This window comes from Chlorocebus sabaeus, chromosome 19 (assembly GCF_047675955.1).
Source record: "Chlorocebus sabaeus isolate Y175 chromosome 19, mChlSab1.0.hap1, whole genome shotgun sequence".
NCBI lineage: Eukaryota > Metazoa > Chordata > Mammalia > Primates > Cercopithecidae > Chlorocebus > Chlorocebus sabaeus.
In genome coordinates this window covers 8,150,387-8,273,892 of record NC_132922.1, presented here as the reverse complement: position 1 = coordinate 8,273,892, position 123,506 = coordinate 8,150,387, and the positions used below count along the sequence as shown (strand labels likewise).

Here is a 123,506-nt window from a genome sequence, read left to right as displayed (position 1 = left end):
CCCTCTTCCTCAGGATGGGTCATAGAAACCAGAACCCCTTTCCCCCAAACGAGCCATACAACCTAATGTATGACTAACTTCCCCCTCTGCCCTATCTGTGCCAAAACTGGCCATAAAGAAATTCCCTGGCCTACCTTGTTTGACTGTAGTCCATAAGACCCCCATTCCAGGCCAGGCGCCGTGGCTCACGCCTGTAATCCCAGCACTTTGGGAGGCTGAGGTGGGTGGATCACCTGAGGCCAGGAGTTCGAGACCAGCCAGGCCAACATGATGAAACCCCATCTCTACTAAAAACACAAAAATTAGCCAGGCGTGGTGGTGTGCACCTGTAATCCCAGCTACTCAGGAGGCTGAGGCAGGAGAATCGCTTGAACCCGGGAGGCAGAGGTTGCAATGAGCTGAGATCACGTCACTGCACTCCAGTCTGGGTGACAGAGCAAGACTCCGTCTCAAAAAAATAATAATAAGACCCCCATTCCAGAGAGGGTCCTCCCCACACCCAGAAGGAAGGAACTCGGCTCAGACAGGCCAGGAGGAATCTAGTCATACAGGCCCTGCTGGGTTCCCCACTCCATCTGCTAGCATTGGATCAGATCGCTTTTGTCCAATCCTGTCTCCACAGCTGCCCATGCTGTGTTGAACCTCAGCATGAAAATGGACAATTTCCCCTGTATCTTTGGGTCTTCATTCCGAAGGCTCCTGTGACAGGTAAAACTATAATCAAATAAATGCACATCGTTTTCTCCTATTCATCTGCCTTTTGTGAGTTGATTTTCTGTGAGCCTTCAGAGGACAAAGGGGAAGTTTTCCCTGCACCCCTGCACGGTAAACCTGAGTAAGTGCTCCCCTGAGTTCTGAGCCTCTCTAGCAAGTGAATTGAACCCAAAGAGAGGGCTGTGGGAACCCCAATTTATGGCTGGTTGGTCAGAAGCAAACACAAAATAGCCCTGGTGCAGTGGCTCGCTCCTGTCATCCCAGCACTTTGGGAGGCTGAGGCGGGTGGATCCCTTGAGGTCAGGAGTTCAAGACCAGCCTGGCCAACATGGTGAAACCCCATCTCTGCTAAAAATACAAAAACTGGTGGGGCATGGTGGTGCAGGCCTGTAATTCCAGCTATTGGCGGGGGCGCTGAGGTAGAAGGTTCGCTTGAACCTGGGAGGTGGAGGCTGCGGTGAGTCAAGATCACACCACTGCACTCCAGCTGGGCAACACAGTGAGACCCTGGAAGAAGAAAGAAGCAGAAGAAGGGGAAGAAGAAAGAAGAAGAAAGAAGAAGGAAGGAGGAAGCAGCAGCAGCAGCAGCAGCAAACTCACAAAACCTGGGCTTGGGATCAGCTTTGGGAGTGGGGCAAAGGTCTTGTGGGACCAAGTCTTCAACCTGTGGGACCTGAGGACATCTCCAGGCAGACAGTGTTGGGACTGAGTGGAGGCAAAGGACCCCAGCTGGTGTCTACCGCAGAACTGACTCTGCAGGAAGTCCATGCGGGGTCTCCCCCGCCTGCAGAGGCTGCAGGGGATGGTGCCCATGTCCCTGGTGGAAGAGGGAGGAGGCACGAGGAGGAAAGGAAACCCTTAGGTGACCACAGCCAAGGGTGCGAGGGGCAGGTGTGTCCCCCAGCTCACTCTGGAGACTTCTTCCTGTGCTTTCTACCACAGCTAAAGTAAAATGACCATGAACTAGGTGGCTTAAAACAACAGACTTTATTCTCTCACAGTTCCAGAAGCCAGACGCCTAAAATGAAGGTGTCACATCGAGGAAGGGATCCTTCCTCGCCTCTTGAGGTCTGAAGTAAGAGGGCAGCCATCCTTAAAACCAGGAAGAGGCCCTCACCAGATTGAACCGAATCTTCCAGCATCTTGATCTCAAACTTCCCGGTCTCCAGAACTGTGAGAAACGAATGTCTGCTGTTTGACCCTCCCAGTCTACCGTATCTTCTTTAGCAGCCACAGCAGACGAAGACACCTGCAATCATTGCCAGTGGTGGGCTTGTGGGAGCGTCGCTCTGACCTCTGCTTCTGTCTTCATGTGGCTATTGTCCCTCTGGGACAGTGTCTCTGTGTCCAAATGATCCTCTTCTAAGGATGCCAGTCATTGGATGAGGGTGTGTGTGGGCGGCAAGTCACCCAGGTGCAGAGGCAAGAGACCGAGGGCACGAGCTGTTCCAGTGTAATAAAATATATAAAATAACACGAGTTATACTATAGATCATAGACATGATTATATATGAATATCATTAATCATTAGTTTGCGGCAATTACTCTTTATTCCAATATTAGTATAATCCTTGCTCTACAATTATAACCTAGGAAAAACCAGGCCATAAAGAGATAGGAGCTGAAGGGGCACGGTGAGAAGTGACCAGAAGACAAGTGTGAGCCCTCTGTCACGGCCAGACAGGGCCACCAGAGGGCTCCTTGGTCTAGTGGTAACGCCAGCGTCTGGGAAGATGCCCGTGGCCAAGCGGACCGTGGTCTAGCGGTAGCTAGTCAGTGCCAAGGAAAAGCACCTGCTACTTAGCATACTGGGAAAGGGAGTCTCTCCCTTTCCCGGAGGAGTTTAGAGAAGACTACTCCTCCACCTCTTGTGGAGGGCGTGACATCAGTCAGACCTGCCTGCAGTTATCCGGAGGCCTAACCGTCTCCCTGTGATACTGTGCTTCAGCGGTCATGCTCCTGTTTTACTTTCATATTCCACTCTGTACATCTGGCTCTGCCCTCTAGATAGCAGTAGCAAAATTAGTGAAAGTATTAAAGTCTTTGATCTTTCTGAAAAGAGCATAGAAGAAACAATGAGGTAAGCTATCCTCTCTCTCTCCGCCTCCACTACCTAACAGGGAAGTGCCCCCTGTCCGGTGGACACATGATAAGGTAAAGAGACCTTATCAGTCACTCTCTTTACCCTGCCCCTTTTGCTTTGTATCCAATAAATAACAGTGCAGCCAGGCATATCGGTCTCCACGTCTTGGTGGTTGTGGTTCCCTGGGCCCAACTGTCTTTTCTTTTATCTCTGTGTCTTGTGTCTTTATTTCTACGATCTCTCATCTCTGCACATGGGGAGAAAAACCCACAGACCCTATAAGACTGGCCCCTACAGGTGTGACCTCATCTGAATTTGATTAGAACTGCAAAGACCCTATTTCCAAATAAGGTCACATTCACAGGTACCAGGTAGCCATGAATTTCTTAGGGGCACTTTCCAACTCAGAGCACTTGTCGTTCCCTAGGCCTCCTCCCCGGCCCAGCCTCCCCCACCCACCCTCACCCGCTCTCTTTGAGCTCCGTGAACCTGGACCCAACTTCTCAGACCCGCTTTGCTTGACCATGGTTCTGCATGCGAGCTGCCCTCATACCAGCATTTTGGGAGGCCGAGGGGGGCGGGTCACCTGAGGTCTGGAGTTTGAGACCAACCTGACCAACATGGTGAAACCCCCTCTCTACTAAAAATGCAAAAATTAGCCAGGCATGGTGGCAGGCACCTGTAATCCCAGCTACTTGGGAGGCTGAGGCAGGAGAGTCTTTTTTTTTTTTTTGAGACGGAGTATCGCTCTGTCGCCCAGGCTGGAGTGCAGTGGCCGGATCTCAGCTCACTGCAAGCTCCGCCACCCCCCCCCTCGCGGGGTTCACGCCATTCTCCTGCCTCAGCCTCCCTAGTAGCTGGGACTACAGGCGCCCGCCAACTCGCCCGGCTAGTTTTTTGTATTTTTTAGTAGAGACGGGGTTTCACCGTGTTAGCCAGGATGGTCTCAATCTCCTGACCTAGTGATCCGCCCGTCTCGGCCTCCCAAAGTGCTGGGATTACAGGCTTGAGCCACCGCGCCCGGCCGGGCAGGAGAGTCTCTTGAACCCGGGAGGCAGAGGTTGAGGTGATCTGAGATTGTGCCATTGCACTCCAGTCTGGGCAACAAGACCTAAACTCTGACTCAAAAAAAAAAAAAAAAAAAAAGTGATGGGCCAGCGTGGTGTGAAGAAAGATGGAAAGATAGCCGGGCGCGGTGGCTCACGCCTGTAATCCCAGCACTTTGGGAGGCCGAGGCGGGCGGATCACAAGGTCAGGAGATCGAGACCATGGTGAAACCCCGTCTCTACAAAAAATAGAAAAAATTAGCCGGGCGAGGTGGCGGGCGCCTGTAGTCCCAGCTACTCAGGAGGCTGAGGCAGGAGAATGGCGTGAACCCGGGAGGCGGAGCTTGCAGTGAGCCGAGATTGCACCACTGCACTCCAGCCTGGGCGACAGAGCGAGACTCCGTCTCAAAAAAAAAAAAAAAAAAAAAAAAAGAAAGAAAGATGGAAAGATGAAAGCTACTGAGAATGGGAACTGAGAACTCCTAACCCTGCCATCGACAGGCGTCATCCTGAATAGGTATCTACCTGTTCTTTCTTTCTTTCTCTTTTAGAGATAGGGTCTGCTTTTGTCACCCAGACTGGAGTACAGTGGTGCAATCATGGTTCACTGCAGCCTCAAAATCCTGGGCTCAAGCAATCTTCCGCCTCAGTCTCCCAAAGCGCTAGAGGACGGCTGTGAACCACTGCACCTGGCCAGCTCCGCTATTAAAGAGAATTGTCACATATTGACAGTGGTTCATCTTTCCTATATGTTTTTGTTTGTTTGTTTGCTTTCTTGCTTGTTTTTTTTTTTTTTTTTTTTTTTTTTTTTTGAGACAGAGTCTCACTCTGTCGCCCAGGCAGGAGTACAGTGGCGTGATCTCGGCTCACTGCCACCTCCACCTCCCAGGTTCAAGTGATGCTCCTGCCTCAGCCTCGCGAGTAGCTGGAATTACAGGCGCCCATCACCATGCCCAGCTAATTTTTGTATTTTTAGTAGAGATGGGGTTTCACCACTTTGACCAGGTTGGTCTCAAACTCCTGACCTCAAGTGATCCACCTGCCTCAGCCTCCCAAAGTGCTGGGATTACAGGCATGAGCCACCGCACTCAGCTTTCCTATCTTTTATTTACCTATTAACATCATTTGTAATATCCTATTTGGAGCTGAGGCAGAGTTTTCTAGGAGCAAAGGAGAGAGGAAAAAGCCCATTCTGCTAATCTATGTACGTGCCTCTACTGACACCTAGGCTTGTTGTGAAACCAGCACCCCGGGTCCAACCTTGGCTGACCACAGGGATTGTAAAGTCCACACTTGCACTGGTTGCCTAAGGGAGGCACATGAGGAGCCGTCTCCTTTTTTTTTTTTTTTTTTTTTTTTTTTGAGGCAGAGTCTCGCTTTATAGCCCAGGCTGGAGTGCAGTGGTGTGATCTTGGCTGACTGCAAACTCCGCCTCCCGGGTTCACGCCATTCTCCTGCCTCAGCCTCCCCAGGAGCTGGGACTACTGGTGCCTGACACCACACCTGGCTAATTTTTTGTATTTTTAGTAGAGATGGGGTTTCACCGTGTTAGCCAGGATGGTCTGGATCTCCTGACCTCGTGATCCGCCCGCCTCAGCCTCCCAAAGTGCTGGGATTACAGGCATAAGCCACCGTGCCTGGCCGAGGAGCTGTCTTTAATAGGAAAAGGAGGTATGCCAACCACTGAGCAAGTCTTAAAGTTCACTCCCCGTTGTTACTGGTCTGTGTCTGAGTTTATAGGTGTCTTTTAGGAGAACATACTAGCAGCCTCCACTGTGCCCGTTCAAAAGCTGTAAAGTGGGAAAGGAATTAATTATGTTGAAAGCAGAGTCACAAACCCTCCACGGGGAGAGCAGTAGGGGAGCAGGATGATCTATTTAGGTTCAAACAGATGCCTTCAGCCTTCCTGGCACCTGTGGTCCCAGTTACTTGGGAGGCTGAGGCAGGAGAATCGCTTGAACCCAAGAGGCAGAGGTTGCAGTCAGCTGAGATCCTGTCACTGCATTCCAGACTGGGAACAGAGTGAGACTTGGTCTTAAAAAAAAAAAAAAAAAAAAAAAGACACTGTTTTTGAGGCAGTCAGATCACCTGAGATCAGGAGTTCAAGACGAGCCTGGCCAACATGGCAAAACCCCATCTCTACTAACATACAAAAATTAGCCGGGCATGATGGTGGGTGCCTGTAATTCCAACTACTCAGAAGGCTGATACGGTAGAATCGCTTGAACCCGGGAGACAATGGTTGCAGTGAGCGGAGATCGTGCTACTGCACTCCAGCCTGAGCAGATGAGAGAGGAAATGTCTTAGTCTGGCTGGGTGCCCTGGCTAACACCTGTAATCCCAGCACCCTGGGAGGCCAAGCTGGGTGGATCACTTGAGGCCAGGAGTTCAAGATCAGCCTGGCCAATATGGTGAAACCCCATCTCTACTAAAAATACAAAAATTAGCCGGGCGTGGTGGCTGGTGCTTATTATCCCAGCTACTCAGGAGACTGAGGCATGAGACTCGCTTGAACCTGGGAGGCAGAGGTTGCAGTGAGCCAAGATCACGCACCATTGCACTCCAGCCTGGGTGACAGAGCAAGACTCCATCTCAAAAAAAGAAAAAAAAAAAAAAAGGATTTGTACCAGCCCCTGAGAATCACCAAAGGTAGCAGAGGAGGGCCACGTCAAAGCCACGAGTATAGAAGCCTCAGATGAAGTTCAAAGCCATACAGTCCTAAGGAATGCTAGCAGTCGGTAACACAGCAAGTGAGTATCTTTGGGTAGACATGTGCAGCTACAGCTGTGGAATAAATTTTCTCCTGAGAGTGAAACTCTACAGTGAACACCAGATACAGTGCATTGAAGCAGACATTATGCAAACACTTCAAGAGAAAGGGCACTTGGTCTTAGACCAGCGAAGCCCGTGGGCCCTCGGTGTGATAGTCTCCATGTATCTGTAGGAAGAGTAGGTCAGTGGCTGATCAGCATTAGATAAAACAGTCAACAAAGCCAGCTCCGGCTGTGCCCATAGTTCATGGCAAGTCACTTCCTCCAGCTGCTCAGGCCAACATCCGTGGGTCATCCCTGACTCCTCCCACCCTCACAACACCCAGCAGCAAATCCTGTTGGCTCCACTTCAAAATGGATTCTGGGCCTGGCGCTGTGGTTCTCCCTTGTAATCCCAGTACTTTGAGGGGCTGAGGAGGGTCGACTACTTGAGATCAGGAGTTTGAAACCAGCCTGACCAACATGATGAAAGCCCGTCTCTACTAAAAATGCAAAAAATTTAGCCAGGCTTGGTGGCATGCACCCGTAATCCCAGGTACTCGGGAGGCTGAGGCAGGAGAATGGCTCAAACCGGGGAGGCGGAGGTTGCAGTGGGCCAAGGGTTACGCCTCTGCACTCCAGCCTGGGCAACAGAGGAAGACTCTTTCTAAAAAAAAAAAAAATACAGATAGATAGATAGATAGATAGATAGATAGATAGATAGATAGATAGATCCTCAGCCTGGCCACCCTTGGCACCTCCACTACACTGGTCCAAGCGACACCCCCAGCCAGGCCTCCCTGCTCTGATTCCCCTCACCCACTTTCCTCCTGACAGCCAGGGGGATCCAGTTAGAACAATGTTCACACCATTTTACTGCTCAAACCCAGCCAATGGCTTCCACCTCCCACAGGGTGAAGGTGATGGCCTGATGGCCTCCAAGTCTCTTTGTGGCCTGTGCCTGATTTGGCATGGCGGCCCTGACCCATCTCCCGGACCTCCCATGGCTGGCTCTGCCCCAGAACCCTGGCGGCCACGTGCGTTTTGGGCACACCAGGCACCTTCCCCTGGGGTTTCAGCACTTGCTACTCTCTTGGTCTGGAACGTCCTGCCCGAAGATTTTTCTTTCTTTTTCTTTTTTTGAGACACAGACTTGCTCTCTCACCCAGGCTGGAGTGCAGTGGTACAATCTCGGCTCACTGCCACCTCAGCCTCTGAGTAGCTGGGATTATAGGCATGCACCACCACACCCAGCTAAATTTTATATTTTTAGTAGAGACGGGGTTTCACTATGTTGTGCAGCCTGGTCTCAAATGCCTGACCTCAGATGATCCACCCGCCTCGGCCTCCCAAAGTGCTGGGATTACAGGCATGAGCCACCATGCCCAGCCCTTTGTGTGTGTGTGTGTGTGGGGGGGGTGCAGTAGGGGGGATGGGACCTTGCTCTGTCAAACAACTGGTGCAGTGGTGTGATCATAGCTCACCACAGCCTCGAACTTCTGGGTACATGTAATCTTCCTGACTCAGCCCCCTGAATACAGTATGCTAGGACTACAAGCACACATCAGCATGCCCGGCTCATTGTTAAATTTTTTGTAGAGATGTGGTCTCACTCTGTTGCTTAGACTGGTCTCAAACTCTTGGCCTCAAGCAACCGTCCTGTTTAGGCCTCCCCAACCGCTGAGATTATAGGCATGAGCCAGCATGCCCAGCCCCTCTTGTCTTTTCTCAAATATGAATGTCATCCAGTTGGTGAGACCTTCCCTGACCCCCACTATCTAACAACTACAGTTCCTCACCCAGCATCCTGTTAGCCACTTTGTCTCCCACTTTTCTCTGTAACAGCACCAAGTGACACACTCAGGAGTTCCCTTGTCTTTTCTAGTGGTCTGTGTCCCATCACTGTAACGTAGGCTCCCTGACGGCAGGGGCTTGTCTGTTTTGTTCACTGGGAGCCTGTTAAGATGTGTTAGGTGAATGAGGCTGGGCACGGCTCATGCCTGTAATCCCAGCACTTTGGGAGGCCCAGTCAGGAGGATCACAAGGTCAGGAGATCAAGACCATCCTGGCTAACATGGTGAAATCCCGTCTCTACTACAAAGTACAAAAAATTAGCTGGGCGTGGTGGCAGATGCCTGTAGTCCCAGCTACTCGCGAAGCTGAGATAGCAAAATGACATGAACCCAGGCAGGAGCTCTCAGTGAGCCAAGTTCACACCACTGCACTCCAGCCTCAGTGACAGAGAGAGACTCCGTCTCAAAAAAACAAACCAAAAAAAAAGGTGTTGGGCGAATGAATGTGACCGCTGCCGGGTTCTGTTGGAGTTTTTTTTTGGAGATGCAGTCTCTCTCTGTTGCCCAGGCTGGAGGGTGGGTGCATTCTGAGGGTGTCTTATCAGGGCCATGCCTGCAGGATGCAAGGGACAGCCAACAGCAGGAGGGCAATGCAGGCTCCCCATGCCCCCTTAGGAAGGCTCGAAACAGGGATGTCCTTGAGTTGACTGGACATGGGTTACAGGGAACTCCTGGGAAGGGCGGCTCTCACCAGCCAAGGGATATTCTCCGAGGAGCTGATAGCTGCTGACCTTCCCACCAGCTAGGGAATGAGACCCTCACCCTGAAGGGAGAGATCGGGTCTGGAATTGGTGGGTTCTTGGTCTCCCTGACTTCAAGAATGAAGCTACAGACCCTCGTGATGAGCGTTGCAGTTCTTAAAAGATGGTGTGTCTGGAGTTTGTTCCTTGTGATGTTCAGACGTGTTTGCAGTTTCTTCCTTCTGGTGGGTTTGTGATCTTGCTGGCTTCAGGAGTGAACTTGTAGACCTTTCCGATGAGTGTCACAGCTCATAAAGACGCTGCGTCGGGAGTTGTTCATTTCTTCCATTGGGTTCCTGGTATGGCTGGCCTCAGGAGTGAAGCTGCTGACCTTTGCAGTGAGTGTTATAGCTCATAAAGGCGGCACTGTGTAGCAGCAAAATATATTGCAAAAAGCGAAAGAGCAAACCTTCCACAGCATGGAGGGGGACCTGAGTGGGTTGCCCCCACTGACTGGGGCAGCCTGCTTTTATTCCCTTATCTGACCTCACCCACGTCCTGCTGATTAGTCCATTTTACAGAGAGCTGATTGGTCCATTTTACAGAGAGCAGCTTGGTCTGTTTTACAGAGAGCTGATTGGTCCGTTTTGACAGGGTGCTGATTGGTGCATTTACAATCCCTGAGCTAGATAGACACAGGGAGTTGATTGGTGCATTTACAATCCCTGAGCTAGACACAAAGTGCTGATTGGTGCATTTACAATCCTCCAGCTAGACATAAAAGTTCTCCAAGTCCTCACCAGATTAGTTAGATACCGAGGGCGGACTGGTACATCCACAAACCTCCAGCTAGACACAGTGCTGATTGGTGCATATACAATCCTCCAGCTAGACATAAAAGTTCTCCAAGTCCCCACCCGACTCAGGAGCCCAGCTGGCTTCCCCTAGTGGATGCGTTGCCGGCGACGGGTGGAGCTGCCTGTGAATCCTGCGCTGTGCCCCCACACGCCTCACCCCTTGGGCTGTCCATGGTACGGGGCGCAGAGCAGGGCGCAGCGCCGGTCAGGGAGGCTCCAGCATGGTGTGCTGCAGGTCCTGAACCCTGCCCCGCCTGGAGGCGGCGAATTCCCGTGAGAACTGCCACGTGGCACAGGCGGGCCAGCAGTGCTGGGGGACCTGGCGCACCCTCTGCAGCTGCTGGCCCGGGTTCTAAGCCCCTCACTGCCCAGGGCTGAGGGCTCCGGCGGGCCTCTCTGAGTGCGGGGCCCACGGAGCCCACACCCACCCGGAACTCAGGCTGGCACGTGAGGGCCCCTTGCAGGCCCGGTTCCCGCCGGTGCCTCTCTCTCCACACCTCCCCGCAAGTATAGGGAGCCGGCCTCGGACTCGGCCAGCCCAGAAAGGGCCTCCCACAGTGCAGTGGTGGGCTGAAGGGCTCCTCAAGCGCCGCCAGAGTGGATGCCCGGGCCGAGGAGGTGCGGAGAGCGAGTGAGGGCTGCTAGCACGTTGTCACCTCTCAGGATCGTGGCCGCTCAGTGGCAATCCCTGCCCGCCCAAACCCAGTGTGGGAGTCAGACCATGGCTTCCACCACTTTGAAAGCCTGAGGGCAGGGCGGGGAAGACAAGGAAAAGGTGGTGAGGGTGTGCCACGCGCATGAAGCATCAAAGATGAGCTGAACAGGGCCCCAGTGATGGTGGTAACTGTTAATCCACCAGCACCTTCCACGAGCAGAGGGCCCTCATGTCCGTTTCACAAATTTGGAAACTAACAGAGCCGTCACAGGCAGCATTTCCAAGAACACAAGTAGCAATGCCGGATGGAGAGTAGAAATTCCTGTGCTAGTAATTCCCCTAGAAGATGTTTTGATGAGTTACTGAATAAATACGAACAGCACAGTCTGAGTTGACTTTTTTTTTTTTTTTAAATGGGGCCTTACTTTTGTCACCCAGGCTGGAGTGCAATGGTGCGATCTTGGCTCACTGCAACTTCCACCTCCCAGGTTGAAGTGATTCTCCTGCCTCAGCCTCCTGAATAGCTGGGATTACAGGTTCCAGCCACCACACCCAGCTAATTTTTGTATTTTTAGTGGAGATGGGGTTTTGCCGTGGTGGCCAGGCTGGTATTGAACTCCTGACTTCAGGTGATCTGCCTGCCTGGACCTCCTGACCTGCTGGGATTACAAGCATGAGCCACCATGCCCAGCCTGGAAATGGAAGTTTGACAGAGGTCATCAAGTTAAAATGAAGTTATTAGGGTGGGCTTTAATCCAGTATGACTGGTGTCCTCACAAAAAGGGGAAATTTGGACACAGAGACACACACACACAGGAAAGATGATGTGAAAACACAGAGAGGGGCCGGGTGCGGTGGCTCACGCTTGGAATCACGGCACTTAGGGAGGCTGAGGCAGGCAGATCACCTGAGATCAGGAGTTAGAGACCAGCCTGGCCATCATGGTAAAACCCCATCTCTGTTAAATATACAAAAAAAAATTAGCTGGGCATGGTGGCGGGCGCCTGTAATCTCAGCTACTCAGGAGGCTGAGGCATGAGTTTCACTTGAACCTGGAAGGCAGAGGTTGCAGTAAGCCAAGATCACAGCCATTACACTCCAGCCTGGGCAACAGAGCAAGACTCCATCTCAAAAAAAAAGAAAAAGAAAGAAAAAAAAGAATTGTACTAGCCCCTGAGAATCACCAAAGGTAGCAGAGGAGGGCCACGTCAAAGCTACAGAGTATAGAAGCCTCAGATGAAGTTCAAAGACATATAGTCGTAAGGAATCCTAGGAGTTGGTAACAGCGAGTGAGTATCTTTGGGTAGACATGCGCAGCTACAGCTGTGGAATAAATTTCCTCCTGAGAGTGAAACTCTAGAGTGAACACCAGCTACAGTGCATTGAAGCAGACATTATGTAAACACTTCAAGAGAAAGGGCACTTGGTCTCAGACCAGCGAAGCCCGTGGGCCCTCGGTGTGATACTCCCAATGTATCTGTGGGAAGAGTAGGTCAGTGGCTGGTCAGCATTAGATAAAACAGTCAACAAAGCCAGCTCCGGCTGTGCCCATAGCTCATGGCAAGTCACTTCCTCCAGCTGCTCGGGCCAACATCCGTGGGTCATCCCTGACTCCTCCCACCCTCACAACACCCAGCAGCAAATCCTGTTGGCTCCACTTCAAAATGGATTCTGGGCCTGGCGCTGTGGTTCTCCCCTGTAATCCCAGTACTTTGAGGGGCTGAGGAGGGTGGATCCCTTGAGGTCAGGAGTTTGAAACCAGCCTGGCCAACATGATGAACCCCCATCTCTACTAAAAATACAAAAAATTGCTAGGTGTGGTGGTGGGCACCTGTAATCCCAGCTACTCGGGAAGCTGAGCCAGGAGAATGGCTTGAATCCGGGAGATGGAGGTTGCAGTGAGCCGAGAGCATGCCATTGCACTCCACTCCGGGCAACAAGAGCGAAATTCCAACTTAGTAAATAAATAACCACATCATTTCTATTTGACGTTCTCTCTGGATGTGTATATGCAAATTTCCCTTTTTCCTAAGGACACCCGTCATATTGGAATGTGGCCCAGCCTGATGTCTTAATTTTAACTTGTTTACCTCTGAGAAGAACTTATCCCCAAATAAGATGACATTCTGAGGTAGTAGGAGTTGGAACTTCAACATGCAAATTTAGTGGGGGGAACAAGTCACAGCTCAAACCATTACAGTCCTACCCAATTGTGAGCTAACAATGGGTGCTATAGCTACTAAATTTGGTGTAATAGTGTGTGCCTGTAGTCCCAGCTACTCAGGGGGCTGAGGCAAAAGGATGGCTTGAGCCCAGGAGTTCAAGGCTGCAGTGAGCTATGACTGCTCCACAGTACCCTAGTCTGGGTGATCTTGTCTCTCAAAAAAAAAAAAAAGAAAAGAAAAAACCCAACAACAACAACAACAACAACAACAACAAAAGCCGGGCGCCGAGGCTCACACCTGTAATCCTAGCACATCGGAGGCCAAGGCAGACAGATCACGAGGTCAGGAGTTCAAGACCAGCCTGGACAACATGGTGAAACCCTGTCTCTACTAAAAAATACAAAGGCTGGGCGTGGTGGCTCACACTTGTAATGCCAGCACTTTTGGAGGCCGAGGCGGGCAGATCATGAGGTCAGGAGATCAAGATCGTCCTGGCTAACACAGTGAAACCCTGTCTCGACTAAAAATACAAAAAATTAGCCAGGTGTGGTGGGTGGGCCCCTGTAATCCTAGCTACCTGGTAGACTGAGGCAGGAGAATCGCTTGAAAATTGGAAGGCGGAGGTTGCAGTGGGCTGAGATTGCGCCACTTCACTCCAGCCTGGGCGACAAGAGTGAAGCTCTGTCTCAAAAAAAAAAAAAAGAAGAAGGCCGGGCGCGGTGACTCATGCCCCTAATCCCAGCACTTTGGGAGACCAAAGCAGGGGGATCACCTAAGGTCGGGAGTTCGAGATCAGCCTGGCTAACATGGTGAAATCCCATCTCTACTAAATATACAAAATTAGCTGAACGTGGTGGCGCATGCCTGTCATCCCAGCTACTCTGGAGGCTGAGGCAGGAGAATCGCTTGAACCCAGGAGGCAGAGGTTGCAGTAAGCCAAGATCACAGCCATTACACTCCAGCCTGGGCAACAGAGCAAGACTCCATCTCAAAAAAAAAGAAAAAGAAAGAAAAAAAAGAATTGTACTAGCCCCTGAGAATCACCAAAGGTAGCAGAGGAGGGCCACGTCAAAGCCACGAGTATAGAAGCCTCAGATGAAGTTCAAAGACATATAGTCGTAAGGAATCCTAGGAGTTGGTAACAGCGAGTGAGTATCTTTGGGTAGACATGCGCAGCTACAGCTGTGGAATAAATTTCCTCCTGAGAGTGAAACTCTAGAGTGAACACCAGCTACAGTGCATTGAAGCAGACATTATGTAAACACTTCAAGAGAAAGGGCACTTGGTCTCAGACCAGCGAAGCCCGTGGGCCCTCGGTGTGATACTCCCAATGTATCTGTGGGAAGAGTAGGTCAGTGGCTGGTCAGCATTAGATAAAACAGTCAACAAAGCCAGCTCCGGCTGTGCCCATAGCTCATGGCAAGTCACTTCCTCCAGCTGCTCGGGCCAACATCCGTGGGTCATCCCTGACTCCTCCCACCCTCACAACACCCAGCAGCAAATCCTGTTGGCTCCACTTCAAAATGGATTCTGGGCCTGGCGCTGTGGTTCTCCCCTGTAATCCCAGTACTTTGAGGGGCTGAGGAGGGTGGATCCCTTGAGGTCAGGAGTTTGAAACCAGCCTGGCCAACATGATGAAACCCCGTCTCCACTAAAAATACAAAAAATTAACCAAGTGTGGGAGTGGGTGCCTGTAATCCCAGCTACTCGAGAGGTTGAGGCAGGAAAACGGCTTGAACCCAGGAGATGGAGGTTGCAGTGAGCCGAGATCATGCCATTGCACTCCAGCCTGGGCAATAAGAGCGAAGCAACAGTAGCTCATGCCTGTAATCCCAGCACTTTGGGAGGCTGAAGTGGGCAGATCACTTGAGCTCAGGAGTTTGAGTCCAGCCTGGACAACATGGTGAAACCCTGTCTCTACCAAAAATACAAAAATTAGGCCAGACACAGTGGCTCACACCTGTAATCCCAACACTTGGGGAAGTGGAGGTGGGCGGATCACTTGAGGTCAGGAGTTCAAGAGAAGCCTGGCCAATGGGGTGAAACCTCATCTCTACTAAAAATACAAAAATTAGCCAGGCCTGGTGGCGCACACCTGTAATCCCAGCTACTTAGGAGGCTGAGGCAGGAGAATTGCTTGAACCTGAGAGGTGGAGGTTGTAGTGAGGCACAGTCACACCACTGCACTCCAGCCTGGGCAACAGAGCCAACTCTGTCTCAAAAATAATAAAATAAAATCACTCAATGATAATGAAAATACAGCATGTCAAATTATATGGAACACAGCGAAAATTTTTTTTAGAAAGTTAGAGCGTTAGGCCCGTGTGGTGGCTCATTCCTGTAATCCCAGCACTCTGAGAGGCTAAGGTGGGAGGATTGTTAAGCCCAGGAGTTCAAGACTCAATCTCTACAAAAAAATCAAAAATTAGCCAGGCATGGTGGTGCATGCCTGTAGTCTCAGCTACTTGGAAGGCTGAGGTAGGAGGATCATTTGAGCCCAGGAGGTCAAGGCTCCAGGGAGCCGTTACTGCACCACTGCAGTCAGCCCGGGCAACAGAATGAGACCCTGTCTCAAAAGAAAAAGAAAAGAAATTTAGAGCATTAAATGCATGTATTGAAGCTGGGTGTAGTGGCGCATGCCTGTAGTTCCAACTACCCTGGAGACCGAGGTGGGAGGATTGCTTGAGCCTGGGAGTTTGAGGCTGCAGTGAACTGTGACTGTGCCACGGCACTTCAGGCTGGGTGACACAGCAAGACCTTTTCTCTAAAAACAAAAAAAAACTGGCCAGGCCCAGTGGTTCACACCTGTAATCCCAGTACTATGGGAGGCCGAAGCAGGCGAATCACTTGAGGTCAGGAGTTCAAGACCAGCCTGACCAACATGGTGAAGCCCCATCTCTACTAAAAATACAAAAATTAGCTGGGCATGGTGGCAAATGCCTGTAATCCCAGCTACTTGGGAGGCTAAGGCGGGAGAATTGCTTGAGCCCAGGAGGCAGAGGTTGCAGTGAGCTGAGATTGCGCCACTGCTCTCCAACCTGGGTGACAGAGCAAGACCCTGCACCAAAAAAAAAAAAAGTAAAGCAAAGCAAAACACGCTCATTAACACTCTCATTAATGACTGTACATTTTGCCCGGGGAGGTGGCTCACATCTGTAATCCCAGCAATTTGGGAGGCTGAGGCAGGGGGATCACCTGAGGTCAGGAGTTTGACACCAGCCTGGCCAATAAGGCGAAACCCCATCTCCACTAAAAATACAAACATTAGCCGGGTGTGGTGGAGGGTGCCTGTACTCCCAGCTACTCAGGAGGATGCGGCAGGAAAATCACTGGAACCTGGGAGGCGGAGGTTGCAGTGAGCCAAGATCTCCCCACTGCTCTCCAACCGGGGTGACAGAGCGAGACTATGTCTCAAAAAAATAAATGACTTTACATTTCAGTGTACACATATCTGCTAGCCCCCCCATGTTTGTTTGTCTTTAAATCTTATGTTCTTCACGGTGAAACCCTGTCTCTACCAAAAATAAAAATTAGCTGGGTGTGGTGGCAGATATCCGTAATCCCAGCTACTCAGGAGGCCGAGGCAGAAGAATTGCTTGAACCTGGGAGGCAGAGGATGCGATGAGCCGAGATGGCGCCATTGCACTCAAGCCTGGGCAACAAGAGTAGATGTCCGTCTCACCAAAAAAATAAATAATTAAAAAATAAATAATTCTAATGTTCTTGGTCATGTCTATTCCAGGGTCCAGTCCAGGATACGACATTGCATTTAGTGTCAGGGATTGTTTTTATTTCACTGACTTAGCTTGGGGGCCTTGTCTTGCTGATGAAGGAGGAACTCCTGGGAAACATTTCTGTCTCACAAGTGGTTATGTGAACACTTCATATACTCCTATCTTTCTGGATGCAGCTACTATGTTGCCATAAATAAGGTGTGAGAAGATAAGATCTTAAGAATTCCCGACAGAATCCACGCCCTCCCCCATCCCTGCTTGCTGCTGCTTTTGTGAGCCCTTTTAGGGAGACTGGGAGAGGAAGTTCTTAGCAGTTCTCAGCCAATTCAACCTGCAGACATTGATTGAGGCCCTACTGTGTGCAAGGTCCTCCAGTAGACGCTATTGGAAAAAACAAAGTTGAGTAAAACCTTTTTCCACTTTTTAGGGCAGACATCCAGCCAGAGAGGCAGCCAGACCCAACGGACTGCCATACCAGATAGGGGTGAGAGGCAGGTGGCAGCAGCAGTAATGGAGATGGGGAGATAGATGCGTTTCACCTGGGAAGATCATAGAGCACCTCCTGGAGCAGGTGATTCTGAACCATGCCTTACAAGAAGGGTATGATTTCAGTGCTAAAGGCAAAGGGGAACCGCGTTCTGGTCTGAAGGAACGGCATAAGCAAGGATACAGGAGTGTGAAAATTGGGGGCAGGTGCATACAATAGGCATCCCAGCATTCCTGGAGCTAAATGTGGTATAAAGGAGAGCGGGCCCCAGAGAAGGCTTTCCATGCCGGGGCAGGAATCCACCTCCCTCCAGCAGGCGGTGAGAAGCACCGGAGACTCCCACACAGGGAAGTAAGATCGGAGTTCCAGCTGAGCTCCAGCGGGGAGCTGGTGGCATGGCGCGAAGTGATTTCTCTTGTCTTCTTGGGGTGATGAAAAGCCAGCTCAGGAGGTGGGAGGAGGGGAGGGTCACAGGAATGGAAGTGAAGAGAGGCAGGTGGGGAAAGGTCGAGGTGTGATAACAGGATGTGAGTGTGAAGATGAGGGTGGGGGGTGGAAGTGGGGAGACTGAGGCCACGAATCTGCCGGACAGAGAAGGGACTGGGTGCATCTGTGTTGAAGGGGCTGGTGGAGCCACAACAGATTGAGGTGAAGATGCTGGAGGTCAGGTCCCCATCCCGGGGTCAGGTTGGAGCCTGGTGCCCAGGCATAAATTTGGTGTCATCAGTGAAGAGGGGGTGCCGATGGGTCCTCAGGGCAGAAGACGAAAGAGACCAACCCACCTCACAGGGGTTCATGTCTCAATGCCTCTGTCACCCCAGGATCTTCGACCCCTTGCATAACTTGTAAAAGGGTCCAGGCCCATGGAAAGCCAAACTGTTTACTGAACGGATGGACTGTACCATGCATGGACCTTTCTAGAAGCAGTCCTGTCATCTCCCAGCTCCTAGCTTCCCCAGGGCCCCACCACTCAGAATAAGGGCCAAGCTCCTCGGCCCCACATGCAAGGCCCGTCGTAACCTCGTGCCACCCCAAGCCCCAGTCCATCGCCCGCCCTTGCCCACTGTTTCTAGCCATTGACAACCTTCCCTGCATTGCGGCTCCACCGGGAAGCTCCCTTAACTTCTGCAGCCCGATGTCTTCTCTGTCTCCAGGGGTCGGCTCCCTTGTCCCGGTCCAGGGAGAACTCGCTCCACAGATCTCTCCCCACCTCAGCGTGCTGTACGGTGGCTCCCCACTCACGAGCGCTGCCGGACTGGAGCCCGAGGGACCACATCCCATTTACTCCCAGAGCTTCCAACTAGCAAATGGTACTGAAGGAACAGGAAGTCCTGTTTTGAGAGCCCCCAGCTAAACTGGGGTTCCATTACCAGAGCAGCCAGCAACCTGCTCTAAGCAGAAAGGTAGGGGGCTAGATGTGGGTGCGTGCAGTGCACCTTACACAGGATACTTCTTGTAACTAGTGGACAACCTCATGCCTAGTGTCTGACCTATGACCAGAGATCCCTCACATGGGAAAAGCCCTTGTGGCTCTGGTGAGACCCGTGTCCAGTTTATGCTGCCTATCGGCCTGGCCCCGGGAGCCCGGCCTCGGGCAGCCCCTGGTTGTTCTGATGGAAAGTGCAAATTCAACCCACTACTGCAGCAACAAACAAGTCCAGAGATTTTTAATACAGAACACGGGCAAGGAAAGTGTAGTGAGACTGGAGGGAAGTCCTCATCCCTGGTCACGGGAGGTGGGAGTGAAGAGTCAGGCAGAAAGAGTGCGTGGCGACTAACAGCAGGTAGAAGGGAATGGTCAGGGGCCAGTAAGTTTGCTGGCTGTTCTTTTTAAAGGAAGCACGGGGAAAGCAGGAGCGCAGTCTGCTAGGCACTAGAGATGCCTCTAAGTGTTGTTTTATTTTTTAGTGGTTGTGGTGGTGGCGTGGGGGAATCTCACTATGTTGCCCAGCCCTGGTCTCAAACTCCTAGCCTCAAGCGATCTTCTTGCCTTGGATTACAGGCCTGAGCCTATTCCCACCCTGTCAGACCTCTAACTTCTTATCTCTGCAGTCATTTGGGTGTGGTATAGGCCTGGAAACTGCCAAGGGTGCCTGAGCCCTGCTGCTTGTAGGAAAAAATTAAATCTTACCAAAATGGACGCCAAGGCAACATAAAATTATAAGAATTCACTACCAGTACTTGGCCAGGTGTTGCAGCTCACGCCTATAATCCCAGCACTTTGGGGGCCGAGTCCGGCGGATCACGAGGTCAGGAGATGGAGACCATCGTGTCTAACACAGTGAAAACCCGTCTCTACTAAAAACCCCCCAAAAAATTAGCCCGGGCGGGGGTGGCATGTGCCTGTAGTCCCAGCTACTCAGGAGGCTGAGGCAGGAGAATGGCGTGAACCCGGGAGGCGAAGGTTACAGTGAGCGGAGATTGCGCCACTGCACTCCAGCCTGGGCAACTGAGCGAGACTCCGTTTCAAAAAAAAAAAAAAGGTTCACTACCAGTACATGTTCTTATTTGTCCTAGACTTGCCACTGTTTCAGACTCAAAGGGTGCACTTCCCCTCTTTCATGGTAGGATTTAGTGCATGAATCTGCTCACCCCAAACATCCTCTTCTGAACTTGGGGTTTTTGATCCTTTCCAGGCAGATATTGTTTATAATCCCTCAGCTGGAGGGTTCCTCCAGGTCCCCAGTTTATACATTCATTTGTTCACCTATACAACAATCATTAAGACTTGCTTGTCCAGGCTCTGCTGAGGACCCCAGAACACGGTGGGTACCCGGTGGTCTCAGGCTGTCGGTCAGGGGGCCTAGTAAGCCACTAAACAAGGAGTAGTCTTCAGCCCTGCATCGCGGGCCAGCGAACACTCAGAGGTCCAACTCGCTGTGGCTGCTCCCCAGGCCTGGTCCCGCAAGGACGTGGGGGCGGCCGTCAGGACTGCCCAGGGATTGGGGCCCTGCTGGCTTCCAGCCCGTGGGCGCCGACAAGGTGGTGCGAAGGCGGGGCCTGGCGGGTGGGGCGGGGGCCTTCCTGGCGTGGAGCCGGCGGAGTGGAAGCAGGGCCCGCCCGGGGGCTCTGGCAGGGTGGTGAGAAGGCGGGGCCTTCTGAATGCGGATGGGGACTGTTGGAGTTGCAGGGCCTGCGTGGGGTGGGGCGGGGTCGGGCGGGGCGGGGCGGCCTAGGGGTGGGGCCGGCGGCCACAGGAGCGGGGCCGGCCAGGGCGCAGGGAGGGCGGCGTGAAGGCGGGGCGTGAGGCGTGGAGGCGTGGCCTGCATGGGGCGGGGCGGAGCGGGAGAGACTAGAGGCAGCGCCTGGAGGTGCGGGCGTCGCTCTCCTCCTGCGACTGAGCCAGGTGTGAGGGCGTGACGGCCGCGCATTCGCGGGAAAAGAGCGATGGGTGAGAACGCTGCACCAGGTCTCCTTAGACTCCAGTGGGACCAGGAGGCCTCGCGCGAGCGCCCCGCTGCCCACCCACCTGATTGGGACTGTGGAGGAGGGCGGGATGGAGTGGAGGGTTCGCGGACCGCGTCGCCCTGCTGGGTGTCGCAGCTCCTTCTTCGGCAGTCCCGGGGTGTGAGAGAGCGACCGGCCTGGAGGTGGGGGCCCCGGGACACGGTCGCATGTGGCCTCACAGGGTTCCAGGAGCCCCTGAGTTAGCCGAGCGTGCGCGTGGGTGTCGGGGGCGCGCAGGTCTCCAGCCCGGCAAGGACGGCGGAGGCTGCGAGCTCTGGGGGCAGTGGTGGGTCCTGGAGTCCCACCGCCTGCCCTAAATTTCCACTCCCTCCCTGTCGCCCAGTGTGACCTTGGGCATGGCTGCAGCTCCCAGTGCCTCAGTTTCCCGCTCTGTGAAGTGAGAGTGACAGTGGTCCCACCTGCTGCATGTGTGAGGGTTTGGCACCCCTCTGGCCCTTGGGAAAGGCTAAGGAAACTGGCTGTTTACTCTGTTTACTCCAGTTTTACAGGAAAGGAAACTGAGTCTCAAGACAGTTTAGTACTTTGTCCAAGGTCACCCAGCCTGCAACTGGTAGGGTCCGGGCATGACCAGCGCACCTACCCCAGCACATTCTAGAAGGTTCTGCCCCAGTTTAAATGGGGTGCATGCTGTGAGGCCTGCCTCGAGTTTTTCCGGCCTAACTTATCTTTCCCTCCTCTGGGAGTCTCCACACCCATGTGTGGCCCTCTCTCCCCATAACCTTCTGGGGGCAGCTGAGTCTCTCTGGACATGACTCCTGGCTCAAGCACAGCAGGCAGAGATAAGGGGCTCAGGGAGCACCAGCTTCATGGATGCAAGAGTGAAGGAATGAAAGAGCCGGCTCTGTCTTTCAGGTCTGATCTCAGAGCTGAAGCTGGCTGTGCCCTGGGGCCACATCGCAGCCAAAGCCTGGGGCTCCCTGCAGGGCCCTCCAGTTCTCTGCCTGCACGGCTGGCTGGACAATGCCAACTCCTTCGACAGACTCATCCCTCTTCTCCCGCAAGGTGTGAGGCTGGGGCTGAAGGGAAGTCCAGGGGGAATGTGGGCAAGAAGGTGAGGGGGGAGGTCTGCAGGGGAGTGAGGAGGGCGGGGAGGCAGCTGGCATAGACACCTCTTCCTACCCTCCAACCTGCTTCTCTGTTTCAGACTTTTATTATGTTGCCATGGATTTTGGAGGTCATGGGCTCTCGTCCCATTACAGCCCAGGTGTCCCATATTACCACCAGACTTTTGTGAGTGACATCCGAAGAGTTGTGGCAGGTAAGAAGCAGTGTATTTTTCGGCGCGGGCTTGCTCTGGGACACCCCCTCTTATCATTGGAGTCGGGGTAGGATCCAGGAATATGCGCTGGCCTGGGAGTGGGACCTGGGCTCTGGCCCCAGGTCTGCCAGCAATTCACGGGAGATCTTAGGAAAGTTGAAGAGTTTGCTTCCTCCTGTGGGTCCCCCAAGCTGGTCTCCTGGGTGGACACCCCAGATGCTGGGAAGGGATTTCCTGAGCCCGGGGAGTAGATGCGAGAGGGCGGGCTGAGCCTGTGCACAGCCTGACCTTCTGGTTCCTTGTTTCCAGCCTTGAAATGGAATCGATTCTCCATTCTGGGCCACAGCTTCGGTGAGTACACTGACCAGCAGCCAAGCGGGCCCGGAGTTGGGCTGGGAGGGAAGGACAGGAGCTGCTGCCCCACCGCTGTCCCCTGCGCTTATGAGATCTGCAGAGAGAGATGAGAGCATCAGAGACTGACCACTGTACCCTCTGACCTCAGGCAACTGCTGCAAGGGACACAGAGATGAGGGAAATGTGGTCTTTTGAGTGGTCGGGTCTGATGAAGGGGCCATCGTGGCCCAGATACTGAGCCCCCAGCCACCCATATGGAGCCCCCCTCTCCCTCCGCCATTGGTGGGAAGAAGCCTTAGGGTTTGCAGCTGGGGAGGGAGTGAGGGAATGTCACCAATGGCTCTTTTGTCCCCCAGGTGGCATTGTGGGCGGAATGGTGAGTAGATGGCTTTGTCTGGCCAACAGGGGTCCCTCGGCTGGGCTGGGGATGGTAGCACAGAGGAGGAAGGAGAAGGTACCTGGGATAGGAAGTGCCTCCTCCTGTCACAGTAATAGTCATTATGCCAGGAAGTTGGTGTAAACGGTGGAGACTTCTGGTAGAGTTAATGTTTCCACGCCCCCATACCCTGTCCCAGAGCACCCTGGAGTCCAGCCACCACCAGGGTCTGCAGCTCAGTGCTAGGTGCAGATGTGGGGGTGGTGGGGGGAAGGCACACCATAGGATAGAACATTCTCCTTCTGGCCCCTTGGTCACCACCCTCCCCGAGCCTAAAAGATGTTTCTGGGAACTCCAGGGTCCCCTGGGAAAGGCAGGAGAGTCCTTTCCTTCTTCCCCCTATTCATTCTCCCCTTCTGCTGTCCTCACAGTTTTCCTGTATCTTCCCCGAGATGGTGAATAAACTTATCTTGCTGGACTCGCCGCTGCTTCTCCTGGAATCCAATGTGAGAAGCGGGGCTTTCGTGCATGCTGTCATTAGGGAGGACGTGCACCCCGGGCAGTGCTCTCAGCCCTGTCTCCTTTAAAGGGTGGACACTAGGGAGGCAGGAGGAGGCGGCAGAGGGTGGGAAAGGGGAGTCAGGGACCCGCTCTCCACCAGAGGACAGCTCTCTGCCGCTTATACCCCTAGGAGTGGTCAGGAGAAGGGGTGTGGGGGACCCCTTGGAAACTGGATGTGTGGCTTGGGATCTGCAGAATGCCAGGCTGATCATGCAGTGGCAGGGGTGGAAGAGGGCAGGAGCCATGGCTGGAGGATGTTGTAGGGCACACAGCTGGGCAGGCGCAGTGCACTCACACCCAGTCGAATGCCTTTGCAGTGTGTACACATTGCACCACCACACATGACCACCCTAAAAGTGAACTGATGGAACAAGTACTGACCCCTGTGGCCACCACTACCCATAACCAGTACTGTCCCTGCATCTGGGTCCTGGCCTGGTGGTTTACCTGCTGGGTGACCCTTGGCAAATTACTTTGCCTTAGTTCCCGCACCTGTAAAATGAGGTTGGGCTGCATGCCCTAGCCAGCCCGGACATCCTGTCATTTTCTTGCCAAGGTCTCAGCCTCTCAGTTGTGACACAACTCCCGTCAGTTTCAGGTTTTTTTGTCCATAGAAGGACCACAGATTGGCCGGACGCGGTGGCTCAACGCCTGTAATCCCAGCACTTTGGGAGGCCAAGGCGGGCGGATCACCTGAGGTCAGGAGTTTGAGACCAGCCTGACCAACATGGAGAAACCCCGTCTCTACTGAAAAGATAAGATTAGCTGGGCGCATGCCTGTAATCCCAGCTACTTGGGAGGCTGAGGCAGGAGAATCACTTGAACCCGGGAGGCGGAGGTTGTGGTGAGCTGAGATCGCGCCATTGCACTCCAGCCTGGGCAACAAGAGTGAAACTCCATCTCCGAAAAAGAAAAAAGAAAAAACTACCACAGATGTCATAAGGGCAAGAATCATGTCCATCTCTTTGTCACCACTCCCCGAACCCTGGCACCTAGGAAGGGCTCAGTAAATGTTCCTTGCATGAGCTCAGCTAGCTCAGGGACTGTTGTGGGGATCCAGTTCACAGATGGCAGACAGCAGACACTCCCTTCTTTCTGCATTTCACCCACTGAATTGACAAGCGCAGTGGCCCCGGGGGCTTCCTCCTGGGTGAGTCAGGAGGGGCATTTGTTCCTCTTGTCCTCCATTCTCAGGGGCGGGTAGATGGGAGTTGGGCCCGAGGCTGTCCTCACAGAGTGAGCCACGCATCCTGGGGAGCCTGGAAGCCCCAGAACGGCGCCCTTTCCGCCAGTCCTTTTCTGCCACTGAGAGTGATGGCATTTGTTGAACCAGAAGAAATCGCCAACCCCGGTGGTTCATGGCGTCTGGACCCTAATTTCATGCCTTTGCAAAGCACTCAACAGTTGACAGAGATTCCCCTTCCTCCCCATCATCCCACCTGATCTCTTCACTGTCTTTGCCGAGAGGGGCTCAGCGAGAGGAGAGGGCAGGGCTGGGAGGGGTGGAGGCCTGGTCTGCAGCCTGGATCCCTGCCCACCCAGCCAACTGTGCCTCTTAGGAAGTGGAGAACTTGCTGACCTACAAGCGGAGAGCCATAGAGCACATGCTGCAGGTAGAGGCCTCCCAGGAGCCCTCGAGCGTGTTAAGCCTGAAGCAGCTGCTGCAGAGGTGAGTGCCTGGTGTGGATGGGGAGCTGTGGGGTCCACGGGAGGACACCCGGTGAGATGTGGGGAAGCGTCTTTCTCCCTCTCACCCAACAAGCCTATTTTTCTCTAGGGTTACACTGAGCACCAGGCTTCCCAGGGTCTTCAGGGACATTATCTCCTTTCCCTCTGCCCCTGCTCCGGCCATGCCCCTTACTTACTCCAACAGCCTCCCCACACCTCTCAGCCCCCGCCTCTCCCGGAGCACACGCTGCTTCCACGCCTTCTCTCCCCTCCGGGACTCCAGCCTGGGCTCCCTTAGCTGGAATTCTCCCCTGTGCTTGCTCACTGGCTTCCCCACTCCTGGGGGCTTCAGCTGGGAAGTGCCCTGACACCCCCAGGCGAGCTGTCCCTCCCTGCCCTGCAGGTAACCACACTGTCCAATAAGAGCCTACTGACTCCCCTGGTTCCCGAGGCCTGTGAACCCCACAACCCCCACTATGGCTGACTTGGTCATGTTTGTGCCTCCTGCATCTGGCGGTGGGCCTGGTAGGTCGGAGCTCCTCACATATTTGTTGTTTGAAGGAGGAGAAGCCCCCCACTGCCCCACCACACGCACGCGCACACACACACACCCTGCCCCCCACTGCCCCACCACACGCAGGCGCGCACACACACACCCTGCCGCTGTAAACATGCCATTGAAACACGGGACACAGTCCAGGCGCAGTGGCTCACACCTGTAATCCCAGCACACTGGGAAGCTGAGGTGGGAAGATAGCTTGAGCCCAGGAGTTAGAGACCAGCGTTAGCAACATAGCGAGACCCTGTATCAAAAAAAAAAAAAAAAAATTGGTGACGGTGGCACACGCATGTGGTCCCAGCTACTCGGCAGCCTTAGTTGGGAGGATTGTGCAGCCCCAGGAGGTCGAGGCTGCAGAGAGCCATGATCATGTCACTGTACCCCAGCCTGGGTGACAGAATGAGACCCTGTCTCAATTAAAAAGAAAACAAGGGCCAGACGCAGTGGCTCACACCTGTAATCCCAGCACTTTGGGAGGCTGATGCGGGTGGATCATGAAGTCAGGAGATCGAGAACATCCTGGCTAACATGGTAAAACCCTGTGTCTACTAAAAAATACAAAAAATTAGCCGGGCGTGGTGGCAGGCGCCTGTAGTCCCAGCTACTCGGGAGGCTGAGGCAGGAGAATGGGATGAAATTGGGAGGCAGAGCTTGCAGTGAGCCAAGATTGCGCCAATGCACCTCCAGCCTGGGCGACAGAGCGATACTCCATCTCACAAAAGAAAAAGAAGAAAAAAGGCCGGGCGCGGTGGCTCAAGCCTGTAATCCCAGCACTTTGGGAGGCCGAGACGGGCGGATCACACAGTCAGGAGATCGAGACCATCCTGGCAAACCCGGTGAAACCCCGTCTCTACTAAAAAATACAAAAAACTAGCCGGGCGAGGTGGCGGGCGCCTGTAGTCCCAGCTACTCGGGAGGCTGAGCCAGGAGAATGGCGTGAACCCGGGAGGCGGAGCTTGCAGTGAGCTGAGATCCGGCCACTGCACTCCAGCCTGGGCGACAGAGCGAGACCCCGTCTCAAAAAAAAAAAGAAAAGAACACAAAAGACCACGGAACACATGCACCCTTTGTGGGTGACCTCCCTTTTCCTCCCTTTCGCTGCACCTTTTTTTTTTGAGACCAAATCTTGCTCTGTTCTCCAAGCTGGAATGCAGTGCCACAATCTCAGCTCACTGCAACCTCCGCCTCTTAGGTTCAAGTGATTCTCATGCCTCAGCCTCCCAAGTAGCTGGGATTATAGGCACACACCACCACGTCCAGCTAAGTTTTATATTTTTAGTAGAGATGGGGTTTTACCATGTTGGCCAGGCTGGTCTCGAACTCCTCACCTCAGGTGATTCGCCCATCTCGGCCTCCCAAAGTGCTGGGATTACAGGCATGAGCCACCATCCCCGGCCCTCCTTTCCTTTTTATGTGACTTCCTCTTTATTGGCCTCCAAGTACCCAGCATCCTTCTGTCTCCCCCAGGTTACTGAAGAGCAATAGCCAGTTGAATGAGGAGTGCGGGGAGCTCCTCCTGCAAAGAGGAACCACGAAGGTGGCCGCAGGTAGGGGACTTCGCTGTCCAAGGCCGTTGTATATTTGTCACTGTTCTTACTGAGGATGTCAAGGACTTGCCCTAGACAAGGCAAGATACTAAGCACTTTGCAAACAGCATCTCACTGAATCCCCCTCCTGCCTCACCCTCATCCCATTTACAGCAGGAGAAACTGAGATTCAGTGTTGCCAAGTGACCCGGGCGAGGCCATACAGCTACTGCACATCCCAGAAAGCCACACTCTGGGAGAGTTTGGTCAGGTGTCTTGGACTAAATGTTGGTGAATGTTGTGGCCATGCTCTGCTGGACCTGGGGTGGGTGCCCAGCATCAGGAGCAGGCTGTGAGGACATCCCAGGGGCTGCGTGACTTGGGAGAGGCTTTTCACAATGGAGAGGTGGAGCTGGTGTGTCTTGGCTTCAGGGAAGCTTCTGGCACAATCAATTTCTGCACATTGCTTTTTACCCAGGAATTTTTTTTCTTTCTTTCATTCGTTCTTTTTGAGACAAGGTTTCACTCTGTCACGTAGGCTGGAGTGCGGTGGCACCATCATGGCTCACTGCAGCCTCCACCTCCCGGGCTCCAGACATCGTCCCACCTCAGCCTCCTCAGTAGCTGGGACTATGGGTGTGAGCCACTGTGCCTGCCCAGGAAATCTTTTCTAAGGTGCGCTACAGGCCCGGCTCAGTGAGGCTGCAGTGAGCAAGAGCCCACCATCCCTCTCTCAGTGGGGCCAGACCTCCAGCATCACAACTCCAGGGGCTGCCGCTCACAAAGGGCACCCTCCGGAGTTGAGCAAGGAGGAGTCCGGGCAGAGGCCTAGATTCTTGGAAGAGAAGCAGAGGATAAACCGGTCAACAGGCACATGAGCGGTTAGACATTCTCTGGATGTAACGAGGGAAATACACACGCTCTAGAAGAGACTCGCGGCGGGGCCTGCTCCAGAGGGGTGGTCCGGGCGGCAGCTCTCCCAGGGTGAGGGAACAGCTGGAGGGAGATGCTGTCGTGGGACGGAGAATGTGCTGAGCTGGGCGAAACAACGTGGCTTCCTGACACGGCCAGCTGAGTGAACCTGGGACAGTCCTTTCCCTTTTAAACTCCCCTTGTGTGCTCAGGTGACAAACAAGGTCTTGGGTTTTTGCACTCATCGGATCAGGCGAGGTGGGCATGTGCCTTCCCTTTATAAAGTGCTGAGTGATGCGGGCTCAGAAACGGCGGCACCTGGGGGCGGGGTGGGGCGTGTTGTGGAGTCCACCATGCCGGCTGGGAGGGAGGCTATGGGACGTGTAGGGACTTTGGAGCTGGAGCTGGCCCACCGTGGCAGGCAGCTGGGCCAGTGCTAATCAAGTGGGAATTCACTCTGGTGTGGCCAGAATTTCCAGTTGTTCAGCTCTGCAGTTGATCTGCTGAGTTGTGGATTTTTAGGTGTCATGAATCCAGAAATGGATATGAGGGTCTAAAGAGCGGCACCTGTGGGCTGTTTTGGCCTCGGTTGCCAGTTTGGGACCTGTTGGGTCTTTGTGATCATCTCTGAACCTTTATCTCGCCTCCCTGGAAACCCATCGTGGGAAGGGGCGGTCAGGGACCCCGGGCCCAGGCTTCCTGGACATGCCCCACAGATGGCTGAGCTAGGGAGCCCCAGGCACAGAAGTGAGCTAATCTGTGATGAGGCCGGGGAATCTGATTAGGCCCAGGTCACAGGAAACAGTGAATGCAGGATGCTGACCAGGAACCCCTATGTGGGTGTCAGGGGGGTGAGGGAACAGGCAAGAGGGAGGGCTGAGAAGGAGGTGACCCCCGGGTCTGGGGAAGAGGTCAGCTGGCTGGAACGTTGTGTGCGGACAAGCCCTCTACAGCAGTTCTGGCCTTTTGGGACCCAGCCGCTGTAAACGAACGAAGTAACGTAAAAGAAGACAGTACCCAGACCCCCACCCAGTGCCTCAAGGACGATGTCCGTTCCTCCCAAATCCTTCCCGCCAGCCCCAGAGCACCTGAGAGTTCACATTCTATCCTCCCCTGCCCCCATCATCCAACCTGATCCCTCCAGAATCTGGAGCTTTAACCACCAAGACACGTTTCCCCACAGTTCTGGAGCTCAGGGTCCAAGGTCAAGGCCTCGGCAGGGCTGGTTCCTTCCGAGGGCTGTGAGGGAGAATCTGTCCCCGCCTCTCTGGCTGCTGGGAGCCTCTGGAGCCCATGGGCTTGTCTGAGAGGTTCTCTGGATGGGTTACAGAGTGCGTGAGGAGGGGAGGGCTCGTGGAGGAGGCAGAGTGGGGAGGGCAGCGAGCATTGCTGGAGAGGCTGCAGCTCCACTTCCTCTTTTGAATAGGAGGGTCTGGGTGGGCCTCATGAGGAGGTGACTTTTGAGCAAAGCAGTGCAGGTGTGGGAGCTGCTCCCACGGACTCCAGGAGGAGAAAGGAGCTGGCAGGACAGGCCTGGAGGTGTGAGTGGGTGTTGCAGGATGGGGAGAGAGCAGAGGAGATGAGGTCTTTATCTTCTCATCTCAGTTCAAGCCCCACAATACTGGCTTTGTGGAAACCATCTTGAAGTGTTCCCATGAAGGAGGGAGGAGCCCACTCTGCCTGCAGCGCCCTAAGGAAAGAGGGATAGTCTGTGTCAATATCTGGCCCCTGGCCAATCATACACATGCCTGTAATCCCCGCATTTTGGGAGGCCAGGTGGGAGGATCACTTGAGGCAGGAGTTGAAGACCAGCTTGGACAATATAGGGAGACATCCCCATCTCTACAAAAAATTCAGAATTAAACGGCATCACCATGGCGGCGCACCTGTGCTCCCAGCTACTTGGGAGGCTGAAGCGGGAGACTCACATGAGCCCAGGAGTCGGAGGCCTCAGTGAACCATGATTGTGCCACTGCACTCTAGCAAGACCCTGTCTTTTTCCTGTGTTTTTTTTGTTTTGTTTTGTTTTTTGTTTTTAAAAATCAGGGTCTTGGTCTGTCACTCAGACTGGAATGCAGTGGCATGACCTTGGGTCACTGAATCCTCGGCCTCATGGGCTCAGGCGATCCTCCTACCTCAACCTCTTGAGTAGCTGGGACCACAGGTGTGCACCACCACACCTGGCTAATTTTTGTATTTTTTCATAGAGATGGGATTTCACCATGTTGCCCAGGCTGGTCTCGAACTCCTGAACTCTAGTGATCCTACTGCCTCAACCTCCCAAAGTGCTGGGATTACAGGTGTGAGCCACCGTGCCCAGCCAACCCTGTCTTAAAACAAAAATACCTGACCCCTGAAGCCTCATGCTATGGGGATGGTTCAAATCTTCATCATAAGCTGGGCTGCATTCAGGTTGCAGGTATGATCAGTTTAACTTGTGCAGTTTAAACAAAAACATTTGGCATGGGGGGAATTTTGAATAGATTGCCCAGATTTTATTTATTTTTTATTGTGCTCTTTTTATTTTTTGGAGGAAGGGCACAAGGGCCCTTATTTTAAATGGAAAGATTTTATGTAAAGATACAGATTTCTAGGCCGGGCGCAGTGGCTCATGCGTGTAATCCCAGCACTTTGGGAGGCTGAGGTGGGCAAATCACCTGAGGTTGGGAGTTCGAGACCGGCCTGACCAACGTGAAGAAACCCCATCTCTACTAAAAATACAAAATTAGCTGGGCGTGATGGCGCACGCCTGTAATCCCAGGTACTTGGAAGGCTGAGGCAGGAGAATTGCTTAAACCCGGGAAGTGGAGGTTGCGGTGAGCCGAGATCACACCATTGCACTCCAGGCTGGGCAACGAGAGCGAAACTTCATCTCAAAAAAGAAAAGAAAAGAAAAGAAAATGTCTTTTGTATGGCTTCTGGAATTTGAGTCATAGTTAAAAAGTCATGCTTGATACTAATACTATTTTGGGTCTAGTACTTGCAGTTAAATATTTACTACATTGGATTCTTATCTGGTGTACAGGGTGAGGTTTGAATCTGACTTCATCTTTTTCCAGATGGCTCCTCAGCTACCTAATGCCATTTTTAGACAAGTCTGTCTTTACCCTGTTCACATAAGGGGCTGCCTTGGTCAGACACTGAACACCCATCTGTACTTGGGTCTGTCTCTGACTGCCTGTCTATGATCGTACTGTACCACACGCTTTAAGTGAGGCCCAACAGAGGATTTTTTTTTTTTTTTTGAGACGGAGTCTCGCTCTGTCTCCCAGGCTGGAGTGCAGTGGCCGGATCTCAGCTCACTGCAAGCTCTGCCTCCCGGGTTCATGCCATTCTCCTGGCTCAGCCTCCCGAGTAGCTGGGACTACAGGCGCCCGCCACCTCGCCCAGCTAGTTTTTTGTATTTTTTTTTTTTAGTAGAGACGGGGGTTTCACTGTGTTGGCCAGGATGGTCTCGATCTCCTGACCTCGTGATCCGCCCGTCTCGGCCTCCCAAAATGCTGGGATTACAGGCTTGAGCCACCGCACCCGGCCGAGGATTTTCTTTTGAGATGGAGTCTTGCTTGTGTCATCCAAGCTGGAGTGCAATGGCACGATCTCGGCTCACTGCAACCTCCACACCCCAGGTTTGAGTAATTCTCCTGCCTCAGCCTCCCAAGTAGCTGGGATTACAGGTGTCCGCCACCATGCCTGGCTAATTTTTGTATTTTTAGTAGAGATGGGGTTTTGCCATGTTGGCCAGGCTGGTCTCAAACTCCTGACCTCAGGTGATCCACCTGCCTTGGCCTCGCAAAGTACTGGGATTACAGGCGTGAGCCACTGTGCCCGGCCTGAGGATTTTCATATCTGACAGGACCATTTCCCTTCATGGCTCTTTTACAGAGTTTTTCTACTAGTCTTTTTTTCTTTTCTGTTTTTGAGACAGGGTCTTGCTCTGTTGCCCAGGCTGGATTGCAGTGGCAGGATCTCGGCTCACTGCAGCCTCTGCCTCCCTGGCTTAACTCTCCCACTTCAGTCTTCCCAGTAGCTGGGACTACAGGCATGTGCCACCATGATTGGCTAATCTTTCAGCTTTCTGTGTAGAGATGGGGTCTTGCTCTGTTACCCAGGCTGGTCTCAAGCGATCCTCCCACTTCGGCCTCCCAAAGTGCTGGAATTACAGGTGCCTGACCTCCTGCTATTCTTGCCTGTGTAATTTTTCCACATGAACTTTAAAATCAGGTGGTTTAGGCCCCCACCAAAAAATCTTGTTGGTGTATCATATATGTATAGTTTAGTGTTTTTTTGTTTAATTTTTTGAGACAAGAGTCTTGCTCTGTCACCCAGGTTGGAGTGTAGTGGCACCATCTCAGCTCACCACAACCTCTGCCTCCCTGGTTCAGGCAATTCTCATGCCTCAGCCTCCCGAGTAGCTGGGACTACAGGTGCCTGCCATGACACCTGGCTAATTTTTTTGTACTTTATTAGTAGAGACGGGGTTTCACCATGTTGGCCAGGCTGGTCTCAAACTCCTGGCTTCAAGTGATCCATCCTCCTAGGCCTCCCAGAATGCTGGGATTACAGGCGCAAAACACGGTGCCCAGCCCATATATGTATGTTTGAATAATAAAGTAGTCTTAATAATAGTAATAACAGTAACCTGTGCACCCATCACACAGCTAAAACAATGGCACAGCACCCGTTCCTTTGAACCCTCTCCAGCCCCTCCTGGACCCCACCCAGAGGTAAACACCTGTCCATTCAGCAAGCACTTTGGGAGCCCCTCCTATGTGGCAGACACAGTTCTTGGTCCTGAGGATACAGCTGTGAACAAACCAAACTGTTTGTCCTCATGGAAGCTGAACTCTAGCAGAGGAGAGAAGCAGTCAACAGGCAAAGGATGAAGCGCCTTAGAAAGTGCTATGGGGGCTGGGCGTGATGGCTCACACCTGTAATCCCAGCACTTTAGGAAGTAGACAGATCATTTGAGCTCAGGAGTTTGAGACCAGCCTGGCCAACATGGCAAAACCCCGTCTCTACTAAAAATACAAAATTAGCTGGGCGTGGTGGCGGGCGCCTGTAGTCCCAGCCACACTGGAGTTTGGGGCAGGAGAATTGCTTGAACCCGAGAGGTGGAGGTTGCAGGGAGCCGAGATCACACCACTGCACTCCAGCCTGGGCGACAGACGGGAACTCTGTCTCAAAAGAGAGAAAGTGCCATGGAGAAAAATAAGAAGGGGTGGTGGGGAGGCCTGGCCATGCAGGTATTTGAGAAAGATTTATATGGGGGAGGGAACAGCCCTGCCTCTTATCCCTGTGGACACCTGCAGCTCTAGTCCCCGTGTGTCCTGCTGGACGGGTTCCGTACAAACACCCCTCAGTTCACGTCTCCATCCCTTCCGACCGCCGGCAGCTTCTAGCTTGCGATTACCCCCAGGGCCACAGGACCCTCTGCCCTTTCTGGACACTCCCATGCAGGCCGTTCTTGAGGGGACATTGCTCAGGAAGGAACTGCCGGGTGTTCAGCCTACAGTTGAGGCCGAGTTGTTGGCCACCATCGGGATGGGGGCAGAGAACCAAGTCGGCACCCGAAGCTGAAGCTGGTCACCACCCAGGCCTCGCAACTCCGCTCATATTTCTTTTTTCTATGTCTTCTCAACAAACGATGACACGATTGGTACTTATTTGCTTTTTCCTATGAAGGAGTTTCTCAGGGACGAGAGGTCCACCATCCACCTGGCTGTCAGCCTAAGCTCCTGCTCTCATTTTGCACCGGCCCTTTGTGGGCTGACAGGTCCGTGGTCAGGCGGCCGTGGTCGAGCCCTGGTCCAGCTGGACCCCAGGACAGGGAGTCCTGGGCAGCTGAGGACGTAGGGGGCAGATGGGAGACATGGGCACTGGCTGGAAAGGCCTGGGGGGTTCCAGCAAACTCACAGAGCGTCCCCTGAGCCTGACGGACAGCATTGACACTGCTGTCTTTGTGCTTCTGCCTCCAGGTCTGGTTCTGAACAGAGACCAGAGGCTATCCTGGGTGAGTACCGCTGACTCTGCGTCCCCCCGCCACGGTTTGCTTAGTAGCATCTTTATTGTTTTTGAAAATTACACGCTGGGCATGGTGGCTCACTTTGGAAGGCTGAGGCGGGTGGATCACCTGACGTCAGGAGTTTGAGACTAGCCTGGCCAACATGGTGAAACCCCTTCTCTACTAAAAATACAAAAAAAAAAAAAAAAAAAAAAAGCTAGGCGTGGTGGCACACAACTGTAATCCTAGCTACTCAGGAGGCTGAGGCAGGAGAATCGCTTGAATGGGAGGCAGAGATTGCAGTGAGCCGAGATCGCACCACTGTACTGCAGTCTGGGCAGCAGAGTGAGACTCCATCTCAAAAAAAAAGGAAAATTACATAGGTAACATAATACATAATAATGGTCAACTTAACCGTTTGTAAGTGTGCACTTCAGTGGCATTAAATAGAGTCAGTGGAGGTGAGGAGAGGAGAGAGAGATTCTAGGCACTGGCCACTGCACAGGGAAAAGCTGGAAGTCAGCTTGGTGCATCAGTTGACAGCGGGATTCCTGATAGAGGCTGTGAAGAGGGGAGGGGCAGGATGACAAAGTTCTCAAAAAACAGCGTCCCATCTGGAAGCCTGGAAGTGTGTCACTGGAACACTTGTATTAATATAAACTTGGCCATCTCTGCCACTGAGGGGCTATGTGACCTTGGGCAAGGTGCCTACCCTCTCTGAGCCTTGGTTGTCTCATGTGCAGAAAGAAAGTGCTTTCATTCATTCAGCTGGTTTCTGAGCAGCTTGGCTAGGGGAGCCACGCCCTGGGCCTGCCTTTGAAGCGTTGTTGTCGAGACTAGGTGAGGTCATGTGTGTTGAGTGGCCTCGCACACTGCTGTTGCTTCAGGTACTCATGGCCTGTGCTATTTTGTGATTGTTCAAAAATGGTAGAACACTGGACACGTGTGAGACACTGTCATTAGAGGTGGGGAAGCTCTAACTGCAGGGAGACCGCTGAGAGCTGCTACCCAGGCCCAGGCCAAGAGATGAGGCTTGGACCAGGGTGTCAGCCAATGGTCTGGGAATGTTAATGTGTTTGTCTTTGATCCGTGTGGGATTTGTTCTTGAGCATGGTGTGAGGTAGTGATTCGTTTACTTTTTTTTTTTTTTTCATGTTTTAAAAGTTCTATTTTTAATTTTATTATTATTATTGATACAGTCTTGCTCTTGTTGCCCAGGCTGGAGAGCAATGGCACAATCTCAGCTCACCGCAACCCTCGCCTCCCAGGTTCAACCAGTTCTCCTCCCTTAGCCCCCAAGAAGCTGGGATTACAGGCACCTACTACCACACCCAGCTAATTTTTGCATTTTTGGTAGAGATGGGGTTTCACCATGTTGGCCAGTCTGGTCTCAAACTCTTGACCTCAGATGATCCACCTGCCTCGACCTCCCAAAGTGCTCAGATTATAGGCGTGAGCCACCATGTTCAGTCTATTTATTTTAATTTTAGAGACAGGTTCTCCCTCTGTCACCCATACTGGAGTGCCATAGCTCAATCATGGCTCACGCAGCCTCAAACTGCTGGGTTCAAGTGATCTTCCCACCTCAGCCTCCCGAGTAGCTAGGACTACAGGTGTGCGCTATCACATCCTGCTAAGTTTTTTACTTTTGTAGAGACAGGGTCTTGCCATATTGCCCAGGCTAGTCTTGAATGCCTGGGTTCAAGCTATCCTCCTGCCTCAGTTTCCAAAGTTTATAGGGATTACAGGTGTGAGCCACTATAGTCAGCCATTGTAATTGTTCTTCTAGATGAACAGCTAGTTACTCCAATACCCGCTGCTGGGTTGTCCTCCCTACCCACCAATACTCACTCACTGGTGGCTTGTCCCGTGTGTGTGCTGACCTGTGTGGTGGGAGTTTATTGCCAGATCCTAGTCAGTCTGGCTTTTGGAGATGCCCCCTTCCCTGTCCTTAGGGACCATGGCTTATGTGACCTGTTCTGTAGTGGGAGCCGTGGTCACCCATAATGCTGGAAGGAGAGGCTTCCCAGGGATGGAAAGACTTTGTTAGGACATAAACTAGTTGCAGAAGATACACATTCCAAGATGGAGCTGGCCCAAAATCCTCTTTTTTTTTTTTTGAGACGGAGTCTTGCTCTGTCACCCAGGCTGGAGTGCAGTGGCCGGATCTCAGCTCACTGCAAGCTCCACCTCCCAGGTTTACGCCATTCTCCTGCCTCAGCCTCCCGAGTAGCTGGGACTACAGGCGCCCGCCATGTCGCCCGGCTAGTTTTTTGTATTTTTTAGTAGAGACGGGGTTTCACCGTGTTAGCCAGGATGGTCTCGATCTCCTGACCTCGTGATCCACCCGTCTCAGCTTCCCAAAGTGCTGGGATTACAGGCTTGAGCCACCGCGCCCGGCCTCTCTTTTTTTTATTTTTTAAATTTCTGGCCAGGTGCAGTGGCTCACACCTGTAATCCCAGCACCATGGGATGCCGAGACCGGCAGATGACTTGAGGCCAGGAGTTTAAGACCAGCCTGGCCAACGTGGTGAAACTTTGTATCTACCAAGAAATACAAAAATTGGCCGGGAGTGGTGATACACACCTGTAGTCCCAGCTACTCGGGAGGCTGAGGCAGGAGAATCGCTTTAACCAGGGAGGTGGAGATTGGAGTGAGCCGAGATCGTACCAGTGCACTCCAGCCTGGGCAACAGAGTAAGACCCTGCCTCAAAAAAAAACAAAAAAAAAACAAAAAACTTTTTCATCTATTTCTTCCTCTTTTTTTTTTTTTTTTTGAGACAGAGTCTCACTCGGGCTACAGTGCAGTGGTGGGTCCTCAACTCACTGCAACCTCCGCCACCCGGGATCAAGCGATTGTCCTGCCTCAGCCTCCAGAGTAGCTGAGACTACAGGCGCCCTCTACCACACTGGGCTAATTTTTTGTATTTTTGGTCGAGATGGGGTTTCACCATGTTGGGCAGCTGGTTTTGAACTCCTGACCTCAGGTGATCTGAATTTTTTGTTTTTTGGAAAGGAACATTTCACAAATCTTCATAACATGCTTGTACAGGGGCCATGCTAATCTTCTCCTGTATTGTTCCAATTTGGCAGTGTATGTGCTGATAAAGCAAAGCACCCACATTCTATTTATTTATTTAGAGAACAAGTCTTACTCTGTCATCCAGCCTGGGGTGCCGTGGCCCAAATTTGGGTCAGTGCAACTTCTGCTTCCCGGGTTCAAGCAATTCTCCTGCCTCAGCCTCCTGAGTAGCTGGGATTACAGGCCCCTGACACCATGCCCAGCTACGTTTTTGTAATTTTAGTAGAGATGTGGTTTCACTCCATTTGCCAGGCTGGTCTTGAACTTCTGGCTTCAGGTGATCCACCTGCGTCAGCCTCCCAAAGTGCTGAGACTACAGGCATGAGCCACTGTGCCCAGCCTAATTGTTGTGTTTTTAGTAGAGACAGGGTCAAGTTTACCTGTTCACATTGTGCCCAGGAAGCCCCTCCTGTGTGCAGGCCCGAAAGGCTTGGTCACACGCCGCTGTGAGATGTGCCAGCTGCCATATGAGAGCACGCAGGCCTTGAGGACAGTATGGGAACCCCTGTTTCAGGAAAGGCATCTCAGGTCATTTTAGTCTGAGAAGTAGAAAATAGCTGGCGGGCCAGGGTGGAACCAAGGCAGTGAGTTTTCTCAGGTATGTGTGTGTGTTCATAGCCATAGCAATTTTATATTCACGATGGTGGAGGTGGAGGAGTGTCGGCTGTCACTTAGTGGAGCTGGTCCTTACAAGAGCTTCCTGGAATTAATCCACTCAGCATGCCCTGCACTCCGTGTGCTGAGAACTAGGAATAGAGAAAATGCTGAGAGCCCCTGCCCTTAAGAGTCCTCAAATCAGAGCAGCACAGTCCGAAGGAAGCAGAGTGTGAGCCTCATGCAACTTCAAATTTGTCTAGCAGCTATATTAAAACAGGCCCAAGGCTGGGCGCAGTGGCTCACACCTGTAATCCCAGCACTTTGGGAGGCCAAGGCAGGCAGATCAGCTGAGGTCAGGAGTTCAAGGCCAGCCTGACCAATATGGTGAAACCCTGTCTCTACTAAAAATACAAAATTAGCCGGGCATAGTGGCGGGCACCTGTAATCCCAACTACTCAGGAGGCTGAGGCAGGAGAATCGCTTGAACCCGGGAGGTGGAGGTTGTGGTGAACTGAGATCACACTCCAGCCTGGGCAACAAGAGCAAAACTCTGTCTCAAAAATAAATAAATAAATAAGCTCTATCAATTGTTCCATATTTTTATTTAACATCCATGATGTGATTTCAGATGTAATCAACATGAAGCTTGATTGCATTATTTTGCATGCTAAGTTTTCCAAATCCAGCTTCCTGTCACACCTACAGCACATCTCACTGGAGCTGGCCACATCCCCACCATCCAGACGTGAAACTGTCACAACACAGGGCAGGCAGGTTGCGAAGGAGGCCGGCAGGGGCCATGATGGAGTGCCCATCCTGTACTGTGGTCCCAGCAAGTTTCTTCCTCCTGGCAAGAAGGCTGTCCCAGGCTGGCAGGGGACAGCGTGAGATGCAGCCTACAGACTGGGAAAGGGGTGTGGAAGGGCCACACTTCAGTCGTAAAATCCAGGCCCAGAAGTGGCCCAAGTCACTTCTCTGACTTTAATCACACAGCCATACCCGGTGGCAAAGCAGTAAGGGAAATGGAGTCAGGCTGGGCAGCCAGGAGCCCAGGAAGAGGGAAGAACAGACTTGGAGAGGGCAGGAGTCTCTGGCCACCAAGGGCTAAAGAGCCTTCGATGAGGCGGTGATGTGGTGGGGTCCTAGGCTCCGATCCAGGGTGGAATTCACCATGCTTTTGTCTCTGCAGCCTGAGAACAGTGTTGACTTAGTCAGCAGGGAGCTGTATGCGCATTCCATCAGGAAGCTGCAGGCCCACGTCCTGTTCATCAAGTGAGTCTGGACCAAGTGCGCTTCAGTCACCCCTAAAAGACACATGGGCGCCAGGGATCTCCGGGAGGGAGCCGTGGCATGAGGCTCCAAGTTCTCTGTGTTGACCACACCGCTGAGGCTCAAGATCTTTTTCGGGAAGCCCCCCTGGCAGCAGGGTCATGGAAGGAGGAAGGTCAGAGGAGGGAGGGCTCAGGCAGCGGGGATGGGCCAGGGCCGTCCCACACCTTTCCACAGGTGTCAGCGGGGGGCATGCGCAGGTAAGGCTCCATGACCAGTGAGCACAAAGTCAGCTCACTGCAACCTCTGCCTCCCGGATTCAGGCGATTGTCCTGCCTCAGCCTCCCGAGTAGCTGGGACTACAGGTGCCCGCCACCACACCTGACTGACTTTTGTATTTTTAGTAGAGACGAGGTTTCACCATGTTGGCCAGACTGATCTCCATCTCCTGACCCCATGATCCGCCCACTTTAGCCTCCCAAAGTGCTGGGATTACAGGCATGAGCCACCATGCCTGGCCCACCACAGACAATTTTTCAGTCATAAAAAGAAACGAAGCACGGACATGGGCTCCAGCGTGGATGAACCTTCACGCTAAGTGGACAAAGTCAGACCCAACCATCTACGTGTTGTATGACTGCATTCACGCTCAAGTCCAAAGAGGACACACTGCAGAGACAAAGCCAGTTCATGGTTGCTCAGGACCGGAAGCCTGTGGCGGGGGGGCGTGTGTGAAAGCGCAGAGGTTCGGGACTTCATTCGGGGTGATGAAAATGTTCTGTAATTGTGGCGATGGTCTCACAACTCAACGTATTAAAAACCACAGGATTGTAGACTTTCTTTTTTTTTTTTTTTTTTTTTTTTTGAGACGGAGTCTCGCTCTGTCACCCGGGCTGGAGTGCAGTGGCCGAATGTCAGCTCACTGCAAGCTCCGCCTCCCGGGTTTACGCCATTCTCTTGCCTCAGCCTCCCGAGTAGCTGGGACTACAGGCGCCCGCCACCTCGCCCGGCTAATTTTTTGTATTTTTAGTAGAGACGGGGTTTCACCGTGTTAGCCAGGATGGTCTCGATCTCCTGACCTTGTGATCCGCCCATCTCGGCCTCCCAAAGTGCTGGGATTACAGGCTTGAGCCACCGCGCCCGGCCAGGATTGTAGACTTTCAATGGGAGGATTGTAAGACGTAAATTCTCTCAGAGCAAGTGTGGACTCCAGAGCCTGTTCAGATCCCAGCTCTGCTATTCAGGGCTGTGACTGTGGCCAAGTCCTGAACTCCCTGCACCCCAGCAGGGCTGTACCTTAAGCACTCGCTTGCGCCTGACTTGTGCCAGCCGAGTGTGAGCTGAGATTAACTGAACCTCAAATCCAAGCCAGGGTCAAGGGACCCGGCTGTGGGAGGTGGGGTAGCCCAGGCTTTGGTTTCTCCTCAGAGGCCTGAACCCAGGGCAGGATGAGGGCAGTGCTGGGAGGCGGTTCTAAGATGAACCCCAACAACCCCAACTCCTCACTTTCCAGAGCAGTCCACGGATATTTTGATGTGAGAAGAGAGAGTTACTCTGACAAGGAGTCCCTGTCGTTCATGATACACACGCTGAAGTCCACCCTCAAAGAGGTAAGGCGGGGCTCAGGCAGCTGGTGTCCGGCCACTGTCACCCACTCTGGTCCCACCTCACCCATCTCTTCTCGTGCACTGGGAAGACCCCTGGTCTGGCCCCAGGCCCAACAAGTGACCACCAGGATCTCTCAGGCCTCACGCTCCACTGTGGTCAGTCCCTAGAGGCCTGGGGACACATGTCATCAGAATTCAGGAAACAGAGACCTTTGGTGGGGAGATTCTTTTATCGTCCTCGAGTACCCACCCTCCTTCCTGGGCCAGACACAATTAGGTGACCCAACTGCTAGAGGCAGTCCCACAGTTTTTATTTTATGTTTTGAGACAAGGTCTCATTCTGTTGCTCAGGCTGGAGTGCCGTGGCTCAATCATAGCTCACTGCAGCCTCAAACTCCAGGGCTCAAGTGATCCTCCCACCTCAGTTTCCTGAGTAGCTGGGACTACAGGTGCACACCATCATGCCCAGCTAATAGTCCCACCTTTTTTTTTTTTTTTTTCTTTTTTTTCTTTTTTGAGATGGAGTCTCACTCTGTTGCCCAGGCTGGAGTGCAGTGGCAAGATCTCGGCTCATTGTAACCTACACCTCCTGGGTTCAAGGGACTCTCATGCCTCAGCCTCCTGAGTAGCTGGGATTACAGGCACCTGCCACCATGCGCAGCTAATTTATATATATATATACACACTTTTTTTTTTTTTTTGAGACGGAGTCTCGCTCTGTCGCCTATGCTGGAGCGCAGTGGCCGGATCTCAGCTCACTGCAAGCTCCGCCTCCCAGGTTCCCGCCATTCTCCTGCCTCAGCCTCCCAAGTAGCTGGGGCTACAGGCGCCCGCTACCTCACCTGGCTAGTTTTTGTGGTGTATTTTTTAGTAGAGACAGGGTTTCAACGTGTTAGCCAGGATGGTCTCCATCTCCTGACCTCATGATCCGCCCGACTCGGCCTCCCAAAGTGCTGGGATTACAGGCTTGAGCCACCGCGCCCAGCCATAATTTTTATATTTTTAAGAGACAGGGTTTCACCATGTTGGCCAGGCTGGTCTCAAACTCCTGACCTCAGGCGATCTGCCTGACTTGGCTTCCCGAAGTGCTGCTTTTGCAGACAGGAGCCACCGTCCCCAGCCTAGTCTCACATTTTATAGGCTCCCAAACCACAGAACATCTGGCTGCCTCTTCCCTCCGCACCCATCGCGCCAGTGGGTGTGCTGGCTGTAGGTGGGGGTGGCTGTGCCCGGGTTCCTGGGAGCACCTGGTGATTCACGGTCACTTACCCTCAAACACCTGATCCTGGGGCCTCTGCAGGTTTCCTGGTGGTGTCACAAAGGGAAGAAGCGCACCTGTGGCTGGCTGGTCACCTGGTTAGAGCCAAGGCAGGCAGGGCCTTCCTGTCTGGCTTCTTGAAGGCAGGCACAAGTCTGCAGGCTGCTCAGCTCCCCATCTCATTATCTGTTCTCAAGGGGACTTCCTCTAACCCAATCACAGCATCCCTGGCCTTAGCCCCGCCCTGTCTTCCCGTAGTGTCCCTGTCCTCCTCCCCCCTCCCACCCCCAACACCCCTGCCCCGTGCAACTTCACAACTCAGCTGGGAGGCCTCCAAGTCCCCAGGGCTTACACACCTCCTGGGGTGCTATGGACTGACCTGGCTCCAAGGTGTAGAGTGTGTGGGAAACTCACCATGGGAGCCGCTCCTGCCCTGCAGGGAGCCAGAAGGCTGTGGGAGGGCCCTGACCCCAAGGCCTATGGAGCTCCCTAGGCTCCTCTGGCCACACCTCACCACACACCCTCTCCCTTCTCCAGCGGTTCCAGTTTGTGGAAATTCCAGGCAATCACTATATCCACATGCGCGAACCCCAGCACGTGGCCAGTATCATCAGCTCCTTCTTACAGCACAAACACATGCTCACAGCCTAGCTGTAGCTCTGGGCCTGGAACTATGAAGACCTCGTGCTGCCAGACTCAACACTGGGAATGTGAGTTCCCGAGCCCTGCAATAAGGCCAGGCCTGTGGGGAAAAGAGATCAGACTGTTACTGTGTCTATGTAGAAAGAAGTAGACATAAGAGACTGCATCTTGTCTGTACTAAGAGAAATTCTTCTGCCTTGAGATGCTGTTAATCTGTAACCCTAGCCCCAACCCTGTGCTTGCAGAGAAATGTGCTGTGCTGACTCAAGGTTTAATGGATTTAGGGCTATGCAGAATGTGCTTTGTTAAAAAAGAGCTTGAAGGCAGTATGCTTGTTAAAAGTCATCACCATTCTCTAATCTCAAGTACCCAGGGACACAATACACTCCGGAAGGCGGCAGGGACCTCTGCCTAGGAAAGCCAGGTACTGTCCAAGGTTTCTCCCCATGTGATAGCCTGAGCTATGGCCTCCTGGGAAGGGAAAGCCCTGCCCCTCCCTCAGTCCCACACCCCCGTAAAGCGTCTGTGCTGAGGAGGATTAGTGAAAGAGGAAGGCCTCTTCGCAGTTAAGAGGAAGGCAGCTGTCTCCTAGTCATCCCTGGGAATAGAATAGAATGTCTCTGTGTAAAACCCAATTGTATGGTCCATTTACTGAGATAGGAGGAAACCACCTTACAGCTGGAGGTGAGAAATGCTGGTTGCAATACTGCTCTTTAATGCACGCCTATATATTTGTATACGTGCACATCAAGGCACAGCACCTTTCCTTAAACTTATGACACAGAGACCTTTGTTCACACGTTTTCGTGCTGACGCTCCCCCCACTATTACCCTAGGGGCAATGGTAAAGATAATGATCAATAAATACTGAGGGAACTAAGAGCTGTGGGTCCTCGTATGCTGAGCCTGAGCACCGGTCCCCTGCGCCCACTTTTCTTTATACTTTGTCTCTCACTCTCTCGAGAAACGCCCACAGGTGTGGTAGGGACAGGCCTCACTGGTCTTGATGCCCAGCCTAGGGTGTAGTCAGGGGAAGGAGTGAGACTCCAACTTCAACATCTGTGACCTCAAGAGGGAGACAGAGTCTGGGTTCGGAGGGCTGCTGTATCCTGGCTAATAACCTCCAGCCAGCTGGAGGAAGGAAGGGCGGGCTGGGGCCACCTAGCCTTTCCCTGCTGCCCAACTGGGTGGAAAATAAAAGCTTCTCGCATTCTCACTGCTTTTGAGGCTGTTTCGTTGCCAGCAAGGGCTTTTCCATTAAAGGAAAAGGGAAAACAGAGCGGATTCATGCAGGGTCCCTCACAGGAGGATGTGGAGGTAGGAGGCAGAAGGGGCAAGTCCTCCTCTGGACACGCCCAGGTCCCCAGGACTGCTGAAGCCCAAGACCCGAGGGGTGGCCTGGCCCTTCACTCCTGGCCTGTGTGGACTCTCATGGGGCTATTGGACATGGTGGCCTCAACCTGGGGCCCGTTTCGCAAAGCTCGGCCTCTCGGAGACAGATGCAGGCCCTGCCTCACCTGATGTTCCTCCAGGCCCCGCACCTCCAGCCATCCACTGCGGCTCTCGAGGCTCAGTAGGGTCGGAATTTGCGCTGGGCCCACAGCAGCTCGATCCTCTGCTTGTCCTCCTCGAACATCTTGCACAGCTGCGCTAGATCTGGGGACGAGAGGAGGCGCGGGGCAGGGTCAGACAACACGCCCCCAGGGCAGCCGGCTTGCTCCTGCCCCACCCCTCCTCCCAGTTATTGTGGGGCATGGGGGGCATGTCTCCCCCACCAACCCAGCCCCCTTCCCAGCTCTGCTTTGGGGGCAGGGTCTGGATCCTGGAAGGAAACAACCCAACGGCAGGCCGAGTCCAAGGGCAAGGCCAAAGTGGGAGACGCTGGCACCCCGAGCCTGGAGATGAAGCCGTAGAAACAAAGCAAAGGCATCCGCCCCCACCCCGACCCCTGCCCAAGGGGGAAGGAAGGAGTCCTGACCGCTCGGCCTGGAGCGACCCTGAGACTCGGTAAAGGGACCCCACCCCTAGTGCTGGTGAATGCCGATGGTAACTCTGGTCACCGGGTGGCCCAGGTCAGTGGCAGGCTGATGGCATAGAGGGGGAAGCTGAGGGTCTAGAGTGAGCACAAGTGGGAGCCAAGAGGGTCAGCGAGGCAAGGAAAGCACCAGTGACTGGCCACCTGACACACCACACATATATACCCCAACACACACAACCCCCTCATCTCACATACCCAGCCACACCCCTAACCAAACACACATACTCTGCAGCACCCTCCCTGCACCCACAGTGGGTTCGGAGGCCCCCTTTGCACTCGAACTCCTTGCTGGCTGGGGGCTGACCAGCGCCAGCACTAAGTGCACAGGAGCCCAGAGGTGGGCACTGATGACCCAGGGTCCCACCCATTGAGCAAATGCATCTGGCCCGGGGGGTGATGGGGGACCGCCACACAGGGTGCTGCCAGGCTGGGCCTCTTTCCAGAGCCTAGTGGGAGCCCTGTGCTTAGGGACGCCCTCCCTCTGTGACCACCAGGTTCAGCGCCTGCCATCAGGAGTCCTGGCCAGAGGCCTCATCCAAGGCTGGGGCCAAGGCCGAGGGGCCTGAGGACGGGCTGGGCGTGGCTTACGCTCCATCTTGCTCTCCCGGTGCTGCCAGGCATAGAAGTTGAGCAGCTCCTTTCGGGCGCGCTTCCGTCTCTCCCTCTCCAGCACCCGCAGGCTGGCTGCTTCAGTCCGGGGGAGCACAGGCCGCCGGCCCCGGCGGGTCACCTTCACCCAGCCCTCCTCGTCAGGGACCCCCTCCTCCTCCTTGGCCTTAGCTTCTTCCTGCAGGGAAGGTGATCCTGTCATCCGGTGGAATTCTGGGACCTCTTGCAGTCTCCAGCAGCCCATCCTCCACGCCCTCCTCCCTAAGTCAGAACCGCCCTGAGCCCTGCCCCCCAGGGACGGGCTGCTCCCCTCCTCCCAGCATGGTGTTGGGGCTCAGGATGGCCGGGAGGGCACAGACCTGCCGGCGCTGCCTCCTTCTCCACTATAGACCATGCGGAGACTAGATGTGTCACCCAGCCAGGCAGCCCAGGATCCGGCAGGGAAAAAGGGAGCCTGGCCTCTACAGAGTGGCTAAGGACAGGCTGCCACCGCCCCCCCTCTGGGGCGTCACCTTCCCACAGCCACACAGGCAATGGGGTGCTCGGCCAACCCTGTGGAGCCTCTACCTCAGCGATCTTCTGGTCATACGCCTCCATGAACGTGTCCACTTCCACCCTCAGGGCCTCAGGGTCGGGCATGGAGTCTGCATAGTCACTGATCCACTCTGAGGAAAAGGGAGGCAGGGAAACGGGGCTTCCTCAGGCCTGGCATTTGGGCCCCACCCCAGGGCCTGCCAGGCTAATGGAGACCTTTTCCCACAGGGCCCGGGGTGCAGGTGCTAAGGAAACCCCAGGGGCTGCAAGCTGGGCCCTCGCTCTGCCTGCCCAGTATGCCTGTGCCGCTCTGTGCCAAGGGCTCAGGCTAACGACTCCCTGGGGACCCAGACACAGACCCGCGGTCCTCCTGCCCAGGCCTCCACACGCCATTCTCAGGGAGCATGGACTTGGCTGGTGACATTCAGACACTGCCCCACAGAGTGTCCTGCCAACCCAGAGCCCAGAAAGGAGGTGCCAGTCACCCCCCGCGGTACTGTGAATGCCACTCTTCACAGGGTGGCTCTCTGTGGACACCAGCAGGGGGCCCTTCAGGGCCAAGGCCGCTGACACCCCACTTGGCTTCTGGAACACCACATAGGCTACCTGGAACCCCTGAAGACAGAGACAGATGTCAGAGGCTGGGGGCTTCTCCATATGTCTGGCACAAGGTCTCCAGGCCCGCCCTCAGCCTAGCCGGTGGCTACACCAGGGGAGACAGTGCTAGGCTATTCCTGAGCCATGGAGAGAACCAGAGGCCATCCCATAACCCAGGTCAGGGGCAGCCACACTTCCAGTGATCCTGCTTCTGCGGGAAGTGACAGCTGTTCCCAGCTCTTCCTCAGGAAGAGGGGACACACAGGCTGCCTTTCTTCCAGTCACAGGAGGGATGCTGTGACACGCAGGGGTCGCCCTGGGCCAGGGCAGGTTTTTGGAAGCCAGGCCTGGGCACACGCACCATGCCAGATGCCACTGTGTGGGGAGGAGGTGTGGGCTCCAGGGCCACTGGGAAAGCCATGAGGAACAGTGCTCCTGGAGACCCGGCCCCTAAGCCTGGGGAAGGAGCTCCCTCAGCGGAGAAAGCAGGAAGGCAGCCCGGGGAGGCCCTGCAGGTGCCCAGCAGAGACGGTCCCTGAGCATTAACACAGGACAGAAAAAGTCAGGCAAGAAGTGCAAGGATGTGGCAAATCTGGGAAGGAATCGCAGGCTTTGTCACCTGGACAGCCTCCTACACCACACACGGTGAGGATGGGCTCAGGACCAGAGAATGCTCTGACGTCCCAGTGCCAGCTCCCCCAGCACACTGGGCACAATGCCCCACCCCCCTCACTCTAGTGGAACCCTGTGCTTGGCGGCTCACCGGAACCGGCTTGGGATGAAAAAACTTCGACCTTGACTCCTTTGGGCTCTCGGCCAGGTCCGGCTTCTCCTGCAACTCTACAGACTGGACGAGGCCACAGGAGGACAGGAGGCGGGACAGGCTCTCCTGCCGCAGGGAGAGGGAAGTCAAGTGTGAGCATCTGCAGGGGCATCCGAAAGCCTCCCTCTACCATGGGTGGCACTGCCAGGGGTCCAGCGCCTCTGAAGAACTCAGAGCCACAGCCACATCTGCCCAAGCTGGGAGCCTGTGGGCGCCACAGCCTCCGACCTGTTCTGCAGGGATAATATGGAGGTCAATATTCCTGCTCTTTCTCTTTTTTATTTATTTATTTTTTTTGAGTTGGAGCACTGCTCTGTAGCCCAGGCTGGAGTCCTATAGCGTGATCTCGGCTCACGGCAACCTCCACCTCCGGGTTTCAAGTGATTCTCGTGCCAGTCCCCCCAGTAGCTGGGATTACAGGCGCCCACCACCACACCCGGCTAATTTTTGTATTTTGAATAGAGACGAGGTTTTGCCATGTTGGCCAGGCTGGTCTTGAACTCCTGACCTCAGGTGATCCGCCCGCCTCGGCCTCCCAAAATGCTGGGATTACAGGCATGAGCCAGAGTGCCCCGCATATTCCCGCTGTCTCTCATTGGAGACAGGTGGGGACATTCTTGCTGTTATTCTGATTTTCTATGACAAATTTTACTACCTGAATCAGCAGTGGTGACCCTATGCTGTGACAGTCAGGATGGAGGTTGTCTGTCTGAATCAGCAGTGGTGACCCTATGCTGTGACAGTCAGGATGGAGGTTGTCTGTCTGAATCAGCAGTGGTGACCCTATGCTGTGACAGTCAGGATGGAGGTTGTCTGTCTGAATCAACAGTGGTGACCCTATGCTGTGACAGTCAGGACGGTGGTTATGGGTGGAGGAGACAGCAGGGGTTCTGGGATGTGCTGCTGTGTCTCCACCTGGGTGCTGACTACACAGGTATGTTCTGTCTCTGGGATGCAGCGAGCTGGACACCTGCCACTGGGGCCCTTCCCTGTACACATGCTGCACTTCAAAAAAGGTCAGAACTCACACCCCCTCTTCTACATGCTTCTTTTTTTCTCTAAGTTTAGAGGATTCTTTTACAAATTAGGGTTTCTTTTTTGAAAACAAATCCAACAATTCTCTTGACCAGGGGTGGTGGCTCACACATGTAATCCCAGCACTTTGGGAGGCTGAGGGGGAGCGGATTACTTCAGGTCAGGAGTTCAAGACCAGCCTGGTCAACATGGTGAAACCTTGTCTATACTAAAAATACAAAAATTAGCCAGGCATGGTGGTGGGCGCCTGTAATTCCAGCTGCTTGGGAGGCTATGGCAGGAGAATCTCTTGAACCCAGGAAGCGAGGTCGCAGTGAGCTGAGATCGCAGCGCTCCAGCATGAGCAACAGAAGGAGCAATTCCCTTAGTTTAGTTTTTGTAAAAAAAAAAAAATTAACAGTTGTGTTTGGATAGAACGAGAGGCACTTTTTATTTCCTTATACTTTACTACTTTTAAACTATGGACACGTATAATCTCAAAGAAAACAAGCAATTCAAACAACTTCGGGTAATACGTAAAAAAGCCTTGGGCTACTTAGGATTATACTTTTTCTTTTTTTTGAGACAGAGTCTCACACTGTTGCCAGGCTGGAGTGCAGTGGCGGACCTTGGCTCACTGCAACCTCCGCCTCTCAGGTTCAAGCAGTTCTTGTGCCTCAGGCTCCCAAGTAGTTGGGATTACAGGCGTGCGCCACCATATCCAGCTAATTTTGGGGGTTTTTTGGGTTCTTTTGAGATGGACTCTCACTCTGTCACCCAGACTGGAGTGTAGAGGCACAATCTCGGCTCACTGCAACCTCCGCCTACCAGGTTCAAGGGATTCTCATGCTTCAGCTTCCTTAGTCAGGACTACCGGCGCACGCCATCACACCTGGCTAATTTTTTGTGTTTTTTAGTAGAGACGGGGTTTCATCATGCTGGCCAGGCTGGTCTTGAACTCCTGACTTCGGGTGATCTGCCCCCTTCAGCCTCCCAAAGTACTGGGATTACACGCATGAGCCACAATGCCTGGCAGGATTATACTTTTTAAAACATCTTTAAAAAACCAGTTTCCTGACTGGAGATCAAGGTAGCCCTCTGGACACTCTCCTCTGGGGCTCCCATTAGCTGTGTCCGTCTCACCACCAAGGACTTGGTAGAGGCCAGAGGAGCCCCCACCTAGAGCCCACAGGTCCCCTCCCAGACACTAGCTCACCTCTGTGCAGTATGGGGGCACATTGAGGACAAAAAGAGTTCTCTTCTGAGGCCAGGTGGACTTGGTGCCTTGTCGAACGCCATGTGCTTTCACATAGAGGTAGTGAGAAGCCTGATGCTTTTCAGAGAACTTGATTGGAATAGCTGGAAAGGAAATGGGAGGGGAGAGATGGCCAGGCTACCCTGAGCTGAGGCCAGCAAGACATTCACACAACTTCCTTTCTCCGCATCCCTGTCTAGTCCTATCTGCTCATCGATCCATCCATCCCTTCACCAACCCCCCGACCCTACCCTTTGGCAAAGCCTGTGCAGGCTCTAAGAGTCTGCCCAGGAGGGCCTCCCAAGGTGGTGCAGAGAGAGAGAAGATAAATGGGCAATGATTACAGATGGGGGCGCAATGAAAGGGAAGCTCGAACCCCGCGGCTCTTGGAGTGAACACCAAAATCTTAACCGTGGCTGGAAGCTCCGAGAGACCCTGCCTGCCACTGTGGTCTCTTCTCGTACCATCTTTCCCCACCACCTTGGATTCTCCCTGTTCCCCTGGGTACACCAGGGCCTCACACACACTGGCCTCTCTTACCTGGTGCGTCACCCCCTTCCTTCCTGATAACCTTCAGGTTTAGCTCAAAGCTCGCTTCCTCAGGAGAGCCTCAGCGTCACCCCCAGCCCCTCCTGCCAGGTCAGATCCCACTGCCTGTGCCTTCACAGCTTCTCTTAACAGTCTGTAGGCTATACTGATGAGATTCTTTGGTTAATCGCTGGCACACCCATGACTGTAATCTCATAAAGCTAGGAACTGCTTCTATTTTTCTCACACCTCCGTCAGACTACCGGTTGGCATAGAGCTGCGGTCCCTGAACTCAGGAAGCTCAGTTGCAATAATGGAGAAGACAATTACCAAGTAAGCATACAGCAAGCTTGTATCAGTTATGAAAGAAACATTACAGGGTCATGGGGTGGCAGAGGTCTTCTTTCCATAGGCTATCAGGGAAGGCCTCTTTCAGGAAGCAACATTAAAGCTCAGACCAGAAACGCCACTGTGCAACAAACTGGCACAGCACGTGCAAAAACCCAGGGGGGAAAAAGCACCTTGCCTCAGAGAAACAGAAAGAGCTTTAGGTCAGCACCAGCCAGACCACGTGGCCCACACAGATTAAGAAGTCTGCTTTTTGTTTTAGAAGCTACCTGATAAAGCCACTGGAGGGAATGCAGTGGATGTGGGGGCTATCGTGGGCTTGTGAGACATGATCTAAATTTTAAATGGATTTAAAAAGAACATTCTAGGACGCGGGTGGAGAACAGAAGCAGCGGCAAGATGAGAAGGAGGGCAACCAAATAGGAGGGCCCGTAACAGCCCGGGTAAGAGCTGATGGGGGCTGGACTAGGAGCAGAGACGACGAGAAGGGGAGGGGCTCACCTGGATGAGCGAGTGTGGACGGAAATTGGTTTGCCCTGGGTGAGAGGTGGACAGAGGTGGGCTCACTCACGGGAAGCGTGGACGAAGATGGGCTCGCCCCGGTAGAGTGGGAAGACAGAAGAGCGCCTCCTGCGTCCTCGGAGCCTCACGACCTCCCAAGCCTGGGGCCAGGGGCCGCCGGGGCTCACACCTAACCGTGCGGCCGCTCCTGGGGACCCTCGGCCGCCGCCAACCCCCAAACACCTCCTGGCGATGCCTGACCGCCCCTGGTCTCGCCTCCCGGAGCCCCTCACCTGCGTAGCCCGGTGGGCTCGGGATACGGTCGTCCAGTTCACACGCCGGCCGCTTCCTCCTGCGCGCCACCATCTTGCCGCCCGGAAGCCCGGGGGCCGCCAGAAGTTGTGGTTCGGCGCCTGCGCGAGTGCGTTTCCGTGGCGTCTCTCCCGACCCCTGGCTCCAGGCCCGCCTCTCGGCCCCGCCCGCCAGCGCCCAACCTTCATCAGCTGAGTCAAATCAGCGCGCCAAGTGGAAGGGAATGTAAGCGTTGACCCCGGCCAGTCACGAGTGCGAACTCAGCTTTCCACTCATGCATTCACACATTGAATAGGCACTGTGAGAGAAATCCAGGATAGCTGCTAGGTTTTCAGTCGGGGCAACTAAGAGGATGGTGTTGCCATTGACTGAGATGGGGAGACTGCAGGAGAGGGGCCAGCTTGGGGAAAATCGAGTGGATCAGTTCTCTGTGGGCCATGGTGAGATGCCCATTAGGCCTCTCAGGGGAGATGTCAGGTGGGCAGTTCCACGTGAGACTCAGTAGTCAACTTTTGTTTTCCTGCAGTCTCACTCTGTTGCCCAGGCTGGAGTACAGTGGCATGATCACAGCTCACTGCTACCTCTGCCTCCTGGGTGCAAATGATCCTCCACTTCAGCCTCTTGAGTAGCTGAGGTCATTTTTCGGTTGTTTTTGTTTTTGTAGAGATAGGGCTTCACTCTATTGCCCAAGCTGGTCTCGAACTCCTTACGCTCAAGTAATCTTCCTGCCCCAGCGTCCCAAACTGCTGGGACTACAGGCATAAGCCACCATGCCCAGCAGATAGTCAGCTTTTTTTTTTGAGAGTCTCGCTCTGTTGCCCAGGCTGGAGTGCAGTGGTGTGATTTCACCTCACTGCAACCTCCACCTCCCGGGTTCAAGTGATTCTCCTGCCTCAGCCCCCCCAGTAGCTGGGATTACAGGTGCCCACCACCACGCCCCTCTAATTTTTGTAATTTTTGGTAGAGACAGGGTTTTACCATGTTGGTCAGGCTGGTCTCAAACTCCTGACCTCATGTGATCTGCCTGCCTCGGGCTTGCAAACTGCTGGGATTACAGGAGTGAACAAACGTGCTGGCCCCAATAGGCAACTTTTAATGTGGTGTGTCAAGGCTCCCAGAGAATGTTCCATGCACAGAAAATGGGGAAGTGACAGTCTTTGAAAGCCTAGGCCCAGAAATGGCAAACTCACATCTGGTCAAAGTAGTAACAGAGCACACTTGGGTTCAGGATGGGCATGGGACCCCATCTTCTGAAGAAAGGAGTATCAAATAATTTGCATCCCTGGAGGGGAGCAGTGGCTCATGCCTGTAACCCCAACACTTTGAGAGGCCGAAGCAGGAGGATCACTTGGGCCCAGGAGTTAAAGACCATACTGGGTATCATATCAAGAACCTATTTTTTAAATAATTAAGTTGCACTCCAAATGTTGAAATCCCTGAAGATCAAAACCGTTGGCTGGGTGTGGTGGCTCACGCCTGTAATTCCAACTTTGGGAGGCTGAGGCAGGCAGACCACCTGAGGTCAGGAGTTGAAGACCAGCCTGTGCAACACGGTGAAACCCCATCTCTACAAAAATTAGCCAGGCATGGTGATGCAAGCCTGTACTCCCAGCTAATTGGGAGGCTGAGGTGGGAGGATTATTTGAGTCTGGCAGTGGAGGTTGCAGTGAGCCAAGATAGTGCCCCTGCACTTCAATCTGGGCAATAAAGTGAGACTTTGTCTCAAAAAAAAAAGATAACTCAAAGGTAGGAATACCAAATGTTTATTCAGAAATGGATAATACATAATCACCCTTCATCCCTTAATGCCTCTTCCTCTCCTTCTGCACGGGAGACACAGACGGGTAACACAGGGGCATGGGAAGTGAAGGAGGACACAGGACTAGCCCACCACCTTCTCTTTCCGGTCTCCCAAGATTACTGCTTATAGAGTGGAGGCGGCAAACAGGTCCCCTCAATGTACCAGATGGTCACCTACAGCACCAGCTCCAGACGGCCACGTGGCTGCGGCTGGACTCAATCAAACTCTGTGACAACCAGAAGATCCCTGCTTTGGGATCAGAGGGAGGGTAAAGCCATGCAGGCAGGATAGTTACCGTCCCTACCCTAAGCAGAGTCCAAGCACTGAGTCCCCTGTTCCTAGTACCTGAAAAACCAGGTCCTACTGCCTTCTGGATGCTCTCTTGGGCCAGGAAGGGTAAAGTGTAGGAGGAATGTCTTCCAGCTGCTAACGAGAAGTCTGCACCCACTTGAAGGGGTTAAGAGAATAAAAAGCAGCATTCTTTAAAGAACTGGAAGTGGAGCACCAGGCCCCTTCCTTGGACTTTTCCGGCCTGGGCAGCCTCAGAGTCTGCAGACTGAAGCTGAGTTCAAACCCTGGGTCCTTCCTGCCTGACAGACTGACCTCTGGAAACATGAGTCTCTGGGTTTTTCTTCACTGGGTCAGCCTCAAGCAAGTCTTGGGAACTCTTGAGTATCTCTGGCATGCACCTTTCCCAGCACTTGCTACTGATTTTTCAGAGCTCCCAGAACTGTGCTCCCCAACTGCTTCCAGCTCTGCCAGCCTGGATTCCCTTCATTCCCAGCAAACCAGCAGGGGACCACTCAGTGGCACCAGGGGCAACACTGGCCTGGTCATTCAGGGTCTGCCCCTGGGCTCTATAGTTTTGTCCCAACTGCCTGTGCCTATGCTAGGGAAACAGCTTGCCTGGTAGAGCTGTCCTGCTCCCTTCACTCCTCCTCTGCCAAGGCAGGAAAATAAACCTCTGGTCATGGATGGATGGGTCACTCACGTAAGTGGGAACAAACAGTGCCTCTTGGTGGCAGCTGGATATATGCCTCCAGGCACTCCTGACCACTGTCCTGTAGACAACTTAGGCCAGAAATGGAGAGCCAGGAGCAAACCGACCTCTTCCATTCAAATAAGCTCCAAACCCACAGCATTGCAGAATGGGAGGTTGAACCTTTGAAAGGCCCAACCAGAGGAGAGCTGGCAGCTGCACAAAACCAGGGTGTGATGAGTGCCAGGCGAGGTGAGAACCGGGAAGGCTCACAACACAACCCCCTCCTGGCAGAGACACCCAGAAGGGAAAGAGAGCTGGGGTGGGGCATTCAGCACAACTCAAGGAAAAGGGAAAGGTGAACTCTGGAGAACTTCCTCTGGGCGGAGACAGCACGGGCCTCCAAGCCAAGAGCTTGGACACTCTTCCCAGTGGTGCAGCCTCATCCTGCCCTTGCCATTAGTGAGGCCTGGAGCCACTGGGGAGAGGACAAGAGGCCTGAGACCTGCTCCCCACCCAGGCACCTCCAATGACCAGGCAGAGGAGCGGCACAGCTCTCAGGCCGACCTGGCTCCCATCAGGATACCAGGGTTTTCCATCCCCTCCGTTGTCTGAAAAGCTTAATACACACAAACGACAGGCAGCCTGTCGGCCCCTGGAAAAAGCAGGGTCCTTCAGACAGCCCCTGGCCTGCATCCCATGGGGCCACAAGAAAGCCACCCAGAGATTCAGTGTACCATTTCCAGATAAGAAATCAGCTTGGGGCTGAGGCTGGCAGAGGCACACTGAAAACCACAAGCCCACCTTGGTGATGAGATGGAGAAGAAACATACTACAGGAAACGTTAACATACAGAGAAAAGCACATGGCAGAACACAACACAGAAATGCGGGTCCCATCCAGTGAGGAAGCTCTTTACCCCTGGTGACCCTTCCCACAATCAGGGGTCTCCAGTCCGATGGCCCATTGGTCATAAGCTTTGCCTTGGGGAAACAGAGCCACCCTCCTCTGCCCCCACTTCTGGCTGCCTCACTCCCCTGCTCAAAGCTTGATTTTGAATTCTGTGGGCTGCGTGGTCACAGAGGCCCCTGAGGACTTGAAGAGTGCCTTCAGGATGGTGTCAGGGTCCACTTCGGCAGGGGGGTTGGAGGAGGAGGCAGAGTTCACCCTGCGAGGCAGCTCACTCTCCTTTTTCACCGACGGGCTGTCACTCAGCCGCCTGTGGAGAGCAGAGAAGGGTAAAAAAAAAAAAAAAAAAAAAAAACCTAATTAGGGAACAAAATGAGGGGTAGCATCTGGCACTGTCTCCATCAGAGCCAATCATGAGGTGGAGTTCTGTGTTCCCAGGATGATGATGATGCACACAGCTGGGAGACCCAAGCAGCCTCCCCTCCACCTTCCACTCAGATATTTCTAAATCAGAAGGCTGAGAACGAGATCATAATGCTAGCCCCTGTAGGGTCAACCCCTGGGGAAATGACAAAGCAAACCATTTTGGTTGAGTTTAAGCATGTGAAACAACCAGCTGCCATTAGAACAGAAGAAACGGGATAGGGGGATGAAGGGGAGCTGTGATGCAGGCAGTTTACCCATTAGAATAAAAAGAGATGGATGGAGTTCCCTCTCCCCAGCACCCCGCCTTTGGAACTCACAGCAGGATGGGCTGGTCTGAGGTGATAACGTTCCCATTCATGTGAAGGTTGCACTTCATTGGCTGCCCTGAAAAACCAGAGAAAGGAAAAGGCTCTGCTATGAGACCTCAGCTCCTCACACAAGAGGACAAGGGCTGTACCTCCATTATCAACGGTCAAAACACCCGCCACGGCGGTTCTGGCTCCACAGATGGAGACCTGGCTGCTAGGTTCCAATCAAGCCAGACACTAAGAAAATCCAAAGCGTGAGGAAACCTCAGCAATGGCGCACCAAGAGGCAAAGTGGCCACAAACCCTGCTTCATACAGGAGGAAATGAGTGGAAGTGAAGGAGAAATGAGACTCAATGTGAAGCCATCCAAGTAGTAAGGGAAAAGGTTTATGCTATCAAATTCAGTGAAAAGACGATCAAAAGCATTCGTACAGGCTTCTACTCTATCTACAAAGGATGAAGCACTAGGAAGACCACACTCCCACTGTATACAAAGCACAACGTGTGTAATGGTAATAGCACAAAAAAGAGGAAGAAGAAACAAGGCCATTTGGGAGTAACATTTCCATATCTTACTCGAGTTAAGTTAGTGAATACATCATGAAAGGAATTAAAATATTAGGAAAAAAATGTGAAAGAAAAGCCACTGAAGAGGAACAAAAAAGTAAAATGCGGTCAGGTGCGGTGGCTCACGACTGTAATCCCAGCACTTTGGGAGGCCAAGGAGGGCGGATCACGAGATCAGGAGATCGAGACCATCCTGGCTAACACGGTGAAACCCCATCTCTACTAAAAATACAAAAAATTCGCCAAGCGTGGTGGCGGGCACCTGTAGTCCCGGCTACTCGGGAGGCTGAGGCAGGAGAATGGCGTGAACCTCGGAGGCGGAGCCTGCAGTGAGCAGAGACGGCGCGCCACTGCACTCCAGCCTGGGCAACAGAGCGAGACTCCGTCTCAAACAAACAAACAAACAAAAAGTAAAATGGAAGAAACAAACCTAATTATCAATATTAAATATGAATGGCTTAAATAATCCAATCCAAAGACAGATTGTCAGATTGAATTAAAATAAAAAATAACCAGTAAGAGCTAACTATATGCTCTCTACAGGAGACATATTTTTCTTTTTTTTTGAGATGGAGTTTCACTCTTACTGCCCAGGCTGGAGAGCAGTGGCATGATCTCAGCTCACGGCAACCTCTGCCTCCCGGGTTCAAGCGATTCTCCTGCCTCAGCCTCCCGTTTAGCTGGGATTACAGGCACGTACCACCATGCCTGGCTAATTTTGTAAAGTAGAGATGGAGTTTTCTCATATTGGTCAAGCTAGTCTTGAACTCCCAATCAGGTGATTCTCCTGGCTCAGCCTCCCAAAGTGCTGGGATTACAGGCGTGAGACACTACGCCCAGCCTAGGAAACACATTTTTACAGTCGATGAGAGAAAAAGATTGAAAGTAAGAGTGGGTCAGGCATGGTGGCTCGTGCCTGTAATCCCAGCACTTGGCAAGGCTGAGATGGGCGGATCACTTGAAGCCAGGAGATTGAGAGCAGCCTGGCCCGCATGGCAGAAACCCCATTTCTACTAAAAATACTAAAAATTAGCCGGGTGTGGTGGTGCGCGCCTGTAGTCTCAGCCACTCAGGAGGCTAAGGCACGAGAATCGCTTGAACCCGGGAGGCAGACGTTGCAGTGAGCCAAGATCACGCCCCTGCATTCCAGCCTGGGTGACAGAGCGAGACTCCATCTCAAAAAAAAAAAAAAGAAAGAGTGAACAAAGATATATTACCCAAACAGCAACCCTAGGAAAGCTGGTCTTTTACTTATTAGCTATTAGTAATATAAAATGAAATAGACTTTAAAACAACCAAAAAAAGTTACCAGAGGTAAAGAGGGATTTAAATTTAATTAAAGGGTCAATTCATCAGGAAGAATATAATCAAACATATATGCAAGTAACAACAGAGCCTCAAATATATAAAATAAAAATACACAGAAGTGAAAAGAACAGACAAACAGTAATAAAGATCTCACCAGGCGCAGTGGCTCATGCCTCTAATCCCAGCACTTTGGAAGGCCTAGGCAGACGGATCACTTGAGGTCAGGACTTTGAAACCAGCCTGGCCAACATGGTAAAAACCCCATCTCCGTGTTAACCAGGATGGTCTCGATCTCTTGACCTCGTGATCCGCCCATCTCGGCCTCCCAAAATGCTGGGATTACAGGCTTGAGCCATCGCGCCCAGCCCCAGCCTGGGCGACAGAGTGAGACTCCGTCTCAAAAAAAAACCCCCATCTCTACTAAAAATACAAAAATTAGCTGGGCGTGACAGCAGGCACCTGTAATCCCAGCTACTTGGGAGGCTGAGACAGGAGAACTGCTTGAACCCAGAAGGCAGAGGTTGCTGTGAGTCAAGATCATGCCACTGCACTCCAGCCTGGGCGACAGAGGGAGACTCCGTCTCAAAAAAACAAAACAAAACACTCCATATTTCACTTTCAATACTAGATAGAACCAGGCAGATCAACAATGAAACAACACTTGAACAACATGACAAAGCAACTAGACATAATAGACATGTACAGAACACTCCACCCACAACAAGAAAATACATATTCTCCTTAAACACTCAAGAAAAGAAAATCTGGAAAATTCATGAATATATGGAAATTGAAACAATCCTAAACCACCAATGGGTCAAAGGAGAAATCACAAGGGAAATTAGAAAATAATTCAAGATGAATGAAAATGAAGGCATGATATGGAATGCAGTTAAAGCAATGCTTAGAATATATAGCTGTAAATGCACATATAGCCATGTATCATTTAACCATGGGAATACATCCCAGAGTGCAGTGGCATGATCATAGCTCACTACAGCCTCAACTTTCCAGGCTCAGGTGATCCTCCCACCTCAGCCTCCCCAGCATCTGGGACTACAGGCACACACCACCATGCCCAGCTAATTTATTTTTTGAGACAGGGTCTTGCCACATTGCACAGGTCGGTCTCAAGTTTCTAGGCTCAAGTGACCCTCCTGCCTCAGTCTCCCAAAGTACTGGAATTACAGGCTTGAGCCACCACACCTGGCTGTATAGCATGTTACTCTACTGAGTAGAGTAGGCAACTGTATTTGTACATCTAAACATAGAAAAAATACAGTAAAAATATGGTATTATAATGTTATGGGCCCACTGTCATATATGTGGTCTGGTGTTAACCAAAAAGTCCTTATACAGCGTATGAATACATTAACAAGCAAAAGTAAAAAAAACCTACAGAATGGGAGAAAATACTAGTAAATCACTTATCTGATAAGGGACTTAAGAATATGTAAAGTACTTTTACAACTCAATAATAAAAAAAAACCTAAAAGGCAGACAAAGATTCTATACTGGCATTTCTCCAAAGAAGACAGCTGGGCACGGTGGCTCACGCCTGTAATCCTAGCACTTTGGGAGGCCGAGGTGGGCAGATCACCTGAGGTCAGGAGTTTGAGACCAGCCTGGCCAACATGGTGAAACCCCATCTCTACTAAAAATACAAAACAATTAGCTGGGCGTGGTGGCGCGTGCCTGTAGTCCCAGCTACTTGGAAGGTTGAGGCAGGAAAATCGCTTGAACATGGAAGGCAGAGGTTCCTGTGAGCCAAGATCATGCCACTGCACCCCAGCTACAGAGAGAAACTCAAAAAAAAAAGAAAAAAAAGAAAAGTATCTTTCCACATCCAATATGACAAAATAAGAAAAAACAAGAGAAATTTAAAATTTAAAACAAAATTAAAAAATAATTTTTTTTAATGACATACAAATGGCCAATAAGCACATGAAAAGGTGCTCAACATCATTAGCCACAGGGAAATGCAAATCGGAACTCCACTGACTCACCCAGGGGAGTTCACCCAGGTGCCAAGATTTAGCCAAGGCTCCAGGTCTTTTATTTGTAATTTTTTTATTGTTGTATTGTTTTATTATCTCTGCTTCTCCACTTCTAGCACAGGGCCTTGGTCCACAGTAGGCACTCAATACATACTGAAAGAACAAATGAGTGGAAAAGGAACATGGCAGACAGAATTCTTCTCTACAGGCTCTCTGGAGATGAAAAATACAAACCTCAAGTCAATAAAGTCTGTTGTTTACCCACTAGGAGCAGCTCTCACCCAGGAGCCAACATTCAGACAAGACTCCAGGGCTTTGAGGAACGTCTGCCCTAGCACTAAGCAGATCAACATCTGGGAGGGAACGGCTGTGCCTCTTGGCTTCCCTGGCAAGACCCCTTAAGAGAATCATCCACAGAGAAACGCTGTTTTCTTTTTTGCTGGGCTCAAAAGCTTAAGGGCTGGGTGAAAATCCAGGGCCCTGTGTAACCCACAGCTCAGGACTACTCAGAGACTGCACAGCAGTTCCTGGTGCAGATGAGGCCCCGGAGATGGGTTCCACGCATCTCAGAGAGACTTCCCCTGGAAAGCCTGCTACCAGACAGTAAGCAGAGAGGAGTGGGAGGGTCAGAGGGCTGCCTTCTCCCTAACTTACCGTCCAGACACCGGTTGTTGTATTTCTTATATGCGGTGATGGCATCGTCCTTTTTCACAAACACCACCTCTGCTACCCCAGGATGGACCAGTCGAGCTCGCTTGAGGGCCCCACACACACAGAAAAGTTCCTGCACACAACAAGAGGGGTTGGGATTGGGGAAGGATTTCTCACCGCCTGCCACTCACACACTCTGAAGGCCCTGGGGTGTGGTGGCTCCACTGCAGCTAAATATGCCCCTGTGCCTGAGACTGCAGGGAGGTTCCACGTTAGGTGGTGCTCTTGAGACATCCACAGGCCTCAACACAGCACCAGATGAAGTCGGCAGTGGGAAAGGGGCTGGGTTTACAAGCCTTGGATCACCTGGGATCTCCCAGCAAGCCACCGCCAAAGTCTTCAGTGCCACCTCAACAGGGATAAAATAGTTACGGAAATTTTCTCAGAGAGCCCTGTCATGAGAATACATGTACACAAAGAAAGACAGCTGCTAACATGTCACCTGAGAATCTGTTAGAAATACAAATTCTGGAGTTCCACCCAGAGTCCTGGTTTGGCTGGATTGAAGGGTTTCCCTGGACATAAGACTTTGAGTGATAAAACCAGGAAGAGTCCCTAGCAAAACTGGGACAGTTGGTCACTCTAAGTCAGACCTGAGTTTGATCCCCCAGGCTTTGCTGCCTATCTGCTATGGGACATCTAGCAAGTTACTTAACTTCTCTAAGCCTGCTTCCTCTTCTGAAAATAAAAAGAACTAGCTTACTTCAGAGGGTTACTGGAAAGCTCAACCGAGATCATTTTTAAGCTGTGCTTTGCACACATCATTGACTCCAATCTCCACCCCATTTTACAGACAAGACAATTAAGGCCAGAGAGGGAGCAGAATGTGAAGACACACAGAGCCTGACTAGCACTCACGCCATTTCTTCACCTGCAACTGCCTTCACAAGGTTGCTGTGAAGGCCAAAAGAAGGTTTATGAAAAGGTCCTTGACATGATTTGTTTTTAATGGTAAATATCAAAACAAGATGTCCCTCTGCACCTGTGGGAGACTGGTTCCAGAACCACTCACAGATACTAAAATCTGTGGATGCTCAAGTCCCTGCTATAAAATGCTGTAGTATTTACGTATAACCTATGCACATTGTCCACTATACTTTAAATCATCCCTAGATTACTTACAATACCAATGCAAATGCTATATAGTTGTTATACTGTATTTCTAAAATTTGTATTATTTCTCATTATACTGTTATTTTTAAAAATTCGAATATTTTCCTTCAGTGGTTGGCTAAATCTGCAGATGCAGAACCCACAGATATGAAGGGCCAACTATAAATAGTAGGTGTAATTCCAATTTTATTTCCATTGTCCTTTTAACATTGCCTATTTGGGTAGAAGAGGAGAGAGGATGATTATTACTGGCAATCTCCCCTGAGCGCTGATCATGACTGGTGTTCAGTTTTCCACCATTATGTATCTCCCAGGAGTCTGCCTACAGTGACTGGCACATAGCAAGTACTCAATAAATGGCAGTCGTTATTACGCTTATAAACAGTTTTAATTCTTTCCTTTTTTTGAGACAGAGTCTCACTCCGTCACCTAGGCAGGAGAGCAATGGTGTGATCTCGGCTCACTGCAACCTCCACCTCCCGGGTTCTAAGTGATTCTCCTGCCTCAGCCTCCCGAGTAGCTGGGACTACGGGCACGCACCACCACGCCTGACTAATTTTTCTATTTTTAGTAGAGATGGGGTTTCGCCATGTTGGCCAAGCTGGTCTCGAACTCCTGACCTCAGGCGATCCACCAGCCTCGGCCTCACAAAGTGCTGGGATTACAGATGTGAGCCACTGCACCCAGCAATCAGCTTTAATTCTTAATGACTTGTCAAGTATTACACAAAACAAGCTACAATTTCCATCCTCACGTGCACCATTCACAGCACTGTCCCTGTAAAGGAGAAGGGCATATGAGGGACCCATTTCACAGCATGTGTGTGTTTCATAATTAAGATTTAACCTAGGCCAGGTGCGGTGGCTCAAGCCTGTAATCCCAGCACTTTGGAAGGCCGAGATGGGCGAATCACGAGGTCAGGAGATCGAGACCATCCTGGCTAACATGGTGAAACCCCGTCTCTACTAAAAAAATACAAAAAACTAGCCGGACGAGGTGGTGGGTGCCTGTAGTCCCAGCTACTCGGGAGGCTGAGGCAGGAGAATGGCGTAAACCCGGGAGGTGGAGCTTGCAGTGAGCTGAGATCCGGCCACTGCACTCCAGCCTGGGCGACAGAGTGAGACTCTGTCTCAAAAAAAAAAAAAAAAAAAAAAAAAGGTTTAACCTCAGCTGGGCACAGTGGCTCACACCTGTAATACCAGCACTTTGGGAGGCCAAGGCAGGCAAATCATAAGGTCAGGAGTTCAAGACCAGCATAGCCAACATGGTGAAACCCCGTCTCTACTGAAAAATACAAAAATTAGCTGGGTATGGTGGCACGCGCCTGTAATCCCAGCTACCAGGGAGGCTGAGGCATGAGAATTGCTTGAACCCAGGAGGTGGAAGTTGCAGTGAGCCAAGATCGCACCACTGCACTCCAGCCTGTGCCACAGAGCAAGACTCGTCTTAAAAAACAAACAAACAAACAAAACAAAACAAAAAACCCAAGGCGGGCAGATCATTTGAGGTCAGGAGTTCAAGACCACCCTAGCCAACATGGTGAAACCCTGTCTCTACTAAAAATACAAAAATTAGCCAGGTGTAGTGGCAGGCGCCTCTAATCCCAGTTACTCGGGAGGCCGAGGCAGGAAAATTGCTTGAGCCTGGGAGGCAGAGGTTGCAGTGAGCTGAGATCACGCCATTACACTCTAGCTTAGGTGACAGTGAGACTCTATCTCAAAAACAAAACAAAACAAAACGAAACAAAAAGATTTTAACAAATGTAGTAACCAGTGCAGTCTGTTAGTCTGGGACTCAACTGCAGGGAGAGGCTGGATTCTCCAACCGTATTCATTTTGTGATCTGACAGTTCAAAGGATGCCTGGATTTCTAAGCTAATGGCTCTTTTGGCTGCCTGAATGAAAATGATGTTGAAAAGAAGTCCTAGCTGCATCCAGAACCCCACTCACAGGCACCTGACAGGTTTTGCCCATGACTACCATGGGTGGGACAGGATGGACCAGGTAGGTGGATACCACCAGTCCATCTCACCTCTTTCACTTTGGAATCATCTTGTAAAACCTCCAAAGGACATAGAACGTTCCAAAGACTCACAGGAAAACACAACTACTGGATATCGCCCAGTGGGACTAAAGGATCCCATTTATGACCCATTACATCACAGATATCCCCTGACTCTGAGATTCATGCCAGGCACCTGGCCTTGGTTAGAAGCTGCGCAGAAGAGTGAAGCAGCTGGGCTGACTGCTACTGTTTGAAAGGCCCGATTCCAGGGGTGGCCCTTGGCTGGCATCTGGGAACTCAGATCTCAGGAGCGCTCCTGCCACCCCACAGTTCACTGTGCCTGGACTGTCCAAACAACATGGTTTCTGCTCAACAGCTGCTTTTCTTCTGGGAGTCTGGAATTTTGGTATGTGCTACACAAAGAATGCCGAAGTGGCCAGTCCCCAATAAAACCTTTGGGCACCGAGTCTTTAATGAACTTCCCTGGTGTCACATGTGTTGTCACAACTTGCTGCGAGTTGCACCCAGCATCCTGTGCAACTCTGCTGGGAGGGGCCTCTGGAGGCTTGTGCCTGGTTTCCCCCCAGCTTCACCCCATGAACCATTTGCTCTGCATCCTTTTGCTGTCATTAGTCTCAGCCCTGAGTGTGACTATATGCTGAGTCTGGTGAGTCCTAGCAGTCATCAAACCTGAGGGTGGGTCTTAAGAGACGTTTGCCACAGAGGCGGTTTGAGATTTAAGTGTTTGGTAGGTCACAGTACTTACAACAATGTCCTCCTCAGTGACCCGAGGGTGCAGATTATTCACAGTCATCTTGGTGCCTTCCAATGGGCTGAGAACAGGCTGCCACAGACAAGAGCGTTAACAGAAGCTGGATAGCTAATAAGCATTCCCACAACAGAAATTCCTCCAGGCACGTGACTAGGAAGGCCCAGAGGAAAGCTCCATGGAGAGTTACCACAACTGGGCCCCCTGAACTTCAGTGTCCACTACACCCCCCACCGCTCTATGCTAAAAGCATGGACCCTTTTCCATCTCCCAAATACGCAAGCCTCTCAGGCCCTGAGCCTCTACCTGGAAGGCTGCTCATGCTTCCAGATCCACTCAGCTAAAAGACCCTTTTTCCCAGATTTCCCAACTGGAATGAGATGTTCTGTCCTCAGCACTCCTAACAGCTTTCTTCTGGGAGAGTCTAACATATCACCAGATACCGTAACCTCTCAGCAGGTCTGCTGTCCCCAGCAGCCTGCAAGGTCTTTAAGAGAAGAGTCCCTAGGTCTTGGTTTGCTCATCTGTAGAATGGGGGTGGCAATGCCCACCTCACAAAGGCGTTGTGGGGACACAATGACATACATATAAGCATACAGCCCTCCTGACCCCAACTGCTGTGGTCACCACCGTCACCTCACCTCAGCAGGTGGCAGCTCTTTGGGGGGTTCTTCCTTGTTCACCAGTGTCCGGGACATGTTGGTCAAGGCTTTTGTTCGAACAGAGGAAGGGAGAGCAGGAGCTGTGTATGCGTCATTCTGAACCACTTTGGTAAGAGGGAGGGCCTTGGACATGGAAAGCTTGGAACTACTTAGCCCAGCCTAAACAAAGAGACAGAAAAGAATCTGAGAAGCCAGACATGGAATGTTCTGAAGAAGCCCCAAGGGGCTGACAACTTGCTGAGAGCATGAACCCTCTACGCCTCCCAGCTCTCCAATTCTATTAGAGGTCTGGAGCCAAAAAAGCTGCCGGCTGCCAGTGACATCCCATAGTGAAGGGGCAGGGGGAGAAAAAAAAACACAGCCTGAGCGCGCACTCACAGAAGCCAGTCTCCACAGTGCTAGAAGCTCTTGGTAGGAAGCTTCCATACAGCCCTGACCTGGAAAATTACCTAGGAGCCACAGACTCACCCATACCACTTAGACTTTCTAAAAATTCTACAATATGAGGCTGGTCAGAAGGCCAAAAGCTTGGCCAGGCATAGTGAATCACACCTGTCATCCCAGCACTTTGGGAGGCTGAGGTGAGAGGATTGCTTGAGGCCAGAAGTTCAAGACCAACCTGGGCAACACAGTGAAACCTCATCTCTACAAAAAATGTAAAGGAGCCGTTATGCCTATGGAGTAGCCACGATTTTATTCCTTTGTTTTCTTAATAAAGCTGAAAAATTAAAAGGCCAAAAGGTTGAGGCCAAGTTCATTCCCAGATATGCTTCTATCACAGTGTGCTGATCACCACGCTTAAGAAGGCCCAGAACTCAGCTTTTTGGTTCCTCTTCTGGCCATCCAGAGGAACCACACACAGCCTTGGCCTCATCAGCTCCTGGACAGTCAGGGACACACGGGCATTCGGCAGCGCAGATCACCAAAAACAGCCCCTCCCATCTCGATATGGTCCCTTGGAAACAAAACTCCCCTGTATTGTGTCTGAGGAAAAAGGCGCATAAAGCAGAAGTGACGGGAGCCCTGCTGATTTAGGGCAGTGTTTAAAGGCACTGACCCAGGGAGAAGGCAGGAACGCAGCAGCCAGAAAGGCAGATCAGAGCATGGGCAGGGGCAATTCACCACGCTTCTCCAAGTCTAGGAGAAGCAGCGTCATCCCCAGGCTGGATTCCACATTCCTCAGGCAGCTTTCTGAGTCTCCAGAGCCAGGACAGCACAGTGACTACACATAGGGCCCTGAGAACCAGACTGCTCAGGCTCCATTCCTAGATCCACTGCTTCTCATCAGCTGGGTGATGTTGAACAGGCTTATTTTACCTCTCCATGCCTGCTTCCTCATCCATAAGCGAGGGTAATCAACAGTACCCATCTCACAGGGTACAAAACGCATTAGTATAAATATGGCATTTATTCAATTAGGGTATCAAATAGGGATAGAGACTCACTGAGCAAGGTGATAGTTCCCTTGATAGCAGACTTGAGCAGTCTAATTACTGGAAAGGCCTGGTCCCTTTGTAAAGAAACAAACTGGCATCATTCAGCTTCACGACGTATCTTTTTTTTTTTTTTTTTGAGACGGAGTCTCACCCTGTCACCCAGGCTGGAGTGCAGTGGTGCAATCTTGGCTCACTGCAACCTCCATCTCAGGGTTCAAACAATTCTCCTGCCTCAGCCTCCCGAGTAGCTGGGATTACAGGCACGCAGCACCATGTCCAGCTAATTTTTGTATTTTTAGTAGAGACAGCGTTTCACCATGTTGCCAGGCTGGTCTCGAACTCCTGACCTCAGGTAATCTGCCCACCTCGGCCTCCCAAAGTGCTCGGATTACAGGCGTGAGCCACCGCGCCCAGCCAGCTTCATGTTTCTCTCTTTTTTTTTTTTTCCAGACGGAGTCTCGCTCTGTCGCCCAGGCTGGAGTGCTGTGGCATGATCTCGGCTCACTGCAAGCTCCGCCTCCCAGGTTCACGCCATTCCCCTGCCTCAGCCTTCCGAGTAGCTGGGACTACAGGTGCCCACCACCATGCCCGGATAATTTTTTTGTGTTTTTTAGTAGAGACGGGGTTTCATCGTGTTAGCCAGGATGGTCTTGGTCTCCTGACCTCGTGATCTGCCCACCTCTGCCTCCCAAAGTGCTGGGATTACACGCATGAGCCACGGCGCTCGGCCCATGTTTCTCTTAATTACTAACCAGGAGTCTGGTCCACATACTCGAGACAGTAACCAAAACTGAGTCTTTGAGCTTCTGAAGGAAAAACAAAAGAGGTGTCTGCCATAAGGACCCACCTGGGCAGCCCACTGGCCTCCCTGTCTGACACTTGGCTGTACTACTGAGCTGAGCAGCATGGACCTCCCTGATGCTCCCAGATGCTGTTTTCTCTCCTTCTCTGCATGATGTCTGATCAACACTCTAGCCCAGCAAGCTTTCCCTGCATGCAGGCTGCACCTGGCAGAGCCCACAGATCAGGTGAGATGTATTCCCGCTAACGTCAACGAAGGGAATCCAGACTCCAAGAGCAGCACCTGAGCTGCTGACCATAGAGGGTCACAGAGCATGCAAAATGGCCAGCCACCAAGGAAAAGAACACAGACTCCCCACTGTGGGATCACTCACATTTTCCCTATAGTGTCTCAAACACAGCACCTGGGAGCTGCAGCCCTGCACTTCACTTGCTGTGGGACCTTGAACAAATCAGGAGGCACCCCAGTGTCTCAGCGTTTACAAAACTAAGGGGTTGGACTAACTCCAGCTCTGAAAATCTTACGGCCCAAAGGAAGAAATATTTCTGCATTGAAAGGCTCTGTTCACACGGGGCGCAGTGGCTCACCCTGTAATCCCAGTACTTTGGGAGGCTGAGGCAGGCGGATCACTTGAGGTCAGGAGTTCCAGACCAGCCTGGCCAACATGGTGAAACCTCATCTCTACTAAAAATACAAAAACTAGCTGGGCGTGGTGGCAGGCGCTTGTAATCCCAGCTACTAGGGAGGCTGAGGCAGGAGAATAGCTTGAACCCAGGAGGCGGAGGTTGCAGTGAGCTGAGATCGTGCCACTGCACTCCAGCAGCCTTGGGGACAAGAGCAAGACGTCTCAAAAAAAAAAAAAAAAACAGACTCTATTCACAACCTCTCCCACCTGTCTGATCAGACATGCAGCGTAAGAAAACACGAAATGCTATACCATGTGGTGAAGAAAGCCGCCGGAGGCTGCAAACTTCATCTGTTTAGTAGGAACGGAAGCTATACCATCATCATCTTCATCCAGGTCATATAAATTCTGAGAATATAACATAAAGAAATATAAGCAAATGTGGCATGTGTGCCCTCAACAGACATCTAGAACAGGCAAGGCAAGGAAATGGCTGCTGGAGAGAGAAAGGGACCAAAGTAGAAGTGGGCACAGGGGTGATGGTGCCTGGAAAGACTGGGGCACAAGTCCTGACAGGCGAACTCCCTGTCAACAAGGGCCCAGTGAAAGTCCTACAACTTCCAGATACATCAGAAGTCCCTTTTTCCCAGTGGGCAGTATCTATGAAGAGTTCCTAAAATGTTCCTTTATATCCTTTGGCTTGGAAAGTCCATCCTTGTTAATATGACCTACAGAAATAAATCCAAACCCTAGTAAGAACTTTATCTACAAAGCTGTTCATAGCAGAAGGATTTCTAACAGTGAAAATGACAGGAAAATGGTTTAAATAAAACTGGAATGCCAACTATATGGATTTTGCAATTACTAAAACGTTTACAGTAAATGTGAAATGTTGCAGAAAAATGCTTGAGTTACAAAGTGAAAAAAGAATGATAGAAAATTGGATAAGAAAATAACCATGGCTGGGCGCAGTGGCTCACGCCTGTAATCCCAGCACTTTGGGAGGCCGAGGAGAGCAGATCACGAGGTCAGCAGATTGAGACCATCCTGGCTAACACGGTGAAACCCTGTCTCTACTAAAAATACAAAAAAAAAAAATTAGCCAGGCGTGGTGGTGGGCACCTGTAGTCCCAGCTACTCAGGAGGCTGAGGCAGGACAATGGTGTGAACCTGTGAGGCGGAGCTTGCAGTGAGTCAAGATGGCGCCACTGCACTCTAGCCTGGGTGACAGAGCGAGACTCGGCCTCAAAAAAAAAAAAAAAAAAAAAAAGAATATAACCACAACCACAACTATGAATTAAGTAAAAAACAGACTGGGGCTGGGCATGGTGGCTCACACCTGTAATCCCAGCACTTTGGGAGGCCAAGGCAGGCAGATTACCTGAGGTCAGGAGTTTGAGACCAGCCTGACCAACATGGAGAAACCCCATCTCTACTAAAAATACAAAATTAGCCAGGCGTGGTGGCGCATGCCTGGAATCCCAGCTACTTGAGAGGCTGAGGCAGGAGAATCACTCGAACCCGGGAGGCGGAGGTTGTGGTGAGCTGAGATTGTGCCACTGCACTCCAGCCTGGGCAACAAGAGCGAAACTCCGTCTCAAAAAAACAAAAAACAAAAAAACAGGCTGGGCATGGTGGCTCACACCTGTGCCTGTAACCCCAGCACTTTGGGAGGCCGAGGCAGGAGGATCGACTGAACCCAGGAGTTAGAGACCAGCCTGGGCAACATGGCAAGACTCTATCTCTACAAAAATTAGCCAGATGTGGTGGTATGCACCTGTGATCCCAGCTACTCAGGAGGCTGAGGTGGGAGGATCATTTGAGCCCAGAAAGTCAAGGCTGCAGTGAGCCATGACTGCACCACTGCACTCCACCCTGGGGGACAGAGTGAGACCCTGTCTCCAAAAAAAAAAAAAAAAAAAAAAAAAAAGACAGGGGGTGGGGGGACATGTAAGGAACTATGGCAAAATTTCAACAGTGATTGGCTTTGGAGAATAGGAACTTGAGGGACTTTTTGGCAAGTTTTCTATATTAAGCACATAGAACTTTTATTTAAAAAAAAAATTAACAACAAAAAAAACTTTATTAGCTTCTCTGCTCCCTATGCCTCCCTTCCTCTATTAAGAGTCCATTAAGAAGTCGCTTCTTGGCTGGGTGCGGTGGCTTATGCCTGTAATCTCAGCACTTTGGGAAGCTGAGGTGGGCGGATCACAAGGTCAAGAGATTGAGACCATCCTGGCGAACACTGTGAAACCCCATCTCTACTAAAAATACAAAAATTAGCTGGGTGTGGTGGTGCACGCCTGTAGTCCCAGATACTCAGGAGGCTGAGGCAGGAGGATCAATTGAACCCGGGAGGCAGAGGTTGTAGTGAGCCGAGATTACGCCACTGCACTCCAGCCTGGCGACAGAGCGAGACTCCGTCTCAAAAAAAAAAAGAAGTTTCTTCTTTAAATTGCAAAAAGTTCACTGTAACCCCGCCTCCAGTACTACCAACTGGGAACCTTGGGAGCAAGCCTCAGTCCATGCACCCAAGTAGGCCTCATCAAAACATGTACACGCCTACATGTTCACTATGTACACACACACTCTCTCTCTCACTCACTCTACCTGTTTGGCCTGGTGGTTATTGACAACATTGATTCTCATTCCAGCAGGATGGGGATGAAGTGGTGCCATGGCTTTCTGCTGTGGAACCTAGAAACACTCAGTGGTCAGAATCCACCCCACAGGGTCCACATGCATTCTCTAGAAGGAGGGGGTTACTGAACTTGATACACGGTGCGCATGCAGCTTTGGTCTTTGGTAAAAGGCACTACAGAGGGTTTTATCCCCCACAGTAGGAAGTAAAAGAATCATCATCAACCCAGAGACCACATGGTAATGCACATGTAGGGCTTAATGGACTTGGCTCAGTAAATGTTTGCTGCGGCCACTGCTGTTCCTATTACCAAAGCTGCTATGAAGGTTAAACGACATTGTTTCCTTTCCCTCTGTGGTGGCAGCTGTGAAGGGTGGCCAGTGCCCTGGACTCAGGGCCAAATCCCACTGGGCCTGGGGGTGGAGTGAGGACTGTAAGATCAAGTATGTTAAGTGCTTGCCACATGGCATGTGCTCAATAAATCTTTTGTCCTTTCCTCTCTCTTTCTTCCACCAGTATCTCACTTCAGAAAGTCACTAAATTTCTATGGGCCTCCTCTTTCTTTTATACAGAACTGAGATAATACCTTTTCTTCCTTGTATAGTTCCTTGGCTGTAACGTACTTAAAGCCTCTGTAAGGAGCAAAGTGCTATACCAACACTTGAGAGGATAGTAGTTTTGCCCAATCACTCCTGGCACCTTGCCTCTAAATCTACCTTTGTTACTAGCTTTCTGGGAATTCATGACAAAACCCACAACTTACCTGGATGGTTTTGGTGAGTTTCAGAGCAGGGGTCACTGTCCCAATAGGTGGGTTTATGAAGGCAGCAGGGGAACTCCTCTTCAAGCTAATCTTCTCCCGGGCATCAGCGACCTGGCGGGGCTTCTGGGGCGCCGTGGTCTGCTGCTTGCGAGAGTTCAACATCTCTCTGGCATCCTGCACTTTCCCTTTGATCCGAAATCGGGCATCTTTCTGCAAAAGCTTCTCCCGGGCATCCTTGACTCCCAGTTTGAGCCGGGCATCTGAGAGGCCAATCTTTTGCCGGGCATCAAATCTCTGCTGGAAGGTGGCTGTGCGTGTTGACTGGCTGAGAAGGCCTTGCTGGATCCCAACTCGAGATCGGACACCTCCAACCCCCGGTCTGGCATTAAGCCTGTAAATACAAATTGCAATCAATATTAAGTGGATCTGGATATCAACAGCAGTCTATGAAAGTGGAACTGTGGTAACACTGGGGACAGAGGAGGTCCTGGAGAATCAGAAAGCAGTTCCTTGCCTGTGCCTGAGTAAATAATTATGCCTACATGATGACTCCTTTCCTGGTTTCATGATGGCTTTTAACTTTGCATTTTAAGCAAAATTAAGAGGGAGGGGCTGGCAAGTTTTATCACTAGCTAAGACTGTTTTGCTTCCTAGACCACTTGTCTTGAGACACCAACATGGACAATAACTTCCCAACAATGCCAGTCAAATAAAATAAACATCCATCAAATATAATCCCACTCATCTGAAGAGTAACTTTAGTTTCCAAGGCCCATCCCCATCCATGTTCTCACTCAGCCCTCTCAGCACCCTGAGAAGTACTTACTATGCCCACTTCACAGTGGGAGAAGTAGGTTTGGTGAGGCTCAATGACTAACAAAGAGTGTCTTTAAGGAAGGCAGACACCATCTACTGGGCTAGGACCAAGAGAGCAAACATGTGGGTCTGGCTTAGAGCTAGAGGAAAACAGAAAACACAAAGACTTGGTAGGAAAGAAAGATAAAGTTGCAATAGCAAAAATATGAAATACAGAAACCACTGAAATTGGAAATGATGGGTTCAGGGTTCACTATCTGAGTAATGGGTACACTAGAAGCCTAATCCTCGCCAGTATGCAATATAATCCATGGAACAAACATGTACATGCACTTCCTGAATTTAAAATAAAATATATATTTTTAATTGGAAATGAACGAAACTACATAAACAGGCCCTGGTCTCTTTCTTGGGTTCCTCTGTTGGCCTACAATGGCTTCAAAGTGAACAGACGGCCCTCCCCAGTACAGCACTGGAGATCCTCCCCAAGGTCTTTGGGCTTCTTCTGTCACCTGCCACTCTCAGGCCCCTCTACAGTAGCTACCATCAACGGCCGCTCCTGTGGCAGAAGCTCCACCTGTGGACTCCTATGTCAAGGTGTGCTCTTTGGAAATCCTCCCCGATTTCTCCAGACCAGCTCTTCTCTGTGCCTATTATTACACATGCTTGTTTCCTTTTTTCTCTCCCTACCTGGGTGGGGCTGAGGGAGGAGAATGGGGTTCACTCCTTTTGCAGGGCCCAGCACCTCCTAAGCAGCACCGAGCCCTGGCTGAGTGTCAGAAACTCTGGTGGCGCTTCTTAAATACGGAGCTATCCAGATCCCACTCTAGATACTGAATCCAAAATCTGGGGGGAAGCCTGGTCATCTGCATTTCTAACTCCATGGGTGATTCTGGAGAAGAGCCATGTTGAGGATCTCTGACCTGGTGTTAGAGGGTAAACTGCTGCATAAACGAGTTCCTATACTGCCTCCCACTTCACTGCCTGGACCTCCCAGGAGGCATCTCTCATACTGGGCCGGTCACTGGCACTCTCCCACTGCTGCATTCAAGTGGTTGGAGTGAAGACTGGCTGTCAGTTCCTTTGCTAATAAATACCAGAAGTGTAGCCAAAGGTGAGCCTACCTGGAACCAATAAAAGCAAACCTGGACCTTCATTTTGTTATACCTCAAATAATGGAAAAACACCCACTGCCTCCAATATGCCAGTACCAGACCTACGGCGGCAATACAGACTGAACATGTGTCCCCCCAAAATTCCTCTGTTGAAACCTAATCTGCAATGTGATGGTGGTAGGAGGTGGGGGCCTTTGGGAAGTGATTAAGTCATGAGGACAGAGACTTCATGAATGGGATTAGTGCCCTTTATAAGGAAGAAGCCCCAGAAAGCTCCCTGGCCCCTTCCACCATGTGAGGACTCCGCAAAAAGACCATCTAGAACCAGGAAGCAGGCAGGCCCTCATCAGACATGGAATCTGCCAGCATCCTGATCCTGGACGTCCCAGACTCTCTGTGAGAAGGAAGTTTCTGTTTTTTCTGTGTGCGTGTTTTTTTGTTTTGTTTTTTGTGTTTTTTTTTTTGAGACTCCTCTTGCTCTGTGGCCCAGGCTGGGGTGTAGTGGCGCCATCTCGGCTCACTGCAAGCTCCACCTCCCGGGTTCATGCCATTCTCCTGCCTCAGCCTCCCGAGTAGCTGGGACTACAGGTGCCCACCACCATGCCCGGCTGATTTTTCATATTTTTAGTAGAGACGGGGTTTCATCGTGTTAGCCAGGATGGTCTCGATCTCCTGATCTCGTGATCTGCCCGTCCTGGCCTCCCAAAGTGCTGGGATTACAGGTGTGAGCCACTGTGCCCGGCAGTTTCTGTTTTCTATAAGCTACCCAGCTTATGGTGTTTTCTTATAGCAGCCTAAATAGATAAAACAGGCAGTGATGCATGCCATCATTTTTCTCTTTGGAAAGTGGCAAATTAAGATTTAAAGATTTTCCAGTGAGTTCTGGGTAGAAGGGTCATTTATACAGTTAATCGGATAAGGCTTAAGGTTTACTTGCCCATCCCTGCCCTATTTTTTATTTATTTATTTTTTTTGCCCAAGTTGGAGTGCAGCGGTGCAATCTCGGCTCACTGCAAGCTCCGCCTCCCGGGTTCACGTCATTCTCCTGCCTCAGCCTCCTGAGTAGCTGGGACTACAGGCGCCCGCCACCGCGCCTGGCTAATTTTTTGTATTTTTAGTAGAGACGGGGTTTCACCATGGTCTCGATCTCCTGACCTTGTGATCCGCCCGCCTCGGCCTCCCAAAGTGCTGGGATTACAGGCGTGAGCCACTGTGCCCGGCCCTGCCCTATTTTTTAATGTGAGGACTCTGGGAGATGGAGGCACTAGAGAAAGCAGGGCCAAAGGAAGGGGGTGTTCAGGGGGCTGGCATGCACGATTAGAAAGAAATGGTTGTATGTGGTAGATGGCATCCACCCTCCCTAGGACTGGGCTATCCTAGGCTTTGTGTTCCATGGCCTGCAACGTCATGGACAAACTGGGGCTACCCTTTGGGGTAACCTCAGAAACCTGTAGCTAGGCCAGGTGCAGTGACTCACACCTGTAATCCCAGCACTTTGGGAGGCCAAGGCAGGTGGATCACTTGAGGTCAGGTGTTCAAGACCAGCCTGGCCAACATGGTGAAACCCCGTCTCTACTAAAAACGCAAAAATTAGCCAGATGTAGCAGCACACACCTGTAATCCCAGCTCCTCGGAAGGCTGAGGCAGGAGAATCGCCTAAACCCAGGTGATGGAGGTTACAGTAAGTCAAGATCACACCACTGCACTCCAGCCTGGGCGACAGAACAAGACTGTTTCAAAAAAAATAAAGCACACGATCAATGAAAACTTTTGAGTATTACTCACTACAGGGTGACAATTTTTGGCACAGACTTTTTTTTTTTTTTTTTTTTTTAAAGAGACAAGGCTGGGCACAGTGGCTCATGCCTGTAATCTCAGCACTTTGGGAGGTCAAAGTAGGAGGATGGCTTGAGCCCAGGAGATCAAGAATAGCATGGGCAACATAGCCGGACTCCCTGGGCATGGTGGCTCACACCTGTAATCTCAGCACTTTGGAAGGCTGAGGCAGGACGACGGCTTGAGCCCAGGAGTTCAGGACCAGCCTGGGCAACAAAGTGAGACTCCATCTCTATAAAAATGAAAGCAGAGGGCCAGGTGCGGTGGCTCATGCCTGTAATCCCAGCACATTGGGAGGCCGAGGCAGGCAGATCACGAGGTGAGGAGATCGAGACCATCCTGGCTAACATGGTGAAACCCCGCCTCTACTAAAAAAAAAAAAAAAAAAAAAAAAAAAATTAGCCAGGTGCGGTGGCGGGTGCCTGTAGTCCCAGCTACTCGGGAGGCTGAGGCAGGAGAACGGTGTGAACCCGGGAGGCGGCGCTTGCAGTGAACCGAAATCGCACCACTGTACTCCAGCCTGGGCGACAGAGCGAGACTCCATCTCAAAAAAAAAAAAAAAAAAAAAAAAAAAAAAAAAAAAATTGAAAGGACAGAATCTCATTCTGTTGCCCAGGCTGGAGTGCAGTGATCACAGCTTACTTCAGCCTTGACCTCCTGCCTCAGCCTTCTAAGTCTGGAGCCACCATGCTCAGCTTTAGACATCCTTTAAATGTTACAACCCCGTGAATCAGGTTATTGTTCACATTCTATCAATGAGGAAACTCAGAACCAAGGAGATTAACTATCCCAAGAGCTACTAATGGGTGAGGAATGGGTTTGAACTTCACTGTGCCTGGTTCAAGCATCAATTAAATAAGCATGAGTTAAAAGTAAACATCAGAACTGGAAGACTTAAGAAAAAACTTTAAAAAATAAAAAAGGCCGGGAGCAGTAGCTCATGCCTGTAATCCTGACACTTTGGGAGGCCAAAGCAGACAGATTGCTTGAGCCCAGGTGTTCGAGACCAGCCTGGGCAACATGGCAAAACCCTGTCTCTACAAAAGATACAAAAAAATTAGCTGCAAGTGTTAATGCACACCTGTAGTCACAGCTACTCAGGAGGCCAAGGCAGGAGGATCAACTAAGCCCAGGAGGTCCAGGCTGCAGTGAGCCAAGATCACGCCACTGGACTCCAGTCTGCGTGACAGAACAAGACCCTGTCTCAAAAATCAAAACAAAACAAACAAACAAAAACAAAACCAAAAAACACCACCAAAACAAAAAGAAACAATCTTCCTTATTATTAGTGTCTGGTAAAATTCAGTTTCAATATGTTGTTAAACCCTTAAAAATTTACACATATATAAAGGAAGGATGAACACTGTCCCCAGGCTGAAGAAATATTAGGACTCCGGTCATGCCCAGGGATACAGAGCACTCTCTAGTGACCAAAGGGTGAGCACAAGCAGCGAGGCAAGCGGGCAGTGCATGCACTGAGAACTCACACAGTACGCTGCCTGCCTGGCAAGGAGGACCACCAAGATGCTTTGTGCTGGCATTTTTATCTATTTGAACAGCCTAACAGGCACATTTGTGGGTGGGAGGTAACGGTAGTTGAGGATGTAGTAGGAGCTCCTCACGGTGGGAAGGAGTAAGCTATTTCCCCTCAATCTGATGCACTCAGTTCCCTGGTTCCACCAGTGCTTTCAACTTCTTTCGTGAACAGCTTGAGGGGGCTTCAGTGTTCAGGCTTTTTATAATCACAGCTGCTCTTCCCGCAAGAAAAGACATCTATTCATCCCAGCAGGCAGCCGTACTGGTTTCAGACAGGCATTAGTCATCGGAAATTTTTCAAATCAACACTCCTGCTAGGGGTAGGTCTCTAAAACATAGACTCAATTATGTTACCCTTCCGCTTCTACAACTGCTGAGGGCTCCTTAACAAAGCCCAACCCCTGGGGGGAGCCTCGGGTCTGGCTCCAGCTTATGGCTGCAGCCTCACTCCCCACTGTAGTGACTACTGACATTCCCAAAACACATCCTGCACTTTTATCCTCAGTAAAAGTTTGGGAGGGGGAAGGAGGAAGGTTTTGAGTGAGTCTCGTAAAGCCCCACCTCCATCGCACTGAAACTACAGCTCTACAACTGCTTCCAGGCCTTCAGCAGGTATTCCGCGAGGTCCTGGCAAGAGTGCTGCTGGCGGGTGAGAAGGCAAACACTCCCTGGACCCCAAATTCTCTCCCCTATATCCCCAACGGGAACCTGGCAATACATGTGATGACCAGCAGGGAGGGTCTGTCTGGGCTATAGGAATACCTCACCCTCCTGGCTCTGTCTGGGGAGGGCAGGGCTACAGCCCGCTCAGGACAGATGTCCAGTCCAAAGGATTCAGGCCCATGAAGTGGGGCCCTGGATTATTATAAAGTAGATTTTAACCCACGGGTTTAAAATCCTCTGGGTTACGGGAGGCAGAGGTTGCTGTGAGCCAAGATCGCACCAATGCACTCCAGTCCGGGCCACAGCGCAAGACTCCCTCTTAAAAAAACAAACAAACAAGAAAAACTTCTGGGTTAGGGGATGTATGTGTTTAGGTCATTTTTATAGAGAGAAAACAGCTTAATTCTAACTATGACTGAGGGCCAACTCTGAATTAGGTGTTTTAGAAACACAAAGAAAAGGCCGGGCGCAGAGGCTCACACCTGTAATCCTAGCACTTTGGGAAGCCGAGGCGGGTGGATCACAAGGTCAGGAGATCGAGACCATCCTGGCTAACACAGTGAAAACCCGTCTCTACTAAAAATACAAAAAAAAAAATTAGCCGGGCATAGAGGTGGGTGCCTGTAGTCCCAGCTACTTGGGAGGCTGAGGCAGGAGAATGGCGTGAACCTGGGAGGCAGAGCTTGCAGTGAGCGGAGATCGCGCCGCTGCACTCCAGCCTGGGGGACAGAGAGAAACTCGTCTCAAAAAAAAAAAAAAAAAAAGCAACACAAAGAAAAACAAGACACTAAAATACTTTCCCCCGCTGGGCGCACTAGCTCACGCCTTTAATCCCAGTACTTTGGGAGGCCAAGGCGGGCGCATCACCTGAGGTCAGGAGTTTGAGACCAGCCTGACCAACATGATGAAACCCTGTCTCTACTAAAAATACAAAAAATTAGCCAGGCGTGGTGGCGCACACCTGTAGTCCCAGCTACTCAGGAGGATGAGGCAGGAGAATCGCTTGAACCCAGGAGGCGGAGGTTTCGGTGAGCTGAGATTGTACCATTGTACTCCAGCCTGGGCAGCAAGAGCAAAACTCCGTCTCAAAAATAAATAAAATAAAATAAAATACTATCCCCTTACCCAAGAGTCTTGTGCAGATGTTTCATTTTAAAACATAATTCTTTGCCTAGACTTATGTAATAACCCATTTCCTCCCTTTTGTGTTTAGGTTTATATTTCCTTTATCTTATTTCAACAAGGAAACAAGCGGTCAGCACCAGGATCAGAGTCCTGAGCTGAACTGCAAAGTTTACAATCCACCCTGTCCCCCAACAACCTCCCACTTCCAGCTCCAAGGACTCCCCAGATGAGACATCTGGCCCAGAGAGCTGCTTAACTCTAGCCTCCAGCACACTCAAGGCTGCCACACTGAACTGCTTGGAGGCAGCAGATAGCAAGCTATTCACTGAGGGTTAAACTCATCAAACTAACAAGAGGGGACGTGTCAACTGACTTAACTGGGGATGCCCTCATATCTAAAGGAAGAAACTGCTGGGCACAGTGGCTCACGCCTGTAATCCCAGCACTCTGTGAGGTAGAGGCAGGAGGACTGCTTGAGTCCAGCAGTTCGAAACCAGCCCGGGCAACATGGCGAGACCTCGTCTCTACAGAAAAAACAAAAGTAATTAGCCAGGCATGATAGCATATGCCTGTGGTCCCAGTTACTTGGTAGGCTGAGGCAGGAAGAATGCTTAAGCCCAGGAGGCAGAGGTTGCAGTGAGCTGTGATCTTGCCACTGCACTCCAGCCTGGACAACAGAGCAAGACCCTGTCTCAAATAAATAAAGGAAGAAACCAACATGAGGGGCAGGCCAGCACTGCAACTGGTGCCTAATGCTATCCTGAGGAGACTCTCTACGGATCTTTCACAACTAAAGTCACTGGAGATGTGCTGTGATAAGGAAAGACAGCATCTCACCATGGAAGAAGGTATCACTCAAAACCACCTCTTTCCGGTTCAATCATTTCCCATTAGTCAAGGAATCTTTTAATAATTAATTGGAGGCCTAGGTAATAATAATGGTAATGACTCTTTTCTTTCTTTTTTAAAGAGATGAGGTCTTGCTCTGTCAACCAGGCTGGGGTGCAGTGGTGCAAGCATGGGTCACTGCAGCCTTGAACTCCTGGGCTTAGGCAATCCTCCTGCCTTAGCCTCCCTCACAGCGGCAGTTACAGGCACGAGCCACCACTGCATCCAGCTATGACCCTTTTCTTGACTCAAAAGGTGTGAAGAACACAAAACAGAACGGCTGCTTTTGAGAACAAGCACATTCCACAAATGTGATCCTTGGGATCACAGGAAACAAAGTGAGCAGAGTGGTGGGGAAAGAGATTATTTACACTTCCTCAAGCTGGATCTTTGGCTATTTCTACCAAGAGGAAAAAAGCTTTCTTAAACAACAAAATTCTTCCTGGAACATCCATGCAACATTAAAACCACAGTTCCAAGTACACAGATTTCTTCTAGGCAGTATGTAAAACAGAATATATGGCCGGGCGCACTGGCTCACACCTGTAATCCCAGCACTTTGGGAGGCTGAGGGGGGTGGATCATTTGAGATCAGGAATTTAAGACCAGCGTGACCAACATGGTGAAACCTCGTCTCTACTAAAAATACAAAAAATTAACCAGGCGTGGTGGTGCATGCCTATGGTCCCAGCTACTTGGGAGGCTGAGGCAGGAGAATCGCTTGAACCCGGAAGCCAGAGGTTGCAGTGAGCTGAGATCATGCTACTGCACTCCAGCCTGGGCAACAGAGCGAGGCTCCAACTCAAAAAATATAAAGACATAAAATAAAAATAAACTTACTGCAGGAAATGACATCTGTTCATTGAATTTGTTCAGATCCTTCACATTATCTTAACAGGGACCCCTGGATCTAGTTTTTCTTTGTTGGCTGTGCAAGTGAGATAAAAATGGAGTTTCCAAAAGATTTAACTCAAACCCAGCATGCACTCCAGGTTCTTCTACACTAGTCTCTCTGCCTGTACTCTTTGGCCCAATCCAATCCTCACATAATGACAAAGCAATATTCTCGTGCTAAAAATTGAATCACGTTACTCCTTAAGAAGCCTTCAATGACAATAATGAAAACTAACACCTATCAAGCACTTAAGTGCCCGTTGTCAGAAACTTTTCAATGCATTTTAGGTATATTAATTCACTCGGTCCTGACAATAACCTAATAAAGTGATATTACTCATGTTTTATAGATAAGGAGAGAGAGGCAAGGCATGGTTAAGTAACTTGCAGAGAGTTCTACAGAAAGTGGGAGAAGCGGGGATTGGAACCCTGACGGTCTGACTCTAGAGTCCCAGTGCTCACCTATGCTCCAGGGGCAGTGTGTGCTCCTATTCCTTTAAGGAAAGGTGCAAGATAATTACCAGCATTTGCTGAACGCTTGCCACATGGCACAAACTTTAAAACATACCTTCTGGCGGGGCGTGGTGGCTCATGCCTGTAATCCCAGGACTTTGGGAGGCCGAGGGGGGTGGATCACCTGAGGTGAGGAGTTCCAGACCAGCCTGGCCAACATGGTGAAACCCCATCTCTACTTAAAATACAAAAATTAGACAGGTGTGGTGTCAGGCACCTGTAATCCCAGCTACTTGGGAGGCTGAGGCAGGAGAATCGCTTAAACCCGGAAGGCAGAGGTTGCAGCGTGCCAAGGCTGTGCCACTGCACTCCAACCTGGACAATACAGTGAGACTCCGTCTCAAAACAAAAACAAAAAAAACCCGGCCGGGTGCAGAGGCTCAAGCCTGTAATCCCAGCACTTTGGGAGGCCGAGACAGGCAGATCACGAGGTCAGGAGATCGAGACCATCCTGGCTAACACGGTGAAACCCCGTCTCTCCTAAAAAATACAAAAAACTAGCCAGGCAAGGTGGCCGGCGCCTGTAGTCCCAGCTACTCAGGAGGCTGAGGCAGGAGAATGGCGAAAACCCGGGAGGCGGAGCTTGCAGTGAGCTGAGATCCGGCCACTGCACTCCAGCCCAGGCGACAGAGCGAAACTCCGTCTCAAACAAAAAACCAAAAAAACCCAAAAAAACCCTTCTCACATTTAATCCCCTCAACCAGGAATCACCATTACAAATGAGGAAACTGCCTAGTTTAGAAGTCCCCTGGCCAGGGAAACAGAACCCAACTGTTGCAGGTGCCAGGTGTATCCAACTGCAAGGCCCCTGTTCCTGTGGATCCACACATAGCCCCCACCCCATTCCTGCAGCCCCACCTACTGCCCAACACAAAACTCTGCACACACTAAAGCCAAAACCGTACAGATCAAATTAGTCAGACTACAGTGCGATCCACCTGTAGTCAGAAACTGGAGGAGTGACCTCAGAGAGAGAAGAACCTGGTGTCGATAATTCTGTCGTTTCCAAAGGAACATACAAAACTTGGATGGATTTAGAAGTGGTCAGAGGAGCCAGCGCCAACTTCACATCAGACACTAGGCGGAGATGTGAGAGAGCTTTCACAGTCAGTAGTTGAGGAAACAAATACTAATGCATGCCCGTTATGAACCAGAAGCCCGGTAAGTGCTGGCTGCGAATTACCAGGTGGTGGTGGCAATTGTAGTTGATACAAGTGTCCAGGATGGGGAAGGAGGTGAGGGATACATTTCAGACATCAAGAGAAAAACCTAGCCACAGGCACACGGGTGATATGAATAAACATCTGCTGAATGGCCGGGCCTGTGGCTCACGCCTGTAATCCCAGCACTTTAGGAGGCCGAGGCGGGTAGATCACATGAGGTCAGGAGTTCGAAACCAGCATGACCAACATAGTGAAACCTCCGTCTCTACTAAAAATACAAAAATTAGCCAGGCGTGGTGGTGCACACCTGTAGTCTCAGTTACTCGGGAGGCTGAGGCAGGAGAATCGCTGGAACCGGGGAGGCGGAGGTTGCAGTGAGCCGAGACCGCACCACTGCACTCCAGCCTGGGCGACGGAGCAAAACTCCGTCTCAAAAAATAAATAAAAATAAACATCTGCTGAGAAAGCGTATGTCTGAGAAAACAGTTATCTAACATATTTACATCCTGGCTATTTACAAAGACATTTAAACTTAATGCGTGTTGGGAAACCACTGGGCAAAGTTCTCACTTCTTCATACAGGTGAACTCAGCTCACAAAGACTTGAAATGACTAATAACATTTAACGGTCATGGGGAAGTTTGGGAGACATGACTGCAAATCACCTCCATGGCTCCTCACCCAGCTCAAGCACTTTCTTCTCCCTAAGGAAATAACCAATCTCCAGCCCAGCCCACTTGTTTTTCAAGCCCATGCAGGAGGCCAACTCAGCCAGCAATTAAATCGCACTCAGCCCCGCCGCTCAGTTCTCCGTGGTCTTGGGCAAGTCACTCTACCACTCCCAGCCTCAAGTTCCCCATCAGTAAAAGAGGAGTAACATGAATTGCTAGCAGACAACAGGACCGTAAAAGATCAAACGAGGCATCGTTTATATGAACGGGCTTAGAAAACTTAAGACGCCGCACAAAGGGAGACGAGTGTTAAGGCCGCGTGGAGGGGGATTTGGGCTTGCGCCTCAGCTTCGGCCGTCGGAGCAAGTCACTTCCCTGCTGCTAAACTTCGGTTGTCCCAACTATAAGATAGGTGGAGACCAGGCAGCCCCGAGATCACGGAGCGGGGCCCAAATGCCAGTTCAGACAGGCGAGGGGGCTGCACCGCCGAGACTCCCGGACCCCGGAACGCGGGGGCCCCAGGGGGCAGCCCCTCAGGTCCACGAGGCGGCACCCTGTCCCGCCGCGGCCCCGTCGGCCTCCCAGGCCCGCCGGAGGGACTGCGCCTCGGCCAGTGGGCGGGCGGTCGGGGCCGCTGCGGCGACGGCGGCGGCCCGGCCAATGAGGAGCGCGGCTGCTGTTGGGGGCGGGCGCACCCGGTCCTCCGCGTCGCGCCCGGGCCGCTCCCTCCCCCGCCTCGAGCTCCACTATGTCGCGGACCCGAAACCCCGAAGAAAAGAAAGGTCTCTCACCGTCCTTTCGCCGCCGCCCCGCGCTTCCTGATGAGTTCGTCCAGGGAGATGTCCGCCATCTTGCTCCACCGAGCGAGCCGAAAGCTGCCGAGACACCCCCAGCCCGCGAGCCCGCCCCTTCGGCCGCTACAGAGCGACGAACTACTTCCGGCGTCCGCCGACCAACTCTCGCGACAGCCAGCTAAACGCAAGCAAGAACCGGAAGGGGCGGGGACGCTCCCCGTGAGCCTTCGCGGAGCTGGCTGCTCATCTGCATACAGAAGGTCGGCACATTATGAATTATTTATTCTCCCCGACGAAAAAACATTAAATGAAAAGCAACAAAATGATTTCATTAACAAGTAAGACAAACTTCAGTGGAAGTGGATCATTACCTCAACAGTCCACTATGATACTCATCATACGCCAAATGAGAATACGATTCATTACCTAGGAAATAAGGCGTACTGTTTCTTTATGCCTTAAACTTATGAGTAAGGAAAATAACGATTCGGGGTGACGCCCGAATCCTCACTGCTAATGTGAGACGAATTTTTGAGCGGGTAAAGGTCGCCCCTAAGGTGACCCGCCTACTTTGCGGGATGCCTGGGAGTTGCGATCTGCCCGATCCCTTTACATCTGAAAAGCAGACTGGGCGCGGGGTGGCGCAATTTCTGTTTGTTTCTGGCGCACGGTGGGTGCATTCTCCTTCCTGTTTTCTTCCCCCTGCCCACGCCGCCAGTTCATAGGGAGTCTCTGCACTTCATCGCTGTCCCCAACTGCGCATTGAGCCAGTCCAAGGCTGCCCACAATATTGACGTTGTGACCCACGAAACTGGCAATTTCCATACATGCGGACTTAACCCAGCTCTCTCAAACTTCCCTGTATAACCGCTTCTCTGTGCTTCAGAAAGATACATCCGGCCCCGGTCTCACACAGCAGCTCAGTTAACAACAGCGTGTCTTCACTTTGCGACCTTATAATGTAGTGCTCTTGGGGGTGAGAGCCGGACGACTGCCTGGCTCGCGTCCCGGTGGCGGCGTGACCGTCACGAGCAAAGCACTTCATCTCTCTGCCTCTGTCTTCCTAATATGTATTATGGAGCAAATAATTTATAGGGCGTTGGGAGAGTTAAAGAGACTAATTCATTTACGTGTTAAATACAGGGAATGACTTTTGCATTGATACAACCCCAGCCTCCAGCATGCGCCAGGCATGAGGTAGGTGTTCGGCACATATTTGTCCAATCACTCTAAAAATACACTCCATGCCCTTAGAACAGATGGGGTTAAGTCCTCTTGGCCATCAGGCATCAGGAGCTCCGTACAGAAAGTGGGTAAGAGGCCAGTGACGGTGGCTCACGCCTGTAATCCCAGCACTTTGGGAGGCCGAAGCGGGTGGATCACCTGAGGTCAGAAGATCGAGACCAGCCTGGCCAACACGGAGAAACTCCGTCTCTACTGAAATTTAAAAAAAAAAAATTTAAAAAAAAATTTTTTTAAAAGCCAGGTGTGGTGGCACGGCCTGAAATCCCACCTACTCAGGAGACTAAGGCAGAAGAATCACTGGAACTCGGGAGGCGGAGGTTGCAGTGAGCCAACATCGCGCCATTGCACTCCAGCCTGGGCAACACAGCAAGACTCCATTTCAAAAAAGAAAGAAAGAAAGAGGGTAAGAGCGATCGTACAATCCTTCTGCCTCAGCCTCCCGAGTAGTTGGGACTACAGGCTCACCCCACCACTCCGGGCTCCTTCCCAGGCCTCTTTTCCTCACCCATAAAACGGGACCATTAAGCCTTTCCTCCCTTCCAGGCGTGCCAGGAGGAACGCGCGAGCGGAGGACAGGCCGGCCAGTAGGGTCAGCTGGGCAGTGTAGGGCAGATGCGGAGGACGATTTTATTTTTGTTTTTATTTTTGAGATGGAGTTTCGCTCTGTTGCCCAGGCTGGAGTGCAATGGCATGATCTCAGCTCACTGCAGCCTCCGCCTCCCGGGTTCAAGCGATTCTCCTATCTCAGCCTCCCGAGGAGCTGGGATTACAGGCGCGTGCCACCACGCCTGGCTAATTTTTGTATTTTTAGTGCAGACGGGGGTTTCACCATGTTGACCAGGCTGGTCTCGAACTTCTGACCTCAGGCGATCTGCCCGCCTCGGCCTCCCAAAGTGCTAAGATAACAGGCGTGAGCCACCGCGCCGGGCCGACTTTTTTTTTTTTTTAAGTCAGCACAACTGATCATAAACATGTAATCTAAGTCTGGGATGGCCCCTCCCCCGGGGCATTTCAGAGCTTTGTTTGGACGTTTGGTCCCAAAGACAGGGATGGCGGGCACGTGGGGGTGGGGACTGGTGGGGCTCTGGCCCTCCCAACGTCCCGGGGCATCCCCAGAGTGAAGCCCCTTGCGGATCTCCCAGCCAGGGCCCCACTCCCTGTCTTTTGTGGACTCGCAGAACTTTTTGCTCAGTGAGAACAAACGGAGTTTCTAGCAGAGCAGCTGCGCCGCAGCGGAAGGAATTCGGTCCCGCCCGGGAAGCCGCGCCTCAGTCGGTAGAGCCTGGCAGCGTCTGCGGCCGCGACTCCGGGGATTCTGCTCCTGCCCCATGTATCCCCGGGACCGGCGCAGCGTTTGCGTGCAGAAAGAGTCTGTTTCACCAGTCTTTTTTTTTTTTAGTGTCTCACTCTGTTGCCCAGGCTGGAGTGCAGTGGCTTGATCTTGGCTCACTGCAAGCTTAGTCTCCCACGTTCAAGCGATCCTCCTGCCTCAGCACCCCCAGTAGCTGGGATTACAGGCACAGGTCACCAAGCCCTGCTAATTTTTGTATTTTTAGTAGAGATGGGGTTTCACCATGCTGGTCTCGAACTCCTGACCTCAGGTGATCCACCCGCTTCGGCCTCCCAAAGTGCTGGGATTACAGGTGTGAGCCACCGCACCCAGTCTCCTTTCTTGCTCTTTTATAACTCATTTGGAGCTGTGTTGATTTTTAAATTCTTCGCATAGGTAGGTGACACTGCCTGTGAATTCTGGAGTGTAAAGGACCTGTTACAACTGTTATTTTAAAGGTGTTGTCCAGGTGCAGTGGCTCATGCCTGTGATCCCAGCACTTTGGGAGGCCGAGGCAGGTGGGTCACCTGAGGTCAGGAGTTTCAGACCAGCCTGACCAATATAGTGAAACCCCGTCTCTACTAAAACTACAAAAAATTAGCTGGTGTGGTGGTGCACACCTGTAATCCCAGGTATTCCGGAGACTGAGGCAAGAGAATCACTTGAACCCGGGAGGCAGAGGTTGCAGGGAGCCGAGATTGTGTCACTGTACTCCAGCCTGGGAGACAGAGCGAGACTTCATCTCAAAAATAATAAATAAAGGTGTTGAGTCTGAATGGACAATAGCCGCCATAAAGCCCTCTCCCGTTTTCTGAATGAGGAAATAGACCTGCAGGGGGTAGGAATCAGGTCCAATTCATCCCCTTTTCCCAGGTCCCGGAGGCAGCCTCTTGTGGGCTCAGGCAGGCCTGTGTTCAAATCCTGTGCCTTTCAGCCTCAGACAGGGACAGAAATGAGGATGAGACCTAATGTGTGTCCATTGCTAGCACAGTCCCCGGCCACAGTGTGGAAAAGGCCATTTTGGGTCTGAGATTCCTTTTCCTGCTCCTGTAGGTAGTGAGGTGGCCAGAGACAGAATGGAAAATGAGAGGTGAGAGGAGACAGGGCTTTCCTAGTCCCTGGGGTTGGTCTTGGGTCCTCCTTCCTGTGAACCTGCCCCGTCCCCTCTTCTCCCCCACTCCCCTCCAGCCATACTGACCTCGCTGTGCTCCTGGGGCCACTCAGCAAGTCTTCAAAGCACCAGCCTAGCCCTGCCTCCCTCTCCAGCCTCGTCATCACTGCCTCCTCCAGCCACCCACCTTCTTTGATCTGTTTCTGAAAGTTTATTCCACAAGCTGGTTCCAATGGCAGGGCCTTTGCACCTGCTGTTTCCACCACTTGAACACCCACCCACCCCGGCAGGGCCAGCTCTCTCTTCCCATCCCAGCCCAAATCCATCTCCTTGGGGCCTTCCTGCTACCCCATTTTATGAACAGCCCCACACCCACTTTGCCTCATCACCTCTGTAATTTACCACCATGCAGATGGCATCCTCTGACTTCCCTGAGCCTCGAGACTCATCTGATCTTGACGGGAGGCAGCAGCCTAGCAGTGGATTGGGGTGACTAGGGTTGCTTGGTTCCAGCTGGTTTGGTTCTGGGGATTGGGAATTTTTCTTCCTGTGTATATTTCTCTGCACTTTCCAAATTTTCTATCACAAAGATACATCAAAAATAAATCCCTGGCCGGGCGCGGTGGCTCATGCCTGTAATCCCAGCGCTTTGGGAGGCCGAAGCAGGTGGATCACGAGGTCAAGAGATCGAGACCATCCTGGCTAACACGGTGAAACCCGTCTCTACTAAAAATACAAAAAATTAGCCGGGCATGGTTGCAGGCACCTATGGTCCCAGCTACTCGGGAGGCTGAGGCAGGAGAATGGCTTGAACCTGGGAGGCAGAGCTTGCAGTGAGCTGAGATTGTGCCACCGCACTCCAGCCTGGGCGACAGAGCGAAGAGACTCCGTCTCAAAAAAAAAAAAATAAATAAATAAATAAATAAATGCCAGAGCTGGGCGCAGTGGCTCACGCCTGTAATCCCAGCACTTTGGGATGCTGAGGTGAGTGGATCACTTGGAGTCAGGAGTTTGAGCCCAGCCTGGCTAACATGGCAAAACTCTGTCTCTACTAAAAATACAAAAACTAGCTGGGTGTGGTGGCGGGCACCTTTAGTCCCAGCTACCCGGGAGGCTGAGGCAGGAGAATCGCGTGAATCCGAGAGGCGGAGGTTGCTCTGAGCTGAGATCATGCCACTGCACTCCAGCCTGGGTGACAGAAGGAGACACCGTCTCAAAAAAAAAAAAAAAAAAAAAAAAAGAGAGAGAAAAACAAAATGCTAGGTCTTCCCCAGCCCTTTCCTAACCCCCCGACCCCTTGTGATGCAGGTCACAGACCCTCGAGGAGCTAAAGAAGGGTTAATATTAGCAAAGTTTTACTTTTTTTTTTTTCTGCTCATAAATGACTCTGAAAAAGCCGATACGCCAGAGGCTAATGCAACTGTAGTCTAAAGGCAACGTCAAGGTCACTGATATGTCCCTCAGACGAGAGGCACTGCTCAGAATCCCCCTGTGCTGGGGGTGAGGGCAGGAGGGGACGGTTTCGGACAGAGGAATAAATACATGTGGTTGTGGGACTTCTGCCATCAGGGATGGTGGCCCCAGCCCAGGACCCCAAAACCCTGAGGTGGTGCAGCGGGCTGCCGACCCCACAGCTCGGGGTTCCCTGAGGCTGCCTCAGTGTTTGGATGGATTGGAAGGAAATGCTGAGGTTCCGGGAGGGCCCCGTGGCCAGCTCCCCCTTCCCACTCTAGCCAGAGGAGAGCCAAACTCCCGGCTGACCAGGGCCCTGGGGCGAGGAGCAGTGCCCCAAGAGGGCTTTCTGGTGTCAATGTCTCACACAGTGTCAGGTGGTGAGGCCTGGGCCTGGCCCTGAGGCGGGAGTGGGGGTGCCAGGCGAGGCTGGGGTGGGCCCTGGCTCCCGCAGCTCTGGGCTGCCCGTCTGTGTCTGCTGACATCCTGACTGTGGTCCACGGCTGGGAAGGGTGGGCAGACGGCTGCTGGCAGCCCTCAGCCTTGTAGTGTGTGTGTGGGGTGGACGAGGGGTCATGACGACAGGGATGGGACTGGGCGTCTCTGGTAAGGACCAGTGAGTGCCAGGCAGGGCCTACCCTGAAGGCTCAGCAGTGTCCCACCTGGGACACAGCCCTGCTCCCGAAGGGGCCCCAGGGGACCTGCTCGGCTGGGTGATTCACCAGGGCACGGGCAGGCCAGGCTGAACCCGGGGCCCCAGTGTGCAATGTGGGGAGGTGACTGGGTGAGTGTGGACAGGGCATGGGGTGTGCGGGGCGGGTGGCCGTGTGGCCATGCCCAGCCCTCAGAAGGCGAAGCAGCGCTCCTTGGGGTGGCCCACGCGGTCCAGGTTGGGCAGGCAGGCGTACTGGATCATGGGTGGGGGGCCACACATCAGCACCAGCGGCTCCTCCTCTGGGGGCGGAAGGTGGTCCCGGATCATCTCCTCATTCACGAAGCCCTGGCTGTAGTCCCAGGCTGTGGGGTGAGAGACCAGGTAAGCTGATGTGTGGCTGTGGGGTCACCAACCTACTGACCGACCAACCCTAGGCAGTGAATTCCTTAAATGCTGAAGAATGGAGAGGCTGATCCCAGCAAACTGTCACCAGGACCCCCTGCCCCAACCCTGACTCAAGCCTGTGGCCTCAGGCCCTGTAGCCTGAAACCAGAACGCAAGCCCAACGTGCTTCCCCTCACTGCACTTTATAGTTTGCAAAGCCTTTTGCTTCCATTTGGCCTCCCATGTGGCCCTTGGAACAACCCAGTGGGTGGACAGGGTGGGGAATATGAATCCCATTTTACAAATGTGGCAACTGAGGCCCAGAGGACCCAGAGTTGAGTTGCTCAAGGTCACACAATACATGACCGAGATGTACCTTCCAGGATCCAGAGGTCCCCAGGCTGGTGCTCTGCCCCAGGCTGGCCAGGGTGACAGTCTCTAACTGCCCCCACCTCCATGAACCCACTGTGACTCCCCCACAAGAATGTTGGCCCATGCGGAGCCGAGTCTCAGCTGTGTGTCCTGCCCCCTCGAGCCCTGAGCACCCACGATGATATGGCTGGTCTCTATCCTTAACAACCAGAAACAGCCAACCCGCAGCCCTCAACACCAACAGAAAAGCTGCTGAAGCCTCAGGCCAGGAGGGCTGGCACTGGCTGACACAGACACCTTGCCTAGATGGCCAAAGTGTACAGCATACAGTCCACACTATGGAGGTCCTGACGGGGAGGGGCCAAAGCAGTCCCAGCTTGCCCTGGAACCAGGAAAAGTCTACCGTGCTGAGCAAGGGGGTCCTCTTTATCTCACGGACACCATGAGCTAAGTAACTGGTCACATTTCCCTTTTCACTTTGGCTGCCGGGAAGCCTGGAGTGATACGCATGGCCCATTCACGGCAAGCGTGCATTATAGTCCGTTTTTGTACAAACCCCATTCCTGAGTCCATTCATTTTATGGCCCTGCACTTGTTTTCCATTTGTGCCACTCTGACTCACCAGATGAGTCTTTGTAAGCTTCCTAAATCCCTCTGGAACAAGGCAAGGCACAGAAAATATTTTTATAGCCGGGCAATGGATCTGAAATGGATCTGAAAGTACTTTGTAAAAACTGCACGGGAATAAACTGTATTTGCTAGTGTACAAAATGTGCAGGTATGTAAGACACCTTTCAATTTCACAGGGATTTCTTTTTAGTGTGTGTATGTGGTTTTGTTTTTTTTTTATTTAAGACGGGAATTGGCCATGTTGCCCCAGCTGGCATGCAGTAGCTATTCACAGGTGCGATCATAATGCCCTCCAGCCTGGAGCTCCTGGGCTCACGTGATCCTCCTACCTCAGCTTTCAGTAGCTGGGACTACAGGTGCATGCCACCGTGCACGGCTTAGTGTATTTTTCTCTGTACCTGTCCTGAAAGTGGCTCTGGGGGGGAAACAGTCACTGCCCCTGCCTGGAGACCTTGCCGCTCTCCTCATCCTTCGCCTAGCTACGGTACAGCCAGACTGGCCCGTTACCCCTTTCTTTCTCAATCTCTGGAATTTCAGCTTACATCTAATGCTACAGCAGCACCTCAACTAGACTTGAATTGGGGGTCACAGTGGTGATAAATGTACATGAAAAATGCTGGGCGATCACCCAATTAGTCCTCTCATCGGCAGGTAACTGTCCCTAGGCGGTGGTGCAGGCGCTGCCGCCTGTTGCCACCAGGGGTCAGCATTGGCCCCCTCCCTGGGGGACCAGGCCTTAATCTGGCCACAGGGCAGGGGTACACCAGGGACCCGGATCACTCATCTGGAATCCGGATGGGGCTAAACCCTGCCTCGCAGCAAGCTGGCCCCGCCCATGCTATTAGAAACTGCAGTCAGAAGGAAGCGAAGCTGCCTATCACTTCCTCCCTTTGGACTGACACATGGGTACAGGATAAATGCTTTTTTTTTTTTTTGAGTCTGGCTGACACAGACATGGTGCCAGTCCCGGAGCTCACGTGCTCCTTGCTGGGAGGAGCAGAGGGTGGTGTGGACAGAGCTCCCTTTTCAGCAGAGGGTGTGCGCCCCACACGGTGGATGAGTCCTGGGGAAACTGGGGCTGTAGGAGGTGCTGGAGGCAAAGCAGGGGCAGATGGCAGGACGAGACCCCAAACTGGCGCTCACGCGGGTGTTCAAAAATGGTGCTTCCAACACTTAGAAATTTCCCAGAAAATGCAGGTCCCCAGCTTCTCTTGAAAAGCAGAGGCCCTGGCCACACAGGGCTGTACTCCACAGCAGGACTGCCCACGGCGGGTGGCACTGTGTCCTCCGGACCAGGCAGATGCACCCCAATTTACCGCAGTCCCTACCGTCTCTCAGCCCTGCAGCTAAACATCACCAGAATGAGCCTAAGCTAAGTAACTGGCCTGGGGAAGCCTGAGCTTTGCTTTTCTTACAGCAAAGAAACTGACATATTACTTATTCCTACATCTCTATCTGAAGCCGAAAAGGGAAGGGCACTTTAACTCCCAGAGGCAACCTCTGCAAGTGGTGGGTGTGGCAGTCCTCACCGCTGCCTCCAGCGCGGTCTTGGCTGTCTCACAACTCCCTTGGCAAGCAGCTTAGCCACTGGACAGGTGGAACAAGGGTAACCCCAATGTCGGCCTAGCCCACTCCCCAGGGTTGACGATGGGAGAGAAGATGGCCTTGGTGTACTCGGCAGCTTCTGAGAGTGTGCATGCTGGGATGTGGAAGAGGCAGCCACCACCACTGCCCCAAGACTTCCCCTGAAGTGAGCCCCGCCCAGGGAGGGGACGCTGGCCTTCTCTGCCCAGCCAGGCAGTGCAGTGCACCCGGGAAAGGACTCCACCTCTGGAAGCAAGGACCTGGGTTCCAGGCCAGGCTGTGGTGGTTTCCAGCCATGTGCTTCAGTGAGCCCTCGTTCCTCATCTGTGAGACAGGGCCACACCACCTCCCTCCCACAGGGCCATAGTGACTGCCAGACATCGTGCAAAGGCTCAACGCCACGAAGGGCTGGGCAAAGGTTAACTGCGGGCTGGCACCTCCCACCCACCCAGCACGGGGCCTCCCTTGCTCACTTTCAGGGGCTCTGTCCAGTGTGTACCAGAGCTTGAAGCGCGCAGAATGTTCGTTCCTCAGTTCCTCCAGCTCAGGTCGCAGCAGGATGTCCTTCTCGGTCTGCAAGGGACAGGGCCAGGCGGTCAGGAGGGATGGGTGGCAGAGACTGCCCCTGGAGACACTCAACAGAGACGCACCTGGTCATCGCACCCGCCCGTGGGCCACAGGCTTGTGGAGCTTCCAGGAGGGGACTCGGCCAGAGATCACCCCACCACCCCTGTCCTTGTTTAGCCTACAGAGCCCCTCAAAGCTGCTGCCAAAGGGGTGAAGGTGTTCGCTAGAAACTCAGTGTGTCAACTGCTTCTGCTGTTGTGGGGAAATGGGCTCAATGTCCTGAGAGGGGGGAGAATGGAAAAAACTAAAGGCGGCCGAGCTGCATGACACGTAACAGGGAAGAGACGGGAAATGCGACAGACCCTCCAGGCGGGCAGCCTGGCAGCGGGTATAACACATACAATAAGCAATGGTCCTGTGTTTATTTGAGTTCTGGGATCTCATTCAGGTTGTACCTCCATAAACCAGGAAGTACAGACACCACTCCCCACTCCACCTGCCCCCTCGGGCCTTGGCCACACCCATCCCCCTGGCTGGCCTGAAGCTCCCCCGCCCCTACCTGGCAGTCACAGAGCCCTACAGAACTCAGTCCAGCATCCCTTCCAGGAAAGCTTCCTGGACCCTCCAGGGGCTATCAAGGATCTCCTCCTGAATCCCCCACCTGCCTCACCACACGCGCCCCCGCCTCCCCCCGGCCACCCCTCTCCCCCTGCCATCCCCGTTCCACTTCTGATCACATCACAGGCTGCTGCCCAGTGTTTGCAGGTCACACAGGGACAGAGGGGGCTCCTCAGGCCAATGTGCAGTGTCCCTGACCCCACGGGACTCAAAGAAACTGGGGGCCAAAGACCGCTGCCACCCAGAAAGGTCTGCCAACTAACAAATCGCTACTGAGTTCCCAGGCTGGGCAAGGGCGGGGTGGACTCTCCCCAGGAGGCAGCCACAGATGTGACTTCTCTGTTCCCAGGGTGGGGAACAGCACACAGCCTCCACATAGCCCGAGGCACATGAATATGGGAATTGCCAGGGTGGGGGACTGCAGGTCCAGCTCCTCGGTGCTCCCCTCCAGGAGATGAGCTGCGTGAGGGGCATGAGCCTCGACACATCCTAGGGAAGACGGGGTGTTAAACAGTTTTTCCAGTTTCTGAGGTTAGGAGGCTGAGGGCCCTTTCTGCTCTAACAGGGTGAGGACAGGGGCAGAGACAGGCTTTGGGCTACACGAGCTCAAGGAAAAAAATGCAGAAAATATGGAAGAAAAAGTACCTGAAACCCTTCAGAAATAATGACTGTTAGGATTTGTGTGTGCATCTTTTGACTTTGTTTTCTATTAACTATGTGTAACTTTCTTTTTAGGCCAGGCACGGTGGTTCATGCTTGTAATCCCAGTACTCTGGGAGGCTGAGGCTGAGGAGTACCCCAGTACTCACTTGAGGTCAGGAGTTCAACACCAGCCTGGCAACATGGTGAAACTCCATCTCTACTAAAAATACAAAGAATTAGCCGGTGTGGTGGCACGCGCCTATAATCCCAGCTACTCAGGAAGCTGAGGCAGGAGAATTGCTTGAACCTGGGAGGTGGAGGTTACAGTGAGCCGAGATCATGCCATTGCACTCCAGCCTGGGCAACGAGAGTGAAATTCCGTCTCAATTTTTTTTAAAAAAGTTATGTCTTCCTATCCGAGCTAAAGTGTGTCTCATGCTTTAATCCTCACCACCATCCTGTGAGGTGGCCACCGCCTCGACCCACCTGACAGATGAACAGAGGGATAGAACCTTGGGGGTCTGCTACTCGAGGGTAGGGGGCTCCCAGCTCAAAACCAGGCACTGAGGTCACAGAGGAAGGAAGGAGAGGAAAGGAGCGGCGATGACCCGACTGGCACGGTTCTCAGAGTGTAGTGTGGGGACCCCTGGGGGTGGGACCCTGAAGAGGATCCCTGAGGCCAAACGGTTTTCATATAATACTGAGACACTATTGGTATGTTTCACTCTTGCTCTCTCAGGAGTAGATGGGGCCACTTTCCAGAGGCTGCGTGACTGGCACCGTCACGCGGATGGGATGCAGAAACAAACGCAGGAATCCAGCTGTCCTATGAAGCGAGACATTCCGAGGTTTGCAAAAATGTAAAACAAAATGATGTTGGCCGGGCGCGGTGGCTCAAGCCTGTAATCCCAGCACTTTAGGAGGCCGAGACGGGCGGATCATGAGGTCAGAAGATCGAGACCATCCTGGCTAACACGGTGAAACCCCGTCTCTACTAAAAAAGACAAAAAACTAGCCGGGCGAGGTGGCGGGCGCCTGTAGTCCCAGCTACTCGGGAGGCTGAGGCAGGAGAATGGCCTAAACCCGGGAGGCGGAGCTTGCAGTGAGCTGAGATCGCGCCACTGCACTCCAGCCTGGGCGACAGAGCAAGACTCCGTCTCAAAACAAACAAACAAAAAACCAAAATGATGTTTTCTAAAGTATAGTTTTTTAAAAAGTAAAAATAGGCTGGGCGCAGTGGCTCACGCCTGTAATCCCAGCACTTTGGGAGGCCGAGGCAGGCGGATCACCTGAGGTCAGGAGTTTCAGACCAGCCTGGCCAACATGGTGAAACCCCGTCTCTACTAAAAATACAAAAATTAGCCAGGTGTGGTGGCGGACACCTGTAATCCCAGCTACTCGGGAGGCTGAGGCAGGAGAATCACTTGAACCCAGGAGGCAAAGGTTGCAGTGAGCCGAGATCGCGCCACTGCACCCCAGCCTGGGGAACAAGAGCAAGACTTCATCTCAAAAATAAATAAATAAATAAATAAAAATATGCCCTGGTTTGAGCACTTCCCATGAGATTTGCACAGTCAAGCCCCTCCCGGAGCCTGTGTCCGGAGGTACAAAATAAGGTGACCACACTGTCCTTGCTACCAGGTACAAAGATGGCCTGTACAGGTGACAGACAGTCTGGAGGCCTCCACAGACTCGGACCCAGCACCACCAAGTCTCACTGCTGCCCTCCCTCCCTCCACACCAGCCAGCCTGGAATTTCTGCCTTTCTCCCCTGGGCCTAGCAAGGCTATCTCGGTTTGCCTTGGGGCAGTTTTCTGCAGCTGTGGGGAGGCAGGGTGGGGCAAGGACCCACATCCAAGGACCTCAGGCAAGTATCTTCTCCCCCAATCTACGTCATCAGTCACAAAACACTGAACCTGGAAAGACCTTGCAACAACCCAGTTTCATCAGCTCATTCTACAGATGAGGGAGTGAAGCCCAGAGAGGGAAAGCAGCTCGTCCAAGGCCACACAGCAGGCCAGAGCAGGCAGGCAGTGGGCTCGTGGACAAGGATATGAATCAGAAGCCAGCGAGACCAACATTCAAATCCTGCCCTGACACCCTGTAGCTCAGGGGCTTTGTGCAAATGTCTGGTCATAGGAGCCCCTCCATCTCCAGGCCAGCCCAGGCCATTATTCCTCCCACTCCACTGGCGGGTTCCAATCTGTGCTCATGGTGAAGGGAGTTCTGAGTTTTGGAGGAAGCAGCCAGGGGATGGGGTGCTCAAGGAGCTCCCCGCAGGGCAGCCCCCTCAGCCAGATCCAGGCTCTGCACCACGAAGCCTGCCTGCCATGCTGCTGCCAAGGCCGCCAGTGCACAGAACGTTCAGAGCTCCCCCCATGCTGGTCATCCCCAGAATCTTAGCAGAGTTGTGCACACCCCTGAACAGCACCTGAGCAGGCCCTAAGTCCCCTCTCAGGAGAAGCTGAGTTTGCCCATCATGGGGACACCCACTGACCTGGTTGGCAAAGAGCAGGTGGCACACGGTGTGGTCATCAGGGTCCTTCATGATAGCGCGGATCACCTGCAGCATCGGAGTGATGCCTGCAAAATAGCCGGCCAGAGCCCCCACGTGCTGAGTGAGGCCTGCTCACAGGCACCGCCCCACCCAGGTGTACCGGGGGAGAGTGGCCAGGACCACTGGGCCTAGGACCCTGACCTCTGGTAGCTCCCAGGCACTGAGAACCTGCGCCTCACCCACACCCCCAACTCCTCCCTTAACATTAGCCGCCGGACGCCTCAGTGGGGGTTCCACGTACCTGTCCCTCCCGCGATCATGCCCACAGACTTCACCGTCTTGATGACGGGGTTGGACTTTTTGTCAGGCCGGATGGCGAACTTCCCTGGGGAGAGAGAAGGTGTGAGGCCCGGCCGTCAAACATGCCATGCGTGGGGGCTGGAGAGGCTGGAGAACCTGCCCCCACTGTGAGGTCCGAGGTGGAGGCGGCTGCCATTCTACGCCAGCCATTAGGAAGGTGCAGGAGCAGTGGAGAGGCTGGGAATCCAGAGGCTCAGCTCCGTCCTCTTGCTTGCTTGTTTGAGATGCTGAGAAAGCCAAATGGAGGCTGGCAGTGGGTGAGATGGGGCCCCCCGGAGTGGCCTGTCTGCAACCCCTGTGCCAGCAACTTATCCCCTCTACAGGCAAGGAGACTCAGGTCCCAGAAAGGGACAGCTGGCCCAGTGGGAGTCACTCATCCACAGAGAGCCAGGTACCTGCACCCTGCACCCCCAAGCTCTCCAATTCTCTGAGCCTGCTCTGTAATCAAGGGATTCCGACCCAAGTCACCTTTGCCCTGGTAGACCAGCAGCCCGTTGGGGCCCCGGAACTCAATGGTGTCTCCAATCTGCATGCTTTCCAGGTACTGAGACATCTTGCCTCCGGCAGGAAACTTGGGATGGGTGTCCTTGAAGTAAACCTGCAAGACACCCCCGCAGCCCTCAGTCGCCGGCTCCAGGCCTCAGGGGTGAGCTCTTGTCCACGGCGGGGGGCAAGTGCCTCTTCCGCAGCTCTTCTGAGGCCCACACATGGCCTTCTCCTGTGCAGCCCAATCCACCCAGCCGTCAAACTGTATCCGTCCTGCACCCTGTCTTTCACCCCACCCTCCCAGGAGTCGGCCTCCCCCCGACATCCCCGGGGAAAGCAAAGCACCAGCCGCGTGTACAAGGCCAGCCAACTCCAGGGCTGGATGCGCTCACATTTCACCAACTGTCTCCGGGGCCCCTCCCAATGGGAGACACTGACACCCGTCAGCAAAGTCAAGGCTCTGGGATGCCCACTCAGCTACACTCCTCCTGGTGGACACTCAGTCCCTCCTGTTGTGTGCTGTCATAAAAACCTCGCTCACTCTTGGAACTACTTCCTGCTCTGCACTCTCTGGGATTACTGTCTTGGGAAAGAGAAGGGCCTCGATCTGACACCTGCAAAGAGATGGGGAGAGAGAGGAGGAGTGGCTCACCCTGCCCGGGGAGTCTGATGGATGGAGAAGGGAAAGGCGGCTGGGGGAGGGACAGTGTGTATACAGGGCCTCGGGGAGGGGAACCTGTTGTGGCTTCAGCACGGAGGGTGGCTACGGGGCGTGGAGGCAGAGGGGAATGGAGGGCCAGGGAGAGGCAGACAGAGCACACTTTCCTGGGCCCTGGGTGCCAGGCCAGGACTCTGACCTTTACCAAGGACCAAGGGAGCCATCGAGGTCTCCAAGCCAGGAGAGGCCTGGTCACCTGTGGGTTTTTCAACCCCAACTTGAATCCTCCTAATAGCTTCTCCACATCTGGCCACAGAGACTTCAATGTGAACAGATGCTTGAGCCCTCACCACCTCCTCTGTGCTTCTGGACAAAGCCCCAAACCTCACTGGGGCCTCCAAGGCCCTGTCTGGCCCCACTGACCTCTCCCACCCCTTGCCCCAACCCTCCAGCCACTTCAGTCCTCGAGCCTGCTGCTGACCTCAGGGCCTTTGCACTTGAAGCTTCTTTTCTTCCTTCTTCACCTGGTCAGCGCCTACTCAGTCCCAGATCTCACCTTCCCTGTTGCCTACTAGGGAGCCACTCTCACCAGCCAACCCCACCCATCCCTGGTGGCCCTTCTGGAAGCTCGGTCGCAGGTACCTGTCCCCTGCAGGGAGCACTGGCTTCCCCATGACCATGTGCCCAGTGCCCGTCCTCCCGCCAAAGACAAGTTCCTGAGGCCAGGTCTGGGTGCTCCAGCAAGGAAGGAGCCCAGGCCAGGGCCCCTCCCACTCCTGAGATCCAGTGCCTGCCCCAAGACCTGGAGAGATCCAGGGCCTCAGCTGCGGCCCAGTAAGAGGGCTCCAGGGGCACCTGAGGGCACTGGGTTGGGAAGGCTATAGGGCTTTAGCCTTGACTGGGGAGGGTCTCCAACACCCCATACACCTACCGGTCTAGGCTGCTTCTCACCCTCTGTTCTGCAGGAAAATTTGTATTTCTTTTTTATCCTTTTTTTTTTTTTTTTTTTGACTGACTCTCGTTCTATTGCCCAGGCTGGAGTATAGTGGCACAATCTTGTCTCACTGCAACCTCTGCCTCCCAGATTCAAGCCATTCTCCTGCCTCAGCCTCCCAAGTAGCTGGGATTACAGGTGCACGCCACCATGCCCAGCTAATTTTTTTGTATTTTTAGTAGAGACGGGGTTTCTTTTTTTTTTTTTTTTTTTTGAGACGGAGTCTCGCTCTGTCGCCCAGGCTGGAGTGCAGTGGCCAGATCTCAGCTCACTGCAAGCTCCGCCTCCCGGGTTCATGCCATTCTCCTGCCTCAGCCTCCCGAGTAGCTGGGACTACAGGCGCCCGCCACCTCGCCCAGCTAGTTTTTTGTCTTTTTTAGTAGAGACGGGGTTTCACCGTGTTAGCCAGGATGGTCTCGATCTCCTGACCTCGTGCTCCACCCGTCTCGGCCTCCCAAAGTGCTGGGATTATAGGCTTGGGCCACCGCGCCCGGCCGAGACGGGGTTTCTCCATGTTGGCCAGGTTGGTCTTGAACTCCTGACCTCAGGTGATCCGCCCGCCTCGGCCTCCCACAGCGGCTTACAGGTGTGAGCCACTGTGCCCAGCTGAAAGCTTGTATTTCTGATTTTCATAAAAATGTCCTGCTGGAGCCGCTGTGCTGCCTCTTACTTCCCACTCGGCACGTATGTTTCAGGCTCCGGGCTGCGGCCCCACTCGGCACGTACGTTTCAGGCTCCGGGCTGCGGCCCCAGGTCTCTGTGGTCTGCTGCCCCCAACGGCTGCATCTTCTACTGTGAACCTCCACCTCGAACTCCGCAACAGACCCCAGAAAGCCCATCACCCCAGCTCCCAGACCACACCGCACGAGCCCCTCACGTTTCCCTAGCAGGCCTGAGGGACATTTCTCAGAGAAAGGAGTAAGAACAGGGCCTGTGTGTCACCGAGGCCCAGCCGCTGACCACGGTGGAGTGGCTGCCTCATCCCGCACACTCGGGACCCAGCTCCCAGGAATCTCCCGGCATGAGAGCAGGGCCTGGGCTGCGCTGTCACACCTCGCAGCAGGGGTGTCTGCACCGCCGGCCAGCCTTCCTGGCGCCTCTGCTGCAGGTACCCGTCCTGGTTTAAGGGCGCTTGCACTGAACCCTGGCCCCTGATCTCTGCCAAGACCCCCTTGTTTGGCTTTTGTTGGTAAATGATTACGTGCTATTTACTCAGAAACCAGGCACAAGGGAGCACTGGGTCTTTAGGGTCCAGGCTGTGGGGCACGTGGACTCGAGAGGGGCTCTAGAAGCCACTGCATCTGCAAGCCCCTGGGGAAGCAGGGCAGCCATGACCAAGGCTAGGCTGCACAGGGCGGGAGCGGGAGCCTTCCCTGTCCGGGGAGGGAGGGGTCCACATGGGCTGTTGCCATGGCTACCCACCCACACCTCCTCCACAGTCATGACCCAGAGGCTTCACCTTGATGACCAGGTCCACGAAGCCCTTGTCATCATCACTGGAGACAGGTGTATAGGGCCGGATGACCAGGTTTCCGTCAATTCGAGCCGAGAGGTAGATGTGCTGGCCTGCAGGACAGAACGGGGTCACTCTGGGCCAGAGATCATCCCTACAGGTGACCCCTGGGTCTTGTCAAGCCACTACCCTGCACCCCTACCCGGCATTCAAAGCCTGGCCTGGCCTCAGCTCCCACAGCCCCCTCCCACCCCTCCTGGGGACTCCCCTCACGTCCCAGCTTCCTGCCTCCACGCCTTCACTCCTCCTGGTGCCACTGTCAGGGACCCTGGGACTTCCCACTCTCATTCCAACAGACTCTCCCTTAAAGGCCCACCTCCTCCTGAAGCCTTCCCCACTCTCCCTGGTGGAAATATGAAGCTCCCATCTCTCTGATCTAGTGCCCCAGCTGCCTGCCAGGCTCCAAGTGGGCCTGGCAGGGGCGTGACTCACCGACGGGGAGGCCCAGGATATGCTGGGGTGACGGCAGGGCAAAGCGGAAGCGCCGGGTGTCATGGCTGATGATCTGGAGAGAGGCCCAAAGCTGCTGAATGGTCCCCAGGGCAGAGGCCTCCCAGGGGGGCTCCCAGGCGTCAGAGTCCCCATCCCATTCCTCCTTTGTGTCCTCACCCTTCCCCAGTGCCCGAGTGTCCTTGTAAGAAGTGACGCCAATGCCACGTGTGGATGCACACACCTGCACACTGCGTGTGAGTTGCTGAGGTCAGATGCACGCCGGGTGTGTCTGTCCTGGCCCAGAGGGGCCACAAACAAGGTGGCCAGAGCGGGGAATGAACCCAGGGTCCCAAAAGGAGGATGCCAGAACAGCCCCAAAAACTTCCAGGACAGGGAGGGAGGAATCCACCTCTGCCTTCAGTTCAAGCAGCGGCCTGAAGCGGCAGGAAGAACTCGGGGGCTGGATGGGCAAACTGGGGCAGAGCTAGACAAGGTTGTATGTGCCCAGGCCTGCACCCCAAGAGAGGGGCTGCAGAGGCCACTGCATCTGAGAGCCCCTTGGGAAATGGGGCAGCCAGGACTGAGGTAGGCTTCACAGGGCAAAAAGTGGGAGCCTTCCCTGCCCAGGAACTCCAAAAGCCCAAAGCCAGGCTTCCACCCTGCATGGGGTGGGCACCCAGGGCATGGCCAGTGGCTGGGACAGTGGCAGAGGAGGAGGGGGGCTGGCTAAGAGCCAGATTGGGCCAGGGACGGAGCTGAGACTAAAAGCCCTGAGGTCTTGTTAAGTGGGTCTTAGGCTGAGGCCAGGGCCAATCACATAACCAGTTCCAGTCAGAGCTGGAACCAAACCCAGCACCCTGAGGGTGCACTCCCTGTGGGGTTCCCAGTACCCGGCACGGCCAGGAGAGGGAGTGTGAAGGAGCCATGCGGAAGGTGGGTGCTGCAGAGGCGCTTACATCCAAACGTGGCAAAGTCCACAGGTGGACGGTGTCATCACTTAGTGGGGGATAACAGACCTCTCCAATGGGGGAGGACATCACAGATGCCCATCCAGGCTCAGTACAAGAACCCTCTGACCTCAGCAGTGTTCCAGCACAGAGCAGCTGCCGCAAGGAGAGACCCGTCCCTGCACGTGTGAGCAGAGGCAAATCTCAGGAAAGACGGTGCAGACACTGCTCAGGATCAGGTGTGCAGGTGGCCCACCAGCCTCTGCCCGGCAGCCCAGGCCTCAAAGGGGCCTCTACCAGAAGCCTCTGCACTATAGGCAAACACAGCCCCAAGGCCTTCTGGAAGTGGATTCCAGGATTATCAATTGGTCCCAACAGTCAAGGTCAGAAACCCATGCGCCAGAAAACATTTGGAGGAAGAATAGAAATGAGATGGTCTGGCACGGTGGCCTGTAATCCCAGCACTTTAGGAGGCCGAGGCAGGCAGATCACCTGAGGTCAGGAGTTCGAGACCAGCCTGAACAACATGGAGAAACCCCGTCTCTACTAAAACTACAAAATTAGCTGAGCGTGGTAGTGCATGCCTGTCATCCCAGCTACTCAGGAGGCTGAGGCAGAATAATCACTTGAATCCAGGAGGCAGAGGTCGCAGTGAGCCGAGATTGCGCCATTGTACTCTAGCCTGGGCAACAAGAGTGAAACTCAATCTCAAAAAAAAAAAAAAAAAAAAAGGAATAGAAATGAGGACAAGAGACGAATAATTATGGTGCTGGCCAACCTCTAGTAGGGTAGCCAGGTGGGGCAAAGCACAGAGCACCCAGAGCGGGCCTGCTGCGGACGCCGCAAAGCCACCGCGGGCACAATGCGGGGCAAAGCTGCAATCCTAGGACATCTGCCACACACTCCCTTGTGTAACATCCCTATGATGAAATACTAAAAGGATCCATGTTGTACGGCTGGCTAAAAAACCAGGTTACCAAAACAAGAAACTGCGTGTGCACACCCGCACCTCCACACACCCGCTTGTATGAACGAGATACCCACATAGGGTCTGGCAGGCTCACGCTGAGCTGTGACCTGGGCTGTCTGCATGGGGCCCTGGGATGCGGCAATGGGGTAGGGATGGAGGTCATCCTTCACAGAATTTTTATTGTGAGCACGTATAAATAATACATTATTTCTGGAATTAAGAAACAATAGGGCCGGACGCGGTGGCTCATGCCTGTAATCCCAGCACTTTGGGAGGCTGAGGCAGGCAGATCACCTGAGGTCGAAGTTCGAGACCAGCCTGACCAACATGGAGAAACCCCATCTCTACTAAAAATACAAAATTAGCCGGTGGTGCATGCTTATAATCCCAGCCACCTGAGAGGCTGAGGCCTGAGAATGGCTTGAATCTGGGAGGCTGAGGTTGCAGTGAGTCGAGATTGTGCCATTGCACTCCAGCCTGGGCAACAAGAGCAAAACTCCATCTCAAAAAAAAAAAAAAAAAAGGAACAACAGTAACAGAGCCAGGCATAATGGTGCATGCACATGGTCCCAGCTACTTAGACGGTTTGTGCCCGAGAGTGTGAGGTTGCAGTAAGCAGCCTGGGTGACAGAGCAAGACCTTGTTCTAAAAAAACACAAACACCAAAAAAAACCACCAATAACAAGGGAAAAGAATGTTAACAGGTTTCAAAATGTTATGATTTCATTTGGGTAAGAAAAAAACATGTCTGCCTGCTCACATAAGTATAAAACATACCACAGGGCTGGGCGCGGTGGCTCACGCCTGTAATTCCAGCACTTTGAGAGGCCGAGTCAGGTGGATCACCTGAGGTCAGGAGTTCAAGACCAGCCTGGCCAGCATGGTGAAACCCCAATTCTACTAAAAATACAAAAAAAATTAGCAGGGTGTGGTGGGCACCTGTAATCCCAGCTACTTGGGAGGCTGAGGCAGGAGAATCGCTTGAACCTAGGAGGCAGAGGTTGCAGTGAGCTGAGATCACGCCATTGCACTACCGCCTGGGCAACGAGAGTGAAACTCCATCTCAAAAACAAACAAACAGCTGGACGCGGTGGCTCATGCCTGTAATCCCAGCACTTTGGGAGGCCGAGGTGGGCGGATCACGAGGTCAGGAGATCGAGACCATCCTGGCTAACATGGTGAAACCCCGTCTCTACTAAAAATACAAAAAATTAGCCGGGCATGGTGGCAGGCACCTGTAGTATCAGCTACTTGGGAGGCTGAGGCAGGAGAATGGCGTGAACCTGGGAGGTGGAGTTTGCAGTGAGCTGAGATTGCACCACTGCACTCCGCCTAGGCAACAGAGCAAGACTCCATCTTGGAAAAAAAAAAAAAAATCATATCCCAAAGGTAAGTGTGGTCTCATCTGGAAGGTGGTGATTTACTTTTTTTTGTTTTTTTATTTTTTTGAAACGGAGTTTTGCTCTTATCACCCAGACTGGAGTGCAATGGTGTGATCTCAGCTCACTGCAACCTCTGTCTCCCGCTTCAAGCGATTCTCCTGCCTCAGCCTCCTGAGTAGCTGGGATTACATGCACCTGCCACCACGCCCGGCTAATTTTCGTATTTATTTATTCTTTTGAGATGGAGTCTTGCTCTGTAGCCCAGGCTGGAGTGCAGTGGCGTGATCTCGGCTCACCGCAAGCTCCACCTTCCAGGTTCACGCCATTCTCCTGCCTCAGCCTCTAGAGCAGCTGGAATTACAGGTGCCCGCCACCACGCCTGGCTAATTTATTTATTTATTTATCTCGAGACGGAGTCTCGCTCTGTCACCCAGGCTGGAGTGCAGTGGCGCCATCTCGGCTCACTGCAAGCTCCGCCTCCCAGGTTCACACCATTCTCCTGCCTCAGCCTCCCCAGCAGCTGGGACTACAGGCGCACACTGCCACGCCCAGCTAATTTTTTGTATTTTTAGTAGAGACAGGGTTTCACTGTGTTAGCCAAGATGGTCTCGATCTCCGGCCCTTGTGATCCACCCACCTCGGCCTCCCAAAGTGCTGGGATTACAGGTGTGAGCCACCGTGCCTGGCCTAATTTTCGTATTGTTAGTAGAGATGGGGTTTCACCATGTTGGCCAGGCTAGTCTCAAATTCCCGACCTCAGGTGATCCACCGGCCTCAACCTCCCAAAGTGCTGGGATTACAGGCGTGAGTCACGGTGCCTGGCTGGTAATTTACTTTTCATTTTGTGTTTTTTTTTTTTGCTTCTGAATGTCAACATCTCTGTGAGCTCCTGGGACAATTACAGACACTTGCTCCAAAAGTTCCAGGAAGCGGCCAGCTCCGTGCCATGGAAGCCTGAGATTCCTGTGAAGCCTGAGTCAGATGCACCAGGCACAAGCCCAGGGTGGAGACTTGGGCCCTGGCAGACGACATTCTCTGCTGTGACTCAGTTTTCCCTGCCACACCCCTCCTGTGCCTGCTGGGGGTGGCCAAAAATAGAGCAAGGGAGGGGCTCCGAAGAGGGCAAGTGACCGAAGGAAGCAGCCTTTACTGGGCAGCAAGGCAAAAGAGGGAGAGGATGGTTTTAAATCATAATCAGAGCTTTGAAAAAAAGGAGTCAGGTCAGGAACCATGGCTCATGCCTATAATCCTAACACTTTGGGAGGTGGAGGGGCGGGGACCACTAGAGCCCAGGAGTTTGAGACCAGCCTGGGCAACAGGACGAAACCCCACCTCTACAAAAAATTAAAAAATTAGGCCGGGCGCGGTGGCTCACGCCTGTAATTGCAGCTACTCAGGGGGCTGAGGTAGGAGAATCACTTGAGCCTGGGGAGGCAGAGGTTGTGGTGAGTCAAGATTGCACCACTGCACTCCAGCCTGGGACACAGAGCAAGACTCTGTCTCAAAAAAAAAGTATGAACTAACTAATGAAAGAAAGTAAGAATCAAACAGGGCAGAGGGAGCCCACACAGCTCAGAGCACCCAGGGAATCTGCACAGATGTGAAAGGTGTCCAGGTCCAGCAGCACCAGGCCGTGGGGAATGAGGCTGGGGGAGGGGGAGGAGGGAGGAGAGCTTATCTTCAAACCTCTCACCCCCTGCATTCCTACCCCATAAATGGACCTAAAAGTTCTGAGGGGTTCCTTCCACTCTGACCTTCCATGAGGCAGTGAGTGTGGTTCAGAGAATGGGCTCTGTGGACAGAAAGACCAGGGTTTGAATCCCTCGGCCACTTCCTGGTGGCCTTAGCAAAGGACATCACCTTGCTTTCTCCATCTGTAGAATGGGCGGACAACAGTATGTACCTCAGAGCGGGACCATGCCCTGAGCACAGAGTAGATGCCTGTAGGTGCCTGGGCAATGCTGTGATGCTGACGAGGCAGCGGCAGTGGCCGGCACTCACCTCCCGGTCGATGAGCCGCAGCGAGTACTTGATGTCCGGACTCTCGAGGGTGATGGCTGGCGTGGAGCGCCGGAACAGCTTCATGAGCAGACTGTATAGGAACCAGACTGGGGAGAGCACCACATGGCCCAACTGAAACGACAGGGACCCGTGGGGTCAGCACAGAAGCCTGCCTTTCCCTAAACACACCGGCTCGTCCACACTGCCAGGCCTCTGCTCATGCTGTCCCCTCTGCTGGGAGCAACCTCTCCCCACCACCCTCATCCAGACAGCATCATCAATTTTGGTGCCCACTAGGAGAAGCTATAAAGACCAGACTGAGCATTACACCTGTTGCTCATTACACTTGTCACTGAGCATTACCCAGGCTTCTATGCTCAGTACCATGAGAAAAAGCTCCATTTCCTCTGAGGAGCCAGGACCAAAAAGTGCTGTGTCTCTAAGCACATATCATTTTTCACTTTGGCTACTAGGAAGCTCAGAGGAAAATTAATCTTGAGCATAATATGTTTGTGCTCCCTCCTTGTCTTCCTTCCTTTAGTCAACTTCCCTGGTTTTTTTTTTTTTTGATACAGAGTCTCACTCTGTCACCCCACCACCCAGGCTGGAGTGCAGTGGCCTGATCTCGGCTCACTGCAACCTCTGCCTCCTGGGTTCAAGCAATTCTCTGCCTCAGCCTCCCGAGTAGCTGGGATTACAGGCACCTACCATCAAGCCTGGCTAATTTTTGTATTTTTAGTAGAGACAGGGTTTCACCACGTTGGCCAGGCTGGTCTTGAACTCCCGACCTTGTGATCCACCTGCCTCAGCCTCCCAAAGTGCTGGGATTACAGGCGTGAGCCACCACACCCAGCAACTTCCCTGGTCTTATTAAGCGATGTCAAGTTCTAGCTTGATTTAGACAAACAGACAAATAATAACCCCAACTCAGAACCTATCTGAAAGGACTACACTGACCAAATGGCTCTATGACACCTTTAAATCCGGTCCCTTGGGGCCACTGAGATTGATGCTCTCCTCTTTGCTCTCCCACAGAGCACACTAGAACAAGTCAGTGAAGCTGGGTGAACTGAGCCACTTCCCCCAAATGACATCCATGAATGTCCCTGAGCCCTGGGGTTTTGCCATCAGGTGTAAGGGAAGCAAAGTACTGAGCCAGGCACTGGGAAGGTCACTGGCTGTGTGACCCCAAGAAAGTCCCTTCCCCTCTCAACCAGAGTGGACCAGGTGATCTGCAAGGCCCCCAGAGCTGCGACTCTACTGCTCAGATCACCAAGGTCAACAGCCTCAGGGATCCCAGGGCTACATCGGGCACCACACAGGCACGGCCCCTGCAGTAACCCCACGCGGTAGGCACTGTCACCGCCACCATTTCGCAGATGAGGAAACAACCCAGAAGGGCAAAGCGACTCACCCAGTCACACAGCTGGCAGGTCGAAGCTGACCCAGAGTCCACTCATCCCTTATACCACGCTGGGATACCTCAGGCTCAGTCGGACCGCGCCACACAGCCCTGAGGGGATGTTCCTTTCCAGCCCCTGCCCCCCGACATCTCAGCCTCACGAAGGCCCTAAAAGGGGGCCAGGCATCGTGGCTCACGCCTGTAATCCCAACACTCTGGGAGGCGGAGGCAGGGGAACAGTTTGAGTCCAGGAGTTTGAAACCAGCCTGGGCAACAAGGTGAAACTCTGTCTCTAGAAAAAATATAAAAAGTTAGCTGGTTGTAGGCCAGGCACAGTAGCTTACGCCTGTAATTCCAGCACTTTGGGAGGCCAAGGTGGGTGGATCACCTGAGGTCAGGGGTTCAAGACCAGCCTGGCCAACATGGCGAAATCCCGTCTCTACTAAAAATACAAAAATTAGCCAGGCGTGGTGGCGGGTGCCTGTAATCCCAGCTCCTTGGGAGGGTGGGGCAGGAGAATCGCTTGAACCTGGGAGGTGGAGGTTGCAATGAGCCAAGATCATGCCATTGCACTCCCGCCTGGGCAACAAGAGCGAGACTCCATCTCAAAAAAAAAAAAAAGTTAGCTGGTTGCGGTGTCACATGCCCGTGGTCCCAGCTACTCAGATGATAGAGGCAAAAAGATTGCTTGAGTCCAGGAGTTCGAGACCAGCCTGGGCAACATAGCAAAACTCTGTCTCTATTCAAAAAGAAAAGCCCTAAAAGTTGGTTAGAAAACCCAAATCCCTGGCTGGGCACACACCTGTAATCCCAGCTACTCAGGAGGCTGAGGCAGGAAAATCACTTGAATCTGGGAGGAGGAGGTTGCAGTGAGCCAAGATTGTACCACCACACTCCAGCCTGGTAGACAGAGCAAGACTCCATATCGAAAAAAAAGAGGCTGGGCGCGGTGGCTCACGCTTGTAATCCCAGCACTTAGGGAGGCTGAGGCAGGTGGATCATCTGAGGTCAGGAGTTCGAGACCAGCCTGGCCAACATCGTGAAATCCAGTTTCTACTAAAAATACAAAAAATTAGCTGGGTGTGGTGGCGCATGCCTGTAATCCCAGCTACTTGGGAAACGGAGGCAGGAGAAATGCTTGAACCCAGGAGGTGGAGGTTGCAGTGAGCCGAGATTGCGCCATTGCACTACCACTTGGGCAACGAGAGAGAAACTCCATCTCAAAAAAAAAAAAAAAAAGGCCAGGCACTGTAGCTCACACTTGTAATCCCAGCACTTTAGGAGGCCAAGGCAGGCAGATCACTTGAGGTCAGAAGATCGAGACCAGCCTGGCCAACATGGTGAAACCCCATCTCTACCAAAAATACAAAAATTAGCTGGGTGTGGTGGGCTACCCCAGCTACTTGGGCAGCTGAAGCAGGAGAATCGCCTGAACCCGGGAGGTGGAGGGTGCAGTGAGCTGAGATCGTGCCACTGCACTAGCCTGGGCGATAGAGCAAGACTCTGTCACACACACACAAAAAAGTGGGGGGCCAGGCACAGTGGCTCACGCCTGTAATCTCAGCAGTTTGGGAAGCCGAGGCGGGTGGATCACCCGAGGTCAGGAGTTGGAGACCAGCCTGACCAACATGGAAAACCGCGTCTCTACCAAAAATACAAAAATTAGCTGGGTGTGGTGGTGGGCGTCTGCAATCCCTGCCACTCAGGAGGCTGAGGCATGAGAATCACTTGAATCCAGAAGGTGGAAGTTGCAGTGAGCTGAGATCGCGCCACTTCACTCCAGCCTAGGCAAGACTGGGCAAGAGGGAGACAGAGCAAGACTCCCTCTCAAACAAAAAAACCCAAAAAAATTAAAAACCAAAAACTGCTGACAGACTCTAAGAGCTGAAGGATCCTCCCCTAAACCTCAGAGAGAGCACAGCCCTGCCTTCCTGACACCTGGATCTCAGACTTCTGGCCTCCAGAACTATAAGAGAATAAGGTTCTGTTGTCTTCAGCTGCCTGGTTTGCAGAAAATTTGTTATGGCAGCCCTGGTAAACTAGTACAGAAGCCAAAGAGACAGGACGAACTCCAGCATGTGGTTTTAGATTAGCACTGGCCCAAGAAAGAATTGTTATAAAGGCCAATACTGAGACAATTAATGAAATTTGGCCAGCCTGGCCAACATGGTGAAACCCCATCTCTACTAAAACCACAAAAATTAGCTGTGCATGGTGGCGGGTGCCTGTAATCCCAGCTACTTTGGGGGCTGAGGCAGGACAACTGCTTGAACACAGGAGGCGGAGGTTGCAGTGAGCCAAGATCATGCCACTGGACTCCAGCCTGGATGACAAGAGCCAAGACTCCGTCTCAAAAAAAAAAAAAAAAATTTGAATAACGCTTGTGGATTAGATAATAGTGTTGTACCAATGTTACTTTCCTGTAATTATTCTGTGGTTACGCAAAAGAATGTCCTTGTTCTTAGGAGATACACACTGAAATATTTAGGGGCAAAGGGGCAAACTTACTCTCAAATGGTTCAAAAGATAGACACAGATGACCCTTGAACATGGGTTGGAACTGCTTGGTTCACTTTTTTTTTTTGGAATTTTTGACAAATCTTATTTTCTTCAGATAGCAGTCTGATCACACCTGGTCCAACAACACTCAAATAATAAACCAAATATAATCAGATGTTAAAGACTGGTCTTCAAACATTCTAGCCAATGATGCCACGCTTGCCTATGATCTCTCCGACATAAAACCACATCAGGCCGGGCGCGGTGGCTCAAGCCTGTAATCCCAGCACTTTGGGAGGCCAAGACAGGCGGATCACGAGGTCAGGAGATCGAGACCATCCGGGCTAACACGGTGAAACCCCGTCTCTACCAAAAAATAAAAAAAAAAAAAATTAGCCGGGCGAGGTGGCGGGCGCCTGTAGTCCCAGCTACTCCGGAGGCTGAGGCAGGAGAATGGCGTGAACCCAAGAGGCAGAACTTGACAGAGCGAGACTCCATCTCAAAAAAAAAAAGAAATAATTTCAAAGTTACTGTATAAGAGCATTTATGGGCTGGACGCGGTGGCTTACACTTGGAAGGCTAAGGCTGGCCCATCGCTTGAGCTCAGAAGTTTGAGATTAGCCTGGGCAACATGGTGAAACTGTGTCTCTGCAAAAAAATTACCAAGGCCTGGTGGTACGTGCCTGTAGCCCCAGTTACTTCGGGGACTGAGGTGGGAGGATTGCTTGGGTACAAGAGGTCAAGGCTACAGTGAGCTGAGATCATGCCTCTGCACTCCAGCCTGGGTGATAAAGTGAAACCCTATCTCAAAAAAAAAAAAAAAAAAAAAAGAGCTCTCATGTACTCTTCACCCAGAGGTACCTAACGTTATTATTTGCTACATTTGCTTTATTTCTCTCTATACAGTATATATCTAATGTATATTAAATATATTAGACACTACATGTGTGCATATACACACAGTGGACCCTTGAATGGCATGGGGGTTAGGGGCTGACCTGTATAGTTGACAGTCCATGTATAGGCCGGGTGCAGTGGCTCACACCTGTAATCCCAGCACTGTGGGAGGCCGAGGCAGGCAGATCACCTGAGGTCAGAAGTTCGAGACCAGCCTGGCCAACATGGTGAAACCCCATCTCTACTAATGACACAAAAATTAACCAGGTGTGGTGGTGGGCGCCTGTAATCCCAGCCACTTGGGAGGCTGAAGCAGAATTGATTGAACCCAGGAGGCGGAGGTTGCAGTGAGTTGAGATCTCGCCACCACACTCCAGCCTGGGTGACAGGGCCAGACTCTGTCTCAAAAAAACAAAACAAAACAGAAAATAAAAATTAGGCAGGTGTGGTGGCATGCACCTGTAATCCCAGCTACTTGGGAGGATGAGGCAGGAGAATCGCTTGAGCCCAGAAGGCGGAGGTTGCAGTGAGCCAAGATCACGCCACTGCACTCCAGCCTGGTCCAGACCTGTCTTTAAAAAAAAAAAAAAAATCCATGTATAACTTCTGGTTCCCCCAAAACTTTCGTACTAGTATACTATTGACTAGAAGCCTTACCAATAACATATTTGTATATTTTATGTATTGTATACTATATTTTTACAGTAAAGTAAGCTAGAGAAAACTGTTATTTTAAAAATCATAAGGGGCCGGGCGTAGTGGCTCACACCTGTAATCCCAGCACTTTGGGAGGCCGAGACAGGAGGATCATAAGGTCAGGAGTTCAAGATCAGCCTGGCCAACATGGTGAAACCCCATCTCTACTAAAAATACAAAAATTAACTGGGCGTGGTGGCACGTGCCTGTAATCCCAGCTACTCGGGAGGCTGAGACAGGAGAATTGCTTCAACCTGGGAGGTGGAGGTTACAGTGAGCTGAGACCACGCCACTGTACTCCATCCTGGGTGACAGAGCAAGACTCTGTCTCAAAAAATAAAGAGAAAATAAATCATAAGGAAGAGAAAACATATTTACTATTCATTAAGAGGAACTGGATCATCATAAAGGTCTTCATCCTTGTTCTCAGGTTGAGAAGGCTGAGGAGGAGGCAGGGGGTGGTCTTGCGGTCTCAGGTGACAGAGGGGGAGGAAGATCCTTGTATAAGTGAACCACACGCCCTGGCCAGGCGCGGTGGCTGACGCCTGTAATCCCAGCACTTTGGGAGGCAGAGGTGGGCAGATCACAAGGTCAGGAGTTCGAGACCAGCCTGGCCAACATGGTGAAACCCTGTCTCTACTAAAAATACAAAAATTAGCCAGATGTGGTGGCGTGCACCTGTAATCCCAGCTATTCGGGAGGCTGAGGCAGGAAAATCACTTGAACCTGGCGGGGGGAGGTTGCAATGAGCTGAGATCACGCCACTGCACTCCAGCCTGGGTGACACAGTGAGACTCCATCTCAAAATAAATAAATAAATAAATAAGTGAACCACACAGGGTCCTTCCGGGGGGGTGACCTTCAGTTGACCGTTTGGGATGATGGACTTTCCATCCCAGAACCTTGGCTCAATTTGTCCATAACCTTGGGGAGAAGACCCCAGCACTGGTGAAGACCGCTGTGACTTATTTGAAGCCTCGACTGGCCACATTTTGGTACTATTCCACAGTTGAGCTGGTTCCTCCCACCCCTGCTGAGATCCCTGGAGTGATTCAGAGCCTGAAAAAAATAGTCAGTAGTGCTCAGCCTGGTAGCTTCAAACAGCTCATGGTTAAGGAAGCCGTGCTAAGTAGTTTGCTGGCCACTGAGGTGTTGATGTTTTTTTTTTTTTTTTTTTTGAGACGGAGTCTCGCTCTGTCGCCCAGGCTGGAGCGCAGTGGCGCGATCTCAGCTCACTGCAAGCTCTGCCTCCTGGGTTCATGCCATTCTCCTGCCTCAGCCTCCCGAGTAGCTGGGACTACAGGCACCTGCCACCACGTCCCTAAGTTTTTTGTATTTTTTAGTAGATATGGGGTTTCACTGTGTTAGCCAGGATGGTCTCAATCTCCTGACCTCGTGATCCACTCACCTCAGCCTTCCAAAGTGCTGGGATTACAGGCGTGAGCCACCGCACCCGGCCAGTAACTTTGAAATTATTTCAAAATAAAAAGTGTGTGAAGCTCATACTGGTAGTTCAATTAGAGAGACTGAGAAGTCAAAGTTCATATAAAACACTGGCTTTCAAGAAAGCTGTTTCACAGCTTGTTTATATAGCCTCCCCATATACCTCCCTGACTGTAGTTCTCTCAGCAAATGTGCATGTGTGTTCTCTTCTTACCATTACCCTACTAGATCCCTTTTCACCTTGACTGCCAGGAAGCTCAGAAACAAGTTCCTTGCATGCGTGCAGGCCTCTCTACTTTCTTTGTGGGATCTGCTATGGGCCCCTTGAGGTAGTATATCCTGCAGAACACAGACAAGTGCCTCCGCTCTACGCAGGGCCAGGTAAGACGCTGCTAACCTCTCAAGGCCTAGCCCCATCGCCTCTCCCCTTCTGGAAACCCTACCAGGAGTCCTTACTCTGCAACGATTTGAGGAGGGTGCTCTGGTGGAGCTGCGTGTCCTGTCCCTAGAAGGCAAGAGCCACTGCCTGGCCTGTCTCCTTGAAGAGATGTGAGATGAGATGAGCGGGGGCCCAGGTCACGTAGGGGTCTATAACTTGGGAAGTGCCAGCTCACACACAGGAGCTTTTCCTGCCACCCTCATGGGGCCACTACCAACTGAGAAGTGGAATAGCCAAGTGAAGGAAGGGCAGGGTGCTACAACCTCATACCAGGCCTGGCCCCCACCCCCAAACCAGCCCAGCAGCTCCAAGCTGCCCGGCTACAGTTACAGGCCCTTTGTTGGGCTTAAAACAAAACGCCTCTCTCCCAGGCAGGGCCTCCGTGATGGGTGCAGCTGAGGCCTCGCTCCATGGGGCCCTTGGTATTTGACCCACGGGTCTAAAGGAAGGGCTGTGGATGCCTAGCCCACCCCTCACCCATGCCCAGGGCCACCCAGCTGGGGTCTCTGGCCACCACCCATTTAATCAGTATGACCCAGGTGTTTCACTCATCTTTCAAGGCCCCAGTTGGCAGCTGTGGACTTGGGTCAGAGAGACCAAGATTTGAGTTCCAGCTTAGGATGGCAGCAGAGTCGCTTCACCTCCCCGGGCCCTACCTGGAGGATAGGGAGGGTGGGGAGGAAGGAGGCACCCAGCGGTCAGCGCCCCTGAGCTGGCGCTGTTCCGAGTAGGGGCCACAGGTTTCCTGGGATATTCCCCACCTCAACCCTAGGCTGCGGGCGTGGTGATCATCCCAGCACGTGAGGAAACCGAGGCCAGGAAAGGGGAGTGACCTTCCCCGAGTACACCAAAGCCAGCCCTCCAAGCACCGCTCACCACATGACACTGTTATCTGTCCCTCAGATAGATGAGGTGACCTGCCAAGGCCATCCAGCCCTGCGGGGTGGGCCGGGACTGGACTCCCAACGTCCAGCCCAAAGTGCCACTCTTCCTGAGTCACCACCCAAGACAGGTGCCCTCTCTCTGCCCCAGTCACAGAGCTCACAGCCCAAATCTGATATCCTGCCTCACACAGTGAGGCCTGAGCACCTGCCCCCAGCCCCGGGGGCCCAAACCAACAGGCGGCTCCACCCCCTCCTCAAATACCCACCATAGCTCCCCACTGCCTACCTGAAGGCACTCTCTCTATGGCCCCAACTCTGGACTCACCTCCCAGCTCTCTGCTCTCTCAACATTAAGCCCTTCTTTTTTTTTTTTTTTTTTTTTTTTTTATTTTTTTGAGACGGAGTCTCGCTCTGTCGCCCAGGCTGGAGTGCAGTGGCGCAATCTCGGCTCACTGCAAGCTCCGCCTCCCGGGTTCACGCCGTTCTCCTGCCTCAGCCTCCCGAGTAGCTGGGACTACAGGCGCCCGCCACTGCGCCCGGCTAATTTTTTTCTATTTTTAGTAGAGACGGGGTTTCACCATGGTCTCGATCTCCTGACCTTGTGATCCGCCCGCCTCGGCCTCCCAAAATGCTGGGATTACAGGCGTGAGCCACCGCGCCCGGCCATTAAGCCCTTCTTGCTTCAGGCGTTTGCATATGCTCTCCTCTCTGCCCCAAATGTCCTTCATCAGCAGGCATCCAACCAGCAAACTCCTATTCATCCCTCAGAGCTCAGCTCAAACATCAAAATCTTCCCTGATGAGCCCTTCCCTAGCTAACCAGGCCCCTGGTAGACTTTTCACAGCCCCTGGTCCCCTCTGGAAACTCCCTGGGATGAGGACAATTCCAATGATTCCTCTGCTATCGACCTCTCCCTCAGTCACAGAAACCACACCCATGGGGAATAGCGTCTAGGGAAAAAGTTGGCGGAAGTTACCTTCTCAGGAAATCACCATTGTTGGGGACCCTGGCAATGAACCTGAATGACATGAGGAGCTGGAGTTGTGCTTGCTGCTCCCTAGAGTTGTTTTCCAGCACAGCTGTGTCAGCGCACAGCCCAGCTTAAGGCCCCTCTGCGGGCAGCTGGCTTCAGGGGCTGCAAGGCACCTTCCCCCATTTCCTCCCTGGCCCTCCCACAGTGATGCAAGGTGGGAACAACCACGTTCTCCATGTGACAATGAGGGACAAATGCTTGACAGTGAGGGCACAAATGTAGCTCAAGGAGGCCCAGGGTGGAGCCTGGGTGTTGGTTTCTGATTTTCTGTTGCTTTCCCACTTCCCTCACTTGCCCTAACACTAAACCCACGGACATGGGCCTGGGTGGGTGCCAGGCCAAGAAAAAGATACCCATGTGTCAGTGGCCCCGATGGCAAGTCCCTGAATGCTGGCCTCGGCCGTTGCACAGACCTTCCTCCAACCCCAGGCGCCGGCTCCCCACAAGTATCTAGAGGTGGCCCTGGAGCAGATCCCGGGATCTGTGTCTGTCGTCACCACTGTATCCCCAATACTCCACGCAGAAAGCACTCAACAAATATTTGTGGAATGAATTAGTGAAGGGACAACAGGCTCCCACCCTCCCAGTCTTTTTATTTTGCCTAGAAGTTTCCAGAACCAGGACAAGAGCCCAGACTCCTGGGTGAGGGCGGGGCACAGCCTGTCCTGTGTGTCAGAAAAGCCCGCTTGTCCTCCAAGAGCACAGGCATCAGAGGTAGGCTTAGGATCCGGCTCCAGGCTGTTCCCACACCTGTTCCACACCCAGAGAGGATACACGCAGCTCCCAGGGCTGAGCTGGGAGTCAGGCACTGCTCAGAAAGCCAGGCTCGCCGTGGGCAGCGGATGAGAGTCAGGGGCCTTCCTTCCAGTGTCCGCTCCCAACAACGGGCTGCCCGGAGCCGGAGGGGGCAGCCTTTACTCCCACCACCTCATTCAGTCCTCAAGCCTGTTCATGACTCCTCCCACTTCAGGTGAGGAAACCAAGCCTCAGGGCACAGACTTGAGCCCGGCGAACCTTCTGGCCACTAAAGAGAAGGGGTGGGCTTTTTCTAGGTCGAAGTTCTTATCTGGGGAGGCAGCCACGGGTAGACCATCACCATCTGTCAGTCATTTAGTCCACAAACCCCAGTGGGCACTCAGGTGGCAGGTCCCATGCCCAATGCGGGGGACACAGGCCAGAAGGCCCCACCTGAATTCAAGCCAAAGGGGGTGACAGACATGGGCAGAGAGGGTGCACCACAGCCAGGAGCAGTGGAGGGGCGAAGGTTTTACCTCCAGAAAGCCAGAGGCCCTACCAGACTCACACGGTGGAGTACACTCTATTCCCACCAGCACGGCTTGGAACAGGCTCTGCCCCGTCCCCATCCACAGCACCACCCCCACCCCCACCAGCAGTGGGCCAAGTAAACAGGAGGCAGATGGCTGAGGCCAAGGTCCCACCCCTGTGCCTCCTCAGCTGTGCTGCATGCGCACTTACACACACACTCACACACACAGACCACCGCACCCCAGCCACCTGCAGACCCAGGGGACAGCTGCCTCCCAGTTCCTGACCTAATGCCCACAGGCTATGCTCTGCCCCACCAGGGAACCCACCACCCGCCTCTCCTTGTCTCTAATAACACAGAGGGGAAGAGGGACACAGTGCCAGAGTCCCAGGGAGCCCCCAGCTAATACACCATAGCTGAGGGGTTGCGTAGCTCTGCTCCCCACGCATAGAATGCCCTGCTCAGCTGCCCACCCCTAGAATTCTCTACGGGGACCCTGGCCTCCACTCTGCCCAGGCCAGCTTCGGGATGGGCAGAGAGAGCTGCCAGGGCCCCCTACGCGGCAGGCCCGGTCGTCCCCAGGTGCCAGTTCCCTGCCCTGGAGCTTGGACAAGCCAGTCGGGTTACTTGCTTACCTGTCGCCCGCCTGCCCGCCAGCAGTCCCACCAGAATCTGAGCGGCACCTCCCTCCTGGTACTGTTCTAACAGGGAGGAAGTGGGAGGGAGCGGAGGAAGTTCTGCAGTGGGGGGCTCTGGCTTGGCTGGGAACTGTTGGGGAAGGGAACCCAGGAGGAGGAACAGGTGGACACAGAGCTGGGATCTGGGCCACCGACTAAGCATGGGGCTGCCAAGGACAGTAGGAAAGCCTGGCAGACTCTACCTGTCAGCCTGTCAGGGTTGCTGAGCACTCACAGCCAGGCTGGGAAGCAGGGGAACCACAGTTCAGGATGGCAGGCCAAGCTCCAACGTCCTCCCAGTGTGGCTGGCAGACTCCAGGGCCAACCCCTGGCCTGGATCCCCCAAAATGTTGGGAGAGGCCTCCCACGGGGCCTGCACGTCCTAGATAAGACACCTAGTGCACCAGGCCCCAGCCTGCCTCCTGCAGACTGTGGGGAGCCCTTAAGCCAGGAGGCCTAGCTCAGAACATGCTGGAGACATTCTGGGCCAAGCGGGGACCCCAGCAGCACCCACAAAGGGTAATCCCCACCCACCCTTGGAGAGATGGGGCTCAGGGGGTTGGTGAAGGTCTCCCGACTCCCAGGCAGGGCTCTGCCCCTCACAGGGGACTACTCAGTCATTCAACAGAAATAAATGGAATGAGGCCAGGCACGGCAGCTCACACCTGTAATCCCAGCACTTTGAGGAACTGGGACGGGAGGATCACTTGAGCTCAGAAGTTTGTGACCAGCCTGGGCAACATAGCAAGACGTTATCTCCATTAAAAATACAAAAAATTAGGCCAGGCACAGTGGCTCACTCCTGTAATCCCAGCACTTTGGAAGGCTGAGGCAGGTGGATCATCTGAGGTCAGGAGTTCGGGATCAGCTTGGCCAAGATGGCGAAGCCCTGTATCTACTAAAAGTACAAAAAATAGCTAAGTGTGATGGTGAGTGCCTATAATCCCAGCTACTTGGGAGGCTGAGGCAGGAGAATTGCCTGAGCCCAGGAAGTGGAGGTTGCAGTGAGCTGAGATCATGCCATTGCACTCCAACCTGGGTGACAGAGAGAGACTCCATCTCAAAAAAAAAAAAAAAAAAAAAAAAAATCAGATGGGCGTGTTGGCGCGTGCCTGTACTCAGAATGCTGAGGTAGAAGGATCACTTGTGCCCAAGAGGGTGAGGCTGCAGTGAGCTATGATCACGCCACTATGCTACAGTCTGGGTGAGACCCTGTCTCAAAAAAGAGAACAAGAAATGTGTAGAGCAGCCCGGTGCTGGGGAAGTGGCCATAAATCCAGCCACCAGCTGGAAGGTAAGGAGCACCACCAAAAACAGCAGTGCAGGGTTGAGTGGAGCCCAGGGGAAGCTTTGGAGACACAGGCAGGACATTTCAACAATAAAGGAGGCAGGTGCTTTCTGGGGAAAAATGGGGCGAGTGTTGCATGAAGGCTGGGGTGATGCCCACAGGTTCACCCTGGGGACTGAACACCCCCAAGTTCTGGGTTGAGCCACATTTTCCTGAGCAACCGCCCAAGCCAAGAGGCCTTTTGCCTGGTTCCCCAAGGAGGAGCCTCCAGCGCCAGAGGGAGGGCCCAGGTGCCCTCCATGTGGCAGATGCCAGGTGTGGAGGTGGAGGTGGAGGGGTGCTGGGCTGATTCCTTCTGTGTCTGCCTCCCCACACACAGCGGGTCACACTTGAGGGGGGAGCTGCCCTCTGCAGCTGCAGCCTCCACGTGTCCACACAGACTCAAGCCTCCAGCCCCACCATGATCAACTTTTGAGAAAATGGAGAGAGGTGGCGGCCTGGGGGGAAGGGAAGGTGGTTCTAGGCCAGCCCAGAAGCGACAGCAGCAAAGTGGACTTTGAAACCCCATGGAGCAGGCTCCCTCGGGCGGCGGCGCTGTGGGACGGTGGCTAAGACTAGCTTGCATTTCCCCATCTGTGAAATGGGACAAACGGCGCTGATACCATAAAGTGTGAGGCCCCAGCACAGCTTGCAGAGTCAGTGGGAGCCTGGCCTCGCTGGGAGCCTGGCTCACTGCGCACTGGGAGGACGCCCCAGCGTCATCGGGGTTCTGTTCCTTGTTGCTAAAACGTGCAAAACCCTCTGACTCAGTGACATCGCGCACACACACGTTCAGTCACAGTCACATCGCCCATTCACATACTCCCGACACACACACATCACACGTTTCCATGCCCGCCCTTCACACCCACCGTCACACTCACACACTCACTCTCAAGCCACAGTCATTCGCACGCTCGCTCACACACTCACACTCAGACGCACACACACTCACAACCACGGGTCCCTCCAGCAGCCAAGGCCCCACGGCGGCCAGGGCAGGGCTCGGGTGCTCCCCGTTGCTGGGCTCTGCCGCGCACCCCGGGCAGGAGGGCTGGTTCCCCGCTACAGACGACCAGGGCGTGAGTCGCGGTCACCACGTTGCTCCCCCGGGCAGGGCTAGGGTGCGGCGGGGTGGGGCGCGGCGGGCTGGGCGGGCGGAGTGGGTGCGGCCGGTTGAGATGGGGCCGGGTTCGGCCCGGGTCCCGCGCCCCCTCCCGCAGGCCAGCCCGCCCCCTCGCCAATGGGTCCCTGTCCCTCGCGACGCCCTGCGGCCCCGGCGCCCCCTCCCCGCCTACCGTGCTCAGCTGGGCCCCCATGGTGGCCCTGCGCTGCGCTCCCTCTGCAGCCGCCGCCGAGACCGTCGCGCCCCAGCCCGCGTCACCCCGGAGCAGGGGCGGGGCCGAGGGGCCAGGCGGGCGCGCGGGGCGGGCGCGGGGGCGGGTACCGGGTCGCTCCGCCCGCTTCTGCCGCGCACTGGAGACGGGGAAGTGGGGATGCGCCCCTCTGCGCTCGAAGCTCTCCCGCCGCTGTGCGGCCCCACGCGGGACGGTGGCCTCTCTGGGCCTCGTTCGCCGCCATAAAGAAAGCAAGATGGCGCCCCCCGAACGGGAGCGAGAATAAGAAGCGGAATCTTCGCCGGGCCTCCGAGCCTGCAGGGGCCGGCCCCGCCTGGCCTGGCCTGGGCCTGTGCCTGCAGCTGCTCAGCGCGGCCTTTCCCCAGGCCTTTGAACTTGCAATTCCCAGGGCAGCACTGTTCCCAGCTGCCTCTGGCCGGGCCGTTCTGATTGCTCACGTCCCAGGTCAAATGCTGCGGTCTCAGCACGGCCCGCCCAGAGCCTCCTCCCCGGCTGCGCCTCTGCTCCCCACCCCATTGTCCCACTGTGGAGTAGTCTTTATCCCACGTAGCTGAAGGCCTCCTGCGTGTTTCCCCCGCTCCCACCCCATCTCAGTGGACTGTGGGCTCCCGGAGGACAAGGCCCTGTCTGGTTTGAAGTTCCCTACATCCCCGGAGCCTAGCACAGAGCCTAGCACATAGTAGGTGCTCAATAAATGCTTTATTTTTTTTAAAGCAGGGTCTCACTCTTGCCCAGGCTGGAATGCAGGAGCCTGATTACAGCTCACTTTAGCCTCAACCTCCCAGGGTCAAGCGTTCCTCCTGCCTCAGCCTCCTGAGTAGCTGGGCACGTGCCACCACGTCCAGCTAATTTTTTTTTTTTTTTTTTTTTTTGAGACGCAGTTTTGCTCTGTTGCCCAGGCTGGAGTGCATTGGCACCATCTCGGCTCACTGCAAGCTCTGCCTCCCGGGTTCATGCCATTCTTCTGCCTCAGCCTCCCAAGTAGCTGGGACTACAGGCACCCACCACCACGCCCAGCTAATTTTTTGTATTCTTAGTAGAGACGGGGTTTCACCATGTTAGCCAGGATGGTCTCGATCTCCTGACCTCGTGATCTGTCCTCCTCGTCCTTCCAAAGTGCTGGGATTACAGGCGTGAGCCACCACTCCCGGCCTAATTTTGTATTTTTAGTAGAGACGGGGTTTCAACATGTTGGTCAGGCTAGTCTCGAACTTCCGACTTCAGGTGATCCGCCTGCCTCGGCCTCCCAAAGTGCTGGGATTACAGGCGTGAGCCATTGCGCCCGGCCATTTTTGTATTTTTTTTGTAGAGACGGGTTTCACTATGTTCCCCAGGCTGGTCTGGAACTCCTGGGTTCAAGCCATCCTTCCACCTTGGCCTCCCAAAGTGCTGGGATTACAGGCGTGAGCCACGATGAGCAGCCTAAATACTTGTTGAATGGGTGAATTCAGCGGACAGTGGGCACCTTCTCCGTGTAGGCTCATGCTGGGCCCTAGGGTCATTCTCTGGCCTTGCTCTCCTAGTAGGGTCTTGGACCCAGATGTGAGCTCCTGGTGCTCTGAGGGGGTGGGGTGGGCCGTGTGTTCAGGCAATGTGGCACAGACCAGGCAGAGAAAGGGAGAAGCGCCTTGCTGGCAGGGCCTGGAGGTGGAGACAGGTGAACAGAGGCCTGATGTGCAAGGTTAGAGAGGCTGATACAGCCGAGCCGGCGGCACAGTGGTGCGATGTGACCTTGTGGAGGCAATGTGGAGCCCCAGGTGGAAAGAACCAGAATGTCAAGGAGAATAGGGAGCCCTGCAGGATCTAGGCAGGTGAGGGAGTGACTTACTGGGTTTATTTGTTTACCTAGAGATGAGATCTTACTCTGTTGCCGAGGCTGGAGTGTAGTGATGCAATCACAGCTCACTGCAGCTCAAGCCATCCTCCCACCACAGCCTCCCAGAGCACTGGAATTACAGGCATAAGCCACCATGTCCGCCCGCCTACCCACTCACCTGACCTACTGGTTTTTTTCTGTTTGTTTTGTGTTTTTTTTTGAGACCGAGTCTTGCTCTGTTGCCAGGCTAGAGTGCAGTGGCGCGATCGCGGCTCACTGCAACCTCCGCCTCCTGGGTTCAAGCAATTTTCCTGCCTCAGCTTCCCAAGTAGCTGGGACTACAGGTGCGCACCACCATGCCCAGCTAATTATTATTATTATTATTTTATTATTATATATATTTTTGAGACGGAGTTTCGCTCTTGTTGCCAGGCTGGAGTGCAATGGTGTGATCTCAGCTCACCGCAGCCTCCGCCTCCCAGGTACAAGCGATTCTCCTGCCTCAGCCTCCTGAGTAGCTGGGATTACAAGCATGCGCCACCACACCCAGCTAATTTTGTATTTTTAGTAGAAACAGGGTTTCTCCATGTTGGTCAGGCTGTTCTAGAACTCCTGACCTCAGGTGATCTGCCTACCTTGGCACCGTGCCCGGCACGCCCAACTAATTTTTGTGTTTTTAGTAGAGACGGGGTTTCACCATGTTGGCCAGGATGGTCTTGATTTCTTGACCTCATGATGCACCTGCCTCTGCTTCCCAAAGTGCTAGGATTACAAGCGTGAGCCACCGTGCCCAGCTGACCTACTGGTTTTAAAGAGGGAACTCTGGGGGCAGTGTGGAGGGAGGGACCTGCTACCGTAGAATACAAGAGTAAATCTTGGCCTGGGATCAGTCAAGCATTATTTCAATTTTATTTTATTTATTTTTGTATAACTTTGTGGAAAGTATCCTGCATTCATGATGGATCTTTCTGGGTTTTGCCACATATTTTCATGTTAAAAGTTAAATTATTTTTTGCATGCAAGTAATCTGAATAGTTTTACCCCCATGGGAACACTGATTGTAGAAAGATGACACTACATGGGTTAGGTGTCTTTTTTTAATTGAAAAACTAACCAAAAAAGGAAAAGAAAAACACACACACAGACCAGGCGCGGTGGCTCACGCCTGTAATCCCAGCACTTTGGGAGGCCGAGGTGAATGGATCATCTGAGGTCAGGAGTTGGAGACTCAAAAAAAAAAAAAAAACAGAAAAGAAAGAAAAGCAAAGCTAATAAATTGTCCAGTTGCATATTTCTCTCTCAAAAAAAAAAACAAAACAAACAAACAAAAAAACTGGGTAGTAACTGAGTCTCTAGGCAATATATTCAAAGTTAACAGGATTAAAAGTAAAATAAAATTTAACAATGATCAGATGCAATTAAGGGAGCCCTGCTACATACAGGCAAGTCAATACTAGTGCTACTCCTAGACTCTAGGAAGCTGGAAGACATCTTAACAACTCCTCTTAAGGCCAGGAGCCGTGGCTCACGCCTGTAATCCCCCAGCACTTTGGGAGGCTGAGGCGGGCAGATCACAAGGTCAGGAGTTTGGACCAGCCTGGCCAACATGGTGAAACCCCGTCTCTACTAAAAATACAAAAATTATCCAGGTGTGGTGGCGGGCGCCTGTAGTCCCAGCTACTGGGGAGGCTAAGGCAGGAGAATCGCTTGAACCCGGGAAGCAGATGTTGCAGTGAGCCAAGATCTCACTACTGCACTCCAGTCTGGGCGACAGAGCAAGACTTTGTTTCAAAAACTAAAAAAGATAACTCCACTCAGAATAATTTACTTCAAGTAGCCTTTTTATCTTCTTTCTTTTTTTTTTTTTTTTTTTTGAGATGGAGTTTTGCTCTGTTGCCCGGGCTGGAGTGCAGTGGCATCATCACAGCTCACTGCAGCCTCCATCTCCCAGGGCTTAGATGATCCCCTACCTCAGCCTCCCAAGTAGCTGGAACTACAGGCACGCATCACCATGCACCACCACACCCAGCTAGTTTTGTTTTATTTTTATTTTTATTTTTTTTGTAGAGATGGGGTTTTGCCATGTTGCCCAAGCTGGTCTCGAACTCCTGGGAGCAAGTGATCCTCCTGCCTCAGCCTCCCAAAGTGCTGGGATTACAGGTGTGAGCCACCACATCTGGCTTCCTTGTGAAATGTGGAGGTGACTAAGTAGGCTTTCTCCTTTTAATCATCCCTCACAAGTTGTAAAGAACTTTGAGGTCAGGAGTTCAAGACCAGCCTGGGCAACATGGTGAAACCTCATCTCTACTAAAAATACAAAAATTATCTGGGCATGGGCATGGTGGTGCACGCCTGTAATCCCAGCTACTTGGGAGGCTGAG

The 123,506-nt window shown here is 52.7% G+C and overlaps 4 protein-coding genes and 2 non-coding genes across 11 annotated transcripts; 2 read left to right on the top strand and 4 right to left on the bottom strand.

The window, feature by feature from the left end:
- The first annotated feature begins 20,319 nt into the window (after positions 1-20,319).
- On the top strand, positions 20,320-38,663 carry LOC119622921 (serine hydrolase-like protein 2). The gene is made up of 10 exons (XM_073006650.1): positions 20,320-20,415; positions 21,345-21,494; positions 21,637-21,750; positions 22,461-22,480; positions 22,912-22,986; positions 24,601-24,710; positions 26,736-26,815; positions 29,914-30,006; positions 33,682-33,716; positions 38,577-38,663. Exons 1-10 carry the CDS (start codon positions 20,412-20,414, stop codon positions 38,661-38,663), a joined length of 768 nt encoding a protein of 255 aa, XP_072862751.1. The 5' UTR covers positions 20,320-20,411.
- On the bottom strand, positions 22,563-50,828 carry LOC103223422 (ribosomal RNA-processing protein 7 homolog A). Of its 5 annotated transcripts, XM_073006649.1 has the most exons (11): positions 50,704-50,828; positions 48,995-49,137; positions 46,705-46,830; positions 45,842-45,959; positions 45,378-45,475; positions 44,790-44,988; positions 43,681-43,819; positions 41,533-42,263; positions 25,723-29,396; positions 25,426-25,512; positions 22,563-23,077 (listed from the first exon to the last, which is right to left on the bottom strand). In XM_073006649.1, exons 1-7 carry the CDS (start codon positions 50,774-50,776, stop codon positions 43,734-43,736), a joined length of 843 nt encoding a protein of 280 aa, XP_072862750.1. In that variant the 5' UTR covers positions 50,777-50,828; the 3' UTR covers positions 22,563-23,077; positions 25,426-25,512; positions 25,723-29,396; positions 41,533-42,263; positions 43,681-43,733. The 5 variants fall into 5 exon arrangements, with proteins under 5 accessions (XP_072862750.1, XP_072862749.1, XP_072862747.1 ...); XM_073006648.1 differs by having other exon boundaries at positions 25,426-29,396; XM_073006646.1 differs by lacking the exons at positions 22,563-23,077; positions 25,426-25,512; positions 25,723-29,396 and adding an exon at positions 37,973-40,435.
- LOC119622924 (U6 spliceosomal RNA) lies at positions 36,720-36,826 on the bottom strand. The gene has a single exon (XR_005239450.1). It is a non-coding gene; the product is annotated as a U6 spliceosomal RNA (small nuclear RNA).
- A 1,641-nt stretch (positions 50,829-52,469) lies between the features above and the next one.
- On the bottom strand, positions 52,470-82,697 carry POLDIP3 (DNA polymerase delta interacting protein 3). 2 transcript variants are annotated; one of them, XM_007975986.3, is made up of 9 exons: positions 82,555-82,696; positions 70,544-70,934; positions 69,750-69,836; positions 67,452-67,547; positions 64,256-64,435; positions 63,612-63,689; positions 59,672-59,801; positions 55,155-55,221; positions 52,470-54,721 (listed from the first exon to the last, which is right to left on the bottom strand). In XM_007975986.3, the coding sequence occupies exons 1-9, from the start codon at positions 82,611-82,613 to the stop codon at positions 54,544-54,546; spliced, it is 1,266 nt and encodes a 421-aa protein (XP_007974177.2). In that variant the 5' UTR covers positions 82,614-82,696; the 3' UTR covers positions 52,470-54,543. The 2 variants fall into 2 exon arrangements, with proteins under 2 accessions (XP_007974177.2, XP_007974175.2); XM_007975984.3 differs by lacking the exon at positions 69,750-69,836 and having other exon boundaries at positions 82,555-82,697.
- Positions 82,698-83,010: 313 nt separating this feature from the next.
- Positions 83,011-83,160, top strand: LOC119627480 (U12 minor spliceosomal RNA). Its single transcript, XR_005243666.1, has one exon. It is a non-coding gene; the product is annotated as a U12 minor spliceosomal RNA (small nuclear RNA).
- Positions 83,161-87,581: 4,421 nt separating this feature from the next.
- On the bottom strand, positions 87,582-119,370 carry CYB5R3 (cytochrome b5 reductase 3). Its single transcript, XM_038007354.2, has 9 exons — positions 119,250-119,370; positions 105,388-105,519; positions 100,088-100,160; positions 99,602-99,708; positions 96,473-96,602; positions 95,946-96,029; positions 95,645-95,730; positions 91,794-91,893; positions 87,582-88,712 (listed from the first exon to the last, which is right to left on the bottom strand). Exons 1-9 carry the CDS (start codon positions 119,268-119,270, stop codon positions 88,540-88,542), a joined length of 906 nt encoding a protein of 301 aa, XP_037863282.1. The 5' UTR covers positions 119,271-119,370; the 3' UTR covers positions 87,582-88,539.
- Positions 119,371-123,506: the final 4,136 nt, after the last annotated feature.

Bases quoted from the DNA above. Each gene is read 5' to 3' on its own strand.
- LOC119622921 (XM_073006650.1), top strand. The intron at 21,751-22,460 runs GTAAGAAGCAGT...TTTGTCCCCCAG, and splicing joins CATCCGAAGAGTTGTGGCAG to GTGGCATTGTGGGCGGAATG. The intron at 22,987-24,600 runs GTGAGAAGCGGG...TGTGCCTCTTAG, and splicing joins TGCTTCTCCTGGAATCCAAT to GAAGTGGAGAACTTGCTGAC.
- LOC103223422 (XM_073006648.1), bottom strand. From the start codon at position 50,776: ATGGTGGCGCGCAGGAGGAAGCGGCCGGCGTGTGAACTGGACGACCGT. The intron at 45,476-45,841 runs GTACCGCGGGGG...CCTTTTCCTCAG, and splicing joins TGTGAAGAGTGGCATTCACA to AGTGGATCAGTGACTATGCA. The intron at 43,820-44,789 runs GTAAGCCACGCC...TCTCGTCCCCAG, and splicing joins CCGGGAGAGCAAGATGGAGC to ATCTAGCGCAGCTGTGCAAG.
- POLDIP3 (XM_007975986.3), bottom strand. From the start codon at position 82,613: ATGGCGGACATCTCCCTGGACGAACTCATCAGGAAGCGCGGGGCGGCG. The intron at 69,837-70,543 runs GTAAGTTGTGGG...GAGTGTTTCTAG, and splicing joins AACTCACCAAAACCATCCAG to GTTCCACAGCAGAAAGCCAT. The intron at 59,802-63,611 runs GTAAGTACTGTG...TGTTGTGTGCAG, and splicing joins TCACTGAGGAGGACATTGTT to GAACTTTTCTGTGTGTGTGG.
- CYB5R3 (XM_038007354.2), bottom strand. From the start codon at position 119,270: ATGGGGGCCCAGCTGAGCACG. The intron at 96,603-99,601 runs GTGAAGCCTCTG...GGTGTCTTGCAG, and splicing joins TCGTGGACCTGGTCATCAAG to GTTTACTTCAAGGACACCCA. The intron at 95,731-95,945 runs GTACGTGGAACC...GCTATTTTGCAG, and splicing joins CATGATCGCGGGAGGGACAG to GCATCACTCCGATGCTGCAG.